The sequence below is a fragment of the Rattus norvegicus genome, chromosome 14 (genome assembly GCF_021556685.1).
Source record: "Rattus norvegicus strain SHRSP/BbbUtx chromosome 14, alternate assembly SHRSP_T2T, whole genome shotgun sequence".
Taxonomy (NCBI): Eukaryota; Metazoa; Chordata; class Mammalia; order Rodentia; family Muridae; genus Rattus; species Rattus norvegicus.
In genome coordinates, this window is record NC_141547.1 from 75,913,598 (window position 1) to 76,057,776 (window position 144,179).

A 144,179-nucleotide genomic window follows, 5' to 3' on the forward strand; every position below is an offset into this window, starting at 1 on the left:
TGTGAGAAACCTGTCAAACTACTTTTTGTTATTCCTTGTCAATGAGGCAAGACATTGTTCAAAATGCAAAGTTTTGGTCTAAGGAACAGAACTACAGAAAGCAGGGATTCTATTGTTTGGGTATGACTAATTTTACAATATTGCTTCAGGTGGCAGGTGGCAAGTTCGAATCCTCAATGGTCCTTCCATAGCACCACTGTGTGGTAGGACAAGGCAATCACTTGATCTTGATTCAAATTAAAGGGTGTCTGGAATAGCTTAGAAAGAATATTTTAGAGATCTCAGCTCATCTGTAGACCCTGATAAGCTCTGTATCATCAACATAGAATCCAAGCCATGAGAAACAGTCAGGTAGTCATATAATCTATTGAGTGTGTGAGTGTGTGAGTGTGTGTGTGTGTGTGTGTGTGTGTGTGTGTGTGTGTACTGTGAGTATAATTTCTAAGGGAATTCTAATGTTCTCATACTAATGAGAAAAAACAATTTGTATTTTTCATCAGTGGCTATTAAAACACCTGGCTAAGCTAGTGGATCCTAGTTAGGATTATCCTTAGATTTGTTGTGATCATCATGATTCATCATAATAAATTGATGAACATGCATAAGTGTTCTCTCTCTCTCTCTTTCTCTCTCTCTCTCTCTCTCACACACACACACACCACAAAATCTGTGTTCATTCCTACACGTTCCTACCACCCTCAAAATCACAAGTTTCTAAAGTATATAGCTTTACATACTTGCTCACACTGATGCCACCATGAACTTTCATGAACTTTACAGTACATGATGGTGCTTCAGATTCCTAATCTCAGCACTCAGAGGGTAGATGTAGGAGGCTCAATAGTTCAAGGTCATCCTTGGCTGTATAAAGAGTTGAAGGACAGCGTGAGTTATATGAGACCCTATCAAAAGAGAACTAAGTTCTGGGGAACTAATGTATACCATGGTATACTCTGTCACCTTTTTTTCAACTCTATAAAATTATAAAATTAATCTAAATGAAAACTCATGATGGGGCTCCTTTAGAAAGGACTCATAAGAGAATGAAACCTGCAAAAATCCAAGGCTTCAGAATTAAGAAAGATAGAACTTAAAACGTTTTTTAAAGTAAGAAATAAAGAACTAAGAAACATGAGACTCTAAACATGACAAAACAGATCTTGAAAATTTTTAAATAGAATACTTAACCATGACTACAGAAATTAAAATTTAGGAACAGAACAGACATGGTAAGCAAAAATATTAGGAAGAGTTGAAGAGATAGGGAGAGGGAGATGGCGTAAGTGGAGCTTTCTTCTGGAATCCAGCACAGGACAAGGAGTATGGATGAAAGGGAAAAGTATGAAGATCTTGTCATCAGATACAGACACTAAAGACAAGTGTTATAAGACTAGTTTAAATACTTTTAAAACTAAAACCAACCAAGAATGTTAGGAAGACATAAGTTTATGATCTCACAGCTTCTAAACTCAGATTAAAAAATATCATGCCAGAGATACCATGATTAGGCATTAAAACACTAAATGGCATGAGAATGTTTAAAATACTTCCAGGAACAAAAATAAATGATATCCCCAAAAGGTCTTACTCTAATAAGCAACCACTCCATGTCAACTATAGAAGTCAGCAGCAAAACACTCAAGGGTCCCCACTGTCGACTCTTTGTTCTTTCTTGAGCACATCCCACCTGTTCTTGCATACTGGTAAAATAATGACATTTTCTAAGAAACAATGGTGTCACCAAGGGCATTTTAGTGTTCTTATGTTAAAGGTAATTGATGTGATCCCATGTGGAAAACCACTTTGGCAAGAACATATGATATGCCTATGTATTCTAAACACATGATGAATAGAAAGGACGTGTCAAACTTTAAAAGGTCACTAGAATTAGAGCACGCAGAATCCATATAACATGCTGAACAAAATAGCATTTGGTCTGAGGTGAGAAAAAGCTATTTCCCTAAATCACCAAGTAGTTACCAGTCTTAGTTATTGATCTACTACTGCAATAAAGCATCATGACCAAGACAGCTTATAAATGAAAGAGTTTATTTAGGACCTACATTTTCAGGGGGTTATAGTCCATGGAGACCTAACAATAGCCAAGAGCACTTATCTTGATCCATAAGCACAAGGCAGAAGGAGTTAACTGGGGATGGTGTGGACTTTTAAATCTTGAAGTCTTCCTCCAGTGACACTCCTCTCCCAACATGACTACACTCCTTAATCCTTCCCAAACAGTTCTACCAACGTGGGATCAAGTACCCAAACATATAAGCTGAGGGGGCACATTCAAATCACCACAAACACTCAGCAATAATTAATTTTTAATAAAATAGTGCAATCACTAAAATAATACCAGGTCCACCAACACAGAGGTCATATGCACAAATGGGGGAAACAATAAATTATCTTGAATAGTTTCCAGATAATAAATATGAAAACTGAAGGACAAATATATGTCTAAAGTTAATTCACGTGAAAAGAAAAAAACTCAAGCATTGTTTTAATCAACAAATTAATCAACTTGAACCAATGACCGGTTTCCTAATTTTGACAATTATATTCTAGTCATATGAGAAAATGCTCTTGTTGATAAGAGGAAAACATTTTATTCTCTTTTTCCCAAATCATCATTTATTTTATTTTATTATTTTTTACTTATTTATTTTAGTTTATTATATTTTACTTATTTACTTTATATCCTGAATACTGCCCTCCTCCCAAAGGACATACTATCTATATTTTTTCTTTTTACATCATTGTTCTAGATTGCATCTCTGTTGCTGAGATAAGGACAAGCTAGGTTAACCCGGGGAAAGAAAGGGATTATTATCTAACTGGTTATAATCTATCATCAGGGGAAGCTAAGGCAGGACCCTGGAGTGGAAACCATGGAGGGACTCTTCTTACTAGTTTGCTCTCTCTGACTTGCTCAACTACCTTTTTTTTTTCATCTTTATTAACGTGGGTGTTTCTTAGTTACATTTCCATTGTTATTCCCTTTCCTGGTTTCCAGGCCAACATCCCCCTAACCCCTTCCAGTCTCCTTCTCTATGGGTGTTCCCCTCCCTTTCCTCTCCCCATTACCGCCCTCCCCTCAACAATCACGTTCACTGGGGGTTCAGTCTTGGCAGGACCAAGGGCTTCCCCTTCCACTGGTGCTCTTACTAGGCTATTCATTGCTACTTATGAGGTCAGAGTCCAGGGTCAGTCCATGTATAGTCTTTGGGTAGTGGCTTAGTCCCTGGAAGCTCTGGTTGGTTGGCATTGTTGTTCATGTGGGGTCTCAAACCCCTTCAAGCTCTTTCGGTCCTTTGTCTGATTCCTTCGGGGGGTCCCGTTCTCAGTTCAGTGGTTTGCTGCTGGCATTCGCCTATATATTTGCCATATTCTGGCTGTGTCTCTCAGGAGAGCTCTACATCCAGTTCCTGTCAGCCTGCACTTCTTTGCTTCATCCATCTTATCTAGTTTGGTGACTGTATATGTATGGGCCACATGTGGGGCAGGCTCTGAATGGGTGTTCCTTCTGCCTCCGTTCTACACTTTGTCTCCCTATCCCCTCCCAAGGGTATTCTTGTTCCCCTTTTAAAGAAGGAGTGAAGCATTCGCATTTTGGTCATCCTTGAGTTTCATGTGTTCTGTGGATCTGGGGTAATTTGAGCATTTGGGCTAATATCCACTTATCAATGAGTGCATACCATGTATCTTTTTCTGCGATTGGGTTACCTCACTCAGGATGATATTTTCCAGTTCCAACCATTTGTCTATGAATTTCATAAAGTCATTGTTTTTGATAGCTGAGTAATATTCCATTGTGTAGATGTACCACATTTTCTGTATCCATTCCTCTGTTGAAGGGCATCTGGGTTCTTTCCAGCTTTTGGCTATTATAAATAAGGCTGCTATGAACATAGTGGAACATGTGTCTTTGTTATATGTTGGGGCATCTTTTGGGTATATGCCCAAGAGAGGAACAGCTGGGTCCTCAAGTAGTTCAATGTCCAATTTTCTGAGGAACCTCCAGACTGATTTCCAGAATGGTTGCTAGCTTTTTTATACAACCCAGAGCCACGTGCCTAGGGTTGGTATGACTCATAGTGGGTGTGGCCCTCCCATATCAATAGCAATTAAAAAATGACCCATAAACTCTCACAGGCTAATCTAATGGAAGCAATTTCTCAATAGGATCTCATCCCAGTGATATCAAATTGACAACCATTGTTTCATAATTATTTAACATCAGTATTATTGACATATAATTAAATAATTATATTACAATTATTTAGCATAAAATACATGTAGATGATGAGCAAGGGAGAGAAGGAAATTCACTGTCAGATTGGTACATCTTTTATTAATGTCTGTAATTACTTCAAGAAAAAATGTTAATAAAATAAATTAACCAGTCTAGCACATAGATGTAATTCCCCATAGATACAGTTCCTCAAACATGTGAAAAATAAGCCCACTCAAAATACACAAACTCTCTTAGAAAACCAAATGATAGTTTCATGGTAATATGTTTAATAGTAAAAACAGAAAGAACAATAGTATTGAAGAAAATAATTTAAAAAGCAGAAAATCAGGGCGGGCAAATAGTTCAGTGGTTGATCATGGATACCTCAGTTTGGATCTCCAGAACCCACATAAATGCCAAACATGGCGATGTGCACCTGGGACCTAAATTCTGGTACCCTGGTAGGATGGAATGCTAGATGGATAAGTAGGCTAGCGAAAACAGGGAGCTCCTGTTCACAGACTCTGCATCAGAAAAAGTAAGGTAGAGAGGAAATTGGGGGAAGACATTCCACTCTCAGCTCCTAGCTTTCATAACAATAGTGCATATTCTCTCTCTCTCTCTCTCTCTCTCTCTCTCTCTCTCTCTCTCTCTCTCTCTCACACACACACACACACACACACACACACACACACACGTACATACATACATACACACACATGCATATATACATACACACATACAAACATTACACCTGTCAAAAAATAGAAAAGAATAATAAAAATGTTGAGTTCACTGCAAAAATGTAAGGTTGGACTGTTGAGGTTCGGTCTGTTGCTATGTATTGTAAAGTTAAGTGTGGGACCCCAAGACCTGGTTGCCTCACAGACGAGAGACTCTTCACATAAACCCAAGTGATGCTATGTGAACTTGCTCCCCAGTTATTACTCATCAGTGAATATAGACACCTATAGCCTACAGCTGGGCAGAGTTGAGATGGTCAGGACTTAGTGTTCCTGGGCTTGGGGTTGGAGAAGATCAAGAAGAGAGAAAACAGAAGGAGGAAGGAGGAGAAAGATACCATGGGCTAGGAGTCAAGAAAGTGCAGCCAGGAGGGCTGGCCAATTTGAGTTAAGAGCAGCCCTGATGAAACATAGTAATAACTCAGAGTATCAATGGGAAATAGATTTTAATAATGTAGAAGGTAGATATCTGCCCATCATTAGTGCTAATAAAGGCTTATTGTAAATAATAAAAGTTGTGTGTCCTTTATCCATGAACCAAATGATCAAAGAGTGTGTAAAAGCCCCAGGTTGGGATTAAATTTTTCTACAACACTGGACTATCATTAAACCATTAATCGTAGTATTTTAATGAATACAAGCAAGTATTCTATTCAATTCATCAGCCATTTATTCATGAATTAGAAAATACATTTTTAACATTCTAAAAATAGAAGCATTCTCCCATACCCAATGAGCAAAGCAATAAAGCAAATTGGCCAACAACAAACACATATATTACTTCTAAAGTTAAAACAAAGGTTTTTTTAAGCATGGATGTAAGAACTACTCACATTCCAGAACTCACACTCCCCAATCTCCTACCCTGCCCTCTGTTGTTGCCATCACTAAAGGTCAATGTAACATGTCATTACTAAAGGCCAATAGAACACATTTCTACATCATGACTGTCACATCTTTCCTATGCACATGCTCTATACCACTGTCCAAAAACCCATGCTATTGTGACCTATTCTCTCTCTCCTCTCTCTCATTATCTCCACTCAGAAGAGCTCTTTTACACGTCTCCCCACCTCCAATTTCCCTACCCCCCCCTTTAATAGAACCAATGCATAAGGTCGGTTGCTTAGTATGATCTTTGTGGCATTCTTTGGCCTTCTGGATGACAGAATAACCTTTCACTCCAAAACTCTTACAGTGGATATATCTATTGTGCTGCATGATCACTGCGTCTCAGAAGGGATCTTTAAGTTTAGGTTTAAGAAGAGAAAACCAAGTCTAGCATCAAGAAATCTAACGAAAGGTAACAAGGAAGAAGTGATACTGGGTTACTAAAGACAAAGGAAGGATGCATATCTGAGCCAGTGGCGAGGACTGAGGAAAGATGTAGGCCAGGGAGCGAGAAAGATGGCACCCTGGACCACAGAGGGTGTTGTCGGGTCTATTGCAGGGGTTATGAAGTTCTTCAAAATGTAGATGGACGTTCTCACAAAATGTAAGGCAAAACAGTGCTGGTGAACTGATGAGGTGGTTTCTAACATCTCCTCTATGAGAGGAATTTTACAACCCACTTGAGACCACTTTTCCTTTAGTGATTATTACTAACACATTGATAATAAACTACTTGGAAAACCACTACCTTCACCACTAGATTCCCGGCAGTAGTGTGTAAGGGTTCCTCTTTCCACCTATCCTCAGAAGAATTTGTTGTCTCTTTTCTAGATGATAGCTGTGCTATCATGAGATGGAATCTCTAAGCAGTGCTGGGAAAATAGAGCCTCAAGAACCAGCGGATGGATTAATGAGAGGAGTGAAGAGATAAACAGTATAGAAAAATATCGATATATTCCAAATGTAGGTTGAATGAGGGTGGAAAGGAAGTGCAGGGATGAGAAATTTGAAGTGGGTACTGAAGTGGAGACATGTAGACCTTTATGATATTTGAGATGCCCCCGAACTATTTCCCTGTTGAACATGGTTGGGGGCATTCAGCATTTAGAATAGCTGAGGAGTCAGGTAAAGCAAAGTATAATTCAGACTTCACTCCCTGATAAATGGAATATCGGGGTTCCTTTGGGGGTTCTTAGTCTTCAAGAAACAAATTTATGAATGGACACAGACAGAAGCTCCAAGACAACTTGTTTAGAATTCAAAAGAAAAATCCAGGGTAGGGCAACTGTTAAACCACATCAGTTGTCTAGAGAAGAATAAAGGAGAGTAATAAAAAGTAAGGCCTTTGTTACATTCATAGCAGACAAGCAGCTACTTGGTGGGGAAATAGTATTTTGAGAAAGAGAACGGAAGCTCAATATGTTGGGGTTGGAAAACAATGTTAAGAAAAACATGCCTAGGGAAGAGATAGAAGAAAGAAAAATTAGACTTTTCAGCAAAGTGAAAGAGACTTACAACTATATGTGGCAGCAGCCAGAAAGCATCTGCACTCAGGCAGATTCTGGATAGGAAAAGACCAGTACCCTTTTAAGATGTAATTATGCCACCCAACTCTTGAGCATGGCTTAAGGTAAAACATCTTCCTAGCAGTGGTCACTTGGCTCAAGGAAACCAGCCATGCCAACTGGCATGTCAGGTCTCCAAAATGACTAGATTCTGTTCTCTTGACTGAGAATTTTTGCTTTAACACTGGGGACAACTCTTCTGTCTTAGCCCGCCACAGCCATCTATACTAATCATTGTAAAAGAAAGTGTGATGGGCAGATTGTATCTACCTGGTATATTTTAAATACTTAATACCTTTCCCCCCTTCCAATTTTTTATAGTGAGAAAACAAAAGCTCAGGAAAGTAAGAACACCTATCAAAAGTCACATCGGCACGGAGGTGAAGGACACACCCTCCCTATTGACTTAGATTGCAATTAGCTTCTCTAAACTTCTTTTCATCCACATAGTGTGCCCTCGAGCATGCAAAGATTCACAGATTTTGCTTGTTCTCTGAAGTGTCACATGCTTTGACAGGTGAGCATCATCTTGCGTGCAAGTTGATGCCTGTGGGGTCCTGCAAGGCAGGGAGACATAGAAGGGGTGGGGGAAAGGTCACATATTCAAAAGAAGAAAATAGGACAAGGGTGATAGACAGACAAAGCTGCTTAGGAGGTCAAATTCAAGAGCTTGGGAACAGCTGCATTTTAACAATTCTTTACCACTCAGCTATATCAGATGCTTGCCCTCTTCCTTTGTAAGTTACTCATGAGATGGATTTCATACTCTGTTTTTCAACAGTGGAAGCAAAGCAGGCTTTGTTTGTTTGCAGCCCCTCCCCCATTCAAATAAAGGCCAAGGCAAAAGAAAACACAAAAGAGGAGGAAAGTGAATGTGGAGAGATGTAATGAGTTTATTTTGTGTGGTGAGGGTTCAAAGCTCCAAGAAATCCATTTGAAAACATAGCCCTGATTTTAAATGGCATGCCATTTTCTGACATGCAGACATGGCACCCTTTCCCTTCCACATACCTTCATCCCTTCTCTTCCCTTTATCCCTCTCCACCTGTTTTCTTTTTCTTCCTGTTCACTTCCTTTCTCCCTCCTCATCTGCTAGTTCTGACAGTATGATTTCAGAGAGGAAGGAAAGCATCAGTTCTTTGGAAATCTGCCTCAGTGTCTGCATTAAGAACACACTGGAGATAAATTCCCCTTACTGTTTAACATCCAGGATCTGTGAGCTGGGAAAGCTCTTCTTGAACAGAATGGCGTAGTTTTAACACTCCTTTGATGGAATGGGGAGTGTTAATCTCAGTCCAGCTCCTTTTTCTGCCTTTCCGAGAGGATGCAATAGGCTAGCCATGGTCCTGATGCATTGGCCCAAAGTGTTCTCATTTTCCCAGTAAGCCAGAAGCAGTCATCAACCTATGGAAATCAAACCAGTATTCTTCTATGCCTAACTTCAAGTATAGTCTCGGGAAATGTACTTCTAACACTTAGACTCGCAACTTTTCACACCCTACAAAACTGTTATACATCTGCTGCCTAGAGGACTATAAACCCCCCCCCCACTGCTGCCCCCAAGGAGCTCTGTAGCTCAGAACTGTCACTGCTGAGGCCTCAGCTGCAACACTTAGTGGGATGAGAACCCAGGAATATTTTCTCTCTCATCTGTCACTCTTGATCCACTTCCCTTCTAGATAGTGACCATGAAGGCTCACTGTAAGTTCTCTTCTAAGAGAGACTCACACCTGAACTCTGTAGAAGTCTAGTTCTGGGAGCTCCCAGTCACTATGTCAAACTATCTCCTGTGTATGATTTTTTTATTAATTATTCATGGTTTTTTTTTATTAACTTGAGTATTTCTTATTTACATTTCGAGTGTTATTCCCTTTCCTGGTTTCCGGGCAATCATCCCCCTAATCCCTCCCCCTTCCCTTCTTTATGGGTGTTCCCCTCTCCATCCTCCCCCCATTGCCGCCCTCCCCCCACTGTGTATGATTTTTCCTCAACACTGAGACCGTTAAAAGTCAAATAGTCTCTTTTGTAAAATGAAGAAATATTAGTTATCCAACATTTTTGGGGGTGAGGGAAGGCAGATAACGTTGTTTTGCACATCAGCATCAAAGATGACAGAATGGCTCTTTATGTAGCAGGATGTCAGGCGTGATTTCCAAATGCAAGCTGAGTTAAGCCATTTTTAACTCCTCAATCTGTTGCTAAGAACAGACAAGTAAGTAGAACAATAAGTCATTTGGTGAATTTGGGGTTGTGGCAGCAGGAGTGCAGAAGATGATGACTTGATCCCTATGCTGTCTCTATCTCTCTGTCTCTCTGTATCTGTCTCTGCTCCCCCCTTGTGTGTGTGTGTGTGTGTGTGTGTGTGTGTGTGTGCATGTGTTACAAACTGACTACTCCTGCCTGTTTTTTTTCATCTTCATTCTGGGTGTCTGATTTTTCATCTTGTATTAGATGTCAAATACCATGTTGTAGAATTGTCTGTCATATACGCAGCAGGCCCAACATATCCCTTTACAAGGCAGTCTGCTTGTATGGTTACCTGGTGACTCATGATCAGAGTTCTGTGTTTATTATAATTGTGCATGCTCATCATAAAATTGCTGTGTTATTCTCTTGAAATATGTGTGTGGGCTCCATCTACACACACTTTACCTCCTGCAGGATGAACAATCTGGGGGGTGGGGGAGGGAAGGCTATAACACAGCACTGTGAGAATCATGTCCAAGCTGATGCTAGAATCAAGATTGCCTATAGGGATGCCCTGTTGGCTAAGAATGGCTTGATTCCTATGACTTGCCACATTTATTCATCCTTGTGAACAGACCAGGGAGGCAAAGCCATGGCCTGAGTTATAGGTGGATCCCGAAGGGATGTTCTTAGTAATCCCTCTCCTGGACTTCTGTCTCTTGTGGGGAGAGCAGGACAATGGACTTCTCTGGCTATTGCATTTGCAGGAAAGCAGGATACTTGTAGATTGAACTTGAAGTTCCCCTTTCATGGTGTAATTTTCTTTTCCTTCTTTAAGCTCCATTTTTCAGAACATGCCATTCTGATAGATCTATGGGCAACAAGCAGAAAGAAGCCTGATTTGTAACTCCACAATGAGTTCTCTATTTGCCAATCCAATCATAGCTTACATGAACGTGTGTGTGTATGTGTGTGTGTGTGTGTGTGTGTGTGTGTGTGTGTGTGTGCGCGCGCGTGTATGTGTGTGTATGAATAAACATATATACTTAAACAACACATACACAACATATACACTCACACACACACACACACACATACACACAAACATATATTCAAATACTGGGGATAGTATCACACAGAAAGCTACAATACATAGCTGCACTAAAAAACAAGAACTTCTCAAACAAGTGACCTGTGAATGCTTTCTAAATTCACAGTCATAGCAACTCTTGAGAGTCCTATGATTTAATGGTCAGGGTGGGAAGAAATAACTTCTGGGAGATATATAATTAAGAAGCATTTTAGTGAATAAAGGTGAAATCTCAAAAAGGGTGAAATGACCGGTGCTGTATTCTACTTGATATTTTAAGGCAACCTTTAGACCCAGTGGATAACCCATATACTAAGACCCCTGCAACCCATTATAAGCTATTGAAGAGATTACAGTTTCCCCCACAAGACAGTGTTAGCTCTTTCCTATCTTGGGAACAACGTTAAAGTAAGTCTTTTCTGAGGAGTTTCTCAGACCCTTGCCTATGCCATTTTCTCACATGCTCTGACAGTCAGGAAGGGGAGGAATCAAGCAGTTTTAAGCAGCTCATCCTCTCAACATCATTTGTTCATGGAGCATCGCACAACACTGAACCCTTAAAGCTTGAGTAGCACAGTGCAGTCAGGGCTAGAAAGGGATCCTCGGCTGCTGTTCATGTATAATTCAGTCTTACTGACATTGATATCCTCATCTGTAAAATGGGAAGTAACCCTGTAAGATTTCCCTTCCTAGTCAGAGGAAAGTTGCCTTATGTTCCTCGTGAATGTCAGGAGAGAGGTGACCTCAGCCTTCCTCAGCAATGGAGAATGTGAAGCCAGGAGCAGGTGCCAGCAGAGCAGGTCCCTCTATGCATGCCATTCCCGGTGACTCTAATCAATGATAAGTTAGTAAGGAACAAAAAAAACACATACAGTCCTTTAGACAAAGCAAGAGAGTAATGCCCTGATAGTTATTTTGTTGTATTTTATAAAAAAAAAAGACAGATTCCAAAGGCACTAAAACTGGCCCTGTCAGCTATAGCACCCTATTCTCAGATTCCTTTAAATATTAGATAACCACAAAATGTGTTTCCTTTTCAATATTTGAAAACTCCCTCTTTTAAGAGCATTCCTGCATCCCAGCTACTTGGATAATGGTATTATGCAACAGATGGTGTGTGATGCCTTCCAAGAGCTGTAGGCAAGCTCCCTGCTTTTTACACAGGGAAGGAGCAGCTCCTGGGGAGCCTGAAAGGGGGCTTATCTTTCTTCTTTTGTATATGTATCTGTTTCTAGATCACCTAGTCTTAGCATGTGGTTTATCATCTCCCAGGGGTTCCTCATTCCCCCCAATTTAACAAGCCGGTCCACCTTGCTTCGTGTTAATATTTTGGATTTTGTCTATGTACTCATATTTTCATCAGAAAAGCTTCAGAGAGGCAGATCATGGTTCCGAGAGCCTGAAATGGGACAGAGGAGTTACACAAATGGTAGAATGTTCAGTATATGAAAGACAAGATACTGATGGTGGCAATTGGGTTGGGAACAAAGTGAATGATAAGCAAGAGGATGAGTCCAGGAAAACATTCTTCTGACACAGGCTGAATTTTTTGAATGGGGCTGCAGTTCAATAGGCATCCACAAGGGAGAATTTGTCCACGGTTGACACGGAGTCTGGCCTGTAGAGCTGTTTCTGCACTGATGCATGTCTAAACGTTCTTTCTCGTGAAACGTGCATCATAGCTATTAACTGGCAAAACACCACAGTTCCATTTTCCAGTCACTCACAGTCTAGACACTGGCACGGAGATAGCTGTCTCCCACTCCCTATTCTGGTGGTCTGTGTGGGGGCTGCTGTTACTGCTAATCTAAAGGCTTTGAGGCTATAAAATGAAGTCAGAGGGATAATTGCCCTTGATATGACCATAATCTAGGCTGCTTAACGTCTTTAAGATGGGATGTGCCTAGTTACACATGATGGGTTGTAAAGACACTGTATATTTTATATTCTGAAATGGCCAAGATGCCCATTAACCCACAGCAGAGGCATATGCGGAAAGACAAAGAAGCAAAAGAAAATGTCTGAGGAGGAAGATAAAGAGGCATGCCTTCCTCAGAAGTGCTGGCTTTGCCCACAGTGATGGCAAGGTTGGTTGCATGAAAACAATAAATAATTTCAGGCAAGCGATTTCCATACATTTCATGTGTGTTTGTATAAACACTCTGAGAAGTAGAGACAGACATTTCATCAAGCTTAGTATGACACTTCTTTACTGATTATTCAGCAGCCCATCCCCTCCCACCATTCATCTAAGCTTCCCTTCTTCTCTTCCTTTTTCTTCCCTTGCTCCCTTCCATCTCTTATCTGACTTCCTTCCTTCCTTTCTTCCTCCGCATGCTCATTCTTCCTTTCCTTTTCTCCTTCCTTCCTTTTAAATCCTGCCTGCCTTTCTTCAGGTTTTCCTTTCAGCGTTGCCATAGACGTGCCTCCTACACTGACCCTGCACATTCACTGACGTAAGTAGTACAGTGGCCAAAACCTACTTTGTTTTCGATACGTGAATGTCATTTCTGTTTTGTGCTCCTCTCTCTTTTCTCTTAGTATGTATGACTTAACCTTCCCAATTATAAATGAGCGCAACACCTTCAGAATTTTCTGTCAAGAGTTTCTGCCTATCCTTAATTGTGTTTCTGGGTTTGTTTTAACTTCAAACAGAAGGGCATTGAGCTGTGCAAATCCCAGGGCCTGATAGTCCTTGGTGGTTGACCTCTATATTCTCTGGCTTCTACACACTTGGCCCGTATCTCTTTCATCTGATTCAGTGCTTCATAGTGGCTCCCTTAATTCCCCCTCCCTGATTCTTAAGGCATGCAGCCAATTTGTTTTCTCAACTAATTCCTGCTGCTTTTCAAGGATATGAGGCATGTTTTAATGTTCCCCTTCCGATACTCTCTGCAGATGGAGATTAGGAGCTTAGTTCAGATGTCCATTTTCTCCACATGCCTCTCCATATTCCTGACTCCACCCCTGCCAGGCTGTACATGGAGATTTGCTGCCTTGGCAGGCAACCCACCACCCGTGGGGTCGTCATGATGATGATTTCTATGGCCCCTGACATGAGATCCTCAAACATGTTCCTCTATCCTTAAGAGCTGGTTTGGAAGTTTAGCAGGGAGCACAGCTGCTAGGATTTATTGACTGAAAATAGTCCTCTTCCACAGAGTGGGCAGCTTCAGAAGGCACACTGAGGCCGTGGTGAGAGAAACAAGGAACTCCTGTGTAGCCAACCAGGTCAACGGAATCCACCCTATTGATCAATGAGGCAATGAGGCAGCAGCAGGTGTGAGAAGAATTCCTACCACATCATATCCACGCATTCCTATATTCAATAGGCCAAAAGGCAGAGAGAGGAACACAGGCCTCATTTAATGATTCCTCACACATACAAGACTTTACAGATTGATTTGCTATTTGCTTATCTTCCGTAACTCCTCCTCCATCATCTTCCCATCTCTCCCTCTCGCCCTCTTTCTCCCACCCCCAGTCTTTTTCCTATTACCTACAAGAGTTCAAATTCAAAATAAGAAAGGCAAACTCTTTTTTCTTAAGTCTCTTCCAACACAGTTAGCTGTATTGTGTTCAGAGTCTCCTAGTATTAATGAAAACAACTGAGAAAAATTACGTAGAAAAAAAATATTTGAGTTTCAAAATCGTTTATGTCACTAGATTCAAAAAATGACTTTGTCACAACAAAAATTGTTTTCATAAATGAGTAAGCATGTATGTGAGTGTGCATCTATATGTATGTATGTGTTTGTGTGTGTATCTGTGTGTATGCATCTGTGTAGCTATATGTGTATTTGTGTGTATGTTATATATGTAAGTTGGTATATAAATACATATATGCATATATGTGTATTATGTATGTGTGTTCATATGTATATGTGTCTGTGTGTTTATATGTATAAATGTGTATCTATTATGTGTAGAAGTGGGTGTGTATACATATATGTGTGTATTGAATATGTGTATATGTGCAGTATGCATAGGTATATGTCTTTTTATGTGTGTTTATATGGGTATGTGTCTGTTATATGTTTGTATGCATTCATATATATGTATATGTATGCCTGTATGTGTGTATGTGTGTGATTTTGTGTGTGTGCATGTGGATGCAAATATGTATATATATGTGTATGTATATTTATATGTGTATATGTGGGTGAGATATGTATATAAGTATGTATAACACATATCTGATTGTAGTTTTATGTACATGTGTGTATATGTGTTTATATATACATGTATGAATATTATGCATGGAAGTGGATATATATTTACATACATATTCTCATATGCATATTATGTGTGTGTGTCTGTGTGTCTGTGTAGTTCATCTAGAACAAATTTCTTTCCATGAAGCAGCAATGTCTAGGAGTGGGATACCTACCTAGACCTCATGGCAGAGCAGAGAAATGATCATGGTGCAGAACCTTCTTCAGTCCCAGAGTGGTTTTCTGCATATACTTTGCTCCAGCTTAATCTAATCATGTGCTAATGGCATGTTGCTACAAGGTGGCAGGACATTGCACAAAATCTCATTACATTTGCTGTAATGGCTCAGCCCACATGAAAAATTCCTTGCATTCTTCCAAACCATTTCAAGTGTTTACTTCTTTAAAATAGTTTTAAAAAGTATTGTGGTGTGTGTGTGTGTGTGTGTGTGTGTGTGTGTGTGTGTGTGTACCACAACATAGATGCATGGATCAGAGGAAAGCTTTCTGGACTTAGTTCTCTCCTTTCTTTATGTGGTACTAAATTCAGATTATCATTTTATTTGGTTGCAAGTGTTCTTACCCTCTGGACCATCTCATTAGCCCTTTGACAGCTTCTTTTGCATTTCTAAACTGAACATTTACTGTTTACCAAAGCTTATATTTGTTCCTTACAGTGCTCTCAGTACATCAAGAGATGCACAATAGATGTCCAGGAATTGAGAGAAGGGAGGCTTTCTGTGAGAGAGAGAGAGAGAGAGAGAGAGAGAGAGAGAGAGAGAGAAAGAGAGAGAGAGAGAGAGAAAGAGAGAGAGAGAGAGAGAGAGAGGGAGAGAGGGCTTATTTCTGAGAGAGAGAGAAGAGGAAAGATGCCTTGATTTACATTCAGCTCACGTTTGTTGGTAGCTTACTAACATTCTGTATCCATTATTAACCTGCACACTTTACTTACATTATTTCATAGATATGGCAATCTTATGCCCCTAATGTATAGGACTCCTGGGAACCAAGGGGTTATATAAGTTTTCTATGATTTCTCATTTACAATATGTTGAAACCTTCAGATCATTTCTTCCTGCTTCTTATGAAATGCAAAGGTGAAACCTGTCCTAGATCATTTCTGTTGCTGTGATGAAAAAAAAATACCCTGATGTCAGTTTATGAGAGAAAGGGGTTATTCAATCTGTAATTCCAGGTTATGATCCATAATAGCAGAAACATCAAGGCAGGAACTCTGCCAGTCACATCACATTCACAGTCAAGAGCAGAGGGAAATGAATGCTTGTTTTTGCTTATCTCAATTTGTCTCTTCATATAGTTCTAGCTAAGGAATGGAGTTGTCCATTCTGAGTTGGATGGTCTCACATCAAGTAACTTAATGGAAACCTTTTCCCACTGACATGTCCACAGGCCAACTCAATCTATGCATCGCTCACTAAGACTCCCTTCTTAGGTGATATGTGATTCTATGTTTTGTCAGGTTAACAAGTTGGTCATCAATGGGTCTAAAGAAACTGAACCCTACAATTCACATCTTTACTTACGATGTTCTAATGAAGGAAGCTGTCTCTGAGGATTAGGAAATACCTTGTTTCCTGCCTAGATGCCTTTCTAGTGGCTTCTTTCTACACTTGGTTGCTTCTTTGTGAAGCTTTCTGGAAGGTCACTTGCCATTGATGAAATTTTCCCCCAGGTCCTCTTTCTCTGGTTATAAAAACATCTCACAACAGCAAACTAGTTGAACCACAGACTCACTTAATGTAACCTGCAGTATTTAAATGTCTTCAGTCTCTTTAGTTGACTGTAACGATCAGTTTATACAAAGTTCTTCATAAACAGTAGTTTGTGAACTCACACAATTGCATGTGAATGGCGGTGGCTATCAAGAACCTAACTCTCTTATGCTGTGTATGATTCTGGCCTTAAAACTCTAACTATTGTGTCTCTAAATTGATGATGATCAAATTAAGTGATCAAGAACATTATTCTTTGCATTTCTTAAGAAGCAGGAATAAAGTTTCCTGGTACCATGGCAATATAAATAAAAACAGAATTGATTGTAAATGTGTTTTTGAAACACCAGGCTTCATGATATTGAATTTCAAAGTTATCTACCCCTACATCATTGCAACAGAGGCTCTTTAAAAAAGCAGTTTTCAAATGATAGATATATGGGATCAATTTTTTTTCCAAGTGCCTGAACTGAGGGAGAAAAGACTGGAGAATATTGGTTTCAAGCCAAGAAGAATCAACAAGAAGGCAAGGTTGATACAACAGAGATTCTAGTCACACAATCCTGAATACTTTAGAAGTTTTGCGAGGAGAGCTACAGGCTAGGGGAAGAAACTAGGAGGATTGTGGGTAATTTCTATGGAAAAAATAATTGCAAATATAGCGGTGAAGCAATTTCATGTGAGATATGGAATCTCTTCGTCAACACAGCAACAGTTTCCACTGATACATAGATGTGGATTTCTCTATCCTTGTCCAGAGAACAGATATTCCAGCAAGTGGAGCTTACAGAATGTGAGGATAAGGACATCGTAAGAGGAATCTTAGAATGAATTAGGTAGTGCTCCTTCTGTTTCTATTTCATGGAATAGTTTGAGGAGCGTTGGTAGTAGCTCTTCCTTGAAGGTCTGGTAGACTTCTGCACTAAATCCATCTAGCCCTGGAATTTTTTTGGTGGGGTTGGGAGGTTTTTAATGGCTTCCTCTATTTTCTTGGGGGATATGGGTCTGTTTAGATAGTTTACCCGCTCTTGATTTAACTTGCGTATGTGGTATCTTTCGATAAAATCATCCATTTCATCTAGATTTTCTGGTTTTGTTGACTATAGGTTTTTGTCATAGGATCTGATAATGGGGACATCCCCTTGGAGATGGGGGAGGAAGAATGGAATGAGGAACTGTTGGAGGGCAGAACAGGAGGGGGATAATGACTGGACTGTAAAAAACAAAGATGATGATGATGGTAAAATAATAATAATAATAATAATAATAATAATAATAATAATAATAATAATAGAAGAGATTTTCAACTTTTAGGGCTAACTATCTGGGGGAAATCTGACAAGCAAAAGAAGGAGGGCAGACACAGTTCTAGTGGCATGTGCCCTCTTGGAAGGACAGGTTTGAGTACCATGTACCTTCTCTGAACTGACCTATGTCTTGGTTGATCATGTGGTTACTAGCAAGCCACATAACACAAAGAATCTTACTGAATTCATCTAACTATACCTCTCAGATAGGACACAAAACAGGAGCTTCAAATAACAGAGCTCTGAAAGATTTTTAAGGTATAAAATTCTTGAAATTTAACAAATCCAGTGGGATTTCCGGTTTTCCCCATTCCTCATCTGAACAAATTCAGAGAATTAGGTGCACGTTATTTTATCTTTGTCACCAATTTACAGAGGGACATAAGCCAAACAAAAGATTACAACAATAGCAAAGAGCAACTGCATCTAACTTAAATTCTAGCTGCAATTGGATAGTTTGCTACTAAATCAGACTAAAAATATAATGTCTCCATAATAAACTTTTGAATTTATGGCAGAATTATGCCTAAAGCCAACCTACATTCTGATAGCAAAAATGAATAATATAGAAGTAATGTCACTTCCTGAAAGAAATTATTGAAGATATGTACTTGAGATGATGAAATGGTTCCAGCATTTTCTTTTGTTTATGAGGTCCCGAGAGTCCATGGTTGATTTCACAGATGATTAGACATCACTTTAAATATTGAAGAGCCATTTGAAACACTTCAAAACGAGAAAAGAGATATTGTGCTTTAAAATGAGATAAGGCTGATTAGATTCTGTTCGCTACAATAGATTTTATTCAATAACCATCCAACAGAGTGGACCAAAGAGGGATGCTTGCTATTGCAGTCTAATAGCAGAAGATGCATCTTTAGCTTATGGGAAGCCTAACGTCCATGCATTAAAGTGGTCTGACCCACAGAGTTCTAAGTGGTTTTGCTCATAGCAAAACAAAATGGGTAACGGTGAGGGATTGCAGGCCATCTACCTTTCCACTCCAGAAAAACTCTGCAGGCAATGACTTCCATTTGCACCATGAGATTCCTATTAATGTGGTTCCTGAGTCAAATACTTTGTGGAGACAGTCCTCTTTGAGCATCGCATGCCACCACTTGATCTGAGCACACGTTCAACAACTGGAATTTTATCTTGGAAACAGGTGCACAGGCAAGTGCATGCTCTTGTGCTTCCTAGAGAAGTAATCCCAAGCATGATTCCAAAGCCTATGTGACTTGCTGTGCAACTTTGGGGCTTTTAATCTTCTCTTTCAAGTGAAAGTGAGGGATGAAGCAGAGAAAAAAAAGTGTCAGGTTTGTTCAATATTCTAATTAGTGTTCTAATACACTAAGGTGTATGTCTGCACCTAAAAAAACTGGGGCATCCACCCCTTACAGGGTATAACTTGGATTAGATGAGGGAAACATGAATGAAATGGTCCGGAAGAAACCTTACCATGGTAGGTTCTATAGAGAAAATAAACACAGCAGATATATCAATGCTTTCTAATATGTGTATAGGGAGAAAGAAACAAACACACTCACTCACACCTACACAAAGTTTGGGGTAAGATATTGCTTCTTGTTTGCACCATTTACTTGCAGAGGAAGAGAAAGAGTTCATAAGGATCATGAAACTCACTGGACTCATGAGAACCTTCTAGAAGATTATATAAAAGTAAAGCAACTCTTGGAAAGGAGGAGACTCTTCATAACGATAGCTATCTTCCAGTAACACAGAGACTCCACTGATCTAGCTTTCATAAGTCATTACTATGTTGGCTTGAACTTTAGGCTGACATAGCTGCTTAGGTGTTCCATGTCGACATAAGTAATTCCTCATTCATGCTTCCGTAAATAACCCAAATAAACTCATTGGTTGATCAAGATGAACACTGATTGGATCACATTTTTGGCCAATCTTTGCTGTCTTATTTTTGGTGAGTAAGAATAGACCCTACATAAAAACCACTTCAAGAAAGTAGAATGATAAAGGGAAATGAATAACATAGGAAAAAGAAGAGTGAACTGCAGTTAAGAGGGGAATTCTAATTACCTTGTGGTCATTCATTTCTAGCAATATCCACCAAGCCATTATTTTTATTTACCTTCAGATCAAGTCTCCTCTGAACTGTTAGCACCTGTCATACAGAATGGACTTGAACACTGGGCATAAACCTAATCCCTTGAGTCCTCTGTAGCAGGCCATGCAAGGACAGTCTCCTGAGTCTGTTTATTCATGTTCTGATGGGGGCTGGATATTTGAATAGAAAACAGACTCTCTAGAAAATTGGACAAGAAATGTCTTTCTTCTGTGCCATTTGGCATTTGGGTACTTGGAAAAAATCTCATATTCAGTCTGAAGTTATTGCATATTTGTGAATGGAGGAGTTTACATAATCCAGAGATAGACAGAACCATCAGACAAAGTATTAGCCAGTGATATGTGACTTACAAGATACATTCCAGATGAAGGTATCTGTTTAACTGGTTGCTTATAAAACAACTTTCTGAGTCCTTGCTGTTGGATTCAGTATGGGTCTAATAAAGATAAGGTGGAGTACATGGCTTCTTAATTCAATATGGGTGATGGCCTTATATGAAGACTTGTGAATAGAAGGGGAGCCACAAACTTGGAGAGAGGGGAAGGGGCTCTATATGAAGACAGGATTAGAGCCTTGGCTACTGCAGCTCCAAGCCAGGAGTGCAAAGGATGGCCAACCCTTTCAGAATCCTTGGAGACACAGGCAAAATTCTCTTGGGTGGTAAAGGAAACATGGTACGTATAGTTTGTATTTTTAGCCTCCATAAATGTACTGAGACATCTGTCTTGTTGCTTTTGTGGTACACTGTTGTGACAGCCCTAGGAAGCCTCTTAGTGGTTCATTTTTGTTGTAGGGGTTCCCTTCCTCCTGTCCTATGTTCAGAAATATGTAAAGTGCTTCTACAACAGTTACTATGCAAATACATAGAAATGGAAAGGTTACAGGAGCTAGCATTGATGGAGTACAGCTATACAAACACATCACTCCACTAGATTGTGTGAACTGCAGACCACAGAAGCAATGGTATCATATCCTCAATGTATAAATGGGCAGCTTAATATGGTGACAGATGAATCTTGTTTAAGTCACAAATCTCGGGGCTAGCAAAGTCAAAATTTGAACTCAAGGCTTCAGGAACCATTCACACTTCAAGTTGCCTTGAATAAGTTACATCAAGTCTGTGATAGCCACGAACTCACTGCTTGTCAGCAAAACAACATACTTACAAGTTCTTACTATACAATAATTTTTAAGGGAAAGGTATAAGAAAGCAAAGTGTATTAGTACAGCTAGTAGAAAGGCAGAGGATGGCTATGGTGCTAGAGGCTTCTTGGAGAGGGTAATGGAGCAGGTATTGAAAGACACCAAGTAGAGGAATGATAGGCCATAGTAGAAGGCAGGCATAGGCAAAGACTGTGAGGGAGAAACAGCTGGGTCATTCTGCAGTCATTGTATATTTGTGAATGGAACAGTTTCCACAATTTGGAGATAGAAAGAAACATCAGACAAAGTATTAGCCAGTAATATATGATTTAAAAGATACATTCTAGATGAGGGTATCTGTTTAACTGGTTGCTTATAAAACAACTTTCTGAACTCCTTGCTGTTGGATTCACTATGGGTACAATTAAGATAAGGTGGAGTACTAACACTATTGGGATGTCAGAAGGCTGGAGCTACAAGAAATGAGGACAGGCAGAGTTTGGCTTTCATCTGGTGGTGCAAGAAGACTGAACTGATCAATTATACAGGGTTAGTACTGAAGCAAGAAAGGGGCAGATGGGATTTGAATTTCCAGACCCAGATTTGAACATCTGTACTATATTGCTTTCTGCTTACTGTTGTTTTTAGTCACTTTTGCCTCAAGGTGTGGTTACTGCCATCCATACCAGAGCCATTCATCTTCCTTTAGTCTAACCAATGCACTTTTATTGGCCATTCACTCCATGCTAAGCCTTCTTTTAAATGATGGAGCCAGGACAAGGGCAAGTACGAAGAGTCTCAGGGGTTTGGTGCTTTCTTTCTTCACTGACAGCAAATTATCTTGTAAGTGCAGGCTGAGTGATGGCTGCAACGAGACAATAAAAACAACATGCTGGGAAGTGACACAGCGATGGATGGGAGGTGATCCCATTGATAGGGTGTCACAAGGTCTCCACAGAGAGGTGACACTTGTGCTGCGACCTGTAGAATGATGGTCTATTCATGCTGAGAATGGATGCAGAATCATCTCTGATGAGGAAAACAGCAGGTGCAATGTCTCTAGAGACAAGCAAGTTTGACATTTTCAAAGAGTGAAAGGAAAGCCACATGACTAGCGTGTCACCAAAGACAGGCATGACAGCAGATATGCTCACGCCGGGGGAAGGTGTCTGAGGACACTCTTGCAAGAGTTTGTACTGAAGGTGAGCCAGCCAGAGTTTGTGAGGACAAAGTGATGTGCTCAGACTTTCCACTTGCAAACTTTCCTGGGTGGTGACTTAGCACCTTAGTTGTCGGGTGTACTTAGTAGGGAATGTTTCCAAATAACCACGTGCATTCTCCCAATGCTGGAATTAGACATAAGCTGAAAAGGCATCAAGATAATCTTTGTCCGGTTAGTTTATTCTTACAAAAACAGCTCTTAAGGACAAGCTGGGTTCTTGAGTGACAGTGACTGTCCCTGGTCAGCCAGAACTGGTAAGGCAGAAAAAGCAGTGGTCACAAGCCAGGGAAAGTAGCAGTCACTCTCTTCTAGTTAAACTCTGCGCTACCTCTGTCAAAGCATGGCTCACTGACACACTGAACTGTTTAATGTAGGCCTTGTCTACTCTCTCCTTCCTCTAGAGCTGGATCCATTAGCATTCACCTATGTCTTTTGCCCTGCTATTGACATTGGGTCTTAAGTGAATCTGAAGAGATTTATATCATTCTGGTAACCTGCAATTTTATCTTGATACTCACATTTGACTTATTTGGGGGATTTCTGACTTGGCACTTGGCTTAGTTCTAAGCTGTAACTGTAGGTCAAGATTTCTAACTATAGGAAGGGATATCACTCTAGTCTGAATTAAGGAGAATCAGACAAGATAAATTCAGTGTTTTCATTAGCATATGCCAATTTCTTTTTTATGGGCTTCATTATGGCATTTTCAGGCACGCACATAATGCATTTTGATTATATAGTTGATTATACATTCCCTATTGCCCTCTTTTGTCTAAAGGGGATTTTTGTTTAATTTGAACAAGGATATAAATACTAATAGTAATAAGTACAAATATGTTATATAATAAGAATGTCAAATATATACTCACTCCCCAACTTACTCACTGGATATGGCTCAGATATCACTGTGTACCAGTTATTACTCTAGGCATTATGACAAGTGGGGTAAACAGTGAAAATGACTGAGGCCCTGAACTTAGACCCCAGTACAGAAACTAAAGCGAGAGAATCCAGGTGGAGGACAGAATAATACCAAGGCAAAGCAGTTGGGCAACGAAGCAACTCCAAAGTGAAAGGTCTGAATGAAAGACATCAAGAGATGGGAATGAAGTCAGAGATGGAACTTCCTGGGAGGTTCTGAATCATCTATGCGCAGGGGCAAGACCATGACACAGAATCCGGTCCAAGAAACCCACTTGGGAAAATCCCCTGAGAGTCTAGAGTGAGCCTAGAAACCTGTCTGGGAGCTGACCTTGCTTTCCCAAGTGCTTTACACAAACACTGTAAGATTCTCCCCTTGACTTAGGATCTCTCTGTCAATCACTACCAAGGACCTTTTCTTTTTCCTTATGTCAGTCTGCAGAGTCCTCTGATTATAAAGCAGGACACTTCTTGGTCCCAGACTGGTTCAATCTGAGCCTGTAGCCTTTATACACCACACCATAGTGATGTCACCTTGGTGACTATTGTCACTGAATAGTTCCACATTCCACAGCTCATAAACTGCTTTTACTCTGCAACTTTAAACTCTCTTGTTGGCCTTTTAAGTGCTGGCAGTACTCACTAACTGGTAAGTTAATAGTGTTGGCCTAAAAGGTCACATTTCAGTCTTTTATTGACTATGAATCCTCAATTGTCACCTTTCCCTATATACTGAAGAGAGAAACACCCCTCCTCTAGTTTTTCATTCCATGGCCCCAAGATCATCTTGCCTTTTTCTGGTGGAATTCTCAGGGCAAGAGTTTACACAACAATTTCTTAAGTTTTAGCCACTTTTTTCACATTAGATAGAATATCAAATAGTAATAACAACAAATGAATCACAAATCAGCCACTGCATTTGTCAGTTGCATTTCACTCCAAAGTATGGAGAAATTTTCAAATGGAGAAGTAATCTTCGTCCAAGTAACAACCTAGATCATAATGACTTATTAATGAGGCTTGTTCTGTTTGCCTTTTCTAAGAAACTATGGAAAGCTAGGATGGGGTTGGGGGAAAGACTAGCTTATTCGCTTCAATGGAGCTTCAAGACCCTAAGACAGAGCTCAGGAGAAATATTGATTTAGATGCAGCGACCTTTCTCTCTGCTGAGTGAAACGGAAATCTGAAAGATGAATGAATATCGGTCTCTTGAGCCGTGCCTCTTTCAGTGACTCTTGCTTCAAAGAGTGAAGAAATCATTCAAAAGTGTAAACGGAACTTGGGGTTTCCAAGCATAAGTCAATGTACACCAAATGGCATGCTATTATAGAATGAAGGAATCTGTCTTGTTTTGGGGAATAAAAAGAAAAAGAGCCAGATGATTTGTGTGAGCAGCTCTTCACCTGTCTCTATTTTGCTTACTCGTCTGAGAGAAATATATTCACATTTCACAAGGAAAATGGGGTATGATACCGCCAATGCAGGAAATAAATACAAATGGATGTAGCAATGGATAGCTGAGTTACTTCCATTCAGACTGAGAATGAACCCTGTGTACAAAGATGGCCCTGAAACTGCAGAAGGAAGGTCCTGCCATCCCAAAGCCAAAGCAAAGGGAATGAATCAAGAAGGCAGTGCTGAAAGTGTCCACACCCCAAGATCTACATGCTACCCACCTTCTGGCAACCTAAGACCCTGGTGCTCCAGAGGCAGCCCAAATAACCTTACAAAAGCTCACCCAGAAGAAACGAGCTTGAGCACTATGCCATCAGCCAATTCCACCTGACCACCGTGTCTGCCATGGAGAAGACAGAAGACAGCACATTTGCATTCACCGTGGATGCCATGACCAACAAGCATTGGATCAAACAGGCTGTGGGCAAACTCTGTGACATTGATGTGGCTAAAGTCAATACTTGATAAGGTCTGATGGAGAGAAAAAAAAGCACGTGTTCCACTGACTCCCAATGAGGATGCACTAGATGTCCACAAAATTGGGATCATCCAAACTGAGTCTAGCTGACTAATTCTAAACACACTCTTTTTCTTCTTCAGTATAAAAAGACTAGGAACAAAACTTGGAGCAGAGAAAACAGACCAGGCAGTATGGAGTGCCTGTTTTCTCACCCTACCAGGCACGACCTTTTCATGTCAGCTTTACTTATTGCCTTAATTATTTTAGTTTGTTGCTAGGATGGGCTTATGGGAGGAACCAGCCTATTGCTACCCCCAGTTGTCTTTATTTCCTGCATTGGGACTATCATATACCATTTTACTTGTGGACTATGAATATATTTCCATCTCTTAGAAGAGCAAACAGAAGAGGAATAGGTGAAGGGAGGCTCACACTAAACACCTTTACAGCCTGAGTGAAGCTTGAACTCACAGTGCTGATGGAGTGCTCACCAGAATGCTGGGGCTACCGGACTGAATCACTAAACCCAGAGTCATTTGGTTTCTTTAAATACCCCCTAAAGACATTGTCCACTATTCTTCGGACAAGATGAATCAACTCAGTGATGTAAAAAGTTGTGTAAAAAGTTCTCCCAATTGTTAGGGATTATGACGTAGTTGATCACTGTTGCTATTAAACTGTCATTCGAGCTATCAGAATAGGATTGTTTTTAAAGAATGATCATGAGAAGTTTGTGAAATTTATGCTACAGAGAGGAGAAAACATTTCAATGAGAGTCTCAAACTGTGCCCAATAGAACGCATCCATGCATGTTGTTGAATAAAATTAGTCTGTGCTGTCTATCCTGTTCTCATGATGCTGGAGAGATGTATGAATCTGCTCAAGGAGGCCACTGGTTCATGCAAACCCTTGTATTAACTTAGTCTTCTACCTGCCCTGCACACAGTGTCCTAACTGGTCTTCCACACTCCATTGTCCTCTTTCCCTGACCCCCTCTACTTTGCCAAACAGAGATCTTCCTAAATGACACAGATTGCCCACCTGCTTGCTCTACCCCCTACAGGTCCCATTATCACTCGGGAGGGATTGATGCTTGATGCTCCTCCCTGAGAGCAGAACACACACTGAGTGCTGGGGCTCAGGCTTCTGATGGGTTTTTGTGCTGTTTCTCCCCCGCCCCGCCCCCGCCCCACTTTGAACTTCAAGTGAACCAGCTGTATTGGGGCCTCCAACTCCTCCATTTTCTACCTTAATAAGTGGTGGTTCTTGTTTGCTCATGTAAAAAGCCCTCTCCCAGCCTTCTTGTCTCAGATCTAGTACATCCTTCCCTGCACACTGACTCCCAGGCTGCATTTTTATCATACATTTGGCAAAAAATCATCAAGCCTCTGTATTAAGGATGTTTAATATTTTAGCTTTTCTGAACCACACGGGACAAAGAAGGCTTGTCTGGAGGACTGTGCATCAGATCTAAAAGTATCAAACCCAAGCCCATAGTTTTCAAAAACATACTATAATACGGCATTGTCATCTACAACATTAACGCTAGAGGACCATAAGGTCAAGCCATATTTTCATAAGTAGAAGCTCGTGTTTGAATACATTTTACTTTTCCATGTTGGGCCACATTCATAGTTACCAAGTGCATCATATAGCCCTGAAAGCACTTACACTATGTTAATAAAGGGAGCCTCGGGTACCAGATGCAGCAGTAAATGGACAGGTGAACCCTGACCTTACGATGTTGATGTCTTCAGTGTTCTCCTAGCTAGGCTGCCATTGTGTTCTCAATCAGCTGTCCTACTTCCACAAGCAAAATCCTTCTGGGGGTAAAAAAATAGTGCTATAAATGGATGTTGCAGGATTGTCTTAGGGGATGCAAACAAGCACTGTCCTGACTTCCTGGAACATTTGCTTTATTCAAACACAAAATGTTTACTATCTACATGTTAGGCTTTCTCAAGGTTTGTGTGTACATAGCATTTACCATGCACAGGAGGCCTGGGAGACAAAACACATCTACTCTTATAACATGAATAAACGAGCTACTGTTTGTAATTCTGTAATTTTGCACAAATCTACCAGCATTAATAAGAACTATTATATCCACCAAACATTAACACTATAGTTCAAACCGAGGTAAAGGAGAGAAAAGGATTTGCCTGGAAATTTCAGAGAGTGAGGGTTCACTTTTCAGCAGGGCTAAAATAAAGACCTCAAGTAACACAATATATTTATTTCATTCTCACTGTGTCTCTCCCTCCCCACCTCACTGTTTCCTTCCCTTCCTCCCCTCCTTCCTCTAGAACTTCCTCTGTGATTGCCCTAGTTCTTAAATAAACTACCTTCATGCAAAGACAAGATGGTTTGCCAGGAATTCAGAAGTTCAAGGCTTGCTTGATTGTCATAGCTTATAAACTCAGAGATAGAAAAACCATGTAAAGTTTCAAATAGAGTTTAAAAATGGACTTCATTTGGCTTGGCACTGGCAGCTGGTTTTACCTAGAAAAAAAAATACTGAGCCACTATTCAATGTGTATGCAGTCTTTATTTTCTTTTTCTTTTTTCTTCTTTTCCTGGTGGGTGAAATACATTTTTTTACATTCCCCTTTCCTGATTTCCTCATCCATAAATCCCCTATCCCATCCCCCCCTCGACATACTTCTATGAGGGTGTTCTCCTAGCTGGAAACCCCACCCACCCATCCACCCACCCCTTCCAGCCTACTTGCCCTGACATTCCTTTACACTGGGTGGGGGGGAGTTGAATTTGGGCAGGACCAAGGGCCTCTCCTCCCATTGGTGCCCAACCAGGCCATCCTCTGCTACATATGCAGCTGGAGCCATGGGTCTCTCCATGCATACACTATGGATGGTGGTTTAGTACCTGGGAGCTCAGGTTGGTTGGTATTGTTGTTCTTATAGGATGGCAAACAGCCTCACCTCCTTCGAACCTTTCTCAAGTCCTTCATTGGGGACCCCTTTCTCAGTTCAATGATTGGATGCTAGCATTCGCTTCTGTATTTGTCATGCTCTGGCAAAGCCTCTCAGAAGACAGCAATATAAGGCTCTTGAACTTCTTGCCATCAGCAATATTGTCTGGGTTTGGTGACTGTATATGTATTGGCTGGATCCCCAGGTGGGGCAGTCACTGAAATGCCTTTCCTTCACTCTCTGCTCTAAACTTTGTCTACATACTTCCTTTTTTTCTTATTAACTTGAGTATTTCTTATATACATTTCGAGTGTTATTCCCTTTCCCGGTATCCGGGCAAACATCCCCCTCCCCCCTCCCCTTCCTTATGGATGTTCCCCTCCCAACCCTCCCCCCATTGCCGCCCTCCCCCCACCAGTCTAGTTCACTGGGGGTTCAGTCTTAGCAGGACCCAGGGCTTCCCCTTCCACTGGTGCTCTTACTAGGATATTCATTGCTACCTATGAGGTCAGAGTCCAGGGTCAGTCCATGTATAGTCTTTAGTTAGTGGCTTAGTCCCTGGAAGCTCTGGTTGCTTGGCATTGTTGTACATATGGGGTCTCGAGCATATTTCCTTTTATGGATATTTTTGTTCCCCCTTTTAAAAAGGACTGAAGCATCCATACTTTGGTCATCCTTTCTATTGAGCTTCATGTGGTCTGTGGATTGTATCTTGGATGATTTGAGCTTGTGGGCTTATATCCACTTATCAGTGGGTACATACCATGTGTAGGTTTTTTTTGTTGTTGTTGTTATTTTTTTGTTTTGTTTTATTTATTTATTTGTTTGTTTGTGATTGGGTTATCTCACTCAGGATATTTTCTAGTTCCGTCCATTTTCATTTGCCTATGAATTTCATGAAGTCATTATTTTTGATACTTCATTGTGTAAATGTACCACATTCTTTTGTATCCATTCGTCTGTTGAGGGACATCTGGGCTCTTCCAGCCTCTGGCTATTATAAATAGGGCTACTATGAACATGGTGGAGAATGTGTACTTGTTATGTGTTTGAGCATCTTTTGGATGTATGTCCAGGAGCAGAATAGCTGGGTCCTCAGGTAGCACTATGTCCAATTTTCTGAGGAACCTTCAGACTATTTCCAGAGTGCTTGTACCAGTTTGCAATCCCACCACTAACAGAGGACTGTTCCTCTTTCTCCACATCCTTGCCAGTATCTGTTGTCACCTGAGTTTTTAACCAGCCATTCTGACTGGTATGAGGTGGAATCTCAGGGTTGTTTTGATTTACACTTTCCTGATGTCTAAGGATGATGAACATTTCCTTAGGTGCTTCTTAGCCATTTGAAATTCCTCAGTTGAGAATTCTTTGTTTATCTCTATACCCCATTTTAAATAGGGTTATTTGACTCTCTGGAGTCTAACTTCTTGAGTTCTTGGTATATATTGGATATTAGCCCTCTATCAGATATAGGATTAGTAAAGATCTTTTCCCAATCTGTTGGTTGCCTTTTGTTCTAATGACAAAGTCTTTTGCCTTACAGAAGCTTTGCAGTTTTATGAAGTCTCATTCGTTGATTATTGATCATAGAGCATAAGCCTTTGGTGTTCTGTTAAGGAAATTTTCCCCAGTTCCCCATGTGTTGAGGAACTTCCTCACTTTTTCTTCTATAAGTTTGAGTGTATCTGGTTTTACCTGGAAGCCCTTGATCCACTTGGACTTGAACTTTGTACAAGGTTACAAGAAAGAATTGATTGGCATTCATCTACATGCTGACTTCCAATTGAACCAGCACCATTTGTTGAAAATGCTATCTTTTTTCCATTTGATGATTTTAGCCCCTTTGTCAAAGATCAAGTGATGATAGGTATGTGGGTTCATTTCTGGGTCTTCAAGTCTATTCTATTCATATATCTGCCTGTTTCTGTACCAATACATACATTTTTATCACGATTGCTCTGTAAAACAGCTTCAGGTCAGGGATGGTGATTCTCTCAGAAGTTCTTTTATAGTTGAGGACGGTTTTCACTATCCTGGGATTTCTGTTATGCCAAATGAATTTGCAAATTTCTCTTTCTAACTCATGAATAATTGAGTTGGAATGTTGATGGGGATTGCATTGAATCTGTAGATTGTTTTTGGCAAAATGGCCATTTTTACTATATTAATCCTGCCAATCCATGAGCATGGGAGATCTTTATATCTTCTGAGATCTTGTTATACAGATCTTTCACTTACTTGGTTAGAGTCACATTGAGGTATTTTATATTATTTGTGACTATTGTGAACGGGGTTGTTTCCCTAATTTCTTTTTCAGCCTGTTTATCCTTTGAGTAGAGGAAGGCTACTGATATGTTTGAGTTAATTTTGTACCAGCCACTTTGCTGAAGTTGTTTATCAGACTTAATAGTTCTCTCGTGGAACTTTTGGAGTCACTTAAGTATACTATCATTTCATCTGCAAATAGTGATACTTTGATTTCTTCCTTTCCAATTTGTATCCCTTTGACTTCTTTTTGTTGTCTGATTGCTCTGGCTAGGACTTCAAGAACTATATTGAATAAGTAGGGAGAGAGTGGGCAGCCTTGTCTAGTCCCTGATTTTAGTGGGATTGCTTCAAGTTTCTCTCCATTCAGTTTGGTGTTGGCTACTGATTTGTTGTATATTGCTTTTACTATGTATAGGTATGGGCCTTGAATTCCTGATCTTTCCAAGACTTTTAACATGAAGGTGTGTTGAACTGTGTCAAATGCTTTCTCAGCATCTAATGAGATGATCACATAGTTTTTTTCTTTGAATTTGTTTATATAGTAGTTTATGTTGAGGAATTTCTGTATAATGAACCATCCCTGCATCCCTGGGATAAAACCTGCGTGATCATAATGGATGATTGTTTTGATGTGTTCTTGACTTCCTCTTAATTGAGTTTTTGCATTGATATTCATAAGGGAAATTGGTCTGAAGTTCTCTTTCTTTTTTGCATCTTTGTGTGGTTTAAGTATAAGTGTAATTGTGACTTTATAGAAAGAATTGAATAGTGTTCCTTCTGTTTCTATTTTATGGAATAGTTTGGACAGTATGGGTATTAGGCCTTCTATGAAGGTTTGATAGAATTCTGCACTAAACCTATCTGATCCTGGACTGTTTTTCAGTTGGGAGACTTTTAATGACTGCTTCTATTTCTTTAGGAGTTATAGGATTGTTTACATGGTTTATCTGATCCTGATTTAATTTTGGTACCTGATATTGATCTAGAAAATTGCCCATTTCCTCCAGATTTTCCAGTTTTGTTGAATATATGCTTTTGTAGTAGGACATGATGATTTTTTGAATTTCCTCAGTTTCTGTTATGTTTCCCTTTTCAATTCTGATTTTGTTAATTTGGATACTCTCTCTGTGCCCTCTGGTAAGTCTTGTTCAGTATTTACCTATCTTGTTGATTCTCTCAAATAACAATTTTGTTGATTCTTTGTGTAGTTCTTTTTGTTTCTACTTGGTTGATTTCAGCCCTGAGTTTGATTATTTCCTGCCTTCTACTCCTCCTGGGTGTATTTGCTTCTTTTTGTTCTAGAGCTTTTAGGTGTGCTGTTAAGCTGCTGATGTATGATCTCTCCTGTTTCTTTTTGCAGGCACTCAGAGCTGTGAGTTTTCCTCTTAGCCCTCCTTTCTCTGTGTCCCATAAGTTTTGGTATGCTGTGCCTTCATTTTCATTAAATTCTAAAATGTCTTTAATTTCTTTCTTTATTTCTTCTTTTGACCAAGTTATCATTGAGTAGAGCATTGTTCAGCTTCCATGTGTATGTGGGCTTTCAGTGTTTTCGTTGTTATTGAAGGTCAACCTTTGTTTTTGATGATCTGACAGGATACATGGGATTATTTCAATCTTCCTATATTTGTTGAGGTCTGTTTATTGACAGATGGCATAGTCTACTTTGGAGACGGTACCATGAGGTGCTGAGAAGGTTTCTGATGAAATCTTTTGTTTTAGGATGAAATGTTATATAGATATCTGTTAAATCCATGTGGTCCATAATTTCTGTTAGTTTCCTCTGTGTCTCTGTTTAGTTTCTGTTTCCATGATCTGTCCATTAATGAGAGTAGGGTATTGAAGTCTCCCACTATTAATGTATGAGGTGCAATGTGTGCTTTGAGCTTTAATAAGGTTTCTTTAATGGATATAGGTTCCCTTGAATTTTGAGCACAGATATTCAGGATTGAGAATTTATCTTGGTGGATTTTTCCTTTGATGAATATGAAGTGGTTTTCCTTATCTTTTTTGGAAACTTTTGGTTGAAGGTCGATTTTATTCCATATTAGAATGGCTACTCCAGCTTGTTTCCTGGGACCATTTGCTTGGAAACTTGTTTTCCAGACTTTTACTCTGAAGTCTTTCTTTGTCACTGAGGTGTGTTTCCTCTATGCAGCAAATGTGGGTCCAGCTTATATATCCAGTCTGTTAGTCTATGTCTTTTTATTGAGGAATTGAGTCCATTGATGTTACCAGATATTACATAATAGTGCTTGTTGTTTCCTGTTATCCTCGTTGTTAGAGGTGGAATTATGTTTGTGTGACTCTCTTCTTTGGGTTTGTTGCAAGATCACCTTTTTGCTTTTTCTAGGGTGTAGTTTCCCTCCTTGTGTTAGACTTTTCTATCTATTATCCTATGTGGGGCTGGACTTGTGGAAAGATATTACATAAATTTGGTTTTGTCATGGATTATCTTGGTTTCTCCATCTATACTAATTGAGGGTTTTGCTGGATATAGTAGCCTGGGCTGGCATTTGTGTTCTCTTAGTGTCTGTATGACATCTTCCCAGGCTTTCATAATCTCTGGTGAGAAGTCAGGTTTAATTCTGAAAGGTCTGCCTTTATATGTTGACCTTTTTCCCTTACTGCTTTTAATAACCTTTCTTTGTTTTGTGCTTTTTTTTGTTTTGACTATTATGTGACGGGAGGTATTTCTTTTCTGGTCCAATCTATTTGGAGTTCTGTATGCTTATGGGCATCTCTTTCTTTAGGTTAGGGAAGTTTTCTTCTATAATTTTGTTGAATATATTTACTGGCCCTTTAAGTTGGAAGTCTTCACTTTCTTCTATACCTATTATTCTTAGGTTTGATTGTCTCATGTGTCCTGGATTTCCTGGATGTTTTGGGATAGGAGTTTTTTGCGTTTTGCATTTTCTTTGATCATTGCATCAATCTTTCCTATGGTATCTTCTGCTCCTGAGATTCTCTCTTCTATTTCTTGTATTTTATTGGTAATGCTTGTTTCTATGACTCCTGATCTCTTTTCTAGGTTTTCTATCACCAGGATTGTCTCCCTTTGTGACTTTTTTATTGTTTCTATTTCAATTTTTAGAGTCTGGATGTTTTTTTTCAATTCCTTCATGTGTTTGGTTGTGTTTTCCTGTAATTCTTTAAGAGATTTTTGTGTTTCCTCTTTAAGGGCTTCAACTTATTTACCTGTGTTGTCCTGTATTTCTTTAAGGGAGTATTTATGTCCTTAAAGTCCTCTATCATCATGATGATGATTTTAAATCCAAATCTTGCTTCTTCGGTGTGTTGGGATATCCAGTATTTGCTTTGGTAGGAGAACTGTGTTCTCATGATGCCAAATAGTCTTGTTTTCTGTTGCTTAGGTTCCTATGCTTGCCTCTTGCCATCTGGTTATCTCTGGTGTCAGCGGTCTTGCTGCTTTTCACAGTGGCATGGCCCTCCTATAAACCTGTGTTTCAGCATTCCTGAAGACTGCCTTTCTCACAGAGGGATCTGGGTACAGAGAGCTATGTCACAGGGTCAGCTCTGAGCACAGGTGGAAACTGGAAGGATCCTGTTCCAGACTGTTTCCAGAGGGCTTCAGGCAGGTTCCTCGGAGCGGAAGTGATGGTCTTACCTCTGCTCTCAGGTGTGTCAGCACTCCTGGAGACTGGCTTTTCTTTTATTTTCTACAATACATGCCCTAAGACCCTTGGTTTTTATCTTCTTTAGCTTCTCTTGGTAACTTTGCCTGATAGAGTGTTACCTCTGAAACTCAAGAGGAATAGGATTTTATTATGTGGGTAAAAGAGAGATTTCTAAAGGACAGAATGCTGGGAAGAAAAGTTACACTGTATCCCCCAAAAGGCAATTAAATGCTCCTCTGATTTTTGATGTTTATTAAATAAGAATTGTTTGAAGCCCCTTGTCATAGGCTTTGGAGGAAGCATACACAGTATCAGACTAAAACTCCCATACGTCCTACTCTGTAAGGCTTTTCATTTTGCCTGTCTGTTCCATGGACATGAGGAGTGGGGAGAGAGGTCCAGAGTTTTGGATTTGGGGTCACAAAGAATGTCTTTACTTTCAATTCTGACACTGGACAGCTTTGAGATTCTGCTCAAGACAAGCATGCTCCTAACTTCCAGCTCTCTTTTCCATAGATGAGAATTAATACCAGGTTTCTGAGACAATTGACTGATACAGTACCTAAGGAGCATTTGCAAATGTAAGTCTAAGCACTTATTCAAAGAACAACATCTGTTGTCACAGCCAGCTTTATGAAGGAGTTCACACAGAGCCTAGCAGCAGTAGAGGCTCTTGCTTAGTTTAACACACTACTGTCCACTCTCTTGGAATCACTTAATTTTTTTTTATTAACTTGAGTATTTCTTATATACATGTCGAGTGTTATTCCCTTTCCCGGTTTCCAGGCAAAATCCCCCTAATCCCTCCCCCTCCCCTTCTCTATGGGTGTTCCCCTCCCCATCCTCCCCCCATTGCCGCCCTCCCCGCAACAATCACGTTCACTGGGGGTTCAGTCTTAGCAGGATCCAGGGCTTCCCCTTCCACTGGTGCTCTTACTAGGATATTCATTGCTACCTATGAGGTCAGAGTCCAGGGTCAGTCCATGTATAGTCTTTAGGTAGTGGCTTAGTCCCTGGAAGCTCTGGTTGCTTGGCATTGTTGTACATATGGGGTCTCGAGCCCCTTCAAGCTCTTCCAGTTCTTTCTCTGATTCCTTCAACGGGGGTCCTGTTCTCAGTTCAGTGGTTTGCTGTTGGCATTCGCCTCTGTATTTGCTGTATTCTGGCTGGGAATCACTTAATTTTATCTTTGAAGTTATAACTTGTAATTGATGCCCAGTGTGACAGTGGAGCAAACACAGGAGTGGTGAAGATATTTGCAGCACGTAAGTCCACTTGCCCTGCTACACATTAACACTGAGCATTGTAGACCTCCCTGAGCATAGAATTCCATGAGATTGACTGTGCAGGTGTTCCTGACACTCAGTGAACACAAGTGACTCTTTGATCATCAGAGAGGCTGAAAGCTCACACAGGCAATGGTTTCCTGTCCGAATGGTTTCCTGTACCTGCTTCAAACGAAGAAATTAAAACATTAGCACAGAGGCCAGGAAACCCTGACATTCTCTGCCCTATATTTGTTAGATTCCCACACTAGCCAGTTGTTCCCATCAGACATAGTTCCATGATAGAAAAGAAAAAGACCAAGACTGGGTGCCCACTATGTCTTTCCCTCCAAGCCCTTATTACTCAGTAAGGCAACAGTGATGCTCGAACCCAAGGATAGTATCACTGGTTAGTCATCCCAGTCCTAGAGAGAAAGAGTCAGGGGTATCATTTCATGTGCGTTTACATAGAAATGTATATATGCGTGGACATGTGATGGTGGCTTTCGCCCATAAGGATAACTAGGAAACATGTCACCCATTTAGAAATTTAACATTTTCCTATTGATATCAAATAGGAATAGTTGGAAGAGCCTATCAAACTAAAGAAAAAGGTTTCATTTTAGTAACTTTAAAGCTGTGGTTTTCTTGGTTTTGAATAAGGAAACATATATTTAGTTTATGAGTTTTGCCTCAGGTCATGGTTAGAAGCTCTTCTTATTAAGGCAGTGTAACAATGTTTCTTCTTGCCCCATTTGGCTTTGATGTTTCATTTCTTTCAATTTTTACCAATCTGGTTTCTGTAGTATGGGTATGTGGTATGTAGTATGGTCCTATTTATCTTGAAAAAGTCATCATAGTTTGTGTTTAAGATGATACTTAAGAGAGGAATTTATCTTGGAAGTAGGGAGGCTCCTGTGGGGCTTGGGGAGTACATGATAATATGCAAAATCACCAACAGCACATGGGGCACGGATCCAACAAGGTGTACGGAAGCATAACATTCACAGGAAGTTTCTTGATTCTCCCTCCACCAGGTAGCTAAGTATGGGACAGAGGAAAGGAAAATCAGGGGCCAGATCACATTGGGCTTACGACTTCCATTTAGCACAAATACAGCAAGCCATCACATACACAATGGATAGTATGTCAATTATTGAAGGACCCCCCCCAGCGTGAAGCTAGTGAGATATATCTGAAAGACCAGATAGGCTAGTCAAAGAGCCAACATATCCCTTCCTGTGGAGAAGAGAACTTCAAATCTCTAAAGGGTCATTCATCTTCTCTCTTCCCTCTTCTGGTGTGTCTGACAATAGCTACAGTGTACTCATATATATAAAATAAATAAATCTTTAAAAAAAAGGGAGGGGAAAAGAAGGAAGCAAGAAAATAAGAAAATAGAACTTTGAAAAGGTAGAGAATGGGAGAGAAAGAAGATGATGGGAAATTTCCTTTTCATTGAACATCCATGAGAATGTAGTCAGAATTCGATGTAAGAAGACAATGTCCAGACACAATAACCAAATAAAAAAGATAAAACGGAAAGAGTACACATGACAATCAGGTGTCAACCCAAATGCTTATGAATATGAAAACTTGCACCCAGTGTGCGTTCAAGACAGAGGGTCTGTTTATGTTTGGTCAAAATTTAATTCCATTTGCAGATGAAGAAATTGAGTCTCAGTGGTAACCTATGGCTACCTAAACTCACAGGTCATTTGGACCTGTGTATGGGACCATCATGGCTCCAAGGAAGCCCTTCTGTATAACACCTGTATCCAATCATCCATGGATGGCCCAGTTTCACTGTACTCGTCAACTCAATTTCCTGAGGGACTCCAACTTGTGCTCTACTTATAAGTTGGGGACAAAGCTAGCTAATGAACACATCTATACTAATTATGAGCAACGATGGCTTGCAAGACCTAACTTTAGACTCCTCTCTGATCTTGTCAATTCCCATTATGAGTGCCTGCCCAGCATATTTCAGATGAAAGGATAATAATTACTCATTTATTCAAAAGATTCAATTATGAGCCTTTCATCAAATGGTCTTAAGTGCTTGTGGTGATCCTTCAAAGGTAGCAATGATATTTACAAGGAGAAGAAAGCTACAGGGCTCCATCTGGAGTCTAAATGTTTGACACACTGCACCATCTCAGGGATGAGTCAGCCCACCTGGAGGGCATGATGTAAGACAGACCTGTTAATTGAAGGTTGCAGACAGAAAAGAACATTTTGAATTCTGATCTCTCTACACCTTAGTTATCACAGGGACACCAGGACCCAAGGATGGATTTGAGTCAAAGTTCGTTGGTAAACTCTTCACAGGATCCTTATACAGGCTGAGAGCAGCAGATGTGGAGGGCAGAAAAATGACAGATGTCGGGGAGGAGTCTCACTGTAACTGCTGAGACTAACTCACATTGGGATTTCCAGAAAGTCTTTGAATATTTGTTGACTTCCTTTTTGTTTCTCCATTGATTTGACTACACTTACAGTTCCTTTTTGCTCTCTCTCTCTCTCTCTCTCTGTGTGTGTGTGTGTGTGTGTGTGTGTGTGTGTGTGTGTGTGTGAGTATCAATGTATAATCATGTTTTAGACTACAAAACTCATTTTACTTTATGTCCCAAGGATGGGACAGGAAGTTACAGGTATATGTTGTCTTACTTAGGGATTCTATCACTGTGACAAAATATCATGACCAAAAGCAACTTGGGATGGAAAGGGTTTATTTCAGGTTTATGTCTCCATCAGAAAGAAAAGTCTAGACAGTAACACTAGGCAGAAGTCTGGAGGCAGTGGCTTATGCAGAGACCATGGATGAACAATGCTTAATTGGTTTGCTCAGCCTGCTTGCTTGGGCAATCCAAAATCACCTCATTGTAGGGGTCTTACTACTCTGTGTGCTGGGCTCTCCCACATCCATCACTTATTAACACATTACCATGCAGTTTTGCCTATAGGCCAATCTCATGGAGCCATTATCTTAATTATGGTTCTCTCTAACCAGGTACACTCAGATTTGTGTCCAGCTGACAAAAACAAAACAACACACGCACCTTTGTGGTTCTGGTTTGTACCTCTGTCTTTAGTTTGTATTTGTACTTCACCTCATGCTGCCAAATCAAAATACCGACAGGGTTCAGACATTTCCATCCCATCCACTGTTTTGTAACATGTGACTATCCTGACCCCAATATCCCAATTGCAGGATCCCACTATGTTTTCTACAGAGCAAACAGAAAAGTGATAGCATGCTCAGGTTGACTCGTTGAGGAGAGATAAGAAATTCAGCACATTAATGATGTCAGTGTTAAGCAGTCAACAAGTGTTGAGTTGGATCTGGGTGTTGGCAACTCTAGGGAGCTGTAATCACCTATAAGTTAAAGAGACAAGAAGATGGATGGTCCCTCCATCCATCCCAAGGGAAGATTGCCTGGTTGGGGCTTTGGGAGCAGGGCTCATACAACACAATCAGCCCATTCTCAAAGCAGCCAGGGAAGGCTAACCTCCAACATATGCTTTTGGTTATTTTACTATCTCTGTCAATGCTCTCTCTTTTGCCCTTTGTCTAGAAATACAAGCCATAGCCTTGGCCAAGGTTCAAGTAGAACATTTCAGTAGAGCTTTCTGAACATTCTCTCAGTTTACAGAGCAAATACAGAAAGACAGTTCAAATCCAGTGCATAGTGCACCCATGTTGGGATTTGTTCTGCTGCTCAGACACATGACATTTATAAGAGAAAGAAGTCAAGCTGGCTCAGATTGAACACTTCATTTCATGGAGCAGAGAAGGAAATATGCACATAACCCTGAGGAGGGAAAAGAATATGTAGTCATAAAGAATGAATGTCTGCCAGCCATCTAAAATGAGAAGTCAGTGGCAGTGTGTGCTGGGCCCACCTTGTTTCAGATGTGTGCTGGGGCTTGTGGGAATCAAGAACAGCCTGCCATCTTGGTTGTCTAAAATGTGAATTCATCGGAGAGGAATTTAATAAATCCTGAGCAGTCTAGGACAATAGTTTTTGAGAAGTGGGAAAAAACCTCCAAGGATGACAGATTTAGCTTCACATATCTTGTCAGAACATTAGCATAAGAGTGAGTTGCCTCACATGAACTTAAAATACAGGAGAAAATTACTCTCAGAGAGTTACAGCTGAGCCTACACTCAGTGGATATGCTTCTTTGGTCCGCCACCTGTGAAAGAAACCCAAATTAGAACTGGAAGTCAGAAAAGGGCCAAGGTGCAAACGTTATACAAACACCAAGGGTGCATCATATGCCAGGAGACTCAGTAGCTTGCACACATAATGTTATTAAAACTTCACAGCAACCCTGTATAGCCAGGTTGATTTTTTATGTTTTATATAAGTTATCTGAATTCAGTAGAGCTTAAATTGTTTGGCTAAACACTCATACCAGGTATGGGGAAAGAGCAGCAGGAGTGATTCAGGTCTCTGGACTCAAAGCTCTGTGCAAAGAAATGGAGCTAGGATGCCCCTGTGATTTCACAGAAAATAACCTAGCAAGACAGAGACCAATAATGATGGCAGGGCATTCAGTCCTTTACTACATCATATATACTCAAAAAACAAAACTTGCAGTTTATATAATTTTTCAAAGGGCAGAGATTGGGATTCTAAGGTGGAATGGGTTGAATACTGGCTGCCAAAAGTATGTCTCGTCCAGTACCATGGCACATGATGGGTTTATGGGATAAAGATCTTTGCAAGTGTGTGTGTGTGTGTGTGTGTGTGTGTGTGTGTGTGTGTGTGTGTAGTATAGATGTTGAGCACACAGCATCATGAATACTCATGAGAGTTGAGCTGATCTAATGGGGGTATCCTTACAAGAGTGAAAAAAATGGCAGAGGAAAGGTCACAAACGAGAAGGTCCTGTGAGATGGAGGAGAACCAGAATGTAGTCATGATGTCATAGAAACACAGAACACTGGATGCCAACACAAGCCACGAGAGGTTTTTCTTGGAAGTCCCCAAAGTAGGCTTGACTCTAGAGGTAGTTCTTTCAGACTCGTCACCTCCAGAACCAGGGGACAGAGGAACTTCTGTTATTGTAAAGTAGCGTGTCTGTCATTGTTATGGAAGCCTTGTTTCTGAGGATGGTTTAGATCATGGAGACAACTGACCATCAGAGATAAAAAATGTTGAGACCGTCTTATGTAGCTGATTAAAGGATAAGGGCCTGTGAAAGTGAAGGCTTGGCCTCGCTCGTCTAGAAAACAAAACACCTTACCTACTGCCTAGAAGAGAAAGTAGTCATCATTGCTGTTCATAATTTTCAGAAGCTCCCTAATTCAGCTTAGTATAATAGGATCGTGCTGTAATTGAAAACACTTAACAGCATCACAAGACGAAGTTAACTTTAAGGCTTTAAGCTTCGAATGTAAGAAATGAGAATATGTTTGGAAATTTTTAGCACTTTCTGATACACAGAAAATATTCAACAAATGCTTGTCATTTTCATGTTTTTACAGATGACTACAATGTCTAAGAAAACAAGCTTCAGGGAATGGTTTCAGCTGTATTTAAAGTATATTTATGACAAGAAGACAGTGTTCAAAATGTTTTGCTTATTGAAAAAAGCAATATGCAGAAATACAGATAATTATATAGACAGTGTGATGCAAATTCTGGAAAAGCATTTTGATTTGATATTTAATAATCTTAAGGTAAATAAATGGAGGAGCCTATGTGCTTATCAATGTGGTATGGCCACATGTAGCCTACTGTGCATCAGACTTCAAAGAGATGTATGCATTTTCATATACTTGTACATTAACCCAAGGATATTTATTAATTGCTATCATTGTTCACTGGGCAATGCAATTAAAAATATTTGTTTATAAACAGCATAATGTTTCTAAAATTTAATACTTGTGGGTAAATTTTAATTAAATTTTAGGCTTTTTCATAGAATTTAAAGTAAGTGTAATAAGAATCGTCCCATTTTTCATGGATACACAACACTTAAGACACACGCTGGGGAGTGTGCTCAGTAACCACAGTAGTTAGCAGGAATTAGTGTTCTAGGTGAGGGGAGTAACATCAAAATGATTAAGGGCATCTACAGGATCTCCCACACTTCTTCAGTCCCGGGAAACTAGCCTACTGATGTCATTTGAGCCACATCTGAGGTCCATGGTAACACAGTCATAAATCTGCTTACCTTGTGAGGGTGCCACCCAATACATCCTTTCACCCTGTATTCCTTGGGCCCAAGCTTCCTGTGTGCCTGTTCTCAGGCATTTATAAATTTGAGTGCTATGAAGAGCAGCTATGAGGGGGAGTTCCCTGAGTTATATACACAAGAGTAAGATTCATTTTAATTTGCATTTTTACAGTCATTGGCTGAATATAATTTTATAAATTCTTGCTTAAAGAAACACTTGCCAGTAAAAATTTAATAATCTCCTGATTCTTTTAGACTTCACATAAGGGACTACAGATAAATACACATTAAACATATGTCCATTAGCACAAATACTGTACCTTTGGGAAATATAGATGGTATGGTCTTATTAAGTATTATAATGCACCATAAATTAACCATGTATTATTACAATTGCTTATATTCAAAACTTAATTATCTCATGAGCCATATATATACATATGTATATATATATGTATATGTATATATATGGCACATATATTTTGCAGATACATATAAAAGCTAAAAGGTAAAATGCAGACTTAGTCACAATTTACAAAAATTACCTCTAGATAAATTTTACTTTTTTCTTGCTTAAAAAAATCTAAATTTCCTTGAATAAATCAAAAATGGTGTAGTTTAAAAATTCAATAAATGCTATAAAAAAATCTGTATTCACACTTCACAGTTACAGATTTGCTCAAAGGAAACAGATGGTTGTTAGCCCTGTAACATTCTGTCTCCTAAAATTAGAGCCAGACACTCTGGTGTGATCCATTGCTCAACATGGATGCTAGATTTTAAAATGCCAATAGACAAAACTGCAAATCATGAACCTAATTTGTTGTAGAGGAGGCGGGACTGTCCAGCCCAATCACTTATTTGATACGTATTGAAGGCAGACAGTGTCCGTGCACGGAGAACAATTGGATAGGAGACGCATCCTCCCCTCTCGTGGAGCTTTTGATTGAGTTGCAGATGAAACTTGTATGTCTAATATGCCTGTCTGTATCTAGAGAAGGGACTTCTCCCAAAGTGGAGATATCTGTGCAATTACTCACAGCTGATCTTCTAGGTGTCCTCACTGATGTCGCACAGCACAGGCAAAATAAATGCTACTCTAGTTTAAAGTGGAATAATTTCCCAATGACTTTAAAACTGATAGAAATCAGTACAGCAGAGGTTAGCCTATGGATAGGCATGAGTCTACATTTTAAAATACATTTCACATGGTCCCCAAACCCTTAAAGCTCACATTCTCCCCGAAGAGGCAGGATTCGATGTGAGGTATTCAATGACAGCTACAGATAAGGTACACAATTAGCTAAATGGGAGAAAAGGTTATTTCTTTCCAGGGTGGGAGGTCACTAGAGACATCCTACAGAATGTCACTGAAGACCTGGGTCAGAGAAGGATAAGAGTTAATTGGGTAAAATGGGGAGAAAGGACACTGTAACCAAACAGAAGTCACATGCCCAGTTGCTTTGATGGATGGAGCAGCGCACTCTGTTTCCATAGCCTGCCATTTCGACTGGTTGGGAAAGCAATTTGCAAGCCAGGGCACAGCAGTATACATCTGTTATTGCAGGAGGTGAGGAAGAGTCGGAAGTTTACAAGGAGGAGGTATGGCAAGGAAGCTTTTGGAAGACAGTGTGTAGGAGAGATAACCTCTGGGGTACAAGGGCGTCTGAGGATGACCTAAAGGGAGACTGGAATGGACAGCTCTGACTCAGAACAGGACATGCTGTGACAAGGCCTTGGGGAATAGAAAGGCTAATTTAACTTCTAATGTCATATGGACATCACTGCACAAGCGTCAGTCATTTTCCCTGGCCAGCTTTGCTGAATTAAAGAACAGCTTGAAATGGATTAGTTCAACAGTTCTATCAGATGATTGGAGACTTGGTGGATACCACATTGAAGCAATGCTTCAAATCTGCTTTGTGAAGTGTATTTTTATATACCAGCGCATGCCTTATCTAGCCCCAAGGCATAATTATAACAGTAACATCAATAATAATTACATCTCATAACCTTTATATCCACAACATCCACTGTAACACTTCAACACCCTGTGACTAAGAAAGTTAACTTGTGATTACCTCTGGGCTCGAGACGATACTATGCTTAGAAAACAGAAGAAACTTTCATCCTCTCCAAACATAAGTAAAAGATGTGCTGGTGCACGCGCAGCATGCACAAACTTTACACCCACATCCAGGGTTATTGCACCAGACTAAGTTGTAATAAACGAGGAAGGAGAACAACCAGTACTCCTGTGCTTGTAAAAGCCCGGGTGACCTGATCTTGCTTAGCCAAGTTAAGAGTTCAAAGAATACAAGGGAAAATTCACAGTAAAACAGAACTTTTGCTTCAATCAATATTATCTGGGGAAGGGGGAGGTAATTTTTATTTTGCCCAGAGGAAACTATCCTTATCTGACATAGGCCAAGTTACCCAGAATTTCCGCCACTCATGAACTCATGAGTTAAGCTACCATGATCAATTATTTTTTTTTCCTGAATGGTAATAGTAAGCCCAAATAGTGTTAATTCACCTAACACTAGTTTTAAATTAAAAGTAATTATTTTTCTTTGTTCTTGAAAATACCGTTTCTCTCTGGACATGTATTCAAAGCAAAATCTTAGGTTCCAGTTCATGGATGAAAAGAGAAAGCAAATTGAGTTCATTAAAGGTGGAATGACTCAAAGACATACTGACTTTTCTCCTGTTAATATGCTAGTAGGAAAATTGAAAATGGAATATACTACTTGAATTTGGGGTTGGGGAGGGATGGGGGGAACTCATGCTCACCTCATTCTTGTATTTTGCTTTTTTTTTTTTGCTGAAGAAAGGTTAATGTTTAATGTTAATGTTTAAATCAGTGGATGATGGCAGTTTCATGCTCAACTATTTTAGATGTTGAGGCAAAATGATTGCAACCACAGGTCAATGCGGGCTAAAGGATGTATTCAAGGTTCAGACCAGGTAATTTAGTGAGACTCTTTCTTTAAAAAAAAAATAGAAGGACAAAAGGCAGGAGAAGTGATGGTGAGTATAACTCAGTGGTACAGTCCTTCCTTAGGGTAGGATAAGTGAGAGAGCCCAGAGTTAATTCCTAACAGTGAAAACACACACAGAAAATACACAGAGGTGTATACACAGACATCCACTTGTACATGCACACACACATGTACACATGCACAGACACACATTTCTAAACACATACATGTGCATGCACACAGGCACAGGTGTTCAAACACACTAAATTCTTTAAACACACACACACACACACACACACACACACCTACCTTGTACACTAGCCTTGCTGGTCATTGAATATGCCTTTAATGACTGATCATGTGTCGTCAAAACCTCTGGTTCCTCTGTTATCCCTCCTTTGCTCTTAAGTCAGGGCATCTTTTGGGAACTGAGGTATTTCTCTCCTGACTGGAGTGTTCCTTTGTTTCTTGGTTCTTTGGCATTGGAGGAATTCCTTGTTCTGACCTACCTGCTACTTATTCTTCCAACTTGATAAACATCACCCTTCACACCTTCATGTCTCATTGCTGTCTTCTTATCCCTGGTTCATTCCTGAACCCTAGTGTCCTTCTCACTCCTTGAACACTTTACATTCAAGGCTCTATAGTTCAGGTGTTAGAACTAGCAAAGGTTTCTACAACTGTGTGTGTGAGCTGCAGAAGGGACAGGAGACAGTCACTGTCACATCAAGCTCTTAGCTGGTCTCCCTTCAATCACTACATCAGCATAAATATGAAGAAGAGGGGGCAACACTGAACTGTGTGAACTTAGAAAACAGTAGGAATCACGTTCTCACAATGTCTGGGTGTACTTTTTTATGATTTGCTCAGACTCCTATCCCACTGACTTGAGAGAGGAAAACCCAACGTAAGTGGTGGTTGAGGGCAATGGGTCTTGAATGTACCACATGACCCTAGAACAGACTTTAAAAAAACCCTTACAATCAAAAAGTCACCACTTAGATTCAACATGTCATAACAACGTTTCCAAATGGATGTAAGGCCACCGTCATCAGAGGACAGACCTGAAAGAGATACAGTTGGTTGTCTTTACGAATATGATAAGGAAATGGGGTTAAGAGTGAATTAATCAGGTGGAGCGAATGGAGCCCTAAACAAATTAGAGCAATTGCAAAAGAAGTGTTGAAGGCTCAAAATAAGAGAAACTTTGGTGTATGCACCAACCAAGTGGCTGTATTTGGGATACATAAATAATTTCAGAACCCGATAAAGACTCATTGCTCATTACAGTCTTTAATATGAGGTAACTGGAAAAGGGACTATAAGATCAATATCTACACGAAGAGCTATGCAAGTTTAATCAGCCAGAGAGATGGCTGAGTGGGTAAGGACTCTTGCAACCAATCCCAACATGATAAGCTCCATCCATGGGACCCATGTGGTCAAGAGAAGACCCAATTCTGGCAACTTGTCCCATGACCACCACATACATGCTGTGGCATGAGAGAATACACACACACACACACACACACACACGTGCACGCATGCACATGCACATGCACACACACATACACACAGGCAAACACACATACACAGAGGCACACACACATACACAAACACATGCACATGCATATACATACACACACACACACACACACACACACACACATACCCATGTACTAAATGTACTAATAAAAAAAAATCTCACATGGGTGCCAATTAATGTTAAATTGATTGCTGTATTTATAATATTAATCTTAGAAAATGTGACTATAAAAATGAAAAAAAATAACATAACATTTGCATATGGCCTGCCTTTGTAAATATGGAGTATGAAGTAGCCTTTTCCATAAAACACAAGAAGGAATAAAACAACAGCAGCCATCTGGCTTGTCGGTGCGGTATCCTGCATGTATGAATTATTTGTTATAAGTAGAATAATCTCTTTATATGTGTATCCAAGATGTCAATTGCTTTTAAAAAATTAAATAGGAGGGGGCAGGGGTATTGGAGTTGCAGTAATAGTTGCCGGTTCGGAATATTCCTAGTTCATGTTAACCCCTTCTCAAATGAACACAAGGAGATCTAGGGAACGAGTTATGGAGTTTTGATGACACACCCAGATGATCAATTCAGGTTAAGTAAAGACAGAATGACATCTAGAAAAGCAGGGACAACTGAGATGCTGGCACATCAGTAGGGTTGCTGGTAACACTGCTACCAGGCTAGATATCACTCAGCTGTTGTATCTACAGTTAGGAAGCTGGAAACCTAGAATGAGGCCTAGGGATGTAGATCAAGGGTGGACCCTGTAAGACCCTGGATTTGATCCTCAGTACCACTAAATAAATAGCAAATAACATTACCAATGTGGTTATACCTTTAAAACCTAAGATTTTTGTGTTTTATTCTAACACATATTATCGGTACTGTTTCACAGGTAAGCAAACCATTGGTGAGGAAGATGGATAATCAGGGGTCAAGCCACATGATCACCTTCCGGGAGCCACTCTCCTGAGTTCCTGATGTTCTGCCTTACTGAACAAAGCTTGCATAGCCTTGGTGCTGAAGATGCGTATGGTGAACCATCCAGAAAGCGCACACCCTCACATCCCTGAGATCTGTTGCTCAGGACAGAGGACACATGCTATTGCCTATACTCATCTTTCAAAATCATCAACATGATTGTTCATGATTTTTTTTCCATCTGCCTGGAAATGGAGATGACCTTGGAAGACACACCCTGACTACATCCTGTCTATATTGACCAGGCTCCCTGTGGAGCAAAACCCCTATTTCATATCCCATGCAGAATATAAAGAAAATACAGCTACTATAACAACATAATATATATGTATATGTATATGTATATGTATATGTGTATGTATGTATGTATGTATGTATGTATGTATGTATGTATGTATGTATAAAAAGTAAAAGTGGATTGTAGCTGAGATATCCCAATGGAGGAAAGACACCAATCTAAAAGAAGAGAACAATTAAACCCACGTAGAGAAGGTCTCCCCAAACTGGCTGCATTTTCAGTGGAACCTCCATTGAACCTGCAGTCTTTTAAGGAGACAAACACACAGGACTTCCCAGGCCAACCAGTGTGCATATACTAGAAAAGCCAAGGACAGAAGCACAATGGCACTACATGTGTGTTTCCAAAGCTAATCCATCATGCTTCCACAGTCACCTGCTGGTTACTCAGGGATGCTTTAAATCGAGTGATGATGCAGATTACTGATATTCATTCTTTGGTCTTCTGAAAAAGTTTTCAAAGGAAAAAAAATCATGGACTTAGCTCAAGTTCATGTAAGTCTTCTCACCTTCATTTGTTATTTCTGAGTTGTTACCTGAATGTGAAATGACTTCTTAAATGGTTCATGGATGGGGCCAGCAAAATGACTAAAGAAATAAATACACTTGCTGCCAAGCCTGATGACCTGAGTTTACCCCTATCCCCAATCTACATAGAAGAAGGAGAAAACTGACTTTAGTCTCCACAGAGATGCTATGTTAGGTACCTACCCAAACACAGATGAGGTAACTAATGTAAAAACATCTTGAAAAACATAGGTGTAAAAGGCTTGGTCCCAAGCTGGTGACACTACTACAGCGATTGGACCATGAGGGCTGTGATGGATTCCTTAACTGACTGGACCACTAGAAATCGGTAAAATGTGTGGAAGACAGGGCAGGGGTGGAGGAAGTGGGTTGCTGTGTGGCAGGGATGCCCTCGGAGGTATGTCTTGTGTCTCTTTTCCTTTTTCCTTCTTTTCCTCCCACCTCTTCTCTCCTTCTTCCCCTCCACTCCTCTTCCTCTTTCTTTTCCTCCTCCTGATTGCCATCACATCGTCGTTGTCGTCGTCGTCGTCGTCGTCGTCGTCATCATCATCATCATCATCATCATCATCATCATCCTTTTCCCTTCTCTCTCTCTCTCTCTCCTCTCTCTTTCCCATGAGATTCTGTCCTCCATTCCCTCACCATGCTTTTCCACCACGAGGTTCCTTCTCTGCCAGAGGCTTTAAAAACAATGGAGTCAGTGGACCATAGACTGAAGCCTCCAAACCCCCAAGCTCGCCTTTGAGCTGTTTTGATTTGGTACTTGTCACAATGTCAGAGGACTAAAAGCACTGAAACTGATGTGCCGATGATTCAGGTAGCTAATTCAAGTATCAAAATACCTGGAGTCAGAGTGGTAGGGACTATTTCTTCTGTAACACTAAACTGTCTGTTTACACTTGATTCAATCCATTTGTATCCAATGCTGCTGTATGCAGAACACATTCATGTGTGCTGTTCTGTGTAAGGATCACAAGATGTTTCTAAGACGGAAACTATAATTATTTACAAGGTTGGCTCAGATGGAAAGATGCTTGCCTAAATCTTCCTCTGAAGAAGATTTGAGAACAGAATCGAGTTTAGTATCACACCCTGGGCTCCAAAGCTGCCGTACATCATCCACCCCATGTCTGCCTCCTGAAATCTCCTCATTCTTGTGTTCCCACCCCACATAGCTGTTTTCCTTCTGAGCCTTGCGTTTTGAGATTGAAATTCCAAGTTGCAATGCTCACCTCATTCTGCTTGCACGGACCTGAGAAGGAAGGAGGGAGGGAGAAAACAGAAAATAGCTCAGCAGATGTTTCCGGATAAATGTTTTTTTTTTTAAGTGCAAGTTGCTAATGTGGAAGTTTATTTTTGGGCCTGCCAGTACCAGCAGATGTTGGAGAAGACGAATACCTGCTTAGACAATTATAGAAATTTATAGCAGGTTGACATAAAGAACGAAGCTTTTTTTCCACAAGAGAATATAATCAGATTTCTTATATAGATTCACCATGCTTATTCTGGGTTAGCTCTTGAAGACTGATTTGGGTCCTATATTTATTCTTGAACTTTTGTACTTACAAAAATGAGGCCATGCAAAAGGGTGAGTCAAAATAGCCCAGACCTTCAGATACAGGATGGAGAATATAATTAGGGAACAGGATGCTCAGAAACCCTGACACTCAAGAAAGAAGCTCCCATTAATTGCTGCTGTGTTGTTTTTGGGGGCATAAATATTTACACTTCATTTCTCATTAAAATTCTACTTCTTAAAATATTAAGCCCAAATGCTCTGATTGCTGGATAATTAATGACAAACTAGTAGCTCAGACTTTCAAAGAAGAGAAGGAGTACACTTTTCACTCTGGGCATTCATACCTTGGGACCAGGGCACACCCATCAGGTCTTTTGGGTAAATACACACTGGCCATCCACAGGTGGGGAGCTCTGGAGGTTTTGAATTTGAGGGAAGTAGGAAACAGCCCCAGCTCTTCAGCAACTTCATTCAGTCTTAAGACTCCCCAGCAGCAAAGCCTAGAAGTCTCAGAAATCTCCTGGAAAAGTTTCCTTCTAAGTAGGAAGAAGTTGCTGGAATAAATGTGACAGCTGCCTCGCTCTACAGGAGAAATATGTACCTGGAAAACTGTCCTGAGATAATAGAAATAGCAGAAGGGAATGGTTTAAGATTATTTAAGACCAATGGGTATTAGGGTCAATAAAAAGTGTATTTTGCAGACTTGATGGACATAGAGGTGTTCCTCCCAGACCCCCTCCACCCACACAGCTACTGATTGTTATTCATTGGACTCGTATAATTCCCTTGTGCCTTCAAGTCAGTTCCTATGAAGCACTAGAGCCCGAAAACCTCACGGAGGGACCAGCTTGACATTTTCATGATGGTGGGATGACATCTATTCAAGAACTTTGACTGGCGAGCCCTTTTCTCTTACATTTATTCCTTCCCAACATCAGCAACCATGCAAGGAGTCCACCCAGTACCTTAAAGCCACATGTTTGCACCTTTTTCTCTCTGCACCTTCACTCCTACCTTTGTTTTGAGGCATTAAACTAGTTCTTGAGGAACATGCCCTGGAGAGTCCACATAAAGGAAGAATTTTCTGTCCCATTCCTTTATCTCCTGCAGAACCAGGTACATAGTCTACCACTGCAATTAATTTATAGCACTTACTGTATGCCTTTACATAGGTGTCCACCCACCTAGCTGTGGCATTCCAATGGCATAATCCCACCATTTATATCTCTGTAGCTTCTTCCCTAGCACAGAGCTTGGATGCAGTTGGGCACCACTACCTAACATCCTTGTAGCTGCATTGTATCATTCACAGTAGATCCGCAGTAGCAGCATTAGGCTTCAACTACTTTGCCCATTTCAAATCAGGAATTCTGGGCTTGGCTGTGAGGCTGCATCCAGACTCTCGTATTCAGGTCTTGATATCACTTGAGTCATGTTCTACTCCTCACCAAGAGCTTGTATTCAGTCACAATTCAAGTATACTTTTATCTAGTCATGGCACTGTAATGTCTTCAGATTATTATCTTGGTGTTTTGTGACTTAAAAATGAGAGAACATTCAGGCTGGATGGATGGCCCAGTGGTTAAGCCTTACTTAACCACTTTTACTGCTCCTCTAGAGGACTTAAGTTCAGTTGCTAGCTAGCACTTTGTTGGGTAGCACACCACCAAGTGGGACATCAGTTTCAGAGAATCCCACACTCTTTTCTGTACCCTATGGATAACTAAACTTACCCGTGCGTATGTCAACACGAATGCACATTCACATGATTAAAAATTAATATAAAAAAAGAACATGCGTCTCCAGTAGAATATTCTGGATTGTTGGGATCAGGTTCCAAGCCCACCTCTGGAATATCTACTGAATTTAGAGGACTGGTGAATATGAGTGGGGACAAATCTGGATGAGTCAACCTCTCATCCCAATGGCTGTAGGGATGCCCAAGGTAGGGCTAAGGAAGAACATTACTGAGTTTGATGAAAAGGAGGCACAGAAGGCATCCTTTCCAGACAAAATGACAACTTCTCCTTCCAGTTACCTTTGTATCATGTGTGACACACAGTGAGTGCTTAACAGATGTTCAGTGCCTGAACAGATTTGCAAAACAGCATCAGTTACACGAGTACTGACACAGAAGCCTAACGCTGTGTGTGTAATGACTGAAAGGCCACTTCTTTTCTTCAAGGGCCAGACATCAAACTTACACCATGCAGTCTTCAATCTCCAGGCTGAAGTTTTCTCCTTGTGCTAAGAGCTTCTCCATTGCAATAATCCAGGGGCCTGCTTTTGACTGCTGCCCACAGTTACAGACAGGAATCCGCTTCCTGCAATGTGTTGTTTGCTGTGATAAAATCACCTCCACTGAGTGTTTCTATCTTTAAGGCCGTGTTAGAAAATCGTGCAGTGCAATCTCAGCACAGACATGATCCTGAGCTGAAAGTGGCTGGCAGAACAGAAGAGGGAAAACAGAGGCAATTTTGGGGACATGTGGGATGTCTTCATCAGCAAGTCACCTTGGACACTACTTTACCCACATAGAAAATTCTGGATTAGTTCTCTACACATGTAGGGTATTTGAAAAACTTTGATGTTATCCAGATCCAAGAATCGAGGACACATGAACTGCTTATTTATTCTGAGTTTGCGGACCACTCAGGAAACATGCATGTTCTTTGGAGTTTGTAATATGCAAAGTTATACAACCCCTAATGAAAATTTCAAGACAGCTTTGCTCTTTGTGATTTTGCATGTGTCTGTTATATTTGGGCATGGTACACATGCTCTACCTGCCAGCAACTGATACATGTAGAAGCTTGGTCCCAATGTGTGAGACTACAGAGAGATAGATGATCTTTATAGGGCGTGGCTAGTGGAAAGTCATTAGACAGCAGTCGTACTTCTAGCAGGGATTCATGACCTCTAGCAGGGGTGACTCAAATGGGTCCCACAGGGTGGCATTATTTTCTCTAGCTGAGGGTTTCAATGGAGCTAGTGGGGCTGTCTTGTTTCTACTTTCTCATCTATGGCTCCAAAGTGTGTCCCCTTAGCTGCTATGCTAAGATGAAGCCAGAAAGTCATTGTCAGACCCTGGTGCCATACTACTTTGAATTCCAAGAATTAAGAGCCAATAAAACTCTTTTCTTCATATCTTATCCAGCCTTGGGTGTTCTGTGATAGTAACAAAGTTAGATGTCTCTTCTCAGGAGAACTGATCCTGTAGCATTTTCCAAGAACATTATCATCGTTTTTCTATTTTTGTGGGATTTTTGTACTTAGTTTCTTCCAGATAGAATGTGTTCCTTCCATTTGAACATCTTCATGTCCTATCTATCCTAGAAGGCCCAGAAAAAGATGACTTGCTCTGCAAAACTTTCGCATTTTCCATCTAGTCTTTTTCAGTCAGAACACTTCTTTTCTCCACTGAGCTCTCACAACTCTTTGACATACTTTGGATGATGGTCACTGTTGCTCTGTTTTGTATTTTAGCTATTTCAGGATTATCTCATCCCTCCCTCTGGAATACATGCACCTTCCCACCAGGACAGGCTGTTCTGAGCTATGGAACTTGAATGGGCTTTGCAGCAACTCAGCCATAATCAGATCCAAGCACTATGTCACGAGACTTTGGGGAATCCAGATCTCTTTGGCATCAGCAGGCTCTTTTCCAGATGTCTGTTAGTGGAAAGTCACAATGGGATCACCTAAGCAAAGTGATGACAGTGACCTTTGAACTTGGGACAGTTTTAATTCATGACATTCTGAAAATGTCCCTAAGGTTCTGGAGCCTTTCCTTACTACAAACAAAACCCCACTTTTTACATGAGCTCCTAAGGCTGACATAAACTGCTGCTTTTCTTTGACCCCATTTTTCTGTTGTTAATGGCTTCATGTAGGCATTATTGATCCTCAATAAGCTAGGCATATTGAAATTTAAATCCACATTCCAGTAAACACTGCACCTAGGACCCCATTATACTGACAAGGATAATGAAGGTGCTTTCCATCCAAAGTTCGTTCCTTTTGCTTCTCTGAAATTTCTCCCTGCTACACCCCTAAAATATCCATGCTCTGGTCTCCAGGCAGGCTCCATCTCTACACTGCCTTCTGTTGTGGTATATCAGTTTGTATTTCCTAGCATTTTACAAAGAAAATCACACATTATGTCCTTCTGTCAAATCTCCTTCCACTCCTTACATTTACTTTTAAATTATTTACAATGTATATGATTCCTAGCCTATCAACAATTGATTGGCTGATTTTATTACAAAGTATCATTTCACTGTATGGATATATCACATTTTGTTGATAATTTTTATCTTTAGACTTTAACTATTAAAAATAAAACAGCTAGGCATATGCCAGGGTTTGTGAAAACATTATGTGTCCTTTGGATAATATCTGGGAATGACATGAACGAGTCATATAATAAAAAACTTAATATTTTATAGAAATTAGCAAACTATATCCAAGATAGTTACACCACTTTTTTACTCCTGTGGAAGATATGAGGTCCCAGGTTCTCCATGTCTTTGTTAACACTTGAAATCATCATCAGGTTTGAATATATTGGCAGATGTCTCCCACATCCCATGGTGATTTAATCTGCCTGTACCAGGAGCAAATGGTGTCCAACATCTTTCCATACACATAGCTGTCAACCACTTGTCTTCTTAAAACAATTTATCTGTTCAAATCTTTGCATTGTGTTTTAAATTACTTTCTTGTTTTCCTATTCTTGAGATTCATGGGTTCTTCCTGTATTTAAGATGAAAGACATGTGTCAGATATACATTTTTACCCTAGTTAGCAGCTGGTATTGTTAACATTCAAGAGCAGATTTTTTAATTTAATGATTTTTTTTTACATAAGCTAGAGGATTTTGGCTTATCTTTTGGAGTATTTTGGTTATATATCTTATATATCTGGTATTTAGAATCATTGCAAACTTGTTTTTATTTGTGTGTATGTTATGAAGAATTGGTTAAAGATTATTTTTGTATATGCATATCTAATTTTTTACATTTGTTAAAGATTTTCCTTCCTACAGACCTGCTTTTGTAACCTTGTAAAGCACACACATGCGCAGGTTTATCTCAAAGTTCTTTTCTGTTCTAATGGTCTACTTGTCGCCTTTGTCTACTTTGCTTAGGGTTTTTGTTGTCCTAGCTTCACCACAAAAACTAAATGAGCTATGAATATTTAGTATTTGTCTTCCAACTTTGTGACTTTTCAAAGCTGTTTTGTTTTTGTAGATTATTTATACTTCCACATCGTTTTTTCTCAGCTTGTCAATTTGTACAAAATAAAATGTTTAGCTTGGATCCTGGCAAGAATTTCATGGAATTCCTTGAACAACTTTTGAAGCATCCTCATCTTAATACTATGGAGAAGGGGACTGGAGCAATGTCTTAGCAGTTAAAAAACATTTGCTGTTCTTGCACAGGACCAGGGTTTGGTTCCCAGCCCTCTCACATGGCTCATAATCATCTGTAACTCCTTTTACAGAAGATTCTGTGCCCCTTCTTATCTCCAAGAGGATCAGGTTAGCAAACATGCTTTCATTCAGGCAAAACACCCATACACATAAAACAAATAGCCCTGAATTTTTAATAGCATGGATATTTAAATCCAGATAAAATAACCCTCCCTAATTTATTTAGGCTTGTTTGAATTTCCTTCGAAATGCCTCATACTGCTCCATCTAATGCCATTTAAGTTGACTGTGAATTGTTCTCCTTAAGGTCCCTCAGTGCCTCTCTTTACCTCCCTCCTTTCAAAAATTTTATCTTGACAATGTTTACAATATTTCATTGACCTGAACTTTCACTTGGGTCCTGGTAATTACTGAGTCATCCACCTGGGACCTTTTTTTTTACATTAACTATCTTTATTCTTGAGAATCTCATACATATGTACAATGAAGCATCTTATCTACCCAATAGTTTTCCCAACTCTCACCCAAATCACTCTGAACATAGTTCCTTCCCCAAAATTTTTTTTCAGTCAGACAGAGATAGTTTATTGATCAGATGCCTCAGGATCGATTGACCAGGGTCATAATCCACATTCAGGAATTGAACTATGACCCCAAGCTAAGATCCTACAGTGTAGAGCTGGAGAGATGGCTCAGTGGTGAAGAGCACTGGCTGCTCTTCCAGAGGTCCTGAGTTGGAACCCCAGCAACCACATGGTGGCTCACAACCATCTGTAATGAGATCTAGTGCCCTCTTCTGGTGTGTCTGAAGATAGCTACAGTGTACTCATATAAATAAAAATTAATAATTAAAAAAATCCTACAGAATTTTTAAGTCCCATGTCCAAAAATGTCTGTGCCAAGTTATTTCACCAATCAGGATTTAGGAATAGGGGATTTACTTAGGAACATGTCTTTGTTCCACACTTATGCTGCTCCCCTTGGTTTGGGTATTCAACTGTGGAAAGGGATTTGTCTTGTCTGACATTCATGTCTTAATTTGCCAACCAGAGTGTTTCAGTTATCCACATACATATTTCTTTCTGCCAAGTAGGGTGTCAGTTCCCAGGGAGGTCTTGGGTACATTTTTTAATTGGATATTTTCTGTACTTACATTTCAAAGGTTACCCCCTTTCCAGATTTCCCCTCTGGAATCCCTCTATACCTTCACCCCTCCCCCTGCCTCTGTGAAAGTGTTTCCCCATCCACACACTCCCTCCCATCTCCCCACTATGGTATTCCCCTATATGGGAGCATTGAGCCTTCACAGGGCCTCTCCTCTCATGGTTGCCCGATAAGGCCATCCTCTGCTCTATATGAGGCTGGAGCCATGGGTCCTTCCATGAGTGTGCTCTGGGTGGTCTGGTTGGTTGATATTGTTCTTCCTATGTGGTTGAAAACCCCTCCAGCTCCTTCAGTCTTTTTTTTAACTCCTCCATTGGGGGCCCTATTTACAGTCCAATAGTTGGTTGAGAGCATCTGACTCTATTTCTCAGGCTCTGGCAGAGCTTCTCAGGAGACAGCTATACCAGGCTCCTGACAGAATGCACTTCTTGGCATCCACAATAGTGTCTGTGTTTGGTGGCAGTGTAAGGGATGGGTCTCCTGGTGCGGCTGTCTCTGGATGACCTTTTCCTCAATCTCTGCTCTATACTTTGTCTCTATTTCTGCCTGTGAATATTTTGTTCTCCCATCTAAGAAGAACTGAAACATTCACTCTGGTCTTCCAATTTCTTGAGCTTGAGCTTCATATGGTCTTACCTTAGACACTCTTTTTTTTAAATGTTATGGGTTTTTTTTCTTTTTATTTATTAGATACTTTTTATTTACATTTCAAATGTTATCCCTTTCCCAGTTTCTCGCCATAAGCACCATATCCCATCCCCCTCCCTTTCTTCTATGTGTTCCCCCCTCTCCAAACACCCTCCTAGCCACTCCTGAACTGTGGGGAGGGGGGGTTCCAGCCTTGGCAGGACCAAGGGTTTCTCCTCTCATTGGTGCCCAACAAGGACATCCTCTGCTATACATGCAGTTGGAGCCATGGGTCAGTCCATGTGTAATGTTTAGGTAGTGGTTTAGTTCTTGGAAGCTGTGGTGGTTGGCATTGTTGTTGCAAGCCCCTTCAGCTCCTTCATTCCTTTCTCTAATTCCTGCAACAGGGACCCCGTTCTCAGTTCAATGGTTTGCTGCTAGCATCTAACTCTATTTGACATGCTCTGGCTGAGCCTCTCAGGAGACAGCTATTTCAGGCTCCTGTCAGCAGGTACTTCTTGGCTTCATCAACATTATCTAGTTTCGGTAGCTCTCTCTCTCTCTCTCTCTCTCTCTCTCTCTCTCTCTCTCTCTCTCTCTCTCTCTCTCCATCCTTCTGTTGAAGGGCATCTGGGTTCTTTCCAGCTTTGGGCTATTATAAATAGGCTGCTATGAAAATAGTGGAGCATGTGTCCTTGTTGTATGCTAGAGCATCATTTGGATATATGCCCAGGAGAGGTATAGTTGAGTCCTCAGGTAATGCAATGTCCAATTTTCTGAGGAACCTCCAGACTGATTTCCAGAGTGGTTGTAGCAGTTTTCAATCCCACCAACAATGGAGGACTGTTCCTCTTTCTCCACATCCTTGCCAGCATCTGTTGTCACCTTAAGCTTTTGATTTTATCCATTTTAACTGGTGTTAGGTGGAATCTCAGGGTTGTATGATTTGCATTTCCCTGACAACTAAGAATGTTGAACATTTCTTTAGGTGCTTCGATATTCCTCAGCTGAGAAATCTAACTTTTTGAGTTCTTTGTATATTTTGGATATTAGTCCTCTATCAGATGTAGGATTGGTAAAGTTCTTTTCTCAATCTGTCGGTTGCCATTTTGTCCTAATGACAGTATCCTTTGCCTTACAGAAGGTTTGCAGTCTTATGAAGTCCCATTTGTCAATTCTTGATCTTAGAGCATAAGCCATTGGTGCTTTGTTCGGAAAAATTCCCCCAGTGTCCATGTATTCAAGGTTCTCCCCCACTTTCTTCTCTATTAGTTTGAGTGCATCTAGTTTTATGTGGAGGTCCTTGATCCACTTGGACTTAAACTTTGTACAGGGTGATAAGAATGGCTCAATTTGCATTCCTCTACATTCTGACCTCCAATTGAACTAGCAAAATTTGTTGAAAATACTCTTTTTTTTCCATTGGATGGTTTTAGTTCCTTTGTCAAAGATCAAGTGACCATAGGTGTGTGGGTTCATTTCTGGGTCTTCAATTCTATTCCACTGATCTACCTGCCTGTCTCTGTACCAATACCAAACAGTTTTTACCACTGCAATTCTGCTTGAGGTCAGGGATGGTGATTCCTCAGAAGTTCTTTTATGGTTGGGTTTTTTGTTATGCCAAATAAATTTGCAAATTGCTCTTTCTAACTCTATGAAGAACTGAGTTGGAATTTTGATTGCGATTGTATTGAATCTGTAGTTCGCTTTTGGTCATTTTTGCTACATTAATCCTGCCCATCCATGAGCATTAGAGGTATTTTTATCTTCTGAGATATTCTTCAATTTCTTTCTTCAAAGACTTGAAGTTCTTGTCACATAGATCTTTCATTTGCTTTGTTAGAGTCACACTGAGGTATTTTATGTTATTTGTGACTATTATGAAGGGTGTCATTCCCTAATTTCTTTCTCAGCCTGTTTATTCTTTGAGTAGAGGAAGGCTACTGATATGTTTGAGTTAATTTTATTCCCAGCAACTTTGCTAAAGTTGTTTATCAGACTTAGTAGTTCTCTGGTGGAACTTTTGGGGTTTCTTCAATATACTACCGTATTATCTGCAAATAGTGATATTTTGACTTCTTCCTTTCCAATGTGTATGCTTTATAACTCCTTTTGTTATCTGATTGCTCTGGCTAAGACTTCAAGAAGTATATTGAAAAAATAGGGAGAGAGTGGGCAGCCTTATCTACTCCCTGATTTTAGTGGGATTGCTTCAAGTTTCTCTCCATTTAGTTAATTTTGGCTACTGCTTTGCTGCGTATTGCTTTTACTATGTTTAGGTATGGGCTTTGAATTCCTGACCTTGCCAAGACTTCTATCATGAAGGGGAGTTGAACTTTGTCAAATGCTTTCTCAGCATCTAATGAAATGATCATGTTTTTTTCTTTGTTTGTTTGCATAGTGGATTATGTTGATGAATTTCCATATATTGAACCCTCTGGGACACTCTTAATGATTTTTTGTTTCAAGAAAATAGAAAACAATAGATCCATTTTCTCTGCATGCTCTCCAAAGTCCTACAAAGTGCTGCTTCCTAGACCTTCTTTCTTTCTTTCTTTCTTTCTTTTTATTTTTTTTTGTTCTTTTTTTCGGAGCTGGGGACCGAACCCAGGACTTTGCACTTCCTAGGTAAGTGCTCTACCACTGAGCTAAATCCCCAGCCCTAGACCTTCTTTCTTGTTAGCTTTGGTAGAACATCACCTCTTTCTACATGTACTCATGTGTTCTCACATGTGCTCATTCCCACTGGGTTGGCCTTTTCTGTCTCTGCACATACAATTCATTCACATTTCTAATCTCATTAAATCTATTTTGTTTTTCCATTCTGCATGAAATACTTCCATAAGTAACCTACCAGCCAGGTCTCATTTTGTGAGAACTTGCATCCTGATTGACTCTTAGAGAAGAATATTTCCAGCCACATCAGCGACTTGCCCCATCACTAAATTATCTCTATCTTAGTCCCATGCTGCATCAGAGTGCTGGACTCTCCTGCCCCAGACACTTCCTAGCACGTTGAGAGTCTCTCATTAGTGAGTGAAACAAGTCCTGCGAAGGGATAACTCTCCTCTCCTCCTCTCTACTGAATCTCAAACCTAGAGCAACAGTCTGTAGCCGGGAATCCTAGTAATGTTTGTTCAGTAGTAGATAGTCCATGACAGTTGTAATAATTATTTAAAAGGAGAGAGAGAGAGAGAGAGAGAGAGAGAGAGAGAGAGAGAGAGAGAGAGAGAGAGGGAGAGGGAGAGGAGAGAGAGAGAGAGAGAGAGAGAGAGAGAGAGAGAGAGAGAGAGAGAGGAGAGAGAGAGAATGTGTGTGTTTACAGGCAGAGTGATTTGGAAAAAAGGCAAACTCCTTTCACTGCCCCCTTCAACTTTTCCTAAAAATCCCAACACAACTTCCTCCAAACTTCCTGTCCTGCTTTTATAACATTTTAATTAATTAATATTTAACTCACTGAGTCCAATAATATTGACTTTATGCACATGGACTTGGAGTTCTTCCACTGGGGAATGTGGAATTTACCAGTGGCCACATCCTTTTCAGCAGATTTTTTTTATGTCATTCCAGTCAGTTATCATAACCATTCCTAAACTGATGGACAGTAACGAGGATGGAAATTATCAAGGTTGGCTTAAACTATTCAGAATATATTTCACTCACACTGTTCCTCCCCCAACTGAAGGCTCCATGATAGGTTCTTTTCTACCCCTCCCCAATCACAAAGAAGCTGTCAGCAGTCAAGTTGTGTTCCAGTGGAACACTGGAATAATACCACTCTGTGGGCTTGTTCACGCTCATCAGGTTGTTGAGATAGATAGACTGAGAGCATGTGTTCCAAAGTTGTAAGAAATTCATTTCAGTCCTTCTAGATAAACTCTACATGCCTCTACCCATTTGCTAGAATGGGAAATGAGTCAACTGAAGTCATCTGAGTTAAGCTCAGGATCTTACTTCTATGTGTCTTCTTTTCCTGTGTGCCACATCTCTTATTTGCAGCCTCCCTTCTGGTTTCTTGCCCACCACACTGGTGTATGTTGTCAGTTGAAATACTGTGTCTACAAACTTCCAGCAAGCTGGCAATAGAATTTCTGAAGTGCAAACATATTTCATTTTTTTCCGTTTAAAAATGGAAATTTGATCATAGTACAGTTCTTGTGATGATGTATCCATTCAGAAGTATTTCCAGAAGACTCTGTTCAAAATGAATTCACACATTTCACTAAAGATTTTGATCAAAACAACTGTGGTATGTTTGATTTACCTTTCCTACAACTTGAAAATTAAATTATTTTCTTCAAGAATGAGTCCTAAAGATAACCTAAATAAAATTCGTGTGGATGATACAGAAGCAGAGTCTGAAAAAATTATTCAAAGTCAAAGGCACGTGAGGGTATTGAAGCTAACCCATTCAGTCCACAAGAGATGATTCTGTGCATCAGTTCCTGACCCCACATTCAACTTGAAATTCACTGTTATGGCAGTATTTCCCCATGGAGAATGGCGAGCTACTACAATGCACTGCCTGTTTCGTTCCTGAAACCTTTCTTGTTACACAGTTGCAAGCTTGCCAAGTAATTAAAAACATGAAGAACAAGACTTGGAAATTTTGCAACGAATGCTTTAAGCATTTTAGAGCTATATTCAAATAGCTCTATATAATCTAAATACTAATACTTCATTTCATTATCTTCATTATCATTTCCTTATTTGCGTATAGTTATGAAAGCATGTTCACTTATATAACTTGTTCACCTCTCCATTCTTCTTCCTAATTAGATGGAGATACATATACATATATATATCATATATATATATATATATACATAGAGTATAGATGGAGATATATACATATATATACATATAGTATAGATGGAGATATATACATATATATATATATATATATATATATATATCATGTAGTATTTTAGAAAGGATTTTGGTGGTGAAACTAAAAGGATGCTATACTCCAGCATTCAGTGTAGTATAATTTATTAGCAGGATACATACGAAAAGAGAGACAAGATGATGAGGAATGAGACTTGGAGAATTGACAAGAACAGAAGAGACCCAGCAGCAGGAACATTCTAAGGTCATTCATATCCATAGGGTCGGACTGGCTATGACATGGCCAGAGATGCCTCTAAATCAGTTGCTGTTCCCCAAGATCTGTACAACCCCGTGCCTCTTTGAAATGATAATTCAATGTAATGATAATTGAAGGTAAAAGTCAGACATCACTAACTGCCTGGCTCTACTCTTGCCACTACCCCACCATAGGACTTTCACCTGGCTTCAGAGAAACAGCTCAGCTGAATAGTGATAAGTGGGTAAGTTAGTATAAAATAGACTGGGAAAGAAAAGCAAAATTCAGAGACAAGAAGTTTCTAGAAAGTCATGAAGGTAGGCACACTGAAAAGGAGAAGCATAATGCATAGACTTTGCTATGTCATGCAGACACTCATCAGAAAACACCTATCCCAGAAGGAGCACTCCTGTCCTGGTTTAATTTCTGTTGCTATGATAAAATATCTCTACAAAACAAAAACAAAAACAAAAAAACACCTGAGGGAGTTTATTTGATTTTTGATTCTAGGTCACTGATTCTAGGTCACATTTTGAAGACGTTGTGTTGAGCTGGGAACTTGAAAGATTATACCTCGTCAGATTATATCTCCAGTCAAGAGTAGAGACAGAAAAATGCATTCGTACTGTGTTCTTGCTCAGTTTCTCCACCCTTACACAGTTCAGGATACCCCCTCCTCCTCCCCCGGCCAAGGGAATTGTGCCACCTGTACTGGCCTGGCTCTTCCTAAATCAATTAACTTAATCAAGATAATTCCCCACAGACATGTCCACAGGGTAGCCTGATCTAGAAAATATCTTATAGTTTCTTCCAAAATTATTCTAGGTTGTATCAAGTTTACAAAGGTAGCCAACATAGCTTATGACTCCCACAGGGAACCATAACCAGCCTTGGTGTTACCCAGGATATGGACAGTAAACACAGAATTTGTGAAGTCATGTTAGCAGACACCTTAATGGGAATGTCTTTTTACCATGACTCTCAATGCCCTGCTTTCAGACTCCTTCCTGCCATGGCCAGGAATCACAAGTAGAATGCCACTAGATCTTCAGCTATGAGTATCCCCTATGCACTTTGGAATCTCCACTCACATGGATAATAAGACAAGTGATAATAAAACAAATAGTTTCACCCCTTGTTTAGGTAACTAACCCAGATCTTCATTAACAAGTGAGCCTTCTTCTGAACAGTAACCAGAATGTGAACTTTAAAGAGCCATAATTTTGTGCCCCAATATCTAGTGATAATGCCAGCCATTCATTCATCCACTGAAACCTAGCCCAATGTATTAGTAACCTTTCTTGCTGATGATACCAAACATCTGACAAGAAGCAACTCAAAGGAAGAATGATACATTTTCTTAAAGTTCACAATCCATCATGGTAAGAAAGGGGCGGCTATAGGAGTAGAAGGCAGCTGGTCACTTCTCTGCAGTCAGCATCAGAGTAGACAGGAAGTGAGGCTACGCTAAAAGTGCCTATGTCCTGACCCCAATGAACAACTTCCTCTAGTGACAATCTACTTCCTCAGGGTCCTACAGCTTTCCAAACTCAATAGAGTCCATGTGTTCAGAAACACAAACCTCAAAAAGGAATTTCCTGTTCAAAGCACAACACCTACAAGGAGATCTGATATACATAACCCAGTACCTTGCTGACTATAATAAGAGTATCTTACAGCCACGGTCTCCTCCCCAGAACACCATAGTGTACACCATATGACGCCAACCCTTGAATTTGAAATATTACAAGTTATATAAGGCAGTAAGATCAGTGCCCTGTGAGTAGTACTGATGGTGGTTAGTTTCAGTGTTGTGGATATTGTCATGGTTACACTCATTATTACTTCATGAGTGCAGGTAACACCAGGCTTCTTAGAATGATGAAGAGGTCTATCACAGCTGTTTTGCTAGAAGTTGTCTCTCTTGCCAAAGACACGATTACAAGAACTTAAAGGTGCCATCCCTCATATTCAAAATTCCCAACCCTCAAAATTATTTCTAAATTAGTTGATAATGGTGTTTATTTTCTATTATTTTCATGACCTATTATCATAATCACTAGCAAGAATGTGATTGGCACTTTTATTACATCTGAAGAACATTAGCTCTAGAACAAAGACAGGTAGAGTTTTGACTTTCCTTGGCTAATAATACTATGACCCAATTAAGAATGAAAGCTTTGTTTTAATTAGCTTTAGTTGATAAATAGCTAATTGCCACCAAATATGGAAAACACATCCAAACAAGTAAATTGAGGATGACACTGGCCATTTCTGTATTGCTTTTATAAAAATCAACAATATGAAGTGCTTTGTAGGATTGTCTCTATGTACTACTGAAAGGAATCTTAAGATAATACAAGATTCAAGGGACCATGTGCTGTGCAGGATGCTGGTTCCTTAATGTTTAGAACAGCTTTTGCCTTATGTTAATGCACAGGCGAGGTGTTATGGCACAGAGATTCTGAATAACCTGTATAAGATTATGTATTTTGTATATGTTAAAAGAACTATTTCCCCCAAATCAAATTAACAGATTATATTTACTGTATGTTTGATTTTAAATAAAGGGACTTTATACAAAGGCTTAGGGAAAGAAAAGCAGCTGTACTTCAAATTCTTCTCAAGAGCCAAAGTGCTGAAGGTGACACTCAGACCCCATAGCACATCACATCTCAGTGTCAACTCTAGTCCCAGCTAGCTGCTGCTCTCACTGTGTCGTTCTGAATAGCCTATCTTGGTCCCAAAGCCATCAGCAAACTTCAAATAGCTGAAGCATGTAACAGGAGCTTAAAAACAAAACAGGAAGAAACACTTCAGAGACAGGTGTTGTCCCTGTGATGGGACAACTTGCAAAAGTCTGGATTCCAAAGGGGACTTCCACCAGGGCCTTAGTTCAGGAGTAAACCAAAGGCTCAGGCCAGTTTCCCTCTGCTTTGCTCTTTCTTCTGGGGTGACTCATCCTATAATGTGAGTCAAATAACTCACACGGAGTTTATTTTTGCTGTTTATTTTTGGTTATGGTAGATCTTTTGGACTCAATTGCACACAGGAATGAAAAGCCAATTTTAAGCTGCATTTTGAAAAAGGCATGCAATTGTAGGATAAAAATATCGATTTTTTGAAGCCAAATTTTGTGCTCAATTCTGACTTTGATACTTTCTGTTTGACCTTCATCGAATCCCCTAACATTTTCGAGTTTCAACTCTAGCATGTCTAGGGATATGTCAAGGATTTCACAGGGCTAGCATGAGTTTTGTTTTAAGCTACAGAGCTCAAGAGTCTCGGTGGGATATTGTATGAATATTGAGTCTTTTCATTTATTATTTTTCATTTTATTTTTCTCAGTGCAGCTATAACATGGTAAGCATTACTTTTTTAAAAAGGTAAAGGCTTTAAAGGCAGAACAGCTGATCTCCCACCCGACCTCTGAATTTTTCTAACCAAATTTTGGAAGCAAGATGAGATGAGATATTTCACAAAACACATAAAGACTACCTTTGATTTTCTAAAATGTTAAATATCCTCTTAGATCTATTAGCCTGACTCTCATCTGTCTTTCTCGGTAATGATAAATATTTAACCCAAGATCTCGTTTCCCCAAACAAGCTTGTATAACCTTGAGCATGAGGTCACATACTACTGACAACTTAGAAAAGTTCAGATAGTGCAAGAGGTGTGAGCACACATGGGCCTCAGGAGACATAAAAGTCAAGAGCCTTGAAGATGATGAAGTTGGAGGTATGTCCATGATGTTAGGAAAATACCCAACTTCAAAGGTAAAAATAAACAAGAACTTGGTCCTCCTCATTTCCTTCTGATGGCCAATCACCACATTCATTCTTAAGATGGTCTGATCTCACTGGAGAACATGTTTCCAACATTCCTCCTTTTAGCTTTCACTGAACCAGTGAGTAAGTCAATTAACAGGAGTCACCACTTTCTTTGTAGATTTGATAATCTAAGTTTCTACTATCTCAGCAAAGATGGGACTCCCTCAACGACTACCTTGGGAACACAGCCCTGTCACTTGAACACCAAAAAGGTATTAGTTCTGTAATTGAAAGGTGTATTTCTGTTGTCAACAGGTGTCATTAAAGGGAAAATAGAATGATGAATCAAATTATTTACCAAGAGCATTTCTTTAATAAAAATTTAGAAAAAGATCCATTCTTTAGTGAGCTGAGGAAATATTATTAATAATTAATAAATGCATCTTTTCTTCCTTTTTGCTCTCTCTGTGATATGGGAGCACTGGACACCTAAGATGAGAGTGTTTGCTTCATATCAAATTAGCTGTGATGCCCCGAATTCAAACAAAACCATTCTGGGTCTCGAATCCTCCTTAGTAAAAAAGAGATAATCATGAGGCATTGTGCTTTGAAAACCTCAGCAGTACACACTAAGTAATAAAAATTTAGTAAATAGTCTCTATTAGTTATAATGATGATGAGTAATATATATTATTTAACATCTGTTCTATTTATTTTAAATGAAGTATGCCAGGAAGACTCAGTACAACTTTGCACTAACACGTGGTTATAAATTGGGTTAAGAAATAGGGCACCTAAAACAGATATATGAGCTAATGGCCCAGGAGGAAACTGAAGAGTATGTCTTTAACATTTTTAAGCCTCATTATTCTCAGCACATAAATGCCTCCATAGACTAAGAAGACTGAGTGGAACTTGAAAGAGTAACCATGGGACACTGAATGTCAAATTGTCTTCCTGTGGAAGTCGTGATAAGATGCTGTCTTTACTGAATTAGGCAGGTGAGTCTTAGGGTGCTAGTCAAGGCTGCTCCCAGATGGTCTCCCAGAATCAGGAGGATCTTGGACGGCAACTCTCATTTGGCATAATATAAAACTTTCACAGATGTGTCAACCAATATGCATCCAGGTGCCAAATTAAGTGGGGGTAAAAGTGAGTTTGTGTTTCTAAGATGTTGCTTGCCAAATAAAACATTGAGCTGACCTGGTTTAACAACTCAGAGAAGTATTAACTACAATGTATCCTGAGTAAGCAACAGCGAGCAAAGCATGACTAAGTCCTAGTACTATGTAACCCAAGAACTTTACCGAAAAGAGTGAAATAAAAGAATATAAAGTTCCTTTTTTTAACAAAGATTTGTTCATTTATTTTATGTATGTGAGTACACTGTAGCTATCTTCAGACACACCAGAAGAGGGCATTGGATCCTATTACAGATGGTTGTGAGCTACCATGTGGTTGCTGGGAATTGAACTCAAGACCTCTAGGAAGAGCAGTCAGTGTTCTTAACCTCTAAGCCATTCCTCCAGTCCGAATATAAAGTTCTTACACAGCAGCCTTAGCCAAAATGTGAGTTGCTTAGCTTGTAGTAGGGCTATACTTGTCAACTTTGGGAATTCGATGACTTCAGATCTTTCTCTCCCCATCTTTCTTTGTCTCTGTCTCTGTCTCTATCTGTCTCTCTGTCTCTGTCTGTCTCTATCTCTCTGTCTGTCTCTGTCTCTCTGTCTCTCTGTCTCTCTGTCTCTCTCTCTCTCTCTCTCTCTCTCTCTTTGTGTGTGTGTGTGTGTGTGTATTATTTGACATATTTTCCTCTATGCTTTCTGATAACTGTTTTAAACAACAAGATTAGGAAGAATAGCATCTGCCAACCATTGGACTGAGAAAAGGGTCCCAAATAGAGGAGTTAGAGAAAGGACTGAGGCAGCTCAGGGGGTTTGCAACTCCATAGGAAGAACAATATTAACCAACCAGACTCCCCAGAGCTCCCAGGGACTAAACACCAACCAAAGAGTATACATGGAGCAACTCATGGCTCCAGCCATATATGTTGCAGAGGATGGCCTTGTCAGGCATTAATGGGCAGGAGAGGCCCTTGGTCCTGTGTCAGCTTGATGCCCCAGTATAAGGAAATGCCAGGGTAGGTAGGTGGGAGGGAGTGGGAGGGAATGGGCGGGTGGGTAGGAGAGCAACCTCATGGAGACAGGGGGTGAGGGGATGAGATGGGGGTTTCTGGAAAGGCAACCAGGAAGGGGGATAACATTTGTAATGTAGATAAAGAAAATCGCCAATAAAAAATGAAAAAAGACCTCAATTTTTATTGCTTGCCACTCTTGATCTAGAAGTCATCTGTTACTCTGTCAGTAAGCATGCTCATGTGATATCAAAAAATACAAATGCATCATCTCATAGATTTTGCAGGACTTGTCTTCTGCTTCAGGCTCTATTAAGAAGTTTCAAACATTAAGTGTAGAAAAGGGTGGTCATATGTAAGTGTGAAAATATGGAAGGATCCCCTTCTAATTTCAGCCAGGTGAAGGATATAAGTCCATAGCATCAATTGGCCCAGAGGCTTCCCTCAATGTTTTGTCATCTCACTTTCTGAAAAGAGCATTTGACATTAACAATAAAAAAACTATTCAATGAATGAAAATAAAAGCTAAGAGAGGAATGCTGAAACAAAAACAAAACAAAACAACAGCAGCAGCAGCAACAACAACAATGACAACAATAAACAGTGATAATGCTGGGGCAAAAATCAGTATTTTAAACCTGGTCATCTACTACTTTTGGTAGGTCTCATTCAGTATGAACAGACAACTATGTTTTTCCCACATGCAAGAGAAGGGAACAAATGAGAATTAGTATCAGGAGTGGGGTTCTTAGTTATCATTTTAAAAGACTTTCTATTTTGGCCCATTCATGGTGATATAACACAATGCTATGCTCATGTTACTATACTTACAAACATTTTTTTCACAGTTCTGAGAATTAGAAGTTTAATGTCAGAACTAGATTTAGAATCTAATTCAGAGGTTGCCCCCTTTCCTTGTATCTTCTTTACACAGCGGGGAGCAAATTGGCAATCTGGGGGTCTCATTGACCTTTTTGTTTGCTTTTCCATTGTTTTGTTTCATTTTTTAAGACATTTTGTCTTCTCTACTGTCTTAGAACTCTCTTGACTTGAATTCACAGACATCTGCCTGCCTCTCCCTCCTGACTGCTAGATTAAAGGTATATGTGACCATGTCCAACCATGTTGGATTTTTTCTTTAATTGTGTTTTAAATAAGGGCAGTTACTGCTAATCTTATTCTTAAAAGAACAATTATCACAACAGCAACCTAAAGGTACCAGCTTGCACTACTGTTGTTGCTAGACTTAGGATTTAGAGGGACCAGAGAACTACTTGTTACATTTAATGGTGGAATGCTTAAATCGTAAGGATCCTGGCCTGTCTCCCATTAAATGAATTATAGTGCCTTTCTTCCAACAATTATCTTGAAAATCTCCAAGGTCAACACTTTTGCTCCATTCTTAAGAATTGCTAGTAAAATTGGCATGCCCAATGTTCAACCTAATTCTAATCTAAGTATTACACTTTATGTGAACTAAGGAAAATCACTTCATTTTTTATTTCTATAATCTAAAATTGCTAAGTGGTGCTACTATTCAGTACAGTAAAAATGAAACTTGGAATTAGAATTCCTGAGTTAGTTATTAGCCCCCTGATTTTCTAGTATTATTCCACAGTACAAAATGACATCACATTTTTGTATTTTTAAAAAATTCATGATTGCATGATAGGGGTAGCTTGGTGGTTGAGAGGACTCGATTTTGCAGAGGACCCAGCTGCAGATCCTAGCACCCACATGGTGGTTTTCAACCATGTATAACTGCAGTTCCTTCAGAGGGCTTCTTCTGACTATTTCAGGAATACAAGTGAAAGTATATGCATCCATATAGGCAAAACACTCATGAAATAAAAACAATGTAGAAAATTCATTACTCAATGAAAATTTTAATCTATTTATAATTTAAGGTTGAAGGAACTGAAACTTATGGAAGCTAAGATTCTAGGAAAATTCATAGCATTCATCAAATGCCCAATAAGCCATGGCTCCTGCATTGATATTTTTAACTTTTGATTCTTTGTACATTTTACATCATAAACTTCAATCCCTCTCCCTTCCCTGTTCCTCCATATCTGCCCTCTGCCCTTGCAAGCTCCACCAAAAGAAAAAAAAACTTGCCATGGAATCTGTGGTGTGTCACATTTTGTCACACAGTATAGCCTTTTACTCCAAGAGTTTTAAAATTGTTCATTGCAGTGAGTCACTATTCTGGTGTTAGGCTTCTGGCTTATGCTATGCAATCAATACTGGAGCCTCACTAGAAATCCTCTAAGATATCCTGTTGTTGCCCTGTGTCATGGAAATACTGCAGCTTTGGATCAGCAGGACTGGCTCCCTCATTTAGTCTAACAGTTCATAGATGGGGTAGATGGTAGATGTTGTAGTGAAATAACCCAAAGCCCTGAATGTAGGCCTGGGTGGTAGCTGTGTTGGTGAGCCAAACAGGTCTCCTGCATACACTCATGCCATCAGGGCTGGCTCTCCAGCACCGTCCAGGTGAGGGATAAGGCCAGCTCACCTGTGTGCCTTGGCCTACAAGGGCAGGGCCAGCTTTTCTGCTCTTATGCTCTCAGGGCAGGTTCTCCAATGCCCATGCCACCAGAGACAACTCTACTGTGCTGCCAGGCAAGGTGCAGAGCCTGCTCTTCTAAATGCTACTGCTTGTGAAGGGCAGAGCCAGATCTCCTGTGGACATGCACTTAGAACCTGTCAATTTTTAATTTTTCTAATATTTTAATTTTACATGAAAAGTTTAAAATAGTATCCATATAGCTCAACAATTGCCTAAATAAAGTCTTTTATCAGATTTCTCTTAGAAGTTCATATTATTTGTTTAATATATATACTCTGAGAACAAAAGATATATGGGATGAACATATTTACTTTACTCATTCTTATCTGTAAAAATAATAGGTATCAGCAGGAAGTGTAGAGTTCAACTTTCTGAGTTAAAAATCCTACTTCTGTCTTCAGTTGCTGGGAAGCCAAGGGAGAACTCTTTGACCTCTCACTGCCTTTGATTCTTCATCTGCAAAAGGGGATTAATAACACTGATCATCAACTTCTCTGAGATATCAATGGCAACACAAGTTCTCAGTTATTAAATTGGAAACTTAGAGAAAACAGCATTCATTGGGTGTCACAATATATGGTGCTAGCAATTATGTGAGTCCTATGAGTGACCATTAAATGGCCATATATTGGTCTTAGCAACATTTGCTGGTTGTGATGGTTACTTTTTTATTGCTATAATCTAGAGAAACTGGGAAGAGGGAACCTCAATTTCACAAATGCCTTTTCAAGATTGGTCTGTGGTCATATCTGTGGGAGATTGTTTTGACCAATGATTGACCTGGGAGGAGTCGAAGCTGTTGTAGATGGCACCACCCCTACACAGTTGGGTCTGAGGTATTTAAAGCTAGCTTAGCATAGGTGAGTGGGGCAAGCCAGAAAGTAACATTCCCTCACAGCTTCTGCTTAGGTTCCTATCCTGACTGCCTTCAGTGAGAAACCATGACCTTCAAGTTTAAGATGAAATAAGCCCTTACCTCTTCTTAGTAGCTTTTAGACATGCTGTTTATTACAGCAACAGATCAGACTGGAACAGTGGAATATCCACTAAGTTAGACTGAAAATCAGCTCTGTTCTCTGGATAATGACACTGAATCCCAAGCTGAGGAAATGAGGTAGTCTGCCTAGGGCAATGTGAGAGAGGAATAGCAGACATCAAATTTGAAGGCAGGAAGTCTCTTCATTGACAACTTGCACATATACACGTGCACACAAGCGCGCGCCATGCGCGCGCGCGCGCACACACACACACACACAAACACTTCAGTATGTGTACTAAGTACAGTGCTAAAATAAAAATACTTAGAATTTAGAAGCAAAATGTTCTTACAGACGATTTTTAAAACAATTCTCAAAAGGAAATAGAAAGCCTTGAATGGTTCTATTAATACGTATATGTGTGTATAATTAATGAACTACACTTTGAAATTTAGAAGTGACGATGTAACTAAAAAGTCAATTGAAGGAAATAAAAACTATTTCACAAGAAATGTACAACATAAAGCTCAGAAAAGCCACCCAAACAAATTCTGGCTTTCTGAAAAATGCCTGGCAGCAATTAAGATAAGTTTTTTAAAAAAGATTTGCCAAAGAGACAGTGTAATTTAAAATATTTGTAATGAAAAGTTAGAATTGCAAAATAATCTAGCAGTATGGAAATGACTAAAATTATAAATAGAATGTATGAGTGCTGAGGAACACTAGTAAAATAGTCTAATAAAACTAATAAAATTTTAAATTTAGATAAAATAAGCAAATGTTTTACCAATATGTGTAATATATGCATATATCTGAATGTGAGTGAATCCATGTGAATCCATGAACAAGCATTAACATGGAAGGCTTATATCTAAATATATCCAAATACACACATACCCACCTATGAAAGCCTTAATCATTTCATTTTACATAAATATGAATATTAATTAAAAATAATAAAAATTTTATCACAGAAAGTGCCAGCACTTAATGGTCTTCCATGATAAGTAAATATTGAAAGAGTGCATAGAGCATTGCATAAAACTATGTCAGCATGAAATTAGATATTTCCTGCAATTTAAGACTAATTTAATACTATTTAAGTTTACTATATGAACGTATAATGTGTGTCCTAGTAAATATGACTAATGTGTTCATCTAAACTGTCAATTATTTTCACTATGAAAATGAACAACATTCAAGTTGTGCTTGTAGCATTCAGTTATTTAGATAACAATCCTACACTCCCTTGACGCTCATATCGCACAAGTTTCTGATTATGAATCTGATGTGTCAGTAGGTAGGTAAAACATATCCAAAAGAAAAAAGTCCATAAAGCAGCTACAGACAAAGCTCTCAGATGACGAGACCACAATGGTCCACAAACATTCCAAAAGACACTTCCTGTTGTAATCCAGGAGATGCATCCTAAATGCCCCATGCCACATTTATCCGATTTACAGGTTTTAAAGGTCTGTCATTATCAAGCGTTGATGAGAATGTGACTTAGCAAGAAGTCTTCCACATTGCTTACAGATGTAGCTCTTACTGACACCTTAGTGACTACTTGGCTATCAAGCATTATAGTGTCAGCTTTAATTGTGGAGAAAGTAATGTGTTATCTTGGCCAACATCTGTACATGTACTGATTACATGTGTGTAGAGATATAGACATATTCAGGTCAACACTGAAGAGAGAATTCACATGAAAAGCTAAAGTGTGTCTAGCACTGTGATCAGAAGCAGGCCAAGGGCTTGTAGAGCACATCTTCTGGGAGGCCATCCCCAGAGGGCCTGGGGGTAGGTCTTGGGTAGGACATGAAGATTCATATCTTTTACCATCTCCCAAATGCTGCTGCTCCTAGCTAGAGTCAGTGCTGCATTCTGAGTATGTGGTGATCACTAAGAGCTACCACTGCCCTAAGTATTTTATGCATATTAAGCCCAGCAGTCCTCAGTGACACCTTGAGAGGTAGAACACTATTAGCATTCTCTGTTTACAGGCAAACAGGGTCCTGTAGTCTATTGTGGGCAAAACTGGGGGACTTAGAGAGATTGGCCCCGTACCTGTATGACTAAACAAAAAAACTTGGATGGATCAGTAGAGAAACAGATTTCAAAAAAACTAAAAATTTGACAGTTTTACCTTGGGACTTTGTTAAGAACTAAAGGTAAGGCCAGAGGACACTAAACTAGAACACTCGACAGGAATAAAACCCGGATGCAGCAGGGTTTTATTACTGAAAGTTTTAATTTCCAGTTAAAATTCCTTGTATATTATATTGACGATTATCAGCACCACAGGAAGATTCAAACAGGAGGAGACGGCAGTTCAGTGTTCTAAAACATGGCTTTGTGGAATGGGTTGAGAGAAAGAAAATCATGTTCCTCAGGGGTGTAGCTTCTGATTTATTGCCCCAGCTCAAGCAAATAATCACACACCCACACTCATTCAGACAACTCTGATTACAAGCAAGGGGTCACAACAAAAACAAAGCCAAGAGAGTAGGAGGGGTTCGGTGGTAGGAGGAAAGGGATGAGGAGATAGTGGGAAATGGGGTGTATGTATTCTCTCTGTCTCTCTGTCTCTGACTCTGTCTCTGTCTCTCTCTCTCTCTCTCTCTCTCTCTGTTGTAACTGTGAAAGAATAAATTTGAAACAAAAACATGAGAGAAAGAGAGAGAGATAGACAGAGACACACAGACATATACAGACACACAGAGAGTGAGAGAGAGAGAGAGAGAGAGAGAGAGAGAGAGAGAGAGAGAGAGAGAGAGAACAATTGGAAACTATAGTGGTGGTTTTTAGAGTTTGAGTTGAACTGTTTCCCACTGGTTCACATTGTCAGTGGCTTATGGCACTTTTTGAAGGCTGTTAAGTGGTCAGGAGATGGTGCCTAGCTTAGAATTGGCATCACTGAGTGTAGTGTAGGGATTTGAATGCTATGCCTATCTCTCCTTCCCTCTTTTCTCTGCTTCCTCTTGCATTGTGATTAAAAAAGACCCCCATTGCAAGCTCCTACTGCCATGTAGTAGCCATGCCCTTTTCCTATGTGGTAAATGAAATTCCTCTGAAAACTTGAGAAAAAAAATCAACTCTTGCTATCTTGTTTTTTACCAGGTATTTCAATTACAGCAACACAAAGGGAGCCAGTACAACAGGATGATGGGTAACAGAAACTTGCACCACATAGGTGAGAACAAACAGAAAGATAGTGAGAGATACACTGGGACACAGGCTCAGCCGAATCTCCAGTCTGGGTTAGAATAAGAAAGAAGAGATTTTAAGGCTCATGCCCAACTCCTGACTTGGTCTTTTGGAAATGAGGATGCCAGAGACTGTAAGGAGGAGGAAGACAGATAGGTAAACAGGATTTTCTCAGTGCTAGGTCCAAATCCCTTTTGAAGGTCTTGGGAACTCAGTGCCAGGCATCTCTTTCAACTTCTTCACTCTCAAGAACAAGTGGCCCTAATGATAACTGTCTTTGCAGAACAACCTGACTTCATGTTGTGGCTGGCATGCAAGCTCACGTAACAAATATACAGAGAATTTTCTACATATGGTAGCAGTGGAAGTAAAGAAAATACCTTCTCCGTGGAATTTTTATTCTATGGTCACCATCACTGCAAAACCAAAATGCAAGGAAGCACTGGTAACCACTTAATACCCATGAGTCCAAAACAAAACAGGGAGTTATAATGGTAGGATGGACAGAAAGGATCTGCCTCTAAGCCACACAGCCTCAAAGCCATAGCCCTCAAAGACAAACATTAACTTTATTCATGTCTGCAGCTTTCAGGGTTCTGTCCGGTCCATGACCAGCATTCAATAAAGACTTGCTGATGATGCAGAAGAGCAGGTTCAGCAGTTTTCACTGGTGAAAACCGCTGACTGTGAGAAGTGCTCTGTCCATGCTGAGGATGGGGACAGTCCAAGGGACCTCATCATTGGGCCAGAATGGGTCTTCCACACTTATGAACAAAAACTTCCCGTGACCTACTTTCCATCTTGAATCAAAATAAAAAAGTCATCTTGCACTCCGCAGCATACTGTGATATAAAATTCTCAGGTTTTCCGCCTACCTACACGGAGCACCACCTAAAACTCGACCAAACCTCACTACAATTTGTGCAATAACATGATGCCTCGAAACTGGGTAATTTCTTCATACATTTTGCTGACGACATGCATTTTTGACATCTTATTATTTTCAATTTCATGTTATCTCTTGGTACGATGCCATCGCAATTCTGCCATGGCTTACTTGTCAGAAATCTGCTTAATTTTGCACTCCCTAGAGCTGTGAGTGTTCTCCTGCAAGGAGGCTGTACTTCTGGGCAGCAGAAACCAAATTCTGAACAGGAGGGATCTGATTCACTCTTGTGACAAGCCTGGAATTCAGTTGCTATTATTATATCTGTTATGCATATGAGGAGGGACAGGCATGTGTGGAACAGATGAGGAAGTAATGGGGCATGAGTAGGGCAGGTGGAGAAGGAGAGACATGGAGCGTGTTCATAGGAATTACATGCTTGCATGAATGATATATCACAGGGTTGGATTTTTTGCTGTTTCCCAAATTTGTAGCAGTTGGAATTTCATGGTTTCTTTGGTAGGCGTCTTAGCTGAGGTTTATATTGCTGTGATAAGACAGGATGACAAAAAGCCACTTGGGAAGGCAAGGTTAATTTCACCTTATAATTTACAAATCCATCACTGAGGAGTCCAGAGTAGGACCCTGGAGACAGGGATAGAAGCAGAGGGACTTGAGGGCTACCTACTGGCTTGCTCCTCATGGATTTCTCAGACTGATTTCTTATGACACCAAGGACTTTAAGCACTAACAGTCCCAAATCAATCACCCATCAAGAAGAGGCACAATATGCTTTCTTCTAAGCCAATCTGGTGGGGGCATTTTCTCAACTGAGGGACCTTCTAACATGACTTTATCTTGTGTGGAATTGACAAAAAAAAGTAGCTCTGATATCACAAATGGTTTCTTGCCTGTTTTAGAGGAGGAGGGGGATGATGATGATGATGATGAGGAGGAGGAGGAGGAGGAGGAAGAGGAAGCAGCTGTTCAGTTGTGTTACACACTGATAGTTGACTTTCTCAATACCAAGGTCAGAACCCTCAAAACTTGCACTTATCTAGATCTTTTTTGACATCATCAAAAATGTCAAAAGTAAAAGTGGTGGTAACTTTACTTCCAGTAGGTTGTTTTACAACCAGTAGGATTGTTAAGGAACATTTTGCTCCAGTTGAGATTCTTATCGTGGTAGCACATGAAAGGCGTGAATAGAAGAGCTACGGATCGCCTCTACTCAACTTGTTTTCCTTTATCAGTGATAGCTCCAGAATTTGTCTAACTTCTCCTTTCATGTTCACTGATGTATTTAGAACTGTATTTGTAGTTAGTACACAAATCCAGAAGAGTAGCAACCATCTTCCCACCTTGGAGAGCTAACCCATTTTAAGCATAACTGAGCTGAGCCAGTTTCCCCATCCTAATATTTTCTTTATCCCAATTTTCCAATTAAAAAACTTCTTTATGTAATTCTAAAACCTATTTCAATATCTTTTTGGTCCAGGGATGGATAAAAATATATATATATATATATATGACATTTCCTAGGAATTTTCTCAAATCAATAATCCATAAAAGGCATTGCAGACAGTAAGCATGGAGGTGAACAGCTCCCTCCCTTGGTACAGATGCAGGAGCTGATTGGGTCACATTCAAGGTCTCTGAAGAATGGAGAATGGGATCTTGCAAAAACCCCACATTTCTCCAATAGACTAGCCTCCCTCTTCGGGTGGAGCAGCATAATTTCTCAATGAAGTTATGTGGGGAGGCTATGAAGGAGAAAAAGCATTAAGCTAGGCATGAACAGCCACCAAGGGAGGTTCCCTGTAGGTTGAGTTTGCAGTTCTATCACATTCGGCCCCCTGAGATGGGTGCCATGACCCGCTAATATGTGTTGTGTGTGCTGCCTTACAGCATGGTTGATTTAAGGAGGCAGGCAATTTATGAGCTCCGTGCAGACCCTTTCTGTAGCTGCAGAATGGAGGCATCCCCAGGAGGCAGCCCCAGAACGGGGCTTTTTCTGTAGGATCAGCACACTTTCAAATGAACTGGCCCCACAGAAGAATGAATAAGGCTTGGCTGGCTGAATTTCATCAAAGGCAATTGTTACCAGCACACAGGACAGACTGGAAAAACTGGTGACAGCCTAGAAGGTAGTTCAAGTTGTGTCTCGGGGTCAGTCAAGTTGATTCCACAGCCTCCTCTGCCATAACGGGACAACTAATTTTCCCCTTCTCTCTCCACTTTTAGTTTATTTTCAAAACAATAAATGGTCATTGAAAAACAATAATAATATGCAAAGAAGCAAAAATACCATAAGACATAAAGACACATTATCTAATCTTTCAGATGGTTGCTTTGACCAGATCATATTTTTCCAATCTTTCCACATGTAAATAAAACTGCAAAATAATATAAAAAGAGTATAGTATATCTACACCAAGAATAGTTATTTGTCTTTAAAATACTTTATTCATGCAACTACTGACTCATTCCCCTCCCTGTTCCCACCCATGATGAAATGGAATAAATAACTGGAGTTGGTGAACTTTTATCAATTAAAGTAACTCACTATTGATTAATTTAGTCCAAGACAAAGCTGGTTTCCTGATTAAATGCTACTGTCTGGCTACAATGGACATGCCAGGATTTCGATTCAGCTCTACTGTGTGTCATAAGCCTTTGAATGTTGTTTCCCCTGTTGTTACCATAACGAGTGACCTCACAGAGGGGCTGAAGTCCTCATATGCACTGTGGGTTTTAAAGAGCTAAATTCAAGATGTTAACAGGCCTGTCCCAGTTTCAAAATACTATTTTCAGTTCTTAGACTAGTGCCCAACACCCTTTTCAAAGCCAGTAAAGTAGTGTATGAACCTCTTACACCATCACTCTTCCTCTGGTTTCAGGTGGAAAAATTCTCCTCTTTGAGAGACTTATGAGATTAGTTTGTGCCCACATGGATAATCTAAGACAATTTCTCCATTTCAAGGATTTTAACCTTAATCACATCTACAGAGTTACAGCATATATGGTTAGGTTGATGATGTATCTGGAAATCACTGTTTTTTCCACTGCATCTGGGAGAGCACCTTGCACTGTAGGATAATCATGTCTATAGCCAGTCACCTATTATGATCCCCTGGAACCCCTGTCAACAAGTACACTCTAAAATCCACTTAATGCACTCTTCAGCAAAAAACACTTTAACTAAATCTTTGCACAGATTTAATTATTGCCTTGAAGAAAATTACTAATGGCAAAATGGCTAGATTAAAGCATAAAACATTGATCTAAACACCGTAGGTTCATTAATGAAGAAAACAGGCGAATCCAGCCCTTTTAAAGAACAGAGTGCACATCCTATGTCTGGAATCAGACAGTGAATAATTCAGGAGCCATCGTTCCATATTCTTGATGCTAGACTTTCAGCTGTCTTTTTCAATTCATGTCTCATTTCTAAGCAAGTGTTTCTTTTCCATCTATCTGTCTGTCTTTCCTTCCTCTCTACATTTCTCTCCCTCCAGTCCTTATTCCTCACTATCTACCCTTTGCAAAAAATTTTTTAAACCTATAAGGCGGTTGTGCAAAGCCACTTTTCTTACATGTAGAAAGCCAAAGCTGAAAATTGAGCTTGTCAGTTACTAGCAAGCAATACATACATGGAAAAGGCTGGGCCTTTCTAGTCTCATGTGATAAGAGCAGGATGCATTCCTTATGTTAAACATTTTTAAATTATTTTAAACATAATAATCTCAATTTTTACTAAACTCCCATGAATTTCTCTCCACCACATAATTTTCCAAATAGGAAACAGAAAGAGAGAGGTTAGAAAACCTGTTCAAGGACACAGGGTAGAGAAGGAAGACAGTCTTATCCTGGGGATGAAATCATCCTTCCTCATCCTTGATGACTGTTGACACTCATTTCTTTCTGCCCAAGAAAACATGATGATGTTCTCACCTTGAGAACCTCAAGATGTGACTTCATCTGGAAATAGGGATATTGTTGGTGTAACTCATTTAAATGAAGCCACAATGCAGAATGGGTCCTTTATCAAACATAAGCAGTTCCTAGTGTGGAGGGGAAATCTGGACATGTTCGGCAAAAAGACAACATGAAGAAAAAGGTTGAAGCCAGTGAGTTGTGTACAAAACAGGAAGCAACATGGATGCCCGAGAAGCTAAGAGGCTGGAGAGCCACAGGATGATTGCCCTCCAAGGGCTTGGGTGAAAGCCTAAGGGTAATGCCTGAATGATAGGAGTTTCCCTTCAGAAATGCAGTGGACAACCTACCTATGGTTTGAGATGACAGAGTCATGGTAACTAGGAAAGCCTGAAACATTTTCCCCATCTACACTGAGTAGATACCTTGTTTACTTGAAGTTTATGGATGATGGGAATTTTTCTATTCACCTTCTATGGAATAAATTTCACCATCTAACCATCTCTATGCAGACCTAAGCCTTCCACCTTCAGCAGAACTTGACTTTAATATCTTCACTTCTAGAATACCTTTTTTATTGCAGGCAGCTATTTTCATGAGCTATTTTCAAAGTATATCCCCTGATTTACTAATATGTTTGACATAGACTGATAAGAAAATGCTAGATGGAGAAGTAACTTGCATAAAACCACCATTCACTTTGGGTAGGTGCAAAGCCAGAATCTGGCTAAATTGAGTGTCTAACACATTGGGACTCTTTCACGAGGGTGACAGGAAATGGTTGTATCCTCCTTCCACTCTTGTTTTCTTGGAGTTAGTTTTCTCTACCTTCCAGTATTCCCTAAGCCAGAGATTCCATGGCATGCTAACTAAAGTGTATTCCAGAGTTTAATAAACTGAAGTGGCATGAAAAATTCCAAGGCATAAAGAACCTATTTTGTGCATGTTTTAATTTTCTATGGATACATTATCCTGTGCACACTGTTATTTTGCAAAATATAAAGCCCCAAGGAACTCACTGACTGGAAAAGCAATTTATATCATGGACACAAATAGACTGCAGACACACTTTAATAGTGAAAGTATTTTAAATTGAAATGTGTTTAATTTGGCTGTCCTACAGAAAATCAGAGCTTAGCTTATCCTTCCCGAGAATGTTCTCAGACATGTCTTTGATAAAACTTAACATAGGTATAGAAAGATTATAACTCAACAGAAAGGCATGGTTAACTGAAGTTCTTCCATGGAAACAAATATCAGATTAAAAATTCTAGAAGGTTGATTAACTGAATATGATGTCAATGATTTTGAAGAGTGGGAATGTTGCAGGTTCACAACCAAATTATCTTGGGATATCTTAGCCCTTAAATAACACTTCTGTGTGTAACCTAATACCTTGTTGACTATCGAATAAACTCTTCTATAATATATAAACCTATCCCATTTCAACCAACTTAAACAGTAAGAATGTAATCAAGTAGCATTTAAGGACTGTTAAAGAGATTTTCTGTCCTTGCTCTGCCTAACATATCCATATACATGTATTTGAAAAGTGTTTTGATATATTCTTTCTCTCTTGTTCTATTACTATGATAGATTCACAAACCTGGTACTATATCTGTGCATGTTAGAAGTAACCTAAAACTGTGTCCCTGGGCTATGGTAACTCATATTTGGTTAGAAAATGAATTACTTACAATTTTCACTGGTACTAGAGCTGTGCTTTTGCATTGATTGTGAACAAATTCATATTCCGCATCATATTAAAAATGAATTCTCTGCGGTTAGAAAGATGACGAAAATGTTGTGCTAGAGAATCTATTTCAGCCAGAAAATTAAAGAGAAAGAATAGAATTAGGCAAGGGGGTCAGCAAAACAACCATGAATGGCAATGAAATAATCTTATGTTTTCAAAACTCTACGGATAACAACACATGACTTTTAATGTCAAAACAATTAATGAAGTAGCAGGACATAAAATAGTTTCTATAAATATCACCTTTTCTAAACACCAAAAATGAACTAAAGAAGAAATTATGAAGAAAACGCTAGTTATAATAGCTATAAAAGTAAAATATATAGAAATAAACCAAACTGAGAAAAAGAGCACGGCAGAGAGACAGAGAGACAGAGAGACAGAGAAACAGAGATAATGAGACAGAGACAGATCTGGAGAAATAAAACGACAAACCAACACATAGAGTGGGGGAACGACCTCTAGAACGTGAATTATTAAAAACAAAAACAGATACTGATTGCACTGAAAAGTGTCTGAGCCTTGTGGGCTGGCAGAATCAACATTCTTAAAATGGTGTCAGTAACCCAAATAGCCTGTAGATTCAATGCAGTCTCTACAATAATAGCAATTGCATTCTTCAAAGAACTAGGATGAAATCCTTAAAACATTAGAAGGCACAAAGGACTGTAAATTATCAGAGTAGCGCTAAGCAAAAGAGCAATGCCAAAAACATCAGTATAACCAACTCAAACCCTAACATAGCATTCTATCAGCAGCAGTGTCATGTGGGCATAAATATAAATACATTGGCCAAAGAAAGAGAAGAAGAAACACAGAAAAAATACAATCAGCTAACTCAATCTCAGCTAAGGAGCCAAAGGTATGAACCGGGGGAAGGATAACCTCTTCAAGAAATGGGCTTAGGAAAGTGGATATTCATGTAGAAGACTAAAACAGACTCCATCCATCTGTACATAATCAACGCAGTATAGATCAAAGGAACATTGAACACATTAGAAGAGAACATGGGTGACAGAGTTGAAAATATTTTCCCAAACTCCGGAAAACTTACAAAATAAAACAAAATTTGACAAATGGGATTAAATCAAATTTAATCTCTACTATGAGCCACTGTATTAAATGGCTGCAGCATTAGAGAGGTTGAGAATTACTGATCTAAAATGTGAGGAAATTATACACAGTTTGTACCAAATATTCACCTGCATAATACTCAGCGGCCTGCACAAACTTGGGTGGGTGGAGAAGTGAAGGAAGATGGTGGAGGAGTATTCATTGTGTGAAATTCTCCAAGAACTAATGAAAAAAATGAGAGAGAAAAAAACATAAAGACATGGCCAAACTATTTAACTGGCACTTTTTAAGAGAAAAAGGCACAAGTAACCAAAAACATATAATGAAAACATTTAACTTTCTCAGCCATCAGGAAAATACAAATCAAAATCACATTGATTTCTTTTCACCAAGTTACACAATCTATTATCAAACAAAACATAAATACTTGTGAGGATGTGGAAAAAACGGTATTCTTGTACACTGTTCATGGGATTGTAAATTGGTACAGACACCACAGAGATCATCAAGACCTCCTTCACAAACATAAAAAAGACTGACTATATATGCCATTTATTCACTCCTGGAGAGAACACAAAGTTAAACTAGAGTGTGGATACAAAAGAAACATCTACATGACCATGCTTGGAGCAACTCTTTTCATGACCATCAAGGTACAAAGAACCCCTCCAGATATCAGCCAACAGTTAGGCAGATAAAAAAATTATGAGCTGTATACATCTTCATATGATGGAGGCTTATTTGGCCACAAAGAACAAAACCTTTTCATTTATAGGAAAATTACCAGAACCAGAAGTTATCTTCTTGTGAGAAAAAAAGACACGACACAGAGAGACAAGGACACATATTTTCTCTTATGCAAAAATAAAACAAACAAAAATCCAAAGGTGAACTCTAAAAAGCGATTAGCAAGAATAGAGGGGAGGAAGAAGAGAATGAAGTAGAAGTTGGGAGGACACCATCCACCCATGTCGTATGCAAATATCACAGTAAAACCCATTAATTTGTACTGGGCACATAATTGTGTTAATAAAATGACTGGAACATTTACATTATAACACTATTGGTCAATAACAACAATAAAAAGCACATTTCTTAATGGAATATTGACTGTTGGGTAATTTATCAAATACTTTAATGGGAAAAATTGCACTGGTTATATGAGTAGACTTTCATACAATTGTGAAGTCAAAAGGCCTTACCACCTTAAATCAAAACTACTGTAATGCAAAGACTGTCTGTCACAGGCTTTGATGCTCTGGGTAAGTCACTTAGCCACCTGGGGCATAGTCCACTCTTTAGTTGTGTCATGGGAATCTCTGCCCCACAGGAAGTTTGTACAGAAAGTGATTCAGTGCCCCTGGAAAATGTGGGCATGCAGTAAATGTTAGCCCTTTTATTGCCCAGCTAATTGGCTCAGACTCTGAAGCTACTGTCCCCCAAAAGGAACTCTGATGTCCCTAATGAATTAGAGTTCAGCTTTTCTCCCTCTTCTGGCTCTGTAACTCACCATGACTAGAATGACATAGCTATGGGAACGAGAAGATAAAGGCTTTTTCCTCACATAGGGTATGTGAGAACAGAGCCAGAGGTAGAGACATCCCTCCCTGTTCAAATCAAACCTGTCTCTTCTTAGCCCATCTGCTTTGATAAAAGACCCAGAACTGCACAAACCACTGTTGGTGGCTGGGGTGTGCGCGACTGTTCCCAGCTTGCCTTATCTCTGTTGGACTTGGGGCAGGGTGTGTGAAAATACGAAGGAGCCTAGTGACCGTGAGTCAGAAGTTTAGCAAACAAAAGTGACATTTCATCTGGAGGATGATAAGTCTCCCTAAGGTGTCATTACCATTACATAGAGAGCTCAGATGGTCAATATGTGTGGACCATGAATCCAGACTTTGTAAGCAAAGGTGATAGTGGGCCGTGGCACATCTATTTTCTGGGATAGTAGAGGCAGGGAGTCGAGATTCTCCTGGACACGGGTGTTCCAGATATAGGATGGAGCATCCTGTGTTCTCTATCTTTATCATAACCCAGGTATAAGATATGGTGATTTCCTTCACGTAGGTGAGCACAGCGCCACTGAGATGGCTCATTTACTTCATACCTTCCTCCAGACACTGTAAAATGGCATTTAATTCATGGTACATCACTTTCATCTACATGAAATGCTTCTAAAATTCAAGCATAGAACACAACTCCTTATCCTGTCTTCGTTATAGGTCTCAGGAAACCTGGACAATCCCTGGCCTTTGAAACCACAGCCCTTCCTTATGAAAGGCATTAACGTTGATATACTAGTCATGGCTCCTGTCAGTGTTCATGAGCATGTTGTAGTTAAGTCAGATAGAAGGTGAGTGGGCCATGTCGACACCTCAGGCCCATCTCTAGTTTGCCATCTGAGGTAAAGAAATGTCCACCCAGATACAAGAGGCATGGAGAACAGCAAATAGACAAGACCAAGAAAGGAACTCTCCATGTCAGAAAAGTATAATAAATATTTAAAGTATACTTAAATATTTATAATATAAAACCTAATAAAATAACTAAATATTTGGAAAAAGAAAGTGAACTGAATGGTATTAGAGAAAAGGGCCAAGACACACATAAAGGCAGGTCCGTTAGAATAATTACTGACTCCTGAATAGAAATCTTAAAAAGCAGAAGGGCTTTGAAAGATGTGTTTCAAGTTCTGGAAAACCACAACTGCCAACTCAGCCTGATAGACCCAGAAAAATCATCTACCATAATTGAAGGAGAAAGAAAAACTTTCCACAAGAAAAATAGGCTAAAGGAATTTAGGAACATTGACTCAGTCCATAGAGGACACTGTAAGGACTGTTTTCAATAGAAGAGAAAGAAAAAACCAAACCAGAGGCTACAAACAAACAATGCCAATGGTTGCTAAATATAAGAGGACTTTAGAAAACACCAAAACATGCAAACAGATAAAATGATAGGAATTAATTGATACATTTCAATAATAACACTGCTATAAAAAGACAGACTGACAGTGGACCAGAAAACAAGATCTTTTATTTTACTGGCTCCAGAAATAGATCTTGCCACCAAAGATAGACACGTAGTGTGAAAGGTTGGAAGATCTTGCAAACATGTGAGACCAAATATGTCACCTTTCTAATATCTGACAGAATAAACTTTAAGCCAAATTTAATGAGAAGAAATTTTTTAAAAGGCTACTTAATACATATCAGGAGAACAGTGTATCCATAGGAAATTATAATTCTAAATACACCCTCACCAAACAAAAGTTCCCCCCATTTCATAAACCTACTAGATAGAATAACAGGTGATCCCAACACGGTAATTGTCAGTGATGTCACTACTTTTGCTCTCTCTATCAGATAAATCAACCTGAGAACAAATTAAGAGGAAATCAATGAGATTAAATGATGCCATAGATCTGATGGATCTGATAAATATCTGCAGTACATTCCACTCACACAACAGAATATACATTTTCCTCAGCAGCCCATGGAATCTTCCCTAAAATAGGGCAGATATTACCACACAAAGCAAATTTCTACCTGTAAAGGAATATCAAAATAATTATGTTTATTCTTCTGATCACAATAAAATAAGGCAACTAATCAATATTAAGGGGATTGATGTCTGCAATATCAAAGCTTATAGAAACTAAACAAGAAAGAGTCACCAGTTGATTATCCAGTATGAAATGTACACACCTAACACGTGTGTGTGTGTGTGTGTGTGTGTCTGTGTGTGTGTGTGTGTGTGCTTATTTAAAGAAAAAGTCACAAATTTGAAAAATAGCAAGGGGGATACATAAAGAGTTTGGAGGGAAGAAAGGAAAGAAGAAAATGACATAATTATATTATAATCCCCCAAAACAAAAAATAAATAAAAATAAAAACAAAAATATTTGATATTCGCCCATGGAACTGAACACTTTTCAAAAGGAGAAACAGAAAAAGCTAGTAAATATTTTTTTAAATAGTCAATAGCCACTAGTCAGTGGGAAAATGCAAATTAAAATTACTTTGAAATTTCATCTTATGCTAGTCAAGTTGCTATTACTATGAAACAAATGTAGCAAAAATATGTAGAAAGGGAACACTTATTCACTGTTTGATGGCAGGTAAACTTGTACAGCCACTGTAGAAGTTCTTCTGAAGGATGAAAATAGAACTGATATATGACCTCATAACCCACGCCTTAGAATATACCCAAGGGACCATAGACAGTACGGAGAGACCCTTGCTCATCCATGTTCATTGTCACTCTCTTTACAAAAACCAGAAAGGAAAACAGCCGAGATGTACATCAACTGGAGAGCAGAAATTAAAAAGTGGCACATGTGCCCAACGACGTTTTATTTAGTAATAAATAATAATGGAATTGACAGAAAAAGGTGGATCTGGAAAATATTATACTAAGCGAGGTAACCCAGACCTAGAAGGTTAGTGACCTAAGTGTTCTCTCTTATTTGTACATCTTATATACACATATTCAGAATAGAGAACTTAACATTGAGTGCATGTACATGACGGAAAGCAAAGGACCATTGGAGGGAGGAAGAGGGGTAGAGGAACACATTGGGCATAAAGGCTCTACATTTGGCAGGTGTGGCAGAATCGCTAAGAGGAGAGGCATGGAGAAAAGATCAAAGCTAAAGTTACATTTAAAAGTCAGGTAGAGATGTACTGTGGTATAAGCTACTTAAAATGTAATTTAAACACTTAGAGTTTGAGTACAGGTACCTTCCATGGATGAATAATGATTCTCTCAGAATCCGTTTAAACAAAAATTCCCGTGCCAGCTGTGATATGCCTCCTAACAAATTTATGGCTAGGAAGACCCTAAGCCCTTAAAACAACTCAGGCAATTTTTGTTGCCCTTAGTTGTTCACAAGTAATGGTTTTCTAGTCAAGATGTGTCTGCAAACACAACAATGGCATGACTGTTGGAGGGAAACCAACTCCTTTCTCAGTTTCTCAAAGTGGGTTTGACTTACTCCACAGAAGGGAACTCATATCTAGTTTCATAAACCAAGGGCCCACAGCTTGGGGGATCTTAGTTGGGAAATCCTGCAACTGTCATTTTGATAAATAGTCATGTTGTCCAACTGCCTTCCAAATGCCATTTTTTATACCTAGAGAGTAATGCTGAGCTCAGACCTCTTCAGAGAAGAATCTTACAGCAGTGGGTAGAAATTAATGCTCATAACCAAAATGCCAAGACTAAATGATGGTGTATTGCTCATCCCAAAGTGGAATCACTCCTTCCAACGCTTATGGGGGTTTGAAGAAAATAGGGTTTGAAGGAATGTAAAAGGCAGAAAATGTGGATATGTGCCGTCAAATGCCATCTTATGGATATCATGTAACTGTTACACTCATGTACTGATTGCTGCTGTAATTAACTGAATGAAACATGGACAAGATTGGCCTATCCATATTTCATCATGGATCGAGGAGAAATCCATATTTCCCTACCCAACACTCTCCTGAGAGACTATTGGCAGTACATGGTTATTGAGGAGAGAGTCATTTTCTTCTTCAACTGAAGCATTTCCCTTGTTCCATCAAATAATCTCCTCCCCACACTTGGACAAGAAACTGATTTAATGGTGTGGACCACACACAAATGATGAGAGAAAACTAAGAGGAAGACTTGTCTCAAGGAAGGATACTTACAGAGAAATAAGAGACAGGAAGGAATAGGAAGTAAAAATTACTAATATTCATTATAAAATGTATGAAACGGCCAATAAAATATAAAAAGATAGACATAATATCTAGTACTAAACACTGGCATACAGGGAACCCTAAAATCATCCCACCTTTATAGAGTCACAATATTCTTGGCACTAAGCACGTATATCTCAGATTTCTTATAGTGACGAGTGGCTACACTTAGATAAGACAGAGTTCACTGGAAGTCACATATAGTTCTCTTGTGTTGTCCCTCTCCCAGAGGTATCATTCAGAGGCCACTGGTCCTCAGTGATGCAAAGGCATACAATGACAAGACATATGACAGATTTAGTTGCAGTGTATTCGATGGACATTGAATACACAGGACTCCTTTTCTTGGACCAAGTTAAAATTAACACTGCCAGGAGGAATTGAAGAAGAAACCATTGTCTAGTCAGTGACTGTCACTTATCAGATAAAGAAAATTTTATATCTATGCAGAGAACTCTGCAACAGCCAAGTTCCTGAAACCACCCAACTGTATTAGCCTATCAGCTATATCACCTAGCCTTATTATGATAACAGGCTCACCTGCTATATTCTCTTCTGCCAACCAGGACTCAAGGAAGAGGTAGTAGGTGGCTTTAAAATAACCTCCAAGGCCACAGGCATGAGCCAGAAACATCTTAGTCAGAACAGAATCTCAGTCACCCAGAATTCTGACTCAAGAGCTTGTCATTGAAATGCTGCCTAGCCTTTAAGGTTCTACATCACAAGTTTTTAAAATTAGTACAAGCTAATTTACAGCCATTAGCAATGCCATTTTCCAAATCAAGTTCTGACTCTATGTGCATGTTTCGCAGAAAGGAAGTTCAATGTCATGTATTTAGACAGAAGCAAGATACTGTTATGGGGTAAGAAGGGCATCAAGAATTAAGGCTTCGATGAGTCTTTGTTATATATTTTGCATGTGTATCTTTACATTGCATAATCCAGCAGAATTTTAATTAATATTTCTAACTATCTATGCTCCATTAAATCTGTTTTTTTTTCAAATGCAGTATAATTTTGAGTTCAAATGGCTTAGAACAATAAGCAGAAAAACATTCAGCTCACTGACATCATTCATTGTTCCTGGAAAGGTGACAGTGCTGGACACTGTTCTCTGAAGAAGATGCCAGGTACAGGAAATTACCATTCCTGAACTCAACTCTCTCTATTCTTCTCCCTAAGGGATGAAGATCCACTACTAAATACCTGACCCTGCCTGGGAGAGTTAACACCCACAAGACGAGCCACCCAGATACACGCTTTACTCCTTTGGTACACTTTTCAGCAATGTGCTTTCTAGTTCTCTGATCTCTTGACAATTCTGTTTTGAGTAAAAGTACTTCAGTGAAAATATATTCGCTACCTGTTGCTTAAGGAGAAATAATGACTTATATAAATTCAAATTGTCACTCAAGAGCTTTCATTAGAAGTGTGCACAGTCTCATGTTCTGGGCTGTAAAGAACCAAGTCACTACCTGTGAAACTGGAGCAGCTGAGTAATATACCAATTTTTTTCTTCTCCCTAAGTGATGAAGATCCACTCCTAAATACCAGTACCTGCTCGGTAGGCCTAACAACCACAAGAGGAACCACCCAGACGCACACTTTACTCCTTTGGCAGCAATTTTGCATTCCCTGTCTCTGCCAACCCAGGACACTTTGTGAGGGTTAAGTGAAACTACAAGTAAACTGTGTATATAAGATATGTATGTATACATAGATACATTTATACATGCATGTGATATATCCACACATATATCTAGCAGGATATATATGTACTATGTATACACACACACACACACACACACACACATCTGTATATATATGGGTGAAGGCTGATTAGTGAGCCCATGTCAAATATGTGCTCTCATCCTCAGAGCCTGTGACAGTGAGCCTACTTAGAAAAAGTAAATTAGAAGATTTGATTGATCTCAAAATAATATTCCCTTGGATCATCTGGTCAGATAAATCCAATATCAGGTGCCCTGACAAGAGAAAACTGGGGATAGATTTGAGGCAGAGAAGAGAAAGGATAGAGAAAACATAGAAAGATGAGAGTGATGCAGGTATAAGCCAAAGGTCCCAGGAGCCTCTCCAGACTGTAATGTGTGAGCAGAGATTCCCTTTCAATCCTCAGATTGCTGGCCTCTGGAGCTGGATGAGGATACATTACTGTGAAGTTAGAGACGCTGCAATCATTTCTCACTGAAGGCCTTGGAAATAAATTATAAAATTAGAAATGCATGAATACAAATGTTTGGACTTATATTTTCATATGTGCACATATCTATATATACATAGATATATGTTTACTTGTATGCACATAGAATACATTTGTATGTATAAGTTGCACACATACAGATGTATTTTGATTCTCAGTATAGGTCTGATTCTGTTTATATTCGGGTCATACTTCACCTTAGTTGTTTTTCCATCTTGACTTGTCCCAGGTCTATGAAGCAATTGTAGCCATGAAAAACCAACACCTACTCTTCCAAGTGTCCCCCACTGAACCCATTCTAGTACTGAAGGAAGAAAATGTCTATCATTCACTGAACCAATATTTGAGAAGTATCTTTAAGGCCTTCCAAAGCTTTGTACTCACTCGTCACATATATTCTCAAGAGCCCTCATTGACAATTACGACTATTAGTCACAATTGTCAATTTGATGAGATTTAGAGTCACCTGAGAGACAAGCTTTTGGGCATAGGTCTTCTCAAATAACTAACATTTATCAGTTGTCAAAAACCTTATTAGCACAATTAACTCTTTATAAACCTGACACACAAATATAATATATATATAAAACAATTATATGTATTACATATATAATAACCTTTCTTTTCTTGTTTGTTCCCAAGATCTGGTTAAAAATCATAAAATAAAACAGTGTAACTTTGGGTTGGGGATTTAGCTCAGTGTTAGAGCGCTTGCCTAGCAAGCACAAGGCCCTGGGTTCGGTCCCCAGCTCTGGAAAAAAAATGTGTAACTTTAAAAGGCTATAGTCTTAAAAAATTCAAACATTTTAAAAGTTAAATCTCTTTAAAATATCTAAAATCAGTTGCTTATATAAAATAAGTTCTATACATTCTCATTTAGAGAAGGAAGGACCAAGGCCTGGTTATAGTTAGACCAACATAACACCCAAATCCAACAGTGTAGATAGCCTAGTTAGTACCTAATGTCTCAAACTCACTCAAAATCTGCTGGGTTTCAAAAGCCTTGGTTAGTCACACTTCTCTGACTCTGCTATCTACTGCACACATAGATTATCTCAGGGTCTCAGGTCATTCCCTACTCCACATCTGCCATTGTCCTTCGAGCTTATTCCTTGTGACTGGCATCTCCAACATGTTTGGATATTCACTACTACTGAGGTTGCGCAATCACCAACACCTTCCTGGACTCACTTCAAGAGTCGCAACCCTGTCCCATGATGCCAAGCCTCAACCTCTCTACAACCCCTTCAACCACGGGGTCTCCAGTGCCACTGAGGCTGCACCTTCACTCACAGCTTCTCTTTTCCTCTTATAGTGCTTGTCAAGCCTTGGGGTCTTTCTGTGACCCCTTCAATCCTGCAACTCTCACACCAACAAAATCAGTGACATATGTGAGGCTTTTATACATTACCAAATTTAACTGCCAGCTTAAGAGGCATTCTTGATCCCTTAAACCACATGACTTCTGTGTGCTAACCCTAAGGAAATACTTCCTAGAAGGTTTATTCATCCCCAAATACAGATATCTTAATAATCACAGATGAGATTTCTTCAGATCCAGGATTGACTTTCCCAGTAACAAAACGGTTTCACTTAAGTTCTGCTGGTCTTTTCTAAACCTTGGTGCTGTCTTAGCCCTACCTTACCAGCAATCATAGATTCATAATTCAAAATGTCACACAGATAGCCTTAATGTCCTTTGTTTCCCTCTGAAACTACATAAGTGAGCTTCCCTTGCCTATAATCTCTCTCAACATTAACTGCCAAGTTCCTACAGAACAGCTCACTAAGTTTTGAGTGTCAAGAGATTTTCCAGTCCCAAATACCAAATATTTCCACAACTTTTCTCCAAACAAAATATATCCCACTCCTGGTACCAACTTCCATTTCAGTTTGTTTCTCTGTGGCTGTGATAAATCACTGCACAAACTTATTTGATGTGATAGGTTTATTTCATCATACAGCTTAAGTAGACAAAGAAAAGAAGTCAGGATCGGAACTCAAGGCAGGGCCTGGAGGCAGGAACTGAAGAAGCAGACACAAAGGAGTGTTGCTTACTGCTTCGGTTTTGTTATTGATATTGGTGCTGATGGAAATGGTGTTTGGTGTTTGTTTATTTGTTCGATTGATTGTTTATTTGTTTTTTTCCCTCAGAATTGCTCAGTCATTTTTATAACCATTTATTGAAGATGCTTCCCTTTTTCCATTGTATATGTTTGCTTCTTTGTCAAAGATCAAATGTGTGTAAGTGTGTGGTTTTTACTTCTGGATCTTCAGTTCTATTCCATTGATCAACCTGTGGTAGCCAGAAGCTGGAAACAACCCAGATATCCCATGACAGAAGACTAGATACAGAAAATGTGGTTTATTTGCACTATGGAATACTACTCAGCTATTAAGAAGGAGGGCACTTTGAGTTTGGAAGGCAAATGGAGGGAACTAGAAAATACCATATCCATATTTCCACTATGCTCTTTAGACATCCATGAGGAGTAGTAAGCCACCTTGGACATCATGCTGTGCAACAAAAAGCTGTGGTAGATACAGACTCGCAAGCTTCCTTCACCCATGGAGAGAAGAGTTAGTGGTCCTTAGATCCCAGCCTTTCTTTCTGCAGGTGATGGTTCTGCAGACTGCTTGCTATTGTTCACAGAGATATTACAGTAATGAAGTTACAGTAAGGAAGCCTTCCTTGGTGTTAACTGTGACCTCAGTAAATCTGCCACCTTGTCCTCTCTTCTAGCCCCATTCCCATCTCTTCTCCATGTGTTCAGCCTTAAAACATCTTCTAAATAACCCAGTTGTATCCAGATCCTTTGTATGTTCCTTGACTGGGAAAGAATGAAGCTTTAGGCCAGAACTGATTTTTGAGTCAGTTGGCTTGATGGGAGCTAATCTTTCAGGCTCTCTCAGGCAAGCTGAAATAGTCTCCATATGTCTGTGGACTTACATATTCTATTGCCACTTACTTGGAGGAAAGGAATTACAATCCTTTTGTGAAACATTTGGAGACCTCATCATAATACATGACAATTTCCAAAGTTGCCTTATATCTATGTTTTTAATTATGTAAGGAAACACATTCATGCACATGCATGGCAATTCACATGCCAACACACAAGCATGTGCACACATACATGCAAGCACACATGCAAATTCATTTGTGTATACACAAATGCATGTAAACACATACACATACACACACACATAAGCACAAGAGTCTCAACAAAGCAAGCCCAATGCTTTGCCCACCCAAACACTAAGTAAGATAGATTAGCTACAAGAAAATTTTGCCTTCAAAACATTCAATTTCAACTAGAATAAAATGTAGAGAAAAGTAAGGATCATTAGGAGAAAACATCTTATGATTCTAGGCTTCTGTGCTGTGCACCAATATATCAGAGAACAGTCTGACACCCTAATCCATGGGGCCACTTTGAATTCTATTCTTCCACTGAAAGTGCTTAACACCTTTAAACTCTGGTATCCACATCTGGAAAATGGACTTATAAATTCTGAAATACTTCCCTGAAGTAGACAGAGAATGGATACATTATAAGGTAGGGAAAGCAATTAGCAGAGTGCTTGGCTGCATTAATCTCTATGTACCAGGTATCTGTGACACTGATTGATTGCTCTATACACGTTACCATAGAATTTAGTGGCTTAGAAAAATATTACCTGCAGTTGCTGAGAAGGAAGAGTGCAGACTGCTTAGCTGCATGAGTGTGGGTAAGAGCCTCTTGCAAGGACTCAGTCTGAAGTGGGCCAGGGCCGAAGACATTCAAAGTCTTGACGGGACTTAAATCAGGATAGCAGAGCTGCTGCATCATCCTCATGATAGTTAATTACTTCATGTGCTCATGTTTATCCATAAATACAATATAGACTTCTACTTATGTTTATCTGTGTCTTTGTTATATATAGCCTAGTGATTTTTTTTCTTTTTGAGACAAGGTTTCATATTCTCTGTGCTGGTCTGAAATTCACTATGGCTGACAAAAATCTTGGATTTCTGATCCTCCTGCTTCTTCATCTCAAGGGCTATGATATAAAAATGCGCCCATCTGCCTGCCTTTTGCATTGATGGGAATTCAGCCTAGCGTGTGTACACAGTAGCCAAACATCCTACAAACTGAACTACATCTGCAGCCTCTAGTTCATGGTAACTTTAACTTCTTCCTTTTTCAAAAACCTTTACACTTATTTGCGACCAAATGACTCTCTCTCTCTCTCTCTCTCTCTCTCTCTCTCTCTCTCTCTCTCTCTCTCTGTGTGTGTGTGTGTGTGTATGTGTGTGTGTGTGTGTGTGTGTGTGTGTCCTCTGTCCCTCTGTCTCTGTCTCTGTCTCTTTCTGTGTGTGGAGGTCTCTTTCTGTCTGTCTATTTCTCTCTGTCTCTCTGTCTCTCTGTCTCTGTCTCTCTGTCTCTCTGTCTCTCTGTCTGTCTCTGTCTCTCTCGCTCTCTCTGTCTCTGTCTCTCTGTCTCTGTCTCTCTCGCTCTCTCTCTCTCTCTCTGTGTGTGTGTGTGTGTGTGTGTGTGTGTGTGTGTGTAAGTGGATGTAGGTATATTTTCTATGGTGTATATATATAATTCAGAGGACAATTTTCAGAGGGTAGCTCTCTTCTTGCACTTGTAAATTGGGAAGTTCAAAATCTGGTCCTCTGGCTTGGGACCAAGTACATATACCTGCTGAGCCACCTCATTGGCCCCACAGTAACATTTAAGACCATTAGATCTCCCTTCAGGAGCAGAAAAGACTAGAGCTGTTGCTGAAGACTTCCCATGCTACTTGAAACACGAGCCTGCTAAGTCTGGAAGCAAAAAGAGGTGACAGCATGTGCTACCACAGAGGAGGCAGAGACACATATTTGAAAGACAGCTGGAAGTACGGGTTGGATGAGAGCATTAGATACAAGAAGAATCATCTTGGAAAGAATTCAGGAGGAAGTAGAAAACAGATGGCAATGGGCAAGACAGCGATGAGGTCAACAGCAGGGATCTGAGCCAGGGCACTAACCTGATGACGGAGGTAATGGCTAAGATTGGTTTGGGCACGGTGTTGACTATGGCAGTCTGACAAATCCCAGAGACAGGAAACTGAATTTGATATCCATTCACTCTGAGCAAGCCACATGTCAATCCACAGTAATGGCCACTACTATATTCAAAGGCCTCTTGAGAGAACACATTCTTCTATATTGTCCTTAGAGTAGACAGTGAAATAAGAGTGTGCTGTTAGAAGAGAGCTCAGTGAGTTGCCACACCCAGCCATATTCCTGAGCTGTGCCATCCTAGCTGTGGCTAGCCACGTTTGAGGCTATGGTAGGGAATATCTTTCAAGCTTCTCTAGAGACGTGCCATCACTTCATTCTGAGAGCTTGCTGGCGACAATAACATAGGGAGCACAGGGGCCTCAGATCCAGTGAGGAATGGCAAAGTCTCCATTCACCAATCCAGGTGGCAGCTCAGAAGAAAATGGCAAAATCTTTGTCTAGTCCATGTGTAGATGCTGATAGTGTGTGCAAAAAATTCTACCATAGCTTATTCCCCTTCTTGGCCTAGAGACTTCTCCCCTACAAAAACTACTTATACTGAGATTAGCTAGATACATCTCCTTGATTCAACTATTAACCATAAGCCCTGCCTCTTTATTAAGCTCTATGCTGTAATCCAGCCTCATTGTTCAACTCTACATAATATACATGATGAACTTCCAAGGTACTACATTTTCTCCCACAGAGAGCCCTGTCTACCCAATCTCAGGTTTTTTGTATGTCCATATCTGTATTATTATTATTATTATTATTATTATTATTATTACTATTATTACCATCATTATCATTATTATTTCCTTGCTATTCCAGTCTTATCCAAATCCCTGGTCCATGCAAGGATGAGGCAAAATTATTTCTGTTGTCTTCTGACAGCAGATCCATAGGCACTGAACACAACTGACTGGTAGCCCAATTCCATTTCCTAATTCCCAGAGTGAAGCACATGGTAAGAGGACCAGAGATTGTACCATGGAGAATCAGATTGATTAAGGCTCAAAACTTCAGTTAGTGCCTGTGATTTTCATGAACTTGTATTCATTTAAAAACAGAAAAAGATAAGGGGGGGAGGACTGTGGAAATGACTACCAAGAGGATGGAATGAGATTCTAATTGAAAATAAATAAGCTTAAGGATTACTGCAGCTTCCTCCCCTGTGCTTGAATTCACAAATCACATAAGGAAGAAAGCAAACACTGAAAGGATTCAGAAACTGTTCCCTAGGGAGGGTGACTTTGAAGCAACAGTGGTACCCCACTGGGTAGACATTAACACAGAAGAGTTCTATTAACCAAGTAAAGTTTCAAAATTCCACATGGCCTGGGAAGGAGGCTCGGTGGTTAAGGACACTTACTGCTCTGCCAGAGAACCCATGTTCTATTCTCGTATCCAAGAACCATCTCTAATTCTAATTCCAGAGGATCTAATGTCCTCTTCTGGCTTCTTCTGGACTTAGCATGCATATGGTGTGTGTGTGTGTGTGTGTGTGTGTGTGTGTGTGTGTGTGTGTGTGTGCGCGCGCGTCCATGTGCATGCATGCATGCGTGCTTGTGTGTATATCTATATGTATGATGTATATGTATATATAAGATAATATATATGCATATTTATATGTATACACACATATATGCAGACACTAACACATTTTCATAAAATAAATCTCTTTAGAAATATCACAGATCATCCACTCTAGTGCCTCCTATTTTCTGCTCTTAAGTAATTTACTGGCCTGCTTAGAATTTATATCATAAACCCTGATTATAACAATATGAGAAAGTTGACCTGTGTCCAATCATCCTTTCCAAATATAATTTTAATCCTCCTCTGATTCTTAGTGTGTATCTTATTGGGGGTTTGCCTTATTTGGCTTCCTCATTCCACATTCTAGTCCCTAGGATAAGCAGAAGAAATCCTATTGTACAAACATACTGCATGACTTGGTATATTAGACTTTTTGTCTCTGTCATAAATATCTGATGGAAAAAAATTAAAATTAGGAAGGGGCAATAGGGCAGAATAGATGTGCCAGCAGCGTATAATGCTTGCTACTACTACCAGGACCTGAGTGAGATTCCCGGAGCCCACATGGAATAATAATTTCCATCCATATTTTCAGTTCCAGGAGATCTGATCTCTGTGGGCACATGATCAGGCACATGTGGTGTAGATACACATATGCAGACCACACACACACACATTTCTAAAATGTAGGAAGGACTAATGTTGGTCCATGGTTTCAAAGACTATTGTCAAGTCAGCAGACCTTATTGTTTCTAGGCCTACGGGGAATGTGAAGGGGCTCAGATGATTACCTCATGGTGGCCATAAAGCTGACACCAAGCAAGAGGAAGTATCTAGGGACCAGACTCACCCTTAAAAGATACATTCCTCATCTTTATCATCTAATAACATTATCAAGTTATGGAGCTATAAATGTATTAAAATGATGACCTCTCAAGGATTGATTATACTACTTAGGACCAAGTTTTCACCCATGAGGGCTTTAGGGACCTACAACATAATGAAACTATAATACATAGGAACCAAACCCACAATCTCCTCAAGAATACATAGGTGAGTAAGGATTAAATACTTGCTAACATAATCATCAAGAGAGCACGGTTGTTTCTCTGCAGCAAGATTTTGCCTATCCTAACCAAAGAAGCCAGAGGGTCTGAGATTTAATTGCTGTGCTACAATCAAAAAGTTATAGATATACTATTATTATCCAATTATAGATATACTACACCCATAGACCAGCTACATGGAGAGGTGTTCTATAATCACTCTGGGGCCTCAAAGTAACTTTGAATGCTGGGGACTAGAGGGTGAGATAGTGTTGAATGTAGTCATTGTGGACCAGAGGAAATGGTTCTCAATCCTTCTCTGAAGAGCAAAGAACTGTTAAAGGGAGTTGAAGAATGTGACAAGGCTATATGTAGGAAGGAAATAGCCAGACAGATGACAGGGCTGAAATTATGGGTAGCACAAGAATACCTTCTTGACTCAAGGGCCCCTCCACTTTTGTATAACACCTTGAAGATTATATTTGTCTCTAGTTCCAACCTGCTCCTTCTACTTCCTAGACAACTGGATTTATAGGGCATAGACCTGAACCCTAAAGGAACATTACCATGTTTAGTCATGCTTTCTTCTTCTTTTAAGTGAAAATAATAATATCTCTCCCACAATTATGATTCACATCAAGGGGTTAGGCATAAACATGGTCAACTGTTTACAAGACAAATTCTACTTGAAGTTTAACCCTAAGCAGATGGTGGGATCTTCCAGGACTTCTGTGGGACAATTTCCTTGTCATGTGAACACTCTTACCAAATGTTACTGTTGTTTCAGCTGATACAAAGTCTTCATCTAGGTTGGCTGACAGGCAGAGATTACAGTGCAGTCTGACTACATTCTGCTCCCGTTGGAACCTTCCACCCTCAGCAGGTGTTCTCCATTCTTAGGACTCATTTCGAGGTCCAAGAATAAAATAATCATTTGCAGTTAGGAGTACAGTAACAAGAATGCTATTGTTCTAATATTTTCCAGCATTGGAAAGTCAAATTGGTATATAAAAGTATACATATTCGGGGTTGGGGATTTAGCTCAGTGGTAGAGCGCTTGCCTAGCAAGCGCAAGGCCCTGGGTTCAGTCCCCAGCTCTGAAAAAAAGAAAAAAGAAAAGAAAAGCATACATAGTCAATGTTCCCATTTGATGAATATATACATATGTTTGTTTTAATTGCCTCCATCAAGATAATAAACTCATCTACCACTTTTTATTGGATATTTTATGTATTTGCATTTCTTTTTTTTCTTTTTCTTTTTTTTGGAGCTGGGGACCGAACCCAGGGCCTTGATAGGCAAGCGCTCTATCACTGAGCTAAATCCGAACCCAGGGCCGAACCCAGGGCCGAACCCAGGGCCTTGCTAAGCAAGCGCTCTACCACTGAGCTAAATCCCCAACCCCTATGTATTTGCATTTCAAATGTTATCTCCTTTCTCCCCCTCTCTTATACCCCTCCTCCTCCCCCTGCTTCTATGAAGATGCCCCCTCTCCCACCCAGCCACTCCCATCTCAATACCCTGGCATTCCCCTACACTGAGGAAACAAGCCTTCACAGGACCAATGACTTCTTTTCCTATTGATGCCAGACAATGCCATTCTCTGTTACACATGGGGCTGGAACCATTGTTTCCTCCATGTATATATACCCTTTGGTTGGTAGTTTAGTCCCTGGCAGCTCTGGAGTCTGGTTGGTTGATATCGTTGTTCTTCCTATGGGGTTGCAAACCCCTTTAGCTTCTTCAGTCCTTTTGCTAACTCCTCCATTGGGGTCCCCATGCTGAGTCTGATAGTTAACTGCAAGCATCCTCATCTGTATCAATAGGATTCTGGCAGAGCCTCTCAGAAGACATCTATATCAGGCTCCTGTCAGCAGGCACTTCTTGGCATCAGCAATAGTGACTGGATGTGGTAGCTATGTATGGGATGAGTCCCCAAGTGGGGAAGTCTCTGACCTTTCCTTCAGTCCTTGCTCCACACTTTGTCCCTGTGTTTCCTCTTGTGATGATTTTGTTCGCCCTTCTAAGAAGGACTGAAGCATCCACACTTTGGTCTTCCTTCTTCTTGAGCTACATATGGTCTGTGAATTGTATCTTGGGTAGTCCAAGCTTTTGGATGAATAGCCACTTATCAGTGAGTGCATACTATGTGTGTTCTTTTGTGACTGGGTTACCTCACTCAGGATGATATTTTCTAGTTCCATCCATTTGCCTAAGAATTTCATGTAGTCATTGTTTTTAATAGCTGAGTAGTACTCCATTGTGTAAATGTACCACATTTTCTGTATCCATTCTTCTGTTTAAGGAAAGTTTCACTGTATGCTTTTGTGACTGTATGTGTTGTGGGTTTGAATGTGAAATGCCACTCATAGGTTCATGTGTGTCAATAATTGGTCCTCAGGTAGTGGTGTTTATGGAAAGGTCATGGAAGCTTTTAAAAGTAGAGCCTTGTTTGAGGAAGTATGTCACTGGATCACTGGGAATGGGCCTTGAGGGTTTATAACACAGATTCACTCCTTATTTGTTGTGTGCTTCCTGACTGGACATGCAGCATGACCATCTAGCCTCATGATTCTGTCACTATGACGTCTGTGCCTGTTGCCATATCTTCCTGCTCACTATGGACTTCCTGCTCCTTCTAGGGTTGTAAGCCAAAATAAACCTTTACTTCTCCAAAAGATTTAATTTCACTATCTAGGCCATTATACACATCAAGAGAAAAGTAATCAAAACAGTGCCATGATTAGCTTCTGTTGTTAATATAACATAACTCAGAGTCATGGGAAGAGAGAATCTCTTTCAAAATTTCTGTTTGAAAAAGAACTTCAATCAGGTTGGCCTCTGAGATGTCTATGGGACATTGACTTGGTTACTAATTGAAGCGGAAGGGCTCAGGCTACTGTGGGCAGTGACACCACTGGGCAGGTGGGCCTGGGCTCGGTATAATAAATCTAGCTGAGCCATGAGTCAATAAACAAAGTTCTTTCATTATTTCTGCCATAGTGCCTTCCCTGACTTCTCTCAATAAGGCAGTCTTACCTGGAAGCGTAGGCCAAATAAGAAACCCTTTTCTCCCAAGTTGCTTTTACTCATGGGCTTTATCACAGCAACAAAAACCAGACCAGAACAAGGACTATATCAAAGAATGTTAAAACTCATCCTGTTGTTTTAGGTGAAACATCACAAACAGTCAGATGAACAGGGGTGTGTGTAGCTGTAATCTGATCTCTACCTGGAAACAGCCCAGACTGCATTCCTTCTCGAACTCTGGCCTTCTTCAAACAATACACTTGCTCTTTCCCCTTTCTGCTATAATATGGAGGATAAAAATCACAGTTATTGGAAATTTCAAGTGATAGATATGATGTAAATAACTTCGGTTTCCTCAACAGACCCTTAGATGAGCATCATAATTTGAGTATGAAATATTCCCATCAACAGATTCTAGCAAAAAAATGTCCAATAGAGTCCTTGCTTCTATCTCCAACTCATAAGCAGAGTCTTTTCTATACAGTTCTGCATTCTGATCTTCTGGACTTCTACAGGAATCATGTGCTTACAGCATCCCCAGATTTATTTAGCTTACAACTCCAAGATTTTCTACATTTATCTCCAAATCTCTGGTTCTAAATTTGTAACAAGTGTATGTTCAGGTTTAGCATAGTATTAACCCCACTTCTTGTTACAAATTTTCTGTATCACTTTTCTCATTGTTGCAACAAAATACACAGCAGAAACAATTTAAGGATTCAAGGATTTGTTAGGACTTAAAGCTAAAAGAGATACATTCTACTATAACAGAGATGCCATGAAGGCAGGAACAGTAGGGTGGCTAGTCACATCTTAGTAATCAGGTAGCAGGGAGAGAAGATGAAGTGGATCCAGTCTATAGAACCCTAAAGACAACCCAGGTATCTGTTTCATCCAACAAAATTTCTCCTTCTAATGGTTCTATTAATATCCTAAACAGAGCCATAAATGAGGGACCAAGTGGCCTCATATACATGAGCCGATGAGAAGTATTTCACATATATACCATAACACCAAGGATGTGAGAATGTGGTCAGGAAATCTAGATTGCAGTAGAGCTGACTCAACAGAGAAGAGCTCTCTGAAGCTTGTTGGTGTTCATGTCACGTCATCAAATACCCATGGTCCCAGACTTGGGGTTGTGGGATTTAACATTTGCTCTACTGGGTAGCACTCTTGCTTTGGTTTAGGCTTTCCTTGATATTTTTCTGTCCCTTCTTAGTAGAATGAGATGTTACTCCTTGACATTGTCTATTAAAATTCTGTGACCATTATGAATGTACAGTTTACTGTTTACCTTTAATACCAAAAAGGATGTTGGAATTTCTGGACATTGTTGGCACTTTTGAGTCTATGGTAATTCTCAGTGGTGAACTAATTACATTTTGTCCTATAAGATGGTCATGAGTCCTGTTGGGTCAAAGGTAGAATATTATGGCTTAAATCTGAATTGTCCTTCACAGATTCATATATTTTGGGTTGTTGCTGTTGTTGTTGTTGTTTTCTGGGGGGAATTGAATGTAGGACCTAACATGTTCTAAGCACTCTCCCACACAATCCCTAGGATTGTGTTCTCAGCAACCAGTCCCCAGTTTGTAACACTATCCTGTGGTACTATGGAACTCTCACAGGAGAAGGCGGGTTGGCAGAAGTCTCTAGGAATGGGCCTTTGAAGGCTCAACCTGCTCTCTCTGCTTCTCAGACTACTGCCATGGGAGGAACTCTTGGCTGCCATCCTCTCCTACTTCCAAGGACTAAGACTTACTTCAATGTCTTCCCTGGTAGGGTATATTTAAGCTGTAAACCAAAACAAATTCTTCCTCCTAATGATGCTTTTGTTCAGGATTGCTCACAGTGCTGCAAAAGTAACTATTGCAAAGAAGAACTTACCATAATGTTACTTCTATTTAAAAATTAAAATACTAAATCACCAGAGTGAGTCATGAGTCATACAACGAATAAGGTGCAAGCTAGAATTTGAACCCAAACAGTTTAATCAAACACCTGAACTCTGGGTACTTGATTCTACTTTCCTTATTCTGTGTTCATGAGCCAACGTGGTTGCAGTTATCCATTTGGTCATCAACAGTCTTATGAGGATATACCATAAAAAAGCAACTTCTAGACATCATTCTATGTGACCAAAGTACATCCCAGATCTAACCATCTCCTTGCTTCTCTCTTTTTTTTAAAAAAAATTATTTTTCTTGGATACTTTATGTATTTTTAAAAGTTTATTTATTTTATGCATATGAGTACACTGTCACTGTCCTCAGACATACCAGAAGAGGATATCAGATTCCATTACAGATGGTTGTAAGCTACCATGTGGTTGCTGGGATTTGAACTCAGGACCTCTGGAAGAGCAGTCATTAATTAAGAGACTCTTAATTGCTGAGCCATCTCTCCAGGTCCTGTATTTACATTCCAAGTGTTATCCCTTTTCCCCCTTCCCCCTGCTTCTATGAGGATGCACACACTCCCACCTGCCCACTCTAGCCTCAATGCCCTGCATTACCCTACTTTGGGGAAATGAGAGTAATTCACAGGACCAACCAAGGGCTTTTCCTCTTATAGATGCTGGACAATGCCATCCTATGCTACATATGTGGCTGGAGTCATGGGTTTTTCCATGTGTACTCACTGGCTGGTGGTTCAGTCACTGGGAGCTCTGGTGGGGTCTGGTTGGTTGATATTGTTGTTCTTCCATGGAGGATGTGGAGAAATAGGAACACTCCTCTATTGTTGCAAGCTGGTACAACCACTCTGGAATTCAGTCTGGCAGTTTCTCAGAAAATTGGACATAGTACTAATGAGGACCCAGCTATACCACTCCTAGGAATACACCCAAAAGATGCTCCTTGCCTCTTTTATGCCTAACATCAATATGCTCCATTCCTGAATAGCTTTCTTGTGCATTCACAGCACATGCCAGGAAAATGAAACTTCTCCCCTCTGGCTTTTCTATTTGTGCATAAAGAAATAGTTTTATGAGCAAATCTGTGAACATAAGAGTTGCTGCAATTTTATAGACTCCAATTACATAATTTTATTTAAAATTTTAATGACGTTTTTAATTGCATTGCACTTAAAAAATTACTACAACTAGGAGGCAGAGAGTGGAAGTTTGAAGCCTTCTCAGCTCTATAGTGAAAGGAGATCGTGGCATTCATTTACTAGGAGACAGGATTCTAGACCTCAGCCCCTAGCTTCTGTAACTCTAACCTGGTGCTTGTTACATTATTGGTATATCAGGCATTGTGCAGTTTTTAAACTTTGTTTCTTTTGGCTTTCAAAATTCATTTTGTAAAGTAAAAATTTTCACAACACCTCAGGCCTAATTTACCTAATTAATAATTTCACTATACTGATCTCTAATGTGTTTTGAAATTGTGTGGTTAGGAGGTTCTAGGAACTACAACCTAGCCTAGCCAAAATAGAAGTAATGAGGCAAATGCCACACCAAAAATGGCTTTTGGCCACAAGTCTGCCCCTCTGTTCCTTGCTCTGTTCTTCTTGGTTTTCTCATTTGCTTTATGAAAAAGTTTGAAATAATTTTCTAACAGGAAAAATAAATATGAGCTACCTGAATCAAAGTTCAATAGAGCCTACACGTTCTATGAGAAATCCTCATGTGTGTTTGCTATGTATTCTTCACTGGAAAGAGAAGAAAGAAGGATGGAAAGGAGGAAGAAAGAAAGGAAGGGAGGGACAAGAAGAAGTAATTGTTGTTATTCATTGGAGGGAAAAATTTTCCCTAAAATGTATAGGGTCATTCTCTTTCTTAAGAAAAAAATACATATCTCACTGAGCAAACTGAAAATTTTAAGTAATATATTTTGCTTTAACCTGAATTTCTTTTTTATTATCATCATCATCATCATCATCATCATCATCATCATCATCATCATCATCATCATCATCATCATCATTTTCTCCCTCCCCTTTGTTGGGCATTTCAGCTAATCTCTTCCCTATTGGGTCCTTGGAGTTTCTTGCTTTCCTGGCATCTGGGACTTGCTGGTGGCTACCCTCAGTTCCCCATTCCCCAATTCTATACACCTCTGTTTAAATTTGTGACCCTCTGTATATTGACCCCATTTCCTCTTCTACCCTCTGTATATCATCCCCATCTCTTCTGCTACCTGATCCTGCCCCCCTCTTATCTCCTCTTCCTTCTCTCTTCTCCCCAAGTTTCTCACATCCTCTATCTCATAAGTATTTTGCTCCCCCTTCTGAGAAGGACTGAGGCATCCACATTTTGGTCGTCCTTCTTCTTGAGCGACATACGGTCTGTGAATTGTATCTTGGGTATTCCAAGCTTTTGAGCTAATATTCATTTTTCAGTGAGTGCACACCATGTCTGTTCTTTTGTGACTGGGTTACCTCACCCAGGATGATATTTTCTAGCTCCATCCATTTATCTACAAATTTCATAAAGACATGGCTTTTAATAGATGAGTAGTACTCTGTTGTGTAAATGTACCACATTTTCTGTATCCATTCTTCTGTTGAAGGACATCTGAGTTCTCTCCAGCTTCTGGCTATTATAAATAAGGCTGCTATGAAAATAGTGGAGCATGTGTCCTTGTTATATGTTATATGCCCAGAAGTGCTATAGCTGGGTCCTCAGATGGTACTATGTTCAATTTTCTGAGAAACTTCCAGACCCCTTTCTAGGGTGGTTGTACCAGCTTGCAATCCCGCCAACAATGGAGGAGTGTTCCTCTTTCTCTATATCTTTGCCAACATCTGCTATCACCTGAGTTTTTGGTCTTAGCAATTCTGACTAGTGTGAGGTGGAATCTCAGGGTTGTTTTGATTTCCACTTCCCTGATGACAAAGATGTTGAACATTACCTTAGGTGCTTCTCAGCCATGCAATATTCCTCAGTTGAGAATTCTTTGTTTAGTTCTGTACCCCATTTTTAATAGTATTATTTGCTTCTCTGGAATCTAACTTCTTGACTTCTTTGTATATATTGGATACTCGCCCTCTATCAGATATAAGATAGTTAAACATGGTCTCCAATAACAACAAAAACAACAGAAAGCCCACATAAACATGGAAGTTGAACAATGCTCTACTCAATGATAACTTTGTCACGGAATAAATTAAGAAAGAAATTAAAGAGATTTTAGAATTTAATGAAAATGAAGGCACAATATACTCAAACTTATGGTTCACAATGAAACCCATGCTAAGAGGAATACTCATAGCTCTGAGTGCCTCTAGAAAAAACCTGGAGACAGCATACACTAGTAGCACATCTGAAACTCTAGAATAATAAGAAGCAAATTCACCCAAGTGGAGAAGACAGCAGGAAATAATCAAACTCAGGGCTGAAAGCAACCAAGTAGAAACAAAAAGAACTATATAAAGAATCAACAAAACCAGGAGCTGGTTCTTTGAGAAAATCAACAAGATAGATAAACCCTTATCCAGCTAACAAGAAGGCACAGAGACAGTATCCAAATTAACAAAATCAGAAATGAAAAGGGAGATGTAACAACAGAAACCAAGGAAAATTTTTAAAAAATCAACAGATCCCACTATAAAAGCCTATATTCAACAAAACTGGAAAATCTGGATGAAATGGGCAGTTTTCTAGACAGATACCATGTACCAAAGATAAATCAGGATCAGATAAAACATCTAAACAGCCCCATGATCCCCAAAGTAATAGAAGCAGTCATTAAAAGTCTCCCAACCAAAAAAGCCCATGACCTGGATTTCTAACCCTAAGCTTTTGTGATTCTAATTTCTTTTGACTAAGAAGCTTGTAAGCAGCACTTCTTGTAAATGCTCCTTCCATAAGCAAGGAACTTCAGAGGCTAGCTCTCCTTTCTACACATGTTAAATAATTATATAAGAGTTCAGTGAGAGAAACATTAACAGGGAAGATGTTAGCAAGTTGGAATCCTTGTGGCCCAAACCACACAAAGAATGTGACCAACTAAGGTCAGGCCCACACATGATAGTCTTTACTCTGATCACCTGGGAATAACAAAATGAGTGCCTATGTTGTAGTTTCTTTCATTGCTGACACAAATGCCATGATTGAAAGTAACTTATGGAAGGAAAGTATTTACTGCGTTTACACATCCACATCACAGTGATCATTAAGGGAATTTGGAGGAAAAGTTTAAGCATTAGCTTGACAGCAGGCAGGCAGGCAAACTTGCTATTCCACAAAGTATTACCTCTAGCCATGGAACTAACTTGCAACCAAGAAGTACATAGAGGACGTTGTTTGATGGCTAGTTCGTGGTTAGCTGGCTTCCTCATACAGCTCAGGCCACCTGTCTAGCGAACTGAACCTCCTAAAGTGGCCTGGTCCCCACTGAAGCAATCAAGATAATCCTTCACAGATATGCCCATAGGCCAATCTGGGCAATCCTTCAGTTAAGACTCCCATCTCAGATGATTCTAGGCTCTATCGAGTTGAAAATTAGGACAGGTTGAAAGCATGTTTATACAACAACTTTTCATTGAGATCCAAGTAAATATATGTATAAATAGTTAGGGAATATAACTGAGTTAACATATTAAAAAATCATCATAAAAGTAAATCAGCTCTCAAGGTGCTAACACAAGTATAGTTCCTTCTACAATATATTTCCTTCTACAAGGTGGCCCAACCTCTGTTTTCCCAGAGAAATCATTTGAAGACAATATACTTTCTTTCAATAATAGTGACTCGCCGTAGAAATTTTCAAGAACAGTGGTGTAGACTGATCTCATCAAAGCTCACATGGTGCTTCTGAGTAGGTGTGGAAATGTATCTAAATATACCTTGTTCCCTAAATCCTATTACAGGACAGGGCCTCTTGATATTGAGTGCCTATGATATCATGTAGACATCTTGATATCTATATCAAGCATAGCAAGGGTCCAATAGACTCATAAAGACCAAGTAAGCTGCAGAAGAGATGTGTAGGACAGAGGTCTTTGTTCCTGGACTGTTTAATTTCCTTGTCTTCTAGGCAAGCCATACATCTTACTAATATTTAATGTTAGCATCTAATCTGTTATACTTTAATTATTAATTCCTGGAATGTCTGTTTATCTTACATTTTCTATATATGTTATTCTAAATAAATAAGACCTAAGAACTTACAGCAATCATCATCAATGGTTATCTTTGATTATCAACTAAGCACAATCTACAGTCATCTGCAAAGAAAGCTTAAATGAAGGATTGTCTCCATTGAATTTGCATGCGCATGTGTCTGTGAAGGTCTGTTTCAGTTAAGTTAATCAATGTGAGAAGTCCCAGGCCACTGTGACAACACAATGTGAATTGTCAATGAGTGGATATATCAAGCAGAAAACAACCAAGCAATCAACTGAGCATGGATGCATTCATTTCTCTTTCCTCTTGATTGGACACAATGTGATCAGATATTACAAGTTCCTGACACCTTCATTTTTTTGCTTTGAAGGACTATAACCTGAAATTGAGAGCTAAAATAAATCCATTGTCCCCCTAAGTTAATTTTTGCCAGTATTTTTTATCACACCAACTGAAAGGAAACTAGGACAATGATAATATTAAAATAGCATCACTTTGATACCATTTAAAGTATGGTGTGTCAGTTCTGTTCTTAATAGCTGCAGGCCATACTCTGTATAAGCCAGTGTATCAAACTCACAATCCTGGGAATGCTTACGCAGAGACACTGAGGACAGTGCACGTGAACAGTCACATTTTTAAACATATGAGGTGTTTTGAAAGGTACTTTTTCAAGCAGAGATTTTTTTCCAAGAAAATAATTTTTGTCTGAAAAGCAATCATCATGTGTGTGCAACGCCAGATGCCATATCAAGTGCTCTGTCATAACTTAGGGGTTGGATTGCACCTTCACAGACCTGCATGTAAGGTCACGTCATTTATGTAGCCATCACTACAAAAAGCCACCCATGAAATCCCAACAATAAGCTAGGTTGCATGAACAAGTCCTACAGGATGTTAATATCAGTTGACATGCTAACGTGGATAGGAGATGTTGTGCAAGACCTCATCCCTACATGAAGAGGTGCAGGTGGCCAATGGCTACTAAAACTAAAAGAGGGAGAATTGGGTTCCTCCCTGGACCAGTTCTGTATGTGTGTGTATATATATATATATATATATATATATATATATATATATATATATATATATATATATATATATGTGTGTGTGTGTGTGTGTGTGTGTGTGTGTGTGTGTGTGTGTATGATTCATGTCTATATTGACAGTGCTAAATGGACCCAGAAGGTTGTATATACAGATATACATGACTAAAGAAGAGACCATGAATTTGGCACAGAGAAGAGGAAGATGAATTGGGGGGAATTCAAAGTAAGAATGTTCATGTATCATGTTCTTGAAAAAAGTGCTAAATAAATGTAAAAAGAGAGGAAGCACAGACACTAGGTGTGTTAACATGCTGTGCTACACTATCAGGCCAACAGGTCAGATCACAGGAGACAGTGCAATGCAGAGCAATTCAGAGTCTAGCCTGCTCAGAATAAGCTGGCTTTCAAGCATTAAGTCTTGAAAAGCACATAATCCACACATACCTTAAGCTTCTCTTCTAAGCGAGCTAATGGATATATCTAATTTACCCTAGAACAAAAGTCAATAATTAAAAATGAGTTGCTGGTTTTGATTACTCCACCCCCTTTGTGAATTTGTGTGTAGGAAACTTCATGGCCAAGACAGTGCATTGGAAAGTGAGGTTACGGGGAGCCTTTAGGCTTTGATGAACGTGCCCTTGTCAACAGGTTAAATAGGACCTTTGTCGTACCTTTGCTGTCTTCTTCGGCCACACAAGGACACAATGTTCCTTCTTTCTGAGGGATGCTGTTTACAAGGTGCTATCTTGGAAGGGAAGACTGGTGCTCCCAGATTTCACCGTCCCTGCCACCTTCATCAGAATTTTCTGCCTCCGAAGATAAATTTTTTTGTTCTGTATAAGTTACTCCGAACTCTGTAAAATAATATAATTTTTTTTGTTCTTTATAAGTTACTCAATCCCAGGTACTCTCTTACAGAAGAACGCGCACACACACACACACACACACACACACACACACACACACACACACACACTACTGAGGTGTATTTTAAGAGCTGTCGCAGTGGTAATGGATTATCTGAGATCTAGCAACAGGCCTGCTATCACTTCTCCACCTGAGGAAAGAGGAAAGCCAGTTCAGAAATGCCTGAGCTGGAACTGCGTGTTCCATACTAAGAGGTTGAATCCTGGGAGGGTGTCAGCAGCAGGGGAAAGAACACATGGGAAAAGCATGTCTACTTTAGGACGGGGTTAACTGAAGCAAAGCCACAGTGCAGTGGAGCTTGCTCGCCCATTGAAATGGTTTCAGAGTCCTGAAACGAACGAAACCGCTGAGAAACCCACTTCTTTTTAGGAAGAACACAGTGTTCATCATGTTCTGTGGCACATGAAGGTATTTCCTGGCTGTTCTTTAGGACCAGAAAGCAAAGGAGTTTCTTGAATGCTGCCTGCCATGCATTAAGGTACTTATTAATAAGGCGCCTTTTTATTTACAGGGGACTGGCAATGAATCAGCCAAGAAGAATGGAGAGGCAAGAGACCCTCAAATGAATGTTGGCCTCTGGCCATTCTTCTGTCTGGGGTTGAGAAATATTCCCATAGACTCTTAAAAGAAGTTTCTTTCTCGGAGTTTCTGCCTATGGTGGGGTGGGTGGGCAGAATGTCTTTTAAGAGACAGACAGAGAGACAGAGAGAGAGACAGAGAGACAGAGAGACAGAGAGACAGAGAGAGACAGAGAGAGACAGAGAGAGACAGAGAGACCGAGACAGAGAGAGACTCAAACCAAAAATGATGAACAGCAAAGAGAATGCCAGTTGCTTCAAATGCTTCTTGTAGCTTATACTTGACTTCCAAAGACCTTTATTTTGGAGCCATTTTATTTTTATTTTATTTTATTTTTACTTCTAAATGAAACTCAGCTTTGTTTTTCAAAACAAAACAAAACAAAAAAAACAAAGCAACTAAATGCCCCGTTTTTGTGTGAACCTTCTGCCAACAGACAGCCTGACACACCACTGTGAGTCGGCGAGTAAAACAGCTCTATAAACACAGAGGTGGTCAGGTCGATGGATCAGTGCATATGAAAACATGCGTAATGATGTAAGGCACTGAGGCAACCTCAGACTAAAGGGGATCCTTTCAAACACTTAACATTCTTGTCCTTGAACTCCTTAATAATGCTCCTGGCAAATAATTTTCTATCCTTCGACTACAAATTATTTCCAAGGGCAGAGAGCTTATTACTTTTCCAGACAGCCCTAGAAATCGGAAGCCTCGTGTGAGGCCAAACTGATATTCTCTGGGGTTTTCCATCTACGAATATTATTGCCTACATTTACTGCCACACGGGACAAACCCTGAATTTCATAAGACTCCTTTCTTGAACCTCAGCTTTCTCTTTTGATGAGAGGGTAACAATCCATCCACTTCAAGGGTCACCATAAGATTAAATAGGAATCTCTTCATAAAAAGTTTAGCACTCAATTTGACAGATGAAGAAACTCACTAGATGCCCACATCTTCTGTATTACACTCTATTTAGCAGTCTTTCAGAAAGTGTTGGACGTTGATTATATAGATTGCCATTAAGGATATGCAATTTCATTTTGATTTTTTGATTTGTAGGAAGTGGCAGGACAATGTGTATGGATTGGGCCCAAGGACTTATATATGCTAAGTGACTGCTCTACCACTGAACTGCTCCCGCAGTAAGAAATATGTAAGCTTCAATATAAACAAACTCAACTAGTCTATTTTAGTTTTTATACTAATATTCTTTTTAAATTAATTCATTGATTTAATTCACATCCCAATAGCAGCTTCCCCTCTTCTCTCCCCAGTCCCTAACTCTCATATCCCCTCATTTTTACCAAAGCTTTACAAAGAAACTATGACAGGCCAGAGGATCAGCCTAGCTACTGTGATTAGAACAAATGGGTAAGGCTCGGTGTCTATCTCTCAGGAAAATCGGCAACACACAGTGCAAACTCATTGTGGTGGTGGAAAGGGCAGGCAGCAAAGAGACAATGGTTTCTGACACTGGGAATCGGAAATCTCTCATAGATGTGCAGCATTGACTCCTACCTTTCAAGGACTTAAGCAAAGAAAACCCTTCCCCTTTCCAATACACTGTGTGGTACTTAGTCTCACTTGACTAAGAAGGTCCTGAACCTAAGAGTCACACATCTCCTTGCAGGACTTGAAGTTTCCACTAGGAATACAAGGTGTCCTGGAGAGAAGCGAAGACTTTGGATATACTGGCCATGCGCCATGCAGAATATACTATGCAACTGAGCCAGAGTCTTAACTCACAGTTGAAATGGGTTAAATATCCCTGAATCCATTACACCACCAAGGCTGCTTGGCTCTCCTATGTGGCACAAACTAGACCACAAGAAACTGTAACTATCTAGAGAAAGGTGAGGGAGGCAGAAAGAAAAGAGTGCCGGAGGTGGAAACTAAGACTTAGTCACAAACACTTACTGCTGAAAAACTGTTTTCAGATCATACTGAACCTTCACCTGAGCTCCTGGGACTCGGAACAGGGGGTTAACTTCAATTTATTTCAAGGAGCTTCATGCTAACAGGGCAAACAGAGGTCTAATGTTTTGGTTTCTGTTCAAAGGCAGATGCTAGCTAGCAGCAAGATAGTTTCCACAATGTTGCTACTGGTCATGTATGGACTACCTCTAAAAAATGGATGGCTCAGTGGTTTAAACCAATGCAAGGGACAATGTATACAGAAGAAAGAACACATGTAGTGCACATTAAATACATGCAAACATACACATGCACACACACACACACACACACACACACACACACACACACACACACACAGACAACACACACTGTGCAGTCCCTGTCAACAGGTTGGGCTGTATGGTTTCTAGAAGGCTAGCAAGTAATTATTTTCAATAACTTCTACAAAGGTTTGGGACACCATTCCTTCTCCCTTCTCTGATTCAGTCTTTCTTCTTTAGGTACTTTACATTGGGAAACATTGACACCCCCTTCCTCTGCTCCCTCTTTCCCACTTTACCCTCTTCTAGAGCCTTTCTGATTTAAGGCACATACTTGCATCTGGTGTTCTAATGCTAACTTCAAGTTATTCACGACAGAAAGTTCTGTTGAGCTCACTGTCAGTAGACGAAGCTTCTCAATACCTTTGTGTCCTGCCTGCTCCATTTATTTGCATATTCCAGGAATCCCACCTTTTTCTCAGCATGGCTCTTCTATCTGCTTTAGCCAAGGGGATCTTTCATACGCTGCCCATTTGACACACTCTTTCTTACATGTGACACATGCACTTCACCTCAGTTGTGAGGGACAACCTTGAGCATCCTGATGTATGTCCTTGGCTACCCTGGTTATCCATGATTCCATGCTCTAAGCAACTGTGGGTCCAATGAATTGTATAGGTGGTCTTAAAAGTAGCACTAAATTTCAATTCTTAAAATATAGAAGTACATACAGTTTCAAAACGTCTAGGGCTTTTAAATTTTATTTTATTATTATTTTTTATGTTGAAATGACTTAGTAGGAGTGGTTTCAAATATGTTTAGTATGACAATCTTGTCACATTTCTCAACGGCTTGGCCTCTAATGCTCCAAAATTGTAAACTTGCAGGTTCCAGTCTGTCTGCAGGGGAGTGAGTCCAGCAACACTGACCATAAGCAGATGTGCCAGAGTCTGTATAAATCCACATAGAGTACAGGAGGAGAGTCACTCAATCTTGCTTGAGTAGAATACTAGGAAAAGTTTTGTAGAAGTAAATAATTTTGCGATGCCGTTATGCATTCTACAAAATAAAGCTCTCTTTCCAAAATATCACTAAAGTGCCATGTAAGTATACTCTTGGCACATCTCCAATCAAGATAATTGCCACACCATCTCTGCAGAGAGAGATAGAATTATATGGGGACAATAAATTGCTCATATCTCTTTGAGAATTCAGTTGAGTCCATCAAAAAGAAAAGAGAACCCAGAGTTCTTTCAATATATTGGAAAATGAAATATAGACTTATTTCATGTATTCGGGAAGAAACCTCAATTGCTAAACAGAATATTGTTATTCTAGAAGTATTTAAATGATCACATAGATCAGAGAGACTTCAAATGACAGGTTATAGAAGACAGTCTCAGGATATAATGATTTTAGGGAATAATAAGAACACTTATTTCATCTCATTGTAACCAGAGAAACATTTCCCATTCAGAAGATGTGACAAAATTGTCATGTGAAAAATGTTTGAAATTATTCCTACTATGTCATTCCAACATCAAAAAACCTAGACATTTTGAAACTGTACTTCTGTATTTAGTGCTTCTGAAATTTAGTGCTAGTTTTAAGAACACCTTGTACAATTAATTAGATCTACATTTTCTTAGAGCAAAAGATCATGGATAACCAGGGTCTCCGAGGACACATATCAGGATGCTCAAGGTTGTCCCCCAAACTGAATGCAGATTTTACATATATATGCATGCATGTGTGTGTGTGTGCGAGCACGCACACATGCATGCACAAACTTGTGTGAAATTGTGAAATTGTATACATTCCTTTTCTTTCATAGGTAGAAGGCCAGGGACTTCATCGACATTCTAAAAAGGAGGCTCTGGAACTTAAAATGTTAAAAAACCTTTTTATGAATATCACAAAATACTGACTTTGTGAGAGCTACTTTGCTGGCCTGTTGTTCCATAATATAATATCTAGTATAAAACCACACCTTTATTCAAAGGAAGCCTTTTCTTTTTGCCTTCTAGAAGAAGTTGGAGATCTGCCAGTTAGCTAACAAAGTGATTAACTACAGGATGGTTCGTGTCCACCTGAGCAGATTACAAGCTACTTAACAGTAAGGAATGATATTTTATGATCCACAGGGACAAACATAACACAACACATAACCACAGGCTATGGCTTCTAGGTGGTGGAATTTACCTTAAAACAATAAACCATGCCTACTTTAAATAAAATGATCACTGTACTAAGGTGATTTCTACCCAACATTGATTCAAAGGAAATGTAATTGCTACAGTAGGAGCAGAAAAAGGAAGCAGTCCCTGCACAGCATCTCAGGAAGACCCTTCAGATGCCATGACCAGGACAAAGCAGAAGCTGTGTTTAAAACTAGACTTTCCCACCAGTAAAATCCTGCAGGTTGAACTTTGTACAGACTGGTGATATTTTTATTTGCGGGACAGTTTTGTATCAGCTTGGCATGAGCTGAGGGAATCCCAGAGGAGGGAACATCAATTAAGAAAAGTCTTCAATAAGGTAAGACTACACTGAGGACTACTGTGAATGGTGCTATCCTTGGGCAGGTGGTTCTGGGCTCTATAAGAAAGCAGCGTAAGCAAGCCATTGAAGCAAGCCAGTAAGCAGCAACCTTCTTCAACCTTCTGCATCAGCTCCTGCCTCCAGGTTCCTGTCCTGTTTGAATTTCTGTCTTGACTTCTAATCTAAACAGCTCTGTGGAGGTGTAAGCCAAATAAATTTGATTTTTGCTCATGGTCTGTGCTGCAGAAGACAGAGGCAGAGAAGTGACTAAAGCCTTTGGAGGAGGCCAGAATATAGCAAATGAACCCAGGTAATTGGACATTAAGTTATTTACAGTGTTGAAGTTTGATGATGCTTTGCCCAGATTATGAATGTGCCCTGGTCCTTCCCTCTTGGGGAAAATATTTAGCTTCATTTTAGATTTCACAGGAGCTTACAGCTGAAAGACTTCGAATATTTAAAAGAGATTTTGGGGTTTTAAAGAGACTAAACTTTTGATGTGTTTAAATTTGTTAAGATCATGAGTCTTTTAAGTTATTTATGTTTTCAATGTGAGATCACAGGAATGAATGAGAAAGGAAAAGTTGTGGCTTAATGGTGATGTGTTGGTGTGTCAAGTTGTTAAGGGGTCAGATGTACTGGCTGGTTTTGTGTGTCAACTTGACACAAGTTAGAGTTATCCTAGAGGAGGTAACATCAATTAAGAAAATGCTTCCATAAAATTGATGTACGCAAGCCTTTAGGGCATTTTCTTAATTAGTTATTGTTGGTGAGTCCAGCCCATTGTGAGTGGTGCCATTTCTGGGCTGCTGGTTCTGTAAGAGAGCAGGTTGAGCAAGCCAAAAATATGTTATTTTTATAATTTGAAGTTAAGTAATGTTTTAAAATTTTTTGTGCCTCCTTTTAAGTTTTAAATAACTCTCAAACGCTCCTGTAGCAATTAGTCCTTACAATGACTATGTAACTCTCCTATTCATGTTTCCATGTCGATCAGTCATTTTCAGGTTTAAATGAGGTAAGACAAACCCCACTGATATTTAGTGAATGGCATTCAAATGATGGACGTATGGTGTTTGCCTTTTGTATGGTGTTTGGTCATGGTCACAAGGATAGAACAAGAAGGGCTCAGCCTTCAAGGACCCAGCTGTGAAGGTAACAACAACAAAAAAAAATCTATCATCTGCTCCATACAGGGATACTTCACCAGTATGGCTTTGGCTACAGTAACACAGTATTTCTTACGCTCTGTTTGCAGGGTTACTCTTCTGATCTCTAATATGAACGTAACATGTGTTTAATTTTCTTGGTTACATTTACCCAGTGTTTGTTTCTTTACTAAGATCACAGCTCTTCGGGTTATTTTTTCAATGTTGACTTACCAAGTTTAATCTACCTTGGCTATTGAATATTTTTATTCACATGTCGAATGTCATCCCCTTTCCCAGTCTCCCCAACCCAGAAACCCACTATGTCTCCCTGCTTCTATGAGTGTGATCCCCATACCCAATCCCTCCTACCTCCCTCCCCTACACTGGTCCATCAAGCCTTGATAGGACCACAGTCCTCTCCTCCCATTGATGCCCAACAAGGCCAACCTCTACTACATATGCGACTGGAGGCATAGCACCATCCCTCTGTACTCATGGGATGATGGTTTAGTCCTTGAAAGCTTTGGGGGTTCTGGTCGGTTGATATTGTAGTTCTTCTTATGGGATTTCAAACCCCTCAGCTCCTTCAGTCCTTTCTTTAACTCCTCCATTAGGGATCCCATTCTCAGTTCATTGGTTGGCTGCTAGCACCCACCTCTGTCTGTATTTGTCAGGCTCTGGAAGAGTCTCTCAGGCGACAGCTATATCAGGCAACTGTCAGCATGCACCTTTGGCATCAACAATACTGTCTGGGTTTGGTGTCTGTATATAGGATGAATAGCCAGGTGGGGCAGTCTCTGGATGGCCTTTCCTTCAGTTTCTGCTCCACACTTTGTCTCCAGATTTCGGTCTGTGAGTATTTTTATTCCCCCTTCTAAGAAGGACTGAATAATCCATACTTTGATCTTCCTTCTTCTTGAGCTTCATGCGGTCTCTGAATTGTATGTATCTTGGGTATTCCTAACTTTTGGGCTAATATTCACTTATCGGTGAAAGCATACCATATGTGTTCTTTTGTGATTGGATTATCTCACTCCGGATGATATTTTCTAGTTCCATCTATTTGCCTAAGAATTTCATGAAGCCATTGTTTTTGATAGCTGAGTACTCCATTGTGTAGATGTACCACATTTTCTGTATCCATTCCTCTGTTGAAGGACATCTGGGTTCTTTCCAGCTTCTGGTTGTTATAAATAAGGCTTCTATGAACATAGTGGAGCATGTGTCCTTGTTGTATGTTGGATGTATGCCCAGGAGCTGGGCTCTCAGGTAGTACTATGTTCAATTTTTCTGAGGAACTGCCAGACTGATTTCCAGAGTGGTTCGAATCCTAACATGTATAATATCCTAGGTTCCATATTACATAAACTGGCTAGAGAGATGTTGCCTGTAGTCCCAGCATTTAGAATGTGGAGACAGGATGATCAAAGGAGCAGGAGTTCAAGGTAATCTTTGACTACATAGCAAGTTTCATAGGCAACCTCAAAATAATAATAGTAATATAATAATAGTAATAATAATAATAGCAATAACCTGAATGGCTTCTTGTGTCCTGTATAATGATAATCTTAGTTAAAAGATGTTTCAAGGAGGTATTTGTCCTCTGAAGAACCTTGATTGTATTCTAAGAAGTATAGAGTTGAACATACCCACTGTATTCGTTCTAAAAGAATGACCTTGCCAAAGTTGCCCAGCATTCTCAATTTTTTTTTGGTCCTGGTAAAAAAGGATATCCATAAACTATTCTCAGACAAGAATGCAATGAATAAGTATTAAGCATTTAACCAACAAACTCAAGCACACCATTCTACTTTTGTTTTATTTATTTTTCTTTTTTGGTATGTACGGTGGGTACAGATATGCATATATATATATATATATATATATATATATATATATATATATATGTGTGTGTGTGTGTGTGTGTGCAAGTGCTCACCCATAAACCCAAGAAGATGAGAGGACATTCAGCCTCCTGTTGTGCTGCCTGTCACTATCCCTTAGGAGAGACTCTAATGAACCTGGGACTAGACTAATGGCAAAAAATTCTCTGGTCTTCAACTCTGCTCGCTATAGCACTCAGATGATAGGTGCACTGAGCATCTTGTAATTCATCTCCCTTTCTCTAGTACCTCTCTACTTTCTATAAGCTAGATCCAATGAGTCTCCAGCTAGGTGGGAAACTGAATCCCCATCACTGTTGGAATTCTTCGTCTGTCAGTCTAAAGTTGTAAGTGATGCTTTGAAACAGGACACAAGCCTCCCACACTCAGGCCAACCTGTTTGCCATGAGGTCTGCATTGTCTCCAGTGATGCTCCTGGATGTCTGATGGCTTCCGGACAGTTCAGGTTCTGTGGCCTATCAGCTGGTGGCATGCTCACAAGAAACTGTAGAACAGGGCTGGCCGCAACAATGGAAGGAGAGAAAATATTCATCCTCAGGATAGCCACCTCCATCCAGACCAAACCTAGTCTCCCTATTTTTTTTCTCCTCTCTGCTTATTCCCTGGCCTTCTCTCCTTGTCTCTGTCACTTCACATTCCTCTTGTCTTCCACAGAGGCTTTCCAGTGAGCCTAGACCTTGACAAAGGACAAAGATTGACATTAAGGGCTGGCAATGTGTTTTTATCTCAGAAATAAATTCTTTTCACAGTCTGAATCAGGGTCAGGGGAAGTACAGAATGAACATCAATGAAAATATTTTAATCAGCCACCTTGGCACACATATAAAATGTTAACCACTCAAAAGTATGCGAATGACCCTTTTTTCTTTTAAAAAGAATTCAGTGATTTTTACTAGGTGTAGCATTTCCATTTGGAATGAAAAAAATTGCTGTGGACAGGGGTAATCTTTACACAGCTTGGTGAATTTATTTAATGTAGCTTACCTGCTTTACATTTAAAAATGATGAAAAATGGGTTATTTCATGTTTTGCACCTTGGTCATATCAAAAATAGTGCCTGGAACATCACTCAAACACAACGAAACAAAGTCTTCAGATGATTGAAACCCTAAAATACTTACCATGGCTCTTTCTCTCTCTCCTTCCTGCATTTTAAAGTGTTTGTTTTATTTGTGTGGTGCTGCAGACTATGACATATGTATGCATGACACACAATTGCTATGATGAACATGTGACGGTCAGAAGCCAACTGTGTGTAGTTACCTCCGTCTTTCTACCATGAATTCTGGGACCTGAACTCAGTCTGTTGGGCTTGCCCAGGGGAAGCCCTGTTATCCACTGAACCATCTCCATGGTCACTTCATTTTGTTTGACTTGTCTAATCTTTGCTAAAGAGATGATATAACCCAGAACCCCAGTGCTTCCTTGACTTAAAACAACTAATGTTGATTTCCCCATCATTACAAGCATGGGCTGTGCCCTAAGAAATGGGTTCCTTTGGGATATCCTGGCCCCTTTCCTCAACCAGGGCTTTCAGAGAAAGAGACTTTTCCCCCCAATTAAGTAATTTACTTACTCACTTTACATCCGGATCCATACCTCTGTCTCCTCCCAGTGTGTCCTTCACACAGGCCTTCCCCCACCCTTCCCTCCTCTTCTCCTCTGATGACACATCTGCAGCATGTTGAACAGGGATTCTCTTCTTAACTTCTGATTCCCACAGGTATGTTGATAATTCCTCTATTTCCATCACCCAAAGCCATGTCAAGTGACTAAACAAGGACAACCATACACAGTTCTATGTCCATCAAGGCTTGGACCAGGAAACCTGACTATGAAGAAGAAGGGACTAAGAAAGGACAGACAAATGCACAGAATCAAGTCAAGCACATCTGTCATACAATAACCCAGAACCCCAGTTTATTTTGTAAGCACAAAGGAAGGAGTTAGTTAGGCTCCACAGGAGATCTCTGTCAATCAGAATTCTCAGGCTATAAACATCCAGGAGAAGAATGCTATGCGGATGCTTTCTATATGCCCTGTCAACATTCCACAGGGATCAGAAAGCTTTGCCAATTCCCACGGGCCCAAAGCATCCTGTCCTTGTCAATAATACACAGCTACTCAGGGTTTCCTCAGCTTCCCACAACAGAAAAAAAGTTTCTTATTAGTTTTCTCCCAGATTTTTCCCAAATCTACTCCCAGATCTTCCAAAACAACCATTTACTGAACAACATTAAAATATAATATAGTCTTTCTCTTCACCAATATTTACTGCCCTGGCACAAAACAAACCAAATAAACTAAAAAAAGGCTTTGCATCCATCAAATGATGGTTCTCACAGTGCTTCTTGTCTCCAGAGACTTAAAAACTAAATGACACACACCTAAGGTATACTGGCAGGAGCAGTACAGGACCTGGCACCCTCTACCTCATGCGGAGAGAGAGAACAGTGACCAGGCAGCTCCCAGGCTAACACTGGCCATCCACTATGCTGTAGGGAAGGTTACCCTTCCATTATCTTCTAGCACTTTATCTGGGAGGAGCCTTCCACGCACAGCTCTCCTGGCCCTGGATCACAAACTTTGAAAAGTCCTTTTCTTTGCATTTTCCCCAGTTGTGGATTGAGTATAAGATCCCTGCTCCCACTGTTAGGAGGGAGTTTCCTGAGTCCAGCCATCTCAGGAAATAGTTCCTCCTTGCTGGCAGGGTCAAAACTTGAGTTCATGTTCCCAGGACCTGGAACCCAACTCCTATCCTGCCTAGAGGGAAGATGCTGCTATCCCATTATTTAAACTAAGGCACACAAGTCATAAATGTGCTGCCTGTCTTGACCTAATTGACTATGTGCAGATTATCTACTCCTATATTCCTGGATCATTCTAAAATTCCAGGTCAGAGTCTAGGAAGGGACCAAGCTGCAAAAGCTGACTCAAGGACCTTGAATCCAGATGAGCAGGATAAGGCTCAGTCACCAATGTTAACTTCCTTGCTTAACCCCTTGTGTCAAAATATGATTGGTCAATGATACAGTCTACTTTGATGCTCTGGCTTTATATTTCCATCCTATAAAAATGTTGTACAATCTCCCTTTGGGATGTGGTTCAGATCCCATACTGGCTACCTCCCTGTACACACAGAAAACAAAGCTTTCATTTTAAGCTTCTGTCTCTGAAGTGTGTTTTCTGGGCTTCTACCCCAAATTCAATACCACTTCCGTGCTGAAGCCTTGGTCTCCATATTGAAGATCGGGGAACGTTCAGAGGGTGGAGCTCAGTCAGAGGAAATTGGTTACTACCTGAGGTTTCTGCAGGTTATCTTGTCTCTGGCCCCTCCTGATTTCTTCTGTGCTTCCTGGTCTCCAAGGCTTGAGTAGAATTGCTCTCTGTGCCCTTCTGTAATGGTCCTCTGTCTTTATCACAATCCAGACCATGAGCCAGAATCAGTACCCCTAAATTTGAGTTTATGTGAAAGATTTACAAAAATAGCTAAAATTCTGGCCTATTCCACTACACCTATTTTAATTGACAAATTATGTATATGAATACAAATACGAATGTGTATGTGCATATATGTGTATGTATATGTATATATATGATGACTATAACATGTCTTGAAGTACATATGCACAGCAAATGGCTAATTCAAGCTAATTAGACCAAGCTTTAAGGCACATTTGCAGCATTTTGAGATGCAAATTTTAAAAACATGCACTCTTATGTTCAATAATATTCTAAATAGAACATATCTTAACACGATGTTGGAATTAAGGGTGGTTTTACTTTTTTATGACCATGATGTTATTGTTCACGCCATGTACAATATTTTCATTAAAAAATATTGCTAAGAGTTACTGGAAAGAATGTTGGGGACACAGAGATCCACAAGTCATAGATGGCTGAAGATACGTTGGTACCCACATTAAGTAGCCAACTGCAATTACCTTTGTAATTATCAAACATATATTGCATTAAAAATTGAGTTTTTTTCCATTATCCCTTTTAATTTCCCCTTATCGTTATCTAAGGGAGACATTTTATTCACTCTGAAACAGTAATGTTGGGAGCTGAGAATGATTAACAAATTTCTCATGATTCAATTCTATCCAGTGCCAAAACCAGTACCCTGACTACCCTGACTACCACCCTTATATCTCAAAGGGCATGGAACAAGCTGGAAAGAGCTCAGGTGTCTGGGCCAGCTCTCTAGCGCTCAAGAACACTCACTGCCTCAGTACTTCAGCTTTAGAGTCTGCGAACCACTGGAGTACCCTTTGCAAAGTGTGGGAAGCTCAGCAGAGCCCTCCCAGGATATATCTGCAAACTGTAACCCCTACAATAAAGGTTGGGGGCATATTTGTAAGGCTTTAGTTGGGTAAATTCAGAATCCACAAGGTCCAGATAATCTTAGTTCTCTTTTAGTTTACAGCTTTCTAAACATCTATGTGCAGTTGGGCCTCATCAACCTGGGTAATAGGTCCCATTTCTGGGATTCCCAGATATTAGTGCTGGGATTGAGATTCAGCCAACATGTCCTGCTGAGGACTCCCTAGGGAATAAGGGGAAGCTTGGATTTAAGCAATGGAGGCCAAGAGTCCTCACAAATAATATCGCCTTTTGGAGCTTGAATTTTAAACTGGCCAAGATATGAAAGCATTTCTTTCATAAATGGAAGACCAGAACAATGCTTTCATTACAGGTAAAGATCCTCATGTAAATCGTATCCAAACCCCAGAAGCTATGGGTCATGTTTAGTGAAGGCAGGATCCCTGAATATGTGGAGGCAGCTGTACCTAACAGAACATGGAAGAAGGTTCTCTGAAAGAATTTACCCTAGAAGATGAGAAGAGGGAGGGAGAGTGGACCCATGGACACCTCAGAGATTATCAAGACATAATACTATTCATATGTACTGTAGAGAAGAGAACAATGTACCCCACAGAGCTCCCACTAATGAGAGATGAGCAAAAAACCAGGTAGAAGTAGATGTGCCTATAATTTCTCCCATAAACCCTTAGATTTACAATGTCAGTGGTAGAACCATGTCTTTCCTCTTCAGAGAGAGAGACAGAGAGACAGAAAAACACACAAAGACACACAAAGATAGACACCACATACACAGCCACATACACCCATAGAGCAAGAGAGAACAAGGAAGAGCAAGAGAGAGAGACACAGAGACAGAGAGACACAGAGACACACAGAGACACACAGACACCACACACACACATAATACACAGAGAGAGAGAGAGACAGAGAGACAGAGACAGAGACAGAGAGATGGAGAGAGAGACAGAGAGAGAGAGAGAGAGAGAGAGAGAGAGAGAGAGAGAGAGAGAGAGAGAGAGAACAGAAACACTCTAGAGTATAGGACTTTCTTGGTGCTAAATGCATATGGAATAGAATGTTCTGGGTTGGGGAAAGATATTGTCATCCTTTAGTAGGAAAATTGGCCCACATATCTTCTTTTTTTAAAAAAAAACTGTTTATTGATTGTTTGTAAGTGTCACATCATGTACACCAAACCCTCTCATCTCCTCATCCCCTCATATCCATCCTTTGCTCTTGCGACACCCCACAAAATAAAACACATGCATACACAAACAACACAAAGGCATAGAAAACATTCCATCATGGAAGCTGTAGTATGTCACAATGTGACCCAAAGTATATCCCTCTGTCCACACATCTTCATTGCAATGAGTCATTGGTCTGGTTCGAGATCTTTGACTTCTGTGCCAACCTTAGTATTGGACTCTCATCAGTGCTCTTTCTGGTTATCCTGTTGCTACCCAATCTCATAGAGATCCTGAAGCTTTGAAACAGCAGGACTGGTCCTTTCAACACCCCAATAGTTCACAAATGATGTAGACTTGGGGTAGGCCAATTCAGAGCTCTAGATCTGGGCCTGAGTGGTAGCTGAGCGGGTGAACCCTCTGGCTTTCCCTTACTCGGGCCATCAGAACAAGCTCTCCAGCTGGGCCACCCAATGCTGCCTATCAGCTCTCTTGCTATCATGCTCTCTGGGCTAGCTCCCTAGCACCAAACCCATGCCTCTAGATCCATCTCCATTAGGTTACCCTGTCAAGATGTGGGACTCACTCTCCTAAGTGCCAGGCCAGCTCTCCCACTCTCATAACCTTAGGACTGACTCACCTAAGCCTCACCATCAGGGCCAGCTCTGCTGTTGCCCAAGCAAGATGCAGGGCTACAGATGGTGAGGGGGCAGAGCTAGCTCTTCAGCTCTCATGACCTTAGTGCCAGCTCTCCTGGTTATGGTGGGGAACAGGGAGGGCATCACCCCTGCACCCATGCTACCTCATGCCAGATAAGTGATAGGGCCAGCTCTCCTTTACTCTGCACTAGGGGTTGGCTCATTGGCTCCCCAAATGCTGCCCAGGCAAGGTGTAGGGCCTGTTCCCCTAAGTGTTACACAGATCTCAAGACTACAAGGCAAGGTCTCCTGACTGTATCAGATGGTGAGGAATGGGCAGAGGCTATGATCCCTGTACCCAGATGCAGGCAGCATGTTCTCCCAAGTGTGTAGCCAGCAATAGACAGGGCCAGCTCATCTACTCTCATGACGTAGGGCCAGTTTTCCTGACGACCACCAATGGAGAGAGGCACAAGGTGGGGAGGTATTACTTCTCCAAAACCCATGCCACTTCAAGCCAGATGATTCACACTGTCCCTCTCTGGGTTGACTCACCTGCATCTCTGCCACCAGGGTCATTTCTGCTATGCTGTTCAGGTAAGATCTTCTCTTGATTGCTCATGACCCTGTGAGCTGTTTTCCAAACTGCTGGAGATAGTGAGGCAGGGGTTTTCACCTCTATACCTGTGCTACCCCAAGGTAGACAAATGGTAGGGTCAGCTCTCCCACATCTCCACAACGAGGGCCAGCTCCACTATACTGCCTGGGTGAATGGCAGGGTCTGCTGCTGCCAGTGAGGTGTGGGGCCAGTTATGCATAGGCCCTGGACTCCACATGGTCCCCATAGGCTTCCCTGATGAAAGACATCCCCATGTTATCTAGTGGTAACATGAGCCATGGGCATCAATACCAAACCCAGTTGCTATATAGCCAGCTTGTCAGACATGGCTGTGATCTTAGCATGCCCCCAGGTTGTAGGGCTCACCACTCACAACAGTTTCTTCTCTCCACCTTCCTGCCCCAAGTTCCATCTCTCTTCATAATACTCAAGATGCTCCACTTCTTTTTCTCTCCCATCTGACCACCACATGCTTGCACATTGTGGTGGCTTCCACTGCAGTGTGGCCACATAGGTGTTGGGCCCCTCGGAGGACATCCTTCATCTTTTCTGCTTGGCATGGGGGCTGTGTGCTGGAGGGCAGCTCTGAAGATGGCATGGTGGTCCACCAGCCTCTGCCTTCCTCCTCCTCCTCCTTTGCTATGCTGCCTGGATTTGATTTGATTCCATTTTATGGGTAATCTCTAATTTTTTTTCTCAACCTACTTTTAATAAGGGTTCTTAAATGCTTTGTCCTCCCTTTTAGCCCACTACCCACCAGAAGGAGTGGAAAAGAAAGGTTTTTAGGATGCGAGTGAAGTGGACCTGTTTAGAAATTGTTATTTGAAACAAATCCCATTTGTTCTGTGAGGAAATCAGCAATTCAGTTTAGTAGTGTCAGGACAGCAGCAGTGGTAGCAAGATCTACCAGGAACAGCCAGTCGTCAACAAAATCAGCACAGAGGAATTAGGACCAGCAAGGATGCCAGGAGACGTTCTTTGTCATGCTTCTCTCGGCAAAATGGAGATCAGCAAAGACTGGGGACCAACAAGCATTGTAGAACTAGCTCTACAAGCAAGCCCCTCCCAGTCCGTTGAGTTCTATTTATACTCCCTCCAAATATTACGTGTCCTGCACAGGTCTTGCCTCACTACTTGTCTTGTCTCAGTATGTGAGTCTGTCTTAATAAAACTCTATGTGAATCTTCATCAGCTGACATCACTTTGTTAATCAACCTGAGTCTCCTGAAGTGACAAGAACCTGCCAACACACTATGAGAAGTCTTCTGGTGCATTTCTCTCTATAGAGTCATGACAAGTGGAACTCAACAGCACATGTAAAGCAGTCCAATGCATGCATGTCATTAGTGAAGAATTCTTCATCACATGTCCTTTCATGTGTTTAGCAAAACAAGCTTTCGTTTGTGCCCATTTCAGGAAAACATGCATTCATGTGTTTGCCATAGCCAACTTTTAAATTGTACTTTATTATGACTCCTAGGCATAAGACAGCTTTGGCCACCAAGCTAGGCAATCAAGTAAGGATGAACAAAGGCCTGCCATCTGCTCTGCCCCTGACTGATGTAAGAATACACTACCACCAACAAGGTGCCTCTTTGCCTATTGCCAGGCGAGGGGACGATACCTATTGTCCTAATGAAAACTCAGAACTGAGACTCAGAAAGCCGCCCTTGTAATCCACAGCGTTGATTTTCTCCGGGTTTGCTTTTTCCAACACCAGTAGATTCATCCTCACATGTCGGGGACACTATTAAACTGAGTCAGAACAAAACATGATGTGGTCACCATGAAGAACTGCAGAGTTGTGCTTTCTGGCATCCCTCCAGCATTCTGTACAGCAGTTGTAAGTTAAAGAAAAAAAAAAGAAGGTGCCCATGAAACTTCTTACCAAAGAGTTGTTCTTAACTCATGAATAGCAACTTTGACCATACCCTCCCAACCCCTGATTCCTACCCCATCCCCACATCTCCTCAGATGTTTACTCTTGAAGGCAGACTAATACCATAGTCACTAGAGTTGGAACTTTTAAAAAAATTGTTAAAACATGGGCAAAAGAGCTGAAGGTGCTCCTGTCTGGGTAGAAAAAAATAGTGGTCTTGGAGCACTGTTTGTCAGACATGTTACTCCAGATAGGAAACTGCAGCATCCATGTTATCAGATGGATTATCATGTGATTCATGAGTACAATCAAAATGGTTATTTGTTTACTCTATCCTAAGATTTCTATAGTCTAAGCTGAGATGAGGGGAACAGGCAGAGGCTGGTCCTAGCTGTGTAGTTTCTCACTTTAAATTAAAAAATGCAACGGGATTATATGCCATCCCCTTCCATGGACCAATGCTTCTGATTCTGTGTTTACCAAACTCTTTCCACCCATGTTCTTCCTCCTCCTGTGACCCTCAGCTCCTGTTAAACTAACTGTTTCCACCCATGCTGAGTGTCTACCTAAACATCTCGTCTTCCAGGAAGTGTTTCCTGACCTGCAGAAGGATTCCTCACATCCTGACCAGATCTCAACTGGTACCTGGATCCCTCAGTGGTTGTCAGTCCCACATATATGGGGCACCATGTGTAAATTATACTTTAGAGCCTATGGAAAAGAGTGAACGGTCCCTCTGCTAACTGTATTTTAAGTGACCATGAAGTTCGAACTGACGTGAATGAGTTAGAAAGACATGTCTTCACCCTTGCTTCACTAACAGAATTTTTGAGAAGTGAGAGTATAGAGTCCACAGTCCCCTGATCGACGGGGCAGAAACTGCAGTGTGATTTGTGATCTTCAGTTTCTCACAACACTCACCTTCAGGGAAAATGAGAATAAAAAAGAATTATGTGCGACTGCCTCATGATTCTTTTACCAGGTGTTAAAGTCCAAACCCAGTAAGAAGCTAACACCCTCTGCAATTATTGGCACTAAACACAATTGTTTATTACATGTAAATACCATTATGCAGGTGGACATGTCATGAATATCATATAAACTCTGTAAATACAACATGATTTTGTTTCTTTCCAACAAACTCCTATATCTCCTCAAGGAGCCAAGGCTGCTTTTGACCCTGTAACACAGATATTAAACTGTTAGAAACAGGATGATGTTTCTAGGTTCACTTTTAAGTGTTTCTTATAGATTTTATAAATGTACTCTTCACCAAGTGCCATAGATCTAACTCATCTTTTTAATTGCAGCTACTTAGTTCTTGATGGTACCCAAAGGTCTATTACAAAACATTGAGTTTAGATTTAGACATCGCTCCCATTTCTGTGGAACAGGTAGAGTATGTAGAAATTGTATATGTAAGACTGCCCTAGATTTGTAGAGTAAGCTGTTTAAGTTGGACTTGCAAACTGCTCTTCATGGTCATATTAATGGACATTGTCATATAAACAACTGAAAATGCTAGAATTTTTGCTGGCCATGTTGATATTGTTTGCCAAATCATAATTCAAATATAAATGTTTGAATCTTCAGTCCTTGTTCTTCACATTTACTTTCAGAATTGAACACACAAAGTCAATTCCATTTCACTTATGACCAAAAATACCTTCACTATTTAGATCCATGGAAGAAAGATGATTTAAAAATAGATGGCATGAAGATGGCATCCAGTTCTCATACTGGGACTGTCCGAGCTAGCAGGTCTTGAAAGAATTCTGGCTGCTAGATGCAGTGTTGGGCCAGGATGAATTTGGATTTCTGGGTTCTAATCTGTGTTTCTTTCTGCCTGGCCTTGGAAACCTCTATTTACTTCTCTGTCTCTGTGTTGACAGCTATAGCTTCTGAGCATAGACGTCAATGATCTCTGGCATGCTGCTACAAAATGCTGTCAGCTCAGCCCCTGGCATCATCTCCCTAATCCTTGCCATTATTTTGTTAACATGTTTCTCTCTACTCAGTTTGTGCCTTTGCTCTCTTTCATTGGCCTCTTCAATGCACCCTCACATCCTTCAGTTAATGAAGCACTAGGCCGTTTTCTATCCTTCAAAGTAAACACAAGTGTGCACTGAGTCCATTTGAAAGCCCCTGATCTGCTGCACCAAAGTCATGAAAAATCTGTTCGCCTTAAACTCCTGTCTGTCTCTGAACAAAGACATGTGCAGAGGCATCTTTCTCAGGCAGCAGGAGGGGTTGTTCATGGCCAACTGTTTTTGTATCTGTCACCCCGATGGCCTGTTGGAAACATGAGCTGATGGAGAGTCAATATTGAATGCTTTGCTTTTACTCTTTGTCTTAAAGAGGAAAGAACCGCTTAGGCCACCCTGTTGAGCTATAGATCTTCTCCCGGTTGATTTTCTTGTTGTAACAAGTATTGATGTTGAAGAGAGGGAAACAGACAGAAATGACCAACAGGAGGCAGATGGCCAACTAGGAACACTGATACCTTGGTTTTATACCTTAAAAGGATCACCGTGGCTTAGTGTCTGATTCTGAAAATGCAAGTTTTAAGAACCATTCCTATCATGACCAAATTTAAGACTGGTATTTTTTTCTATAGACACATAGAACACAGGCCACCGCTATTTTGTTTACATATCTAGAACATGAGAGTGTTTTATTGAGTACTATAGTGGCAATAGTAGTATATATATGATCAACAAAGTATAATGTTTGGGTTCTAGACATCTATAAATGCAGCTTGGGGAGATAAGTTACTGAAGTAGTTACTATCCAAGTAGGGGGATCTGGGTTTCATTCCCAGAACTCATGTTAAAATTGGGCATGGCAATCCAGACTTGTAACTCTGGCCCTGGGGAGGCAGGGAGTAAAGCGTTCCAGTGACTCGTTGCCAGCCAGTCTACCCTAAAAAGTGAGCTATATAACAAGTAAGAAAACTGGCCTCAGAGCCAAGGCAGATAACTCCAATGACATCCAAGGTTGACCTCTGGCCTTCACACATATGTGCACCCATTGAACACACACACACACACACACACACACACACACACACACAAGCATATATGTAACAAGAAACACAAAAAACTGAACAGGAGCAAACAATGCAATATGATGCACAGGCACTTGCCCAGGAACCATCTATAAAGAGCTTACAGAGTTTATTTATTGCTACAGTCCAGGTTCACATTTAATGAATAAGTTGGAGAAGCTGAAAATCCTGGAGTTCTTCTATTATAGGCAATGTGTTTGAAAAGGTCAATATTATTGGAAATATTTTCTCGGCTACACTCTAGTGCCTAGTGGAAGCTGATACTAGGTAAGAGATGGTGTCATGAGTGTCACCCCAATGAGCAATGGTTTCTATAGCGGACATAGGGAGATTTGCATGGGACCCAGTCCTGTACCATCATTGGATGCCACCCATGTATCTGTCTGCAACAGGTAGTTTACAAGGTAGAATTAACAATAGAGCTCTCTCAAGTCTATGTAGAGCCTGGGGCAGAGGAAGTTTCAGGGATTACCTGAGTTTGGGGCTGAGATTTAGTGTAATTTTGTAAAATAAACAAAAGAAGAAGCAACCTGAGGAGTCTTTCTCTTCCCACGTCTTGGTATTTCCAATCATTCATTCATGTATCCATTAATTATTTTTGAGACCCCTGGGGAGGAGCAGGAGAAGCACAATGGTAGTGTTTATGTTTGGGTGGGGAGGGCGTAAAAAGGAGCATGGGTGGTTACTAATGGCAATAATGCTGTTCATACTTGTTCTTATATTACCAAGCATAAAGAGTATTAGATTATACATTAGGCCTGTAATGCATAATTGTTTGAAGTAAAATATTAAACAGCCATAAATTATGAGTTGAGGAGAAGCAGAGGAGTCGTTTGACTAAGCTAAGTATACAGAATACCCAGGGGACTGAGCCACCAGAGTGAGGCCATTTAGGAAAGGACACTAAGATGTCTAAAGTGCCAGCCAAATTCTGTGTCTTACGCTGGTACTGCTTATGTCCAGGATAATGTATTATATTCCTGAAGTTTGCTAAGAGAGTAAGTCTCAAGTGTTCTCATTATAAAAATCAGGTAACCATGTGAGATGATGGATATGTTAATTAGCTTGATTGTAGCAATAATTTCACAGTATATCCATATATCAAAGTATGTCTAGTTCTTAAGTAGGGTCAATTTTTATTTGTCAACCTTTCATCACTAAAGCTAAAAAAAAAGATACAGTATTAAAATGAGCATATAAAAGCAGTGTAATATTATAAAGTGTTAAACACATGAACAAAAATTTAATCATTGCAAAATCATTGATGGAAGGTCATTCTGAGAGCTATGAAGAAGGAGCAACCTTCTAAGGCTAGCATGGGTCAGAGCCCTTCCTACAATCAATGACTATGGGAAGAGAAGAGAGAATGAAAGGGAGGGAGGATGGCATTTGAGAGCCATGGGTAATGCTGATTTTCCATCTTTCTCTCCCCTGCCAAGGCTGACTGAGAACCAGAATTCTTCTCTCCCCTGGAGCCAAAGCTTCCCTTTGGTTGACTATGCTAGATACAGAGAAGGACTCACAGGAGACACTTCAGCCACCACTGTAATGAATACCATCGCCTTGTGTTCCATATCCCCACACAGAATAAGATCACATGTGTTGGATCTTATATGTGAGAGGCTTTGTAAATGCTTCAAGCCAGCTCCTTATTTCTTCATACCTGTTCACAGAGACTGTTTTGGGGAAAGTTATTTTGTCTCTCTTGGCAGCCATAGGCTCTGTGATGCAGGGAGTTAGTAAGAAAACAAGAACAGTTGATTCTGTGGTACATATTCCCATGGTATCCTCGACTTCAATGGCTCCTAAAATTCTTCCTCCTTCTGTGATGCTTCCCTAGTGCTTTGTCTAGTGTTTGCCTAGGTCACTGCATCTGTTCCCATCAGTTGCTGGGTGAAGCCTCTCTAATGACAATTATCTCCTAGGGCTCACAGAGACTGAAAAAGTGAACATGTCTTAGATAGGCCCTTTACATATACATCATGATTGTGTAACTGGGTGTTCTTATGGGTCTCCTAATAGGGGTGTTGTGGTGTCTCTGACTCTTTTGTCTGTACCTGGGACCATTTTCCTCCTGCTGGGTTGTTTCTTCTACCCTTGATATGAGGGTTTGTGCCTATCAACTCTCCACATCAGACTATAAATCCTCCATACCAGACACCAAATTAGAGGTGTCCAGTTTTTTGTTTGTTTGTTTATTTGCTTGTTTTCATTGTAATTTCAGCAGGAAGAGACAAGTTTTTCCCTACCCTGGGCTATCAGAAGGTTGCCAGCTAAGTGTCGGGACACAGCAAAACCTTATCCACCTGCAGAAAAAAAGTCTCTCATCTATGTGCATGAGAATCATGCCAACACTGGACACTGTGGTAAGTGGAAGCTCCCAGCTAAATGAACAAATAGGCCCTACCTAAGGTTTTCCTTTCTCAGGTAGTCCCCAGCCTCCCGGCGATCTTGCCTATGGCTTATATTTTCAGTGACTCTCTGAAGCACACCCCTGGCTGTGTGACCTCCTTCCTCATTACAGAGGACAATCAAATGGCTTTCATACTCACAGTGTGATATTATTGCTAAACTCAGGAAACTCCTATGTTTGCCCTGAGGACTGTTACCTACAGCTTGACACTTCGATAAAAAGCATATAGCAAGTGAAATTAATGTATATATTTATCTTGTGGCAAAGGTCCACGCAGTGCCCGGGAGCCTTTTATTTCTCCATCTTTTGAGTACACATGCTTAAGGCTTGATCTAGTCCTTCATGCTAAAAAATATCAGCTTTTATCCTATCTGGATATTTTTATGATAGAAAGAAAAGCTTGTATTTAAAGATCAAGCCTTACCCTCTGCTCCAAAGAACAAGCACAGTGACTTTCTGTGTTTTTGTTGGCTTGGGAGTGTGAGCCTCTCTTTTATCTAGTCACAAATGCTGAGTTTTTTGTTCTCCCTCACCAAGGGAGGTGAGAGTATCTTACTGTGGGTCCCAGTGGGGAGTCGGAGGAGGCCAAACAGAGATTCAGAACTCTGTGCAAAGGGAGACAGGTGGAAAGGCAAGGTCATGCCATTGCAGCCCTGACTGTGTTGAGTTAATCATGCTCTTATTGATTCCTTTAGTAAAACATGTAACTAAGCACATTAGAGAGGTCCAAGGCCCCATGAAAGCAAGCTGACATGGGATAGGTATTAGATACCCCCTTGAGTGTAGTCCATATCTGTCTGTATCTCTTCTTTTTTCTCTCATGCATCAGTGACCAACTCTGCATGCACATAAACCTCCTCAAGATGGTGCACACTGATGGCTCCTCCATCCTGTCTGAGCTACCCATCTTCCATTTTCCCAGATTTCTTGGTGATCTTAAGGCAGCTTACATAGGCAGCCTATTTGTGAGCTGTGGCTAACCTGGATAATAGTACAGGACTAGAACCCAAGCAGCTTTACTTTCTCTGTGCTTATATTCTCAACAGGCAGTCCATGGTTTGTTGGATTCCAGGATTGAATTGGGTACCAGTCACCATAGTAGCAACCCCCATCCCATAAGCACTTTGTATGGTTTTATAATCTCCTCATTTGCTTCTGTTGTTTATGCAGTTGTTTGGGATATTTAAGCTTTTGGCCTCTCTTTTTCTAGATATAATCTATTATAGTAAATTTGTATGGTTGTCACTCAATTGGTATTGATCTACTATTCTATTGAGATTGTTACACATGCATACAATATACATCCATTAAGTTCATACCATTCATCTGTCAAATTCCTCCCTCATCTCTACTATCACAATTTCCTCTTAACTTCATGATTTTTATCCTCTATTAGAGGTCATATTCATGACCACCTCTCCTGGTCCGTTCTAGATTTTGCACAGATATTGTGCATAAGGTCACAGTCTCTGTGAGTTCGTATGGACAACTGCCTTGTTGCATCCTGGAAATGCTGTTTCCTTGAAATCATCATTCATCTTTGGTTCTTCCGTTTTTTTCCACCACCACTGCTACGGAGTTCCCTGACCATTGACAGGGAGAATGTGATATGCATTTTCTATTTAGGACTGGTCACTTCATAGTCTTTTATTCTCTGCGCATTGACCAGATGGGGATCTCTGGACTAATTGCCATCTACCTCAGGAAGAAGCTTCCCTAATTAAGGTTGAGAGATTCACTGATCAACGGATATAACAATAACTGAACAAAAGTAATTTTAATACTGTCTACTTGGCAGAATAGTAGTAGTAGGTTCTCCTCTGAGGCCTGTGACCTTTCTAGTCACATTGTCTTGGCCCAGTTAACAGTTCCAGAAAATGGTTTCATGTCATGGGATGAGTTTTAGTTAGATTCAATTTTAAAAGTGATTGTTTCTCCCATATTGTCTGTGCTGCTATTACATTAGTGTGTATAACTTGTAAGGCCAGTCCTTCTTGTAGGTTTCGGAGTCCACAATTGGATGAGATGTGAGGTTAATGATTCCCTTTCCTGCCAGTAGCATTCCTATTACTTTCCAGCACCCTAAAAACTGAACAGCAACACAGAAAACAAAGAGAACAAGCTGGGGAACTGAAAATCTGAACTACTAATCCATCATGCAAGCACGATTATCAAAGGTGTAGTTTTCTCAGTTATTAAATGAGAATGGAAGTTATCCATTATTTTTAACATAAGGCTGACTTGAGCCATTACCCAGATATTCTTACTGATCATAACCCTATGTTTATATGCAAGGATCAAGCCAAGGAGCCTTAGTGTGTAAACCAAACATCTCATCTAGACAGCCAAGAAATGCTGCAGGAAATTCTAATTATCAGTTGGACTTTCTTCTAGAATCCCGCTATTAAAGCTGAGATCTAAGGAGCTCCCACTGTGCCTTCATCTTCGTTGTTTGCCACTTTGATTGTTTGAAAGCTGTTCAATTTTCATTGAAACTGTGTTCTCCTCTAGAGTGGAGTGATTAGAAATCTGTACCTGGAACTCACAAGGACAATTCAGTATCACCTTCAGAAATGTATTCAAAAGATTCCCTGGACTGCAGATGTGGTACATATATAAAAGCACTTACTGCACATGCATGCAGTCCTCAGTTCAGACCCCTCCATAACCTACATAAAAGCTGACTATTGACATGCACACAAGTAATCCCAGAGCTGTGGAAAGAGGGTAGAGCTAGAAGGTCTACTTGAATGCTCTGATCCTAGTGCTTAGTCATAAAACAGTGGGCTCCATGTTCAATGATAGACTCTGCCTCAATGTAATGAAGAGGGAGGGACAGAGAAGGATCACCAATCCTTTCCTCTAATCTCCAACCATGCCCACCTGCATATACATGTGGCTATTCATCATACACACACACACACACACACACACATATACTATATATATATATATATATATATATATATATATATATATATATAATGGTTTTCCTAAGTATTTTCATTAAAATATGGAAAACAACCTAATTTGGAAACAAATCTCAGTTAATTATCATTGACTATGTGATGATTTGTATTTGGTAAGTGGTCACTCTACATATTTTTCATGGACCAAAGTGTCCACTACTTACAAATTGACATTATAACTTTAAACCAATGTTTGTTTTGCTTCTTCCTCTCTCTAATTCAAAAATGAACTACTGTGATTCAGAACAAATTTGCTATTTTCTTGCTTGAAAAAAATGTGAAAATTTAAGCCAGGGAGTTTGATTTAATAGAACTCGATTCAATAAGCTTTAGTGAACAACTTTCACGTTCAGTGTTTTGGGACATAATAACAGAAAGAGTAACTGTTATAACCTTACACTTACTATAACAGTTTAAAATCTTTTAGTTGCTTGCAAATACATCACCTAATTTAACCTCAACAACTGCCTGGAGAGCTCAACATTTCAGGGATAGAAACGTTGATGAGAAGGCAGGGGTAGGAAATTGATGCATCACATATGATAACTTAAATTTCATATTAGGCATTTAAAATGTTTAATTTTCTCATTGAGTCTATTATTTATTGATTACCACTGTTTTATAGAAAAGAGAGCTAAACATCAGGAGATTAAAAGACTTGCCCAAGGTCAGACAACTAAAATGATCTCAGAAAGCCTCACTCTGATTGTAGGTAACCGTGTTTTATGCCAATGGAAGATATCCAGAGATGAATGCCAAGTGAGACCTGAGGCTGATCCAAGCAAGCGTTGCTCGGAGCAGCTGCCTCAGAAATAAAGACAGTGGGGATCTATCCCTGACCACATCCCTCTTCCTCCCTGTAGGAAGTATGATTGTCACTTTCTTCTCTTCATTGCTTAACCTACCAAAATCTGGCTCATTTGCATCCTCAGACACTGCCTGATACTGGAAGTTCACGCATCACTCATTATTAATTCCCTCATTTCTCTAAACATCCTGGGATCCTTTGTAATACGAGAACATCATATAATTCATAGCACCTAGGAGGTGCTGTCTTTTGTAAAATGATTTGCTCTGCTTACTCTGTGGGACAAAGAAATGACACCAAGGTCAAAAGAGCAGGTTTTAGGTGTCCATGGGCAAGTCACTTAGCATCTCCTTGAGCTCTAATTTTCTTTGCACTACATTAGAATTACAGGACAGAATTACACTGACAGCTCTGGGAAATCTCATAGCTAAAGTCCCCACATCTGGGAAACATAGGTAGAATCCCTACCTACAGGATATCATAATGAAATATCACCCCAGGGTAGGGCAGAAAGAGGGCTGACAGAGGAAATAGAGGGAGTGTGTAAGAAGAAGCATAAACTAAAACATTTTTGCCAGCTCACATGCTAGAAGTTGGCCTCCATACTTGGGACTTCTGGGTAAATTCCTCCTCCAGGTTGAGGCTATAAGTTTGTTCCAGGAATTACTCCCAGCACTAGATACTGGGTACCGTCAAGAACTCTTCTTGATAATGATGCCACCTTGGTTCCTTGGGAGCAACGTGATAAAATATTTCAGATTTGTGAAGCACAAAGAGATACACTGACTCCCTGTGGTTCTCTAGGCTAAAGTATAAATAAGGTGAGGATGTGCGCAGTCTTGGCTCTTTCGGTGATCTTTCTGTGGCATATCAGTGTCCCTCTTCCTCTGTCCTCCCAGCCTCACACAGTCTACATTTTATGGATGACCCATCCCACCCTCCTCATGAGGATCCCAGGTACATGATGAAGACACAGTAGCTTTAGGCAATAATTACCTTTTCAAAGACTCTCCCAAACCCATTCAGATTCAGAACTGGACAGTCAGGCCTCAATATGAATTTTTGGAAGGCAATTCAGTCCACAATAGCAGTGTGAGTTTGGAGTAACATGCTGGGCCTTCACTTCCTCATCCATGAAGTGTCGATAAATGTCATAATAAAGTTATAGTGTAGAGATCAGAAGTACTGTATCCAAGGAAACTGAATGCAGCAGGTACAATAGAAATAGCATCTTTCTGTCACTCAAGAAAGAGTAAGTGAGGGAGCAGAGCCCAGGCTCAGCAGCTCATCATGTCACAATCCAGGTTTTCACTAATCGTCCAGGTCAGGCTCTTCTTCAATACCAGCGATTCTTGGATTCAGCCTCAATTCATGACCTTTGATGCTTCCCTTTACAGCATGTGATAGCATCGTGAACTATAGTCTGGAGAAGGGCTGTGAAAATAGTTCAGAGCATTGAATGCACTTTAAACCACCTCCTCAGACTCCCAACTTCCCTTGGTCCAAATAAGCTATATAACCCACCTTGAAACAAGGGGACAAGAAAGGATGGCCTTGGATGTGAGTGCTTCTCCTAGCAACAGTTCTTCATTAGTCTGAGAAAAGCATAACCAAACTAGAGAATGCAAATAGAAGTCTAATAAAAAAGATTAGAAAGGGCTGAAAAGGTTTTAAAGAAAGCATAAGATCATAGGTAGCAGAATGGTACATTGCCACTACTAGGTTTGGATGGACCCAAGAAGGGAGAGAAACCTGGGATCACAGTGTTTCTGGTCCCAAAAAGGAATAGTAAGGCATTTCAGCTTGACCATGGTAGCCACAGAGGGAAAAAGCCAAGATAAAAACCATATCCAGCTGTCCTCAATGCACCACCCTGTCCAGCATGTAGTATCAATCATCCATGTACCCAATGTCACATCCATGCTGTATCATTGATATAATATTTTTGTAGCTTCCTTTGAGTTCTGGGAGCTAGGCAGAGCTGTGGACAGAAAGGCTAGGTAGAAGAATAATACAGCATATTTTCTGTATTCTTCAATAGGAGATAAAATAAGGCTGAATATCTTAAGAGGCCCCCAAAGGCAACTCCATTCCTACTGTTTTACAACCCTATCCTCTCTTTTCTAGAAGGCCAGCAAGAGATCAGGAGTATGGAAGTTGAAAGCTCTGGGTCAACTCTGGCTCTGCGGATGTGTATGCCTAACACTAAGGACTCCTTGGTGCATCTACATTGCTCACAGAATACTGCAGGGTGGGTACTATCAATTTTAAAGGATCTCTGACCCCATCTCCTTCAATACCCAACATTTTCTATAGTCTTTCAGAATCTCAATTCCCTTCCCTACCATGGGAATCCCCAAAATCACAGGATAACAGGGAACACAAGCCATACAATTGTAAAGACTCCATGGAAGATGGCCACACCCCAAACCAAAGGGGCTCATGTTTTGTAACAAAAGAGTGGAGTCATTTTAAGTGTAATATATCATGAATTTGCATACAATGAGCAGTTTACAGATTTTTATTTGGCTGGTTGGTTTTTGATTGTTTTTCTCACCAATTACCTTTTTAAGTTAAAAAACATAATAGAAAGATAAATGTCTGACAAAAGGTTGTGAAGCACTGAGCTTGCATCATTCATTGACCCCTTACCTCGCCACACATGCACACACACACATATATCTATCTCATACACACGTTTCAGTTGTCTTGCCACACCTACACGCTCTCTCAAAAGCCCAGGTTGGTTGGGATCCGAGGAATGACAACCAAGGTTGTCTGATGGCCTCTGTATGCACATGTACACACATGCCTGTGTACTCCATGATCATGCATACACACATACCCACAGACACACAAAAGAGCATGTACAGAGACCACAGCTGGAAGCCATCTCTTTTAAAACTCAAAGTCTCACCTCTTTCCATAAAGAATCAAGCTAACAAAAATGTATATGGACAACCCTTGCTACTATTGCAGGAAAAAAAGATTACAATAATTAAAGTGTCATGGATCAAATTTGACAGGATCGGTGACAAGAGTTTCTGCTAGCTACAAATGAAGAACACGTGTAATTAGGAGTAAAATAAGATCGATAAAGGTTACACAAACCTCAGCTGCAGAAAAGACTCTGGTGTTGGTTTTTTTTTAAGCAATTTGAAAATGAGCCAGCATGTCAATAAGGCAAACATTTATTTTTAGTAGATCCTGGAATCCGCACACTTGAAAGTCAAAGAGTCCACGGTTGCAGATTAAAAGGAACCATGGCTGCACACATCGACAGAGACAGCATGTGCCTTTGGTTGATTTCTGAACTCTGGACACAGCAGTACCCAAAGGAGTCAAGTAGAAAAGAAAACACAATGGCAGCGATCAAAAGGTTACTGTTAATGCTTCTTTGAGATTCACCTGCATTCATCTTTTTATTCGAGTGTGTGTGTGTGTGTGTGTTATGTATACAAGTGTGTACATTTGCATATACCTGAGTACATTTAGCAGCCAGAAGGAAAGGTATCCTGTTCCTCTCCACTGTATTCCCTTGAGACACTGTTGCTCACAGAATGGGGAGCTAGGCTGGCAGCCAGCAAACTCTAGAGACTTCCTGTCTCTGCCTACCACCTTACTAGGATACTGTCCCATGTAACCACTTTTGTTCTACTATGGCGGTTCTAAGGATTGGCACTAAGGTCCTCATGGTTGTGTAGGAAGCTTGCTTATGCCCGGAGCCAGTTCCCATCCCTGTTACATCTGTTATGCTAACCTCAACTCTGCCCTTCTCTGCTCCTTTCTTTCTAATCCTTTCCAACTGGGCTTTCCTCCCCTACCTCCCCAAAAGGAAATTTTCAGAACCCATTTGGGTGCCACTGTGTGAGAAAGGAGAGCCTAAAGAAATAGTTATATAGAATCATGTTTACGTGTTTTCGTGAGAGTGGTAACCAGTTGAAAGGATGAACAGCATACATTTGGGGCACTGTTGGAAGCACTTGAGAAAGGCCTGCCTGGCGAAGCTGCATTGAATCTGAAAGAGTCAACAGTGCAGAAACCACCCATTTTTGGTTTGTTTGCTTGTTTTTTGTTGTTTTGGTTTGTTTTCAAAATGGTTGCTCTAACTAGGTGTCACCGACAGGGTTGCTTAAGAGACAGAAAAGGAATTTGGCACAGACCTTGAGGCTGGAGTCTGACATCTGTATGTGGACAGGTTAATACTTGTGCTAAAGAGAGCCTGGTCTGTCACCCAGAATTGGGTGACTCTGATCCCACACAGTATACTCACCTCTCTTCTCCCTATGCCCTCGCTTTGTCTACTCTATGAGTGTCTATATCCAATGGTCCTTTAGTATAAAGGCACAGCCACACTTGAATAAGACCCATCTTAAACTTTAAGTCGGAAGTTTGAAAAGACCCAGTTTAGGAATAAAACCACATTCACAGACACCAGTGGTTAAGCTTTGAGAATTTCCAGAGGAACAGTATTTATCCCATACTTACTATAAAGGGAAGGAAACACCATGCTCAAAGGCCAGGTGACAAGTCAGGGTTTGTGAACACACAGGACACTAGAGCATTACATCATACATTCAGGAATATGCATGCCTTATGCACAGGCCTGAGAGCACAAAGAAAAGCACAAACTTGAACTAAGGGACTTTGCTTCAAGACCATAGATGCTTTAAGACTCGGCGCACAGAACATGTTCCTTTATCATTCTGACAACTAGGAGAGAAAATCTTTGACGTCGTTCTATATGACACTTGGTGTCAAACAACATCAAGATGTTTACTCAACAGTGCAAAGAGAGAGTCACTTGACTTACTCTATGTGGACACATGTGAACTGCAAGACTATAGAATAAGTGGGTTGTTCTAATTATTTTTTCCTGGTGTTGTGACAAGCACCATGACCCAAAACAACTTGGGGAGAAAAGAGTTCATTCCACCCTATACTTCCCGGATCACAGTCTGGCATTGAGGGAAGTCAGGAAGGAACTGAGACTGAATTTGCACAAGAAAGCTCGTTCTCTGGCTCCTGCAACTAGTAATCTTACATAGCCCAAGATCACTTGCCTATGAATGGCGCCGGTCACTCCTACATTAATTAAGGGGACAATCTGATGGAGGCCAGTTTTCAACTGAGTTTCATCCCTCCTAGGTTGTATTTAGCTGTCTTAAAATAAACAAGCTTAGTTTGGTGGTTGCATGTGGGATGGATTCCCTGTTGGGGCAGTCTCTGGATGACCTTTCCTTCAGTCCCTGCTCTACTCTTTGTCCCTGTATTTTCTCCTGCGAGTTTTTTGTTCGCCCTTCTAAGAAGGACTGAAGCATCTACATTTTGGTCTTCCTTCTTCTTGAGCTTCATATGGTCTATGAATTGTTTCTTAGGTATTTTTATTCTGAGCTTTTGACCATTTATGATTGATCCATTTATGACTGAGCGCATACCATGTGTATTCTTTTGTCACTGGCTTAGCTTTCTCAGGATGATATTTTCTAGTTCCACCCATTTGCCTAAGAATTTCATGTAGTCATTGTTTTTAATAGCTGAATAGTACTCCATTGTTTAAAGTACCACATTTTCTATATCCATTCCTCTATTGAAGGGCATCTGATGCCAAGAAGTGCTTGCTGACAGGAGGCTTATATAGCTGTCTCCTGAGAGGCTCAGCCAGAGCCTGAAAAATACAGAGGTGAATGCTAGCAGCAAACTATTAAACTAAGAATGGGGACCCCATTGGAGGAATTATAAGATTTAAGGAGCTGAAGGGGCTTTCAACCCCATAAGAACAAGAATACCAACCAACCAGAGCTCCCAGGGACTGACTAAACCATTACCCAAAGATTACACATGGAAAGACCCATGACTCCAGCTGCATATGTAGCAGAGGATGGCCTTGTTGGGCACCAATGGGAGGAGAAGCCCTTGGTCCTGCCAAGGCTGGGACCCCCCCCAGTGTAGAGTAATGTCAGGGTGGGAAGGTGGGATGGGGGTTCATTGGGGAGGGGGAGCACCCTTATAGAAGAAAGGGATGGGGATGGGATAGAGGGTTTATGGATGAGAAACTGGGAAAGGGAATAACATTTGAAATGTAAATAAAAATATCCAATAAAAAATGGTGATGAAAAATTAAAAATAAACAAACAAAAGTTTAGACACAGATCATGCTAAACACTGGGGAAATTAGAATATGTTTTTGTAGTTTCTGGTATCGAATTCAGCAGTATTGCCTACAGAATTTTAATGACTCATATTCAGTAATGGCGGAGGTGGTTGAGGGAGGAGCAAAAAGAAATGCAGAAAATGTCCAGTCTAAAAGCCCTACTGAGAATCAGCATGAGTAGAGAAATTAACCTCTGCAGCTAAAGGTCTAGAATTTGAACCCTGTTCTTTCCACTCACTTCCTGGATGATCCTGGGCGAGTCACTTTACCTGTCTGTAAGCCATGAGTCCTGCATCTAATCAGCAGTAGACTGTAATTAGTGGTGATGCTAGAATAAAGTTCATGCTGGGAGGCATGTGAACTAGTGCAATGACATGACAAAGCAGAAATAAGAGTTTAAAATGTCTCTTCGATCCCCTACAACTTTCCTTACGTGGCTAACTGTCCTTTCTTTGGGCCTCTTCTTTAGCTAATATTCCAATAACCTAATTCATAATGACAATTCAAATGTGAGTATCTCGACCTTTCTATGTGATTTTATGGCAGCTTTGTCACTGCCATTCACTCCCTAGAAGACCTGATGTCTATGGAATGCCAGGGAAGCCTCACCCTGATTATTATTTGGATGCTATTATTTAATCCAAGCTCTTTTTCCTTCTTTCTATTATTAAGAAAAATGAAAAAAATGATTTTTTAAATTAGCTTTAAAAGTAATTGTTTTCCATATGTGACTTTATAAATGTCTTGTGGTGGCTAGTTCTGTGTCCCTTACCTCCCCTCATCTCCCCTATCTCCCTTCACCTTCCTGTTCCCCACTTCCCTTCTCTATCATGTTCCCTCAGTATTTCACTTTCTACTTTGTTCTTCTCTCTCTCTCTCTCTCTCTCTCTCTCTCTCTCTCTCTCTCTTTCTCTCTCTGTATGTATGTGTGTGTGTCTGTCTGTCTCTGTCTCTCTCTGTTCCTGTCTGTCCCTTTCTCTGTCTCTGTCTGTCTCTCTATCTCTGTCTGTTCCTTTCTCTGTCTCTCTTTCTGTCTCTGTCTGTCTCTCTCTGTCTCTATACCTCCCTCTGTCTGTCTGTCTCTGTATCTCTGTCTGTCTCTGTCCCTCTCTCTTTCTGTGTGTGTCTGTCTGTCTCTGTCTGTCTCTCTCTGTCCCTTTCTCTGCCTCTCTCTGCCTCTCTCTGTCTCTCTCTCACTCTGACTCTCTGTCTCTCTCTATCTCTTTGTCTCTGTCTCTCTCTTTGTCTCTGTCTCTCCCTCTCTCTTTCTGTGTGTGTCTGTCTGCCTGTCTGTCTCTGTCCCTTTCTCTCTCTCTCTCTCTCTGTCTCTGTCTCTCTCTGTCTGTCTCTGTCTCTGTCTCTGTCTCTCTTTATCTGTCTCTCTCTGTGTATGTGTGTGTCTGTCTGTCTCTGTCTCTCTCTGTCCCTTTCTCTGCCTCTCTCTCTCTCTCTCTCTCTCTCTCTCTTTCTCTCTCTCTCGGTCCCATTATTTGTTCAGTTACATGGGCTCCTTTCTGGTTTCCTGGCCTTTACCCATATTTTCTGCAACATGGATACACATATTTAATGTTAAAGACAAGAATCTACAGATGACAAAGAACATATGTCTTCCCAAGGAAGTCTGGGCTACTACGCTCAAAATATTTTTCATTTCCATATATTTTCCTGAGAGTCTCACAATTTCATTTTTACAGCTGAATAAAATTCCATTGTGAGTATTTACATTCATTATCTATTTCTCTGTTGATGGACAGCTAGGCTGATTCCACTTTAAAGTCCTGATAAACATGGATATACAGATGGGTCCTCTGGGTACCTCTGCTTGGGAATGGTATAGACAGGTTTTTGAGAAACCTCCCTGCTGATTTCCACAGTGGGTTCACTAGATGACCACCCCCTCCCCCCAATCAATAGCAGCTAAACTTTTCTCTCTCTCCACATCTTTGCCAGCATTTGCTGTCATTTGTTTGCTTGATGCTCTTCTGACTGGGATGAGTGGGACCTCAAAATAGTTCTCATTTGCATTTCTTATTTCTTGGACTGCTTGAGAAGTCTCACTTAGCTT

At 40.1% G+C, this 144,179-nt stretch overlaps 3 long non-coding RNA genes across 4 annotated transcripts; all 3 read left to right on the forward strand.

Moving 5' to 3' along the window:
• Window positions 1–23,940: 23,940 nt before the first annotated feature.
• Window positions 23,941–47,399, forward strand: LOC134481767 (uncharacterized). Its single transcript, XR_015637717.1, has 2 exons — window positions 23,941–24,012; window positions 46,993–47,399. It is a non-coding gene; the product is annotated as an uncharacterized LOC134481767 (long non-coding RNA).
• LOC134481768 (uncharacterized) lies at window positions 40,338–41,254 on the forward strand. Its single transcript, XR_015637718.1, has 2 exons — window positions 40,338–40,785; window positions 40,877–41,254. It is a non-coding gene; the product is annotated as an uncharacterized LOC134481768 (long non-coding RNA).
• Window positions 47,400–63,608: 16,209 nt separating the features above from the next.
• On the forward strand, window positions 63,609–111,466 carry LOC102547760 (uncharacterized). 2 transcript variants are annotated; one of them, XR_015637083.1, is made up of 4 exons: window positions 63,609–63,688; window positions 65,685–65,778; window positions 110,069–110,177; window positions 111,341–111,466. It is a non-coding gene; the product is annotated as an uncharacterized LOC102547760 (long non-coding RNA). The 2 variants fall into 2 exon arrangements; XR_015637082.1 differs by lacking the exons at window positions 110,069–110,177; window positions 111,341–111,466 and adding exons at window positions 74,310–74,382; window positions 74,982–75,226.
• Window positions 111,467–144,179: the final 32,713 nt, after the last annotated feature.